The sequence below is a fragment of the Bufo bufo genome, chromosome 3 (assembly GCF_905171765.1).
Source record: "Bufo bufo chromosome 3, aBufBuf1.1, whole genome shotgun sequence".
Taxonomy (NCBI): Eukaryota; Metazoa; Chordata; class Amphibia; order Anura; family Bufonidae; genus Bufo; species Bufo bufo.
This window is the reverse complement of record NC_053391.1, coordinates 372,190,593-372,334,771: the sequence shown is the minus strand read 5'-3', so window position 1 is coordinate 372,334,771 and position 144,179 is coordinate 372,190,593. Positions and strand designations below refer to the sequence as shown.

The 144,179-nt window shown below is 45.1% G+C and overlaps 1 protein-coding gene across 1 annotated transcript; it reads right to left on the bottom strand.

Moving 5' to 3' along the window:
• Positions 1 to 46,578: 46,578 nt before the first annotated feature.
• On the bottom strand, positions 46,579 to 121,060 carry NT5C1A (5'-nucleotidase, cytosolic IA). Its single transcript, XM_040424652.1, has 6 exons — positions 120,611 to 121,060; positions 98,519 to 98,686; positions 93,586 to 93,715; positions 79,602 to 79,724; positions 58,263 to 58,447; positions 46,579 to 47,479 (listed from the first exon to the last, which is right to left on the bottom strand). The coding sequence occupies exons 1-6, from the start codon at positions 120,749 to 120,751 to the stop codon at positions 47,138 to 47,140; spliced, it is 1,089 nt and encodes a 362-aa protein (XP_040280586.1). The 5' UTR covers positions 120,752 to 121,060; the 3' UTR covers positions 46,579 to 47,137.
• Between the last annotated feature and the right edge of the window lie 23,119 nt (positions 121,061 to 144,179).

Below are 144,179 nucleotides of genomic sequence, written 5' to 3'. Positions count from 1 at the left end.
CAATGTCTTCAAAAACTGTTATTCAGAAATACTTGCTGTATTACATCAGACTTTGCCCACTGCTTCCTCTGCATCCAGGAGGGTGATTCAAAAGACTATTACTGTGTTAAGTGCCCAACAGAGGTTTGTTAATGGGAAAGGAGAAATTTGTACTGCCAGGATTAGTGATATTAAGCCTGTGACTTTGCCTCCTAATTCTCAAACTCTTTTATGGTGTCGTGCTGTCCTGGGAGTCCAAGGCCGAGATTATCCAGCCCTGGTAGAACCAATCCAGATGGAGGATTACCCTTATGTGAGAGCTGCCAAGTGCCTGGTGACCGTCTCCCAAGGTAAAGTACCTGTGCGTCTGATTAACCTGAGTGATCATCCTGTTGCGCTTACTAAGCATTGCCGTGTTGCCCAGCTGTCCCAGGTGTCCTTCCAAGACGTCATTCGTCTTCCAGTGACAGAAAAGCCGCCAGCTGCAGTCAGCGGATGTTCGCCGGTGACCCAGCCACAAGTGCCCTGGTGGGAAGAGCTCCATGTAGGGGATGAGACTACCCCCCAACATCAACAAGAAGGGATTCTACAGCTTGTCAAGGAGCACCACCAGGCCTTCAGTAAGCATGCTACTGACTATGGAGAGGTTAGTGCCATACAACACACCATACCTACTGGCTCTCATCCTCCTATCAAGGAGAGATACAGACCCTTACCACCTACTTCATATCAGACTGTAAAGGAAATGATCCAAGAGATGAAAGACTCTAATGTAATCCGGGACAGCCGTAGTCCGTGGGCTGCACCCCTGGTTCTTGTAAAGAAGAAGGACGGTAGTATCCGTTTCTGTGTGGATTATAGGAAAATTAATCAAATAACCCACAAAGATGCATACCCACTGCCCCGCATTGAGGAGTCACTAACTGCTCTGGGCTCTTCTGCCTATTTCTCCACATTGGACTTGACCAGCGGCTACTGGCAAGTACCCATGGCCCCTGCAGATAGGGAAAAGACTGCTTTCACTACTCCCATGGGCCTGTTTGAATTCAATTGTATGCCGTTCGGGCTATGTAATGCCCCAGGAACTTTCCAGAGACTAATGGAGCGGTGTTTGGGTCACAAAAACTTCGAAACAGTGCTGCTGTATCTAGATGACGTCATTGTGTACTCAAAAACGTATGAAGACCATCTGAAACATTTGGCAGAAGTATTTGAAATCCTTATCAAATATGGCTTGAAGGTAAAGCCATCCAAGTGTCACCTGCTCAAACCTGCAGTAAGATACCTGGGGCATGTGGTAAGCGGAGAGGGAGTGCAACCTGACCCTGATAAGTTAGCAGCTGTCCGTAATTGGCCGGTTCCTACTACCGTCAAAGAGGTGAGGAGTTTCCTTGGTTTTGCCGGCTACTATAGACGTTTTATCCCCCATTTTGCTCAAATAGCTGATCCTATCCAGGAACTCTTGAGGGGGCAACCCAAAAAGAGTCCTAGAACTCCTGTGCCCATTGAGTGGAATGAGGAAAGAGAGATAGCGTTCCAATTGCTAAAAAAGAAATTGACCGAGCCTCCCGTGTTAGGTTACCCAGATTATAGCAAGCCTTTCCATCTTTATACCGATGCTAGCAAGCGAGGCCTGGGAGCGGTGTTAGCCCAAATCCAAGAGGGAAAAGAGAGAGTGATAGCATATGCAAGCCGCTCCCTGAAAGGAGCTGAGAAAAATGACCAGAATTATAGTTCCTTCAAACTAGAGTTCCTGGCACTAGTGTGGGCGGTGACAGAAAAATTCAAGGATTATCTAGCCGCCACCCCGTTCATTGCATTCACTGACAATAACCCTCTGGCACATCTAAATACAGCTAAATTGGGGGCCTTGGAGCAGAGATGGGCCTCTCGCCTTGCCAACTATAATTTCTCTGTAAAGTATCGTGCTGGACGTACTAATGATAATGCTGATGCTTTATCCAGGCTTCCCACAGAGACAGCTCCTGATGATGTGCGAGATGCTTGGGAAGATGTAGAGATGCCGGCTTTCTATAACAAATTTGCTCAACAGGGTCAGGCTCGAGCAACCCATGGCAGAGCTGCAGTTCCTTCACCCTCCAGTAGGCCTGATCCTAAAGAAGAAAGGTGGGTGAAACTACAGTCTGAAAGTAGAGTGCTAGGTGAGTTGTTGGACTTCATTACTAGTGGCAGAGCCCCTGAGAGGATTCGGCGTAAGAGTGCAGATCCTGAACTCATCAAACTGTGGAGACAGCGCCATCAACTCTTCATACAAAAGGGTCTATTGCTACGGAGAAGCCTAGACCCAGTGTCCAACGAGAGAGTGCACCAGATTCTCATACCCCGACGAGATGCAGGTATGGTGTTGGAGATGTACCACAATCAATCCGGTCACTTTGGGGTCCAAAAGACTGAGGCTACTATCCGCCAGCGGTTTTACTGGGTGGGCATGAGAGAAGACATGGAGAAGTGGTGTCGGGAGTGTGTAGCCTGTGCCTTAAAACGAAGTGAGCACCATGATCAGAGGGCACCACTGAGACCCATTGTAAGTACCCGTCCTCTTGAACTTGTCGCCATCGACCATGTGAAACTGGAGCCTAGTCGCTCAGGGTATGCTTATGCCATGACTATTATTGACCATTTCACAAAGTTTGTTGTAGCAGTGCCTGTGAGAGACCAGACAGCCAAGACTACAGCCGAAATGTTCTGGAAGCACTTCCTCCTGCCCTATGGATGTCCGGAAAAGATCCTCACCGATCAAGGACCTGCTTTTGAGTCCCATCTGTTCCATGAACTGTGCTGCTTACACAACTGTAAGAAGATCCGGACAACGGCCTACCATCCTCAAGGTAACGGATTATGTGAAAAAATGAATCAGACCTTGATAGAGATGCTGAGGGCCGTGCCTCCTGAGAACAGAGGAGATTGGCCCAGTCTGTTGCCACAGCTCATGTTCACATACAATCATACCATACATTGTTCCACCGGGTATACCCCTTTTTACTTGATGTTTGGGCGCCAAGGGACATTGCCTGCTGATCATTCATTGGACATACACGTACCTGATTGCATTAACCCATTACCTAACACCGACTGGGTTGCTGAACATCAAAGGCGATTGAATACAGCCAAAGCCATTGTTCAGGAGCGTATGGACTATGCTAGGGACCGACAGCAGAGAGACTATGATCAAGCAGCCCATGCAGAACCCTTGACAATAGGGGCCGTGGTATGGTTAAAGAATAACCGCCGTACCAGTAAATTGGACAGTAAATGGGAACGAAGTCCCTATGTTGTCACGGCAATCCCAAATGTTGGAACTCACACTTATGAGATCACCCGGGAAGACAAGGGATCTCAAATTGTACACCGAAACCAGTTAAAGCTCTGCCTGACACCAGAACCTAGTGCCGAGAGTTCTGGATCTGAATATCCTGTGTCAGAGTCAGCAATACAGCCCGAGGATCCTATGCAGGCTGTTAGTAATCTGAGGTATGATGCTGATCCCATGCATTGGCTTCTGACACCTTGGTTGAACTTGCTGGTGCCTGCTCCGGCACCTACTGTAGCTTCACCTCCGGAAGAGCTGGTTCAAGATGCCCCGGATCCAGTTCCCCCTCTAGTGGATCTAATTGTTCCAGTTGTTCCTGTTGTTCCTGGCCAAGATCTCCCTGATGGAGACCCTCCTGTTGCTCCTCTCTCTTCTACCTCGTTGCTAAGGGAAGAGGAGACCCCTGTTTTGAGAAGGTCTACCCGGATGACCAGGGGACGCCGCCAGTCCGTTTAGGAGACTTTGACTATTCTGGTGGTGTCTCCTCCCAAACAGTTGCTACTGGCAATACCTTACTTGACATTTGTGCGCAAGAATGGACTCCTCCACGTGAGCCCTTGCCTGTAATACACCCACAGGAAAATCCTGGGTAGTTCCGTTTTTATACTGTTTTATCTATTTTGCTGTTCTATTATGGACTTATTCATTGTCATGGACTATCCTGGTTATAATGTTACGCTGTGCCAGGTCAGCGCCCCAGTTCCATTCACTATCCTGAGGAGAAGAGAACGACGCCCCTTGTCACCACCCTTCATCTTTGCCAATTGGACCTGATATGAATGTAAATGCAGATGAATTACATGTATGTATGCCTGCATGTCTCTTTTTTCTGTTTCAGGTAGAGATTCCAGTTGGGCGAGCCCTGATGGAGTACGAGGTCGTACTCAGCTTAAAGCAGTGGGGTATGTAGTGTACGGGGACTGTAATGCCCGTCACTACAAAAGGGTCACTTGGTGTGCTGTCGTTCCCCCCTTATTTATGGGGAATTTGGTATATGTCATCTTTATAAATTGTCATGTAATGTAATGTTATGTATTTCCCTGTTACTGTGACACTTGCATGTACAGGCCTGCTAGGGGTGTCATTCCAGCTTCTAGTCACTAGAGGGAGCTAGAGAGCCCTAGTTTATATAAGGCCCAGACAGGGAAGCAAAAGTCAGTCTAGTCTAGAGCTCAGAAGTTTCTAGAGCCTGAGGAAGCTGAGAGGGAGACAGAGGCAAAGCGCAGAAAAGCAAGAGGTACTCAAGATAACAGAGGAGGTACTTTATAAAGAGAGAACCAAGGATATACGCCAGAGTTAAGGTATTGGGCCTTGGAGAAGATTTTCTATGTCCCAGGATCAGTCAGGAATAGAGTGCAAGCTCCTGTACTGCAAGTCCTGTGTTTCACACTCTGAAGTCACCTTGCTTAATCTGTATTGCCTGCATCGACCGTATTGAAAAATCAACTGTATGCAAAGGAACTGTGCTTCCATTAATGTCTCTATATGGAAACTACTAAAGTTGGAGTTTTGTTTTAACATCACGTGGTTCCTCAGTTATTCCTGCTATCAGCAAACGGCGTGCCACCGTTTAATTGGCACTGGCGTCACGAACATTTTCCTACCATCACCTGCCTATGCAGAGAGTCAGCCGTCTCAGGTTAGTGTCTATTGCACTACTACACCCAGGAACACATTTCTACACACAACTTGAGTACGCTGCACATACTGCTGTCAGGATGCACTGCAGGACGCAGGCCTCTTCCGGGCTGTGTCCTGAGCTGTATGCTGCCCAGCTCAGGCGGCGCAAGATAGGATACAGGCACCCCTTATAATGTGTGCCAGTACAAAAAATGTCCCTTAGAATGTGGGCCAGCACAAAAAATGTGCCTTGTAATGTGTACCAGCAGAAAAAATGTCCATTATAATGTGTGCCAGTACAAATATGCCCCTTATAACATGTGCTAGTACAAAAAATACCCCCTTTTAGTTCCCCCCAGTAGAACCAATATCCCCACAGTGCCTACTCTTAAGTGTGGCAGTAAAAAATAAATGCCCCCTTATGTGTGCCAGTACAAAATGTCGTCTTTTAGTGCCCCCAGTAAAACCAATGTGCCTATAGTGCCCCCCCCCCCCCAGTTATAATGCCCCTCCCCCATAAACGCCCAGCAGCATGCTGCCAAAGAAAAATAATAAGCTCAAATGCTTACCTCCATGCTTCTGCCAGACACGCTGCTGTCAGAATGTGGTGCAGGACACAGGCCTCTTCCAAGCTGTGACCTGAGCTGTATGCAGCCCGGCTCAGGAGGCGCGAGATAGGTCTACAGGAACTAGGCCTGAAGTCTTTCAGAGGGAATGGTGGGGCAGAGAGATATTGCATCTATAGGGCACTAAAAAGGGGCACTAAATCAATACCTGAAGAATCTATGAGGTCCTATAGAATTCTACTTAGAATAGGTCCCCCATCCAGGAATCCTTATCTCAGACTCCATATCATCTTCTTCTGTTTGATTGTACTGTACTTGTGTTAAAGGGGTTTTCCAAAACTTTTATACTGAGCTTGGAATGACAGCTCAGTCCCTATTAGTGTCGAATCGCGAATATTAATCGCGAATATCGGCACTTCGAGAATTCGCGAATATTTAGAATATAGTGATATATACTCGTAATTACGAATTGCGCATTACGCATTACGCAAATATTACAATGCCGTTTTTCGCGATCAAGAATCGCGAATATATGACGAATATTTACCCAAATATTCGTGAAATATCGCAAATTCGAATATAGCCCCTGCCGCTCATCACTAGTCCCTATCACTTCAATGTGGCTGAGCTGCGCCTAGGGCATGTGATGTCTCATGGCCTAGGTTAAGCTGCGAGAAGGCTGCAGTGCTACTGTAAACAGCTGATCAGCAGGGGTCCTGGGTTTCAGACCCCCACCGATCAGATACTGATGACATATCCAGATTGGGTTATCCTAAGTCATAAGTATAAAAATCTTGGAAAACCCATTTAATCTTATTTGGTAGAAATAACAGACAGCACGAATAGACCGTTTATTACCAGAGTTTATGGAGGGTATCACAATTATCTACACCACACAGAGAAGAAGACATGGACACAGTCTATAGATTAAAATAATTTTTATTAAAGGGGTTGTCCGGGCTGTTCACATTGATGACCTATCCTCAGGATAGGTCATCAATATCAGATCGGCTGAGGTCCGACACCCGGCACCCCTGTCGATCAGCTGTTTGAAAAGAAGGCGCGCGCCCTCCCCTTGTTTACCTGCTCACCATCGCATCTGCAGCGGTGGGCAGGTGTAATTACACCCAAGCCGTCTTATTCATTTCAATGGGAAGGATCGCTCCTATAGAAGTGTATAAGAACTAGCCGTCCCATTGAAATGAATGGGACGGCTTGGGTGTAATTACACCTGCTCACCACTGCGGATGCGACAGCGAGCAGGAAAACAATGAAGAGGAGGCAGCGCTGGCACATCGCGCGGCTTCTCTTCAAACAACTGTTTGTCGGGGGTGCTGGTTGTCGGACCCCCGCCGATCTGATATTGATGACCTATCCTGAGGATAGGTCATCAATAAAAATAACTTGGACAACCCCTTTAATAACTATTATAATATTTTTTGGCCAATTGTACCATCTAGTATAATTTGAAGGATTTACTGCATAAAAAGGTGTGAACCAGAGTAAGGCAAAATAAAACCCCCATGTAGGAGGGGGGGAATTCCTTTCTGACCCCAAGTACTGGCGATCGGCTACTCCCTGGTTCACTGCAGTGATATTACTGAATGGGGCCCTATTAAATAATTATCCACATCAAAAACAGTATTATCCCTTATTTTTACAGTCTCGGATTGCGGAGCTCTCGCATGTACACAGCCACTTCCAAATGATACAAGGTGGTTAATGCTTTGGTTGGACAAACAGTATAACATTTACTGGTAATTCCTTTTTTGTTATTGTGCACTGTTCACACTGCTGCAGTCTAGTTAGTCTGCTTCATCTGCTTTTATAATATTGCAATGATAGGTTACTTTCAGTTTGTGAGCAGCATATCAAGTTAAAGTTAGTAACGCATAGGGACTGTTAGGTGACGGATCACCCATGAATTGCTCTGCGCTTATAGCGCGTCTCACCCCTCCTTGTCAGTCCGCTGCGCTCTACAGTTCCAGCTATAAGCCTTCGTGGGATAACGGTGTGATACGTTCTTATGTATGTCAGGCCAATTACATAATCATCCTGGTTGGCAAAATAACACACTGTGCTTTGGCAGTGAATTGAAGAGAGATGGGCGTTCAGAACAGAGGAGGGCGCATGCGTAAAGATATCAGCGCGAAGCCGGATAGCTGTGGAACTCCAGAGCTCAGCTAACTGAGCAGACTGAAAGGATGGTTGGGACGCGCTACAAGCGCAGAGCAAGCCTTGTGTGATTCTTCACCTAACAGTCTCTATGCGTTAACAACTTTAGGGTACATTCAGACGAACGTAAGTGTTCCGCGCCCAATGCACAGGCACCAGCGGAATGCAGACCCACTGACTTGAATGAGTCTGCGATCCACAAGATATGGCAAAGGATATTACATGTCCGTTTTTTGCAGTGTGGAGGCATAGACCCGAAAGCCCACAGAAGCACTTCCATGGGTTTCTGTTCCATGCTTCTGTTCCGCAAAAGATAGGACATGTCCTATCTTTGCCATATCTTGTGATGATCCTGACTACTGGAATGCCGGACCAGGTGCAGCTAGATGTTTCCACCTCCTCTGATGTCTCAATGCAGCATTTTCCCGCTCATGCCAGGTCTAAAAAAGTGGGTGTGGTGTGGACGGGGAAGGGGACGGATCGGCAGGCCCGTCTAATTTATCATTTTCTACGCCTCTTTTAGGCCGAATGCACACGGCCGTGGAACACGGACGTGAGCGGTCCGTGGTATCCCGGCCTGGCATCCTGATGATCTATACGAGTGTATTACTGTAGTGCAGCGGCGGCACGAAGCGCACGGCGTCATAGCAACAAATGAGGCCGTGCGCTCCTGCTGTCAGCAGGATGCCAGGCCGGGATACCACGGACTGCTCACGTCCGTGTTCCACGGCCGTGTGCATTCGGCCTTAGGCGTAGAAAATAATCTAAATTTAAGCCAGCAAGGAAGCTGGCTTACATTTAGCCTGATGGCGGATACGCCTAAGTTATGTAGAAGCTAGCGCCTCTACATAATTTCAGCGGATCCACTGCCAGCTAAAGGGCTTATTAAGACTGGCGTCTAACACTCCAGTCTTAATAAATTACCCCCTAAGGTTTTATTCGCACAGTGCAGTTCAGTTACTTTTGGCAATTAAAAAATAGCAGAACTCTTTTGTTTTACACTGTTTTGTTAATATGCCACATCCTGTGAATAAAGCTTAAAGTGAGCTTTCTAAGAGTTCTGTAAAACCGTGGACCACCCATTAACCTCTGTGTATGATCTGTGTAAGAAACCTGTCAGTCAGCCACATTGCATACATCAGAGCTATTTCCAGAAAAAAAGTTGATCATATTGTCAGGTTAATATGAATAGCAGTGATAGATCTCTAATATCACTTAAAGGGAACCAGTCACTGGGATTTTGTGTATAGAGCTGAGACCATGGGTTGCTAGATGGCCGCTATCACATCCGCAATACCCAGTCCCCATAGCTCTGTGTGCTTTTATTGTGTAAAAAAAAACGATTTGATACATATGCAAATTAACCTGAGATGAGTCCTGTCACTGACTCATCTCATGTACAGGACTCATCTCATGTACAGAGCTATGGGGACTGGGTATTGCGGATGTGCTAGTGGCCATCTAGCAACCCATGTCCTCAGCTCTATACCCAAAATCCCGGTGACAGGTTCCCTTTAACTCTTCCAGGATCCTCACGACGTTATCCAGCTTCATGTAGATCGGCTACAATAGAACAGGTAATTTTTTTCTGTTATATTATCTTGATAAATGAAACTATTAGATTTATGTCACTTTAGTCTTGTGCATCTTTAGAGAAATTCCTGAAAAAACATGGAAAATAGTGATATTTTGAGAAAATCGTTCCTAATCGATCATCTGGTATTAAAAACTGAGCCCCTATGCACCTTATTCCGCAGAATTCTAGACACTCGTGTTGGGCTTTGAGATTTTATGTTATTCTGTTCTGTGGTTGAGATCTATATGTTACTGGAATAGTTAATGGTGTTGTCAGAATGAGGCCCTTACCCCGTCCTCAGAATCCTCATCTTCATTCTTATAGAAGGAAAGAGATAAAATATAATTTTACATTTGATTGTACAGTATTGTTTTATTATAACTCTTTAGTAGGTGTGATGGGACAGGGGCAAAACACAAAGAGGGACATTTATCAAGACTGGCGTAACCATATGCTAGTCTTGATCTCACTGCACTGGTGTGAGATACAATTACAATTAATTTCCTCTTAATACATTAGGCACATTTCTGAAGTCTATGCCAGCTAAAGGCGGGCATAGACTTCAGTTATAACTTACACCAGTTTCTGGCGAACAATATATTAAGTCAGACACAAAGCCCGTCCCCTCCCACTAAGTCTTGCCCCTTTTCTTAGCACCTCGGAAAAGTGCCGAGAAGCTTATGGTGTCCACCATAATGTGCAACTTTTTTACGTCACTATTGTGGCATTAAAGCATTGATAAATGACCCCCAGTGACTGTGATAAATCTACAGAAAAAAGGCAATGCAACAGCACCCTGCAAACCAGATAAAGTACAATAATGTCATAGTCACAAAAAATATTATAGTGCTAATGCTACGCTTATTTATAAAGTGAGATGCTTGGCAAATGCATTTTGTGCAAAACCATCTGAGCCCGTCTGCCGAACGTTAAGGCAATCTCTGTAAGATGGGAACCTAACACTAAATACTACCTGTTATGCGCCATAATGGCCCCTATAAAGTTCAGGAAGTGCTGGGTCCACATGCATGCTGGATCCACTCTGCCTTTTACCATTTTTGGTGCCAACACTCCCTGAATTTTATGGCGGCCATTATGGCGCATAACAGGTAGTATTTAGTGTTAGGACCCGTCTTACAGAGATCGCCTTGACGTTTGGCAGACGGGCTCAGATGGTTTTGTACAAAATGCATTTGCCAAGCATCTCACTTTATAAATAAGCGTAGCATTAGCACTATTACATTTTTTGTGACTATGGCATTATTGTACTTTATCTGGTTTGCAGGGTGCTCTTGCATTGTCTTTTTTTCTCTATGTTTCCAGCCATGGCAGCGTGCACCTGCGCACTGGGAGGTGCTGACTAACCCCCTTTTCTTTGTGATAAATCTACTTCACAGCTGTTAGAATGGCAGATATTACAATATAACAATAACAAAGACAGGTGCACTCTGTGGTCTTACTAAACCCTCAAACTGATTTTAAAATTGAGAGATTAGCCAACATGTCCTACGGTGTAGGACATGTCTGAGCCCAAGCACTGCGCCAAGGTTTCTCAAGTAGCGCGGGACCTAACACTCACCTACCTGTGCCATGTGGGCAATACCAGGAGCCAGTGGGCAAATTACAGGAGCATGAGGCAGACTCATAAACAACTCACCAGTTACCTCCAGCATGTAACCATGCTAGCAATGGGAGAAGGGAGGAGTCTGCGAGTCCCACTCAAGACTAGCTGATATGGCCCAGGCCTCACAGGTGCACCTAAATGTAGCCTGTGGATGGAAAGCAGGCTCATTTAAATTGGAGTTTATACACCTCCAGGCATCTCTATATATACAAACTGAAAAGAATGGCGTGGTATTAAACAGGCAGGATGTGCTCAAACTCACATGCCGTTGTGCATATATATAGGGGAGCAGATCCTGCACTTGTGGCCCGTTGCTAATGGCAATCCCCAGCAAAAATGCATACAGTGGAGGATGCCCGCAGCCAACCACAAGTACCACAATAGACATCCTACACAAGATAGCAATTTTGTGGATGTGATTATCAATATAACAATAACAAAGATAGGTGCACTCTGCGGTCTTACTAAACCCTCAAACTGATTTTTAAATTGAGAGATTAGCCAACATGTCCTACGGTGTAGGACATGTCTGAGCCCGAGCACCGCGCCAAGGTTTCTCAAGTAGCTCCCGAGCTACTTGTTAAACCTTGGCGCGGTGCTCGGGCTCAGACATGTCCTACACCGTAGAATATTTTGGCTAATCTCTCAATTTTTAAATTAGTTTGAGGGTTTAGTAAGACCGCAGAGTGCACCTGTCTTTGTTATTGTTATATTGTTATACTGGTTCTCAGATCCACATAATTGCTATCTTGTGTAGGATGTTTATTGTGGTACTTGTGGTTCGCTGCAGGCATCCTCCACTGTATGCATTTTTGCTGGGGATTGCCATTAGCAACGGGCCACAAGTGCAGGATTTGCTCCCCTGTATATATATATATATATATATGCACAACTGCATGTGGGTTTGAGCACATCCTGCCTGTTTAATACCACGCTATTCTTTTCAATGGTCGATATTAGCTTTTTTTTTTATAGATATGAAGGCATAGCTTTACAGATGTGTGCATCCGTGGCCGTTGTGCCGTTTTCCGTTTTTTTTCGCGGACCCATTGACTTTCAATGGGTCCGTGGAAAAATCGGAAAATGCACCATTTTGCAGCCGAGACCGTGATCCGTGTATCCTGTCCGTCAAAAAAATATGACCTGTCCTATTTTTTTGACGGACAATGGTTCACGGACCCATTCAAGTCAATGCGTCTGTGAAAGAACACGGATGCACACAAGATTGGCATCCGTGTCCGTGATCCGTGGCCGTAGGTTACTTTTATACAGACGGATCCGAAGATCCGTCTGCATAAAAGCTTTTTCAGAGCTGAGTTTTCACTTCGTGAAAACTCAGAACCGACAGTATATTCTAACACAGAGGCGATCCCAGGGTGATGGGGACGCTTCAGGTTAGAATATACTAAAAGAACTGTGTACATGACTGCCCCCTGCTGCCTGGCAGGTGCTGCCAGGCAGCAGGGGGCAGCCCCCCCCTGTAGTTAACACATTGGTGGCCAGTGTGGCCGGCCCCCCCCTCCCCTGTAGTTAACTCATTGGTGGCCAGTGCGGCCGGCCCCCCCCTCCCCTGTAGTTAACTTATTGGTGGCCAGTGCGGCCGGCCCCCCTCCCTCCCCTGTAGTTAACTCGTTGGTGGCCAGTGGGCCCCCCTCCCTCCCCTGTAGTTAACTCGTTGGTGGCCAGTGCGGCCGGCCCCCCTCCCTCCCCTGTAGTTAACTCGTTGGTGGCCAGTGGGCCCCCCCTCCCTCCCCTGTAGTTAACTCGTTGGTGGCCAGTGGGCCCTCTCCCCTCCCTCCTAATTAAAATCTCCCCCCCCTATCATTGGTGGCAGCGGAGAGTACCGATCGGAGTCCCAGTTTAATCGCTGGGGCTCCGATCGGTAACCATGGCAACCAGGACGCTACTGCAGTCCCGGTTGCCATGGTTACTTAGCAATTTGTAGAAGCATTATACTTACCTGCGAGCTGCAATGTCTGCGTCCGGCCGGGAGCTCCTCCTACTGGTAAGTGACAGGTCATTAAGCAATGCGTCACTTACCAGTAGGAGGATCCGTAGGTGGTATAGGACAGCCAATTGAGAAGTTTCAGCACATGGACATACCCCCTACCTTATAAATAGACCTGATCTGGCCGCCATTTTACATTCAGTGTTTTGCCAGTGTAGGGAGAGGTTGCTGTGTGGAGCAGGGACAGGCTGTTAGGGACACCAAACGCTATCTAATAGGGCCACAAAAGTCCTTTTAAGGACTGGTATAGGTGTGCTATCGATATGTGTGATACACAGAGGGGTGCGATATACTTATAATATACTTTTATAATGGGTCAAAAACACATAGTGATCACCTGGAAGTCAGCGGCCTAGGGGCTAGGGGCTTACTAGGGCCATTTTTATTTAGGGTAAGGTTCCGGACGGGGTCGCTCTTATCAGGGCGGGTGCTCTGTGGTTAGGCTATCAGGGCCAGAATAGCCCCCCCCCCCCGTAGGGCAATATTAGAGACAGTTCTTTGCCCACCCTGTCCTTCAATACCACATCATCATCTAGCCCAGGGATAGATGTTTTTTGCTTTCCCTCCGGGAGTCATGGATGTGCACTGGAACCCCCCGGATTGTGGTAGGACATATGGTTTCTGATTTGGTGCCGCCGAGCACCTGATTTAGTGCTTCCGTTTCCGCAACAAAATAGAACATGTCCAATTCTTGTCCGCAATTGCAGACAAGATTAGGCATTTTCTATTATAGTGCCGGCGATGTGCGGTCCGCAAATTGCGGAATGCACATTGCCGGTGTCCGTGTTTTGCGGATCTGCAAAACACTTACGGACGTGTGAATGGACCCTTTATAGTAACATTATCAAAGGTTAAGTTTTATCTTTATGTATATTCTAATGGATTGCCTTCCTTGTACCATGTTATAATATACTTTCTATGTTAGAAAGTATATTATAGTGCATTTGTATTGTGCGGTAGTTGTGTGCGGTTCTGCTGCGATACTGCAGGTATATAGAGGGACAAACGTTATTGGAACAAATTATTTCTACTGGTGTGATATACAAGTCGCCCCCCCCAAAAAAACTGATTGAAGCGGGGTGTTATATACCAATATACTTTATAGTGCATTTGGGTACTGTATAGTGCATTTGCACATGCGCGTAAGTGAAAATTATATTGCCGATATTTCGCATTGAAAAAAATAATGAATGGAGATCGCAAATTTGAGTAATAGATCTGGTATGTCACTGTCCATGTTGTGGGACTATTTGTGCACTTCTAGTAATTATTTCTTGGCTGCAAATATGAGCTGAAGGTTTTTCAGGTTTGCCTGCCATTAAAATGAATGGGACCCGCTGTGAACATTTGATCGCGTTCGCGCACCGTCCCGGCAGATGTAGGCCATCACTACACATCACTACACATCACTAATGTTGGGCTTTAGGACACTTGATCCTGTGCTATGCTGTGTTATTCCACATGGTTAGAAAGCCTTTAGAATGTAGAGGAAATGCGGTTCTTGCCTTCTCTGTATGTTAAGGTGAACTTAACATACAGAGAGATTGCTAATAATACAGTCCTGATCAAAAGTTTAAGACCACTTGAAAAAGGGCAAAAAATCATATTTAGCATGGCTGGATCTTAACAAGGTTCCAAGTAGAGCTTCAGCATGCAACAAGAAGAAATGAGAGTGAGACAAAACATTTTTTGAGCAATCAATTTAATGAAAACAACAAATAAACTGAAACAGGCAGTTTTTTTTTTAGCTGATCAAAAGTTTAGGACCACACCTCCAAAAAAAAAATAAACCCCTCCAAAACAGAAATCCAACTTCCAAACATGAACTCAGTAATGAGTACCTCCGCCGTTATTGTTTATTACTTCCAAAATTTGTTTTGGCATGCTTGATGCAAGCGTTTCCATGAAGTGAGTGGGAACATTTCTCCAAGTGGTGAAGACGGCCGCACGAAGGCCATCTACTGTCTGGAACTGTTGTCCATTTTTGTAAACTTCCCTCACCATCCATCCCCAAAGGTTCTCAATTGGATTTGGATCAGGGGAACACGCAGGATGGGCCAAAAGAGTGATGTTATTCTCCTGGAAGAAGTCCCTTGTCCTGCGGGCATTGTGCACTGTAGCGTTGTCCTGTTGAAAAACCCAGTCGTTACCACACAGACGAGGGCCCTCAATCATGAGGAATGCTCTCTGCAACATCTGGACATAGCCAGCGGCCATTTGACGCCCCTGCACTTCCTGAAGCTCCATTGTTCCACTGAAGGAAAAAGCACCCCAGACCATTATGGCGCCCCCTCCACTGTGGTGCATAGAAAACATCTCAGGTGGGATCTGCTTGTCATGCCAGTAACGTTGAAAACCATCAGGACCATCAAGGTTAAATTCTTTCTCATCAGAGAATAAAACTTTCTTCCACCTTTGAATGTCCCATGTTTGGTGCTCTCTTGCAAAGTCCAAACGAGCAGTTCTGTGGTGTTCAAGGAGACGAGATCTTAGAAGACGTTTTTTGTTTTTGAAGCCCTTCAGTCTCAGATGCCGTCTGATGGTTATGGGGCTGCAGTCAGCACCAGTAAGGGCCTTAATTTGGGTTGAGGATCGTCCAATGTCTTGACGGACAGCCAATTGGATCCTCTGGCTCAGTGCTGATGACATTTTTTTGGGTCTTCCACTTGACTTTTTTGTTCCATAACCCTCAGGATCATTTAAGAAATTCCAAATGACTGTCTTACTGCTTCCAACCTCAGCAGCGATGGCGCGCTGTGAGAGACCCTGCTTATGCAGTTCAACAACCTGACCAGGTTCAAAAAGGGAGAGTTTTTTTGCCTTTGCCATCACAACGTGTGACTAAGTGTGACATCACAGCCTGTTTCAGTTTAATTTTTATTTTCAATTAATTGAATGCTCAAAAAATGTTTTGTCTCACTCTCATTTCTTCTTGTTGCATGTTGAAGCTCTACTTGGAACCTTGTTAACCCCTTAAGGACACAGGGCGTACCGGTACGCCCTATTTCCCGAGTCCTTAAGGAGACAGGACGTATCGGTACGTCCTAACTTTAAATAGGCATTCCGGCGCCCCAGGGGTTAATCTGCACAGGATGCCGGCTGAAATGATTCAGCCGGCATCCTGTCACAACGCCAGGGGGGGTCATGTGACCCCCCCGTGTCGGCGATCGCAGCAAACCGCAGGTCAATTCAGACCTGCGGTTTGCTGCGCTTTTTGCAGTTTCTGATCCCCGCGGTCCCTTACCGCGGGGATCAGAAACTTTAGAGTGCCTAAAATCAAGATTTTGCACCCCTGCACGATTTGATGCCGGCGGGTGGTGCAGAGGATGTGTCGCCGGCGGTAGGGGCGTTGCGGGAGGCGGGCGGTGCGGCAGGCGGGATCGCGATCCCCCGCCCGCCTCCCCTTGAAAATTAGTTGGCTTCTAGTGGGTTATACCAGGGTGCCAGCACATTGCTGACACCCTGGTATAAACGGCTGACATCTGTGCAGATGTCATCCGTTTAACCCTTTCCATACCCCGGTCCGTACGGACCGCTGTATGGAAAAAGTTAACAGTAAGAGGGAGCTCCCTCCCTCTCCCATTGGGGGGCTGCTGTGCCTTTGCAGCCCCCCGATGGAGAGGGAGAGAGCCCCCCGAAGCCCCGACCTCACCCTTCCCCGTCTGCGAAGTTGTGGCAGATGGGGAAGGTTCCCATGGCAACAGGACGCCTGCTCAGGCATCCTGCTGTCTATGGTGCTGAACAGATCTGTGCTAAAAGCATAGATCTGTTCAGTGTAAGTAAAATACAGTACAGAACCCTATATAGGGTTCTGTACTGTATTATACAGACATCAGACCCACTGGATCTTCAAGAACCATTGGGTCTGGGTCAAAAAAATGTAAAAAAAAGTGAAAAAAGTTAAGATAAAAAAAAAACATTTAGCACTGAATAAAATTAAATAAATAAAATACACTACACATATTAGGTATCGCCGCTTCCGTAACAACCTGATCTATAAAACGGTCATGTTACTTTCCCCGCATGGTGAACGCCATAAAAATAAAAAAATAAAAACTATGAGAAAATTGAAATTTTGCCCACCTTACTTCCCAAAAAAGGTAATAAACGTGATCAAAAAAGTCGCATGTACGCCAAAATAGCACCAATCAAACCGTCATCTCATCCCGCTAAAAATGAGACCCTACTCAAGATAATCGCCCAAAAACTGAAAAAACTATGGCTCTTAGACTATGGAGACACTAAAACATTTTTTTGGTTTTAAAAATGAAGTTATTGTATAAAACTTACATAAATAAAAAAATTGTATACATATTAGGTATCGTCGCGTCCATGACAACCTGCTCTATAAAATTACCACATGATCTAACCTGTCAGATGAATGTTGTAAATAACAAAAAAAAAGTGCCAAAAAAGCTATTTCTTGTTACCTTGCCGCACAAAAAGTGTAATATAGAGCAACCAAAAATCATATGTACCCTAAACTAGTACCAACAATACTGCCACCCTATTCCGTACTTTCTAAAATGGGGTCACTTTTTTGGAGTTTCTACTCTAGGGGTGCATCAGGGGGGCTTCAAATGGGACATGGTGTCAAAAAACCAGTCCAGCAAAATCTGCCTTCCAAAAACCGTATGGCATTCCTTTCCTTCTGCGCCCTGCCGTGTGCCCGTACAGCGGTTTACGCTAACATGTTTTGGGGTGTTTCTGTAAACTACAGAATCAGGGCCATAAATAATGAGTTTTGTTTGGCTGTTAACTCTTGCTTTGTAACTGGAAAAAAAATATTAAAATGGAAAATCTGCCAAAAAAGTGAAATTTTGAAATTGTATCTCTATTTTCCATTAAATCTTGTGCAACACCTAAAGGGTTAACAAAGTTTGTAAAATCAGTTTTGAATACCTTGAGGGGTGTAGTTTCTTAGATGGGGTCACTTTTATGGAGTTTCTACTCTAGGGGTGCATCAGGGGGCTTCAAATGGGACATGGTGTCAAAAAAACAGTCCAGCAAAATCTGGCTTCCAAAAACCATACGGCGCACCTTTCACTCTACGCCCCGCTGTGTGGCCGTACAGTAGTTTACGACCACATATGGGGTGTTTCTGTAAACGGCAGAGTCAGGGCAATAAAGATACAGTCTTTTTTGGCTGTTAACCCTTGCTTTGTTAGTGGAAAAAATGGGTTAAAATGGAAAATTAGGCAAAAAAATGAAATTCTCAAATTTCATCCCCATTTGCCAATAACTCTTGTGCAACACCTAAAGGGTTAACGAAGTTTGTAAAATCAGTTTTGAATACCTTGAGGGGTGTAGTTTATAGAATGGGGTCATTTTTGGGCGGTTTCTATTATGTAAGCCTCGCAAAGTGACTTCAGACCTGTAGTGGTCCCTAAAAATTGGGTTTTTGTAAATTTCTGAAAAATTTCAAGATTTGCTTCTAAACTTCTAAGCCTTGTAACATCCCCAAAAAATAAAATATCATTCCCAAAATAATTCAAACATGAAGTAGACATATGGGGAATGTTAAGTCATCACAATTTTTGGGGGTATTACTATGTATTACAGAAGTAGAGAAACTGAAACTTTGAAATTTGCTAATTTTTCCCATTTTTTGGTAAAATAGGTATTTTTTTTATGCAAAAAAATTAACTTTTTTGACCCAATTTTAGCAGTGTCATGAAGTACAATATGTGACGAAAAAACAATCACAGAATGGCCTGGATAAGTCAAAGTGTTTTAAAGTTATCACCACTTAAAGTGACACTTAAGGGGTTAAGATCCAACAATGTAAAATAGGATTTTTTTGCCATTTTTCAAGTGGTCTTAAACTTTTGATCAGGACTGTATGTATATTTGGACGATGAGGGTTCATATAGTATTCAATAACTTATCTACCCCAGCATGTTCTGTCCATGTTACAGAGCTGAGCTTGTCTGTGCAGGTTGAGACATGTCTGGTCATGCAACACACACAGTAGCAGTTCAGTCTGATGAAAGCACTGGAAGTGACAGGAAGGCAAGTACAGTACAGTTCGGGTCTACAAAGAAAGTGAGGGATTTGGAGCTTTGTTCTGTGATTAAATTCCTAACTGTGGAAGAAAAGAAGCCTACAGAAATCCATGAAAGGATTATTGCTGTATATGGTGATGATGCACCTCCCTACTACCAAGTTTTGGGCCAAGCAGATTAAGGGTCCATTCACACGTCCGCAATTTTGTTCTGCATTTTGCGTAACGGAATTGCGGACCCATTCATTTCTATGGGGCAGCACGATGTGCTGCCGGGATCCGGAATTGCACTTCCGGGTCCTTAATTCCGTTCCCGAAAAAAATAGAACACGTCCTATTCTTGTCCGCAATTGCGGACAAGAATAGGCATTTTCTATTAAGTGCTGGCGATGTGCCGTCCGCAAAATGCAGAATGCACATCGCTGATGTCCGTGTTTTGCGGATCCGTGGATCCGCAAAACACACACGGACGTGTGAATGGACCCTTAGGGTCTATTCACATGTCCGCAATTTCGTTCCGCATGGATCCGCAAAACACACACGGACGTGTGAATGGACCCTTAGGGTCTATTCACATGTCCGCAATTTCGTTCCGCATTTTACGGAACGGAATTGCGGACCCATTCATTCCTATGGGGCTGATGTGCTGCCGATGTGCTGCCCGGACACGGAATTGCGGACACGCACTTCCGGGTCCGCAATTCCGTTCCCGAAGAAAATAGAACATGTCCTATTCTTATCTGCAATTGCGGACAAGAATAGGCATATTCTATAGTGCCGGCAATGTGCGGTCCGCAAAATGTGGAACGCACATTGCCGCTGTCCGTGTTTTCCGTATCCGCAAAACACATTGTGGACATGTGAATGGACCCGTAATTTGGGTCCGCATTCGTTCCGCAATTTGCGGACCCATTCACTTTCAATGGGGCTAGAACGGATGTGAATCCGCATTTTTGGGATCCGCATCCGCATTTTCGGGATCCGCATCAGTTTTTTCGGGATCCGTTTTTTCGGGATCCGCAATTCCGTTCCTGAAAAAAATAGAACATGTCCTATTCTTGTCCGCTATTGCAGACCAGAAAAGGCATTTTCTATTATAGTGTCTGTGATGTGCGGTCCGCAAATTGCGGATCGCATATTGCAGGTGTCCGTGTTTTGCGGATCCGCAATTTGAAGATCCGCAAAACACTTAAGGACGTGTGAATGGACCCTAAATGGGGTAGGGAATCAATTGAAGATGACCCCCGTTCAGAGTGACCTGTCGAAGCATCTTCAGAGGAAATGTGCCGTAAAGTGGAGGCCATGATTTTGGATGATTGTCGGGTCAAAGTCTGTGTTATAGCTCATGAATTAGGCATTTAAGTTGGCACAGTTTCCAGTATCATTCATTGGGCCAGATTTATCATTAGCTCAAGTCAAAATAATAGAGTGAATAAGTTGCAAATTTTTGCGCAATCGCTAAAACTGCGCAAAAATTGTGATTTTTATTGGCTCTGCGCTATGCTCGCCAGTTTTCTGAAAGTGGGCATGTTTTCTTATGTAAATTAATCTCTAGACAGAGTTACTATTGCGACAATTTAAAAAGTCGCAAAAAATTGTGCTAAAAATTGCGCAATCTCACTCCAGTGAGGACCATGCTTATCTTATGCTACTTTTTAATAGATCATGCGACTTTTTCGTAAAGACATGCGACTTTTGTAAAGCCGCTTACTGAAGGATAAACTGCTACCGTCAAACCACATTTATCACAGTATTAAAGGACCATTAATAAATCTGACTTAGCCAAAAGTGACTTTGGACATATGTAAAAGTGGAGTAAGGTGTAAGTGTAATAATAAATCTGGCCCATTATGTTTTGATGTCAAAGGTCAGTTCCCAGTGGGTGCCATAATTGTTGGCGCCTCAGCAAAAAACTTGTTGCCAGTAATTTCGCCAAGAGAATTTGGACATGTTTTGAGAAAATCCAAGACACTTCTATTCCTGAATTGTTATGGGTGATGAAACATGGGTCCACCACCATGATCCTGAGACCAAACAAGAGTCCATGCAAAGGAAGCACAAGGGGTCACCAACTCCAAAGACATTTTGTGTGCAGCAGTCAGCTGGATAGATCATGGCAACAGTCTTTTTTGGATACAGAAGGCGTTTTATTACTAGAATTCATGCCAGACAAGACAACAATTACTGAATCCACCTATGCTTCAACATTGAAGGCATTACGTGAGGCAATCAAAGAAAAATGCAGTGGTAAGTTTTTGGCAGGTGTGTTGCTGCTTCATGACAATGCGCCAGATCACAAGTCTCGCAAATCACAAGCTGCTATCAGGAAATGTGGCTTCATGGAGCTTAACCATCCGCCCTACAGTTCAGAGCTGGCTCTCGGTCATTACTTTCTCTTTCGGACCCTGAAGAAAGTTCTGTGTGGGCAACGATTTCCTGGTGATAATGCAGTCAGAGGCAGTAACAGGGTTTCTGCGGCAGCAAGAAGTCTCCTATTCTGGTGGCATCCAATCACTGGAGGCAGAGTAGAATTAGCGTGTTCATGTCAAGGGGGATTACACTGAAAAGTAGTTAGTTCAATTTTCTCAGGAAATGTTGTTTTCATACTCAGGTAGAGCACTTATTGAACAGCCCTTGTATATTCTGTGGAAGTGTTTTGCTAATATTATTGTTCTCTAATAATCAGGAATGGAGGCCTTTACAGATCTTCTGGGTCATAACTGAATTTTCTGCTGGTATCACTTACATGGTCCTCATCCCTCCTCAGGGTGTGCTCCATAATGTAAAGTGGTGGAGGCTGCAATAGAACAGGTTGTACTTTTAAAAAAAATACTAGAAGTATTCTAAGAAACTGCTGAAATCAGCTACAGAAAGAAAAGTATACACTGATGTTATAAGGGGATATAAATATAGCCATTATTGTAAGGAATAATGGAAAGAATAAAGCGTTCATAAGTGACATGATTCTCTTAAGGTGTCTACACACCTTTAATAGCTGTTGATTGTCGTTTGGCCAACATCTACCGTATATATCTCCCAATTCCTCCAAACACATACATGCTTGGCATAGCTGACATGTATGTGTTTTCAATGGGGAGAGAGGATAACGCAATGTCCCCTGGGAGAACAAAGAGATCAGTCATTGAAATTCAATGCTCCTCATCCTTTTCTCCCAAAATCATGAGATCATCATACATATTAGATTGTTGGCCGGTCCAGCAGAAAATGATGTGTTTGTTGGAACATTACTGTAGGTGTCACTAGTATGACCAGAGCAGATTTATCTCCTGATATACTACTTAATGGCTGCAGATAAATTGAAGGGGACATGGTGGAGTTTTATTATATTTTACATACACTTTGCACAATACTCTGTGTCCTTCATGCCTTTATCTTTGTCAATGCAGGATACAATACTGCACAATGTAAAGTGCAGAGTAGACTGGAAGATTTACATAGAAGTGTAGTCAATGCTCAGTACAATGGCTAATATTAATGGTAACATATGGAGTAGCTGCCAGTTTCTCAGAGACCTCTGTACTATATACAGTAGATGCTGTATGTATTCAGTTATATAGTGTTAAGTGCTGCAATATATATTAACCATACAATGAAATAAGCAGATAAAAGACGCTGACACCAACATTGTTGGTGAAACAGACAAAGGCCTCATGCACACGACCGTTGTGTGCACCCGTGGCCGTTGTGCCGTTTTCTGTCTTTTTTCGCGGACCCATTGACTTTCAATGGGTCCGTGGAAAAATCGGAAAATGCACCGTTTTGCAGCCGCATCCGTGATCCGTGTTTCCTGGCCGTGAAAAAAATATGACCTGTCCTATTTTTTTCACGGCCAACGGTTCACGGACCCATTCAAGTCAATGGGTCCGTGAAAGAACACGGATGCACACAAGATTGGCGTCCGTGATCCGTGGCCGTAGGTTAGTTTTTATACAGACGGATCCGAAGATCCGTCTGCATAAAAGCTTTTTCATAGCTGAGTTTTCACTTCGTGAAAACTCAGAACCGACAGTATATTCTAACACAGAGGCTGTCACTTACCAGTAGGAGGAGCTCCCGGCCGGACCTGTCACTTACCAGTAGGAGGAGCTCCCGACTGGACGCAGACCATCGCAGCTCGCAGGTAAGTATAATGGTTCTACAAATTGCTAAGTAACCATGGCAACCGGGACTGCAGTAGCGTCCTGGTTGCCATGGTTACCGATCGGAGCCCCAGCGATTAAACTGGGACTCCGATCGGTACACTCCGCTGCCACCAATGATAGGGGGGAGATTTTAATTAGGAGGGGGAGGGAGGGGAGAAGGCCCACTGGCCACCAACGAGTTAACTACAGGGGAGGGAGGGGGGGGCCCACTGGCCACCAACGAGTTAACTACAGGGGAGGGAGGGGGGCCGGCCGCACTGGCCACCAATGAGTTAACTACAGGGGAGGGGGGGGCCCACTGGCCACCAATGAGTTAACTACAGGGGAGGGGTGGGGGCCGGCCACACTGACCATCAATGAGTTAACTACAGGGGAGGGGGGGGGGGCCGGCCACACTGGCCACCAATGTGTTAACTACAGGGGGGGGGGGCTGCCCCCTGCTGCCTGGCTGCACCTGCCAGGCAGCAGGGGGCAGTCATGTACACAGTTCTTTTAGTATAGTCTAACCTGAAGCGTCCTCATCACCATGGGAACGCCTCTGTGTTAGAATATACTGTCGGATTTGAGTTTCACGATGTAACTCAAATCCGACAGTATATTCTAACATAGAGGCGTTCCCATGGTGATGGGGACGCTTCAAGTTAAAATATACCATCGGATTGGAGAAAACTCCGATCCGATGGTATATTAACTCCTGACTTTACATTGAAAGTCAATGGGGGACGGATCCGTTTGAAATTGCACCATATTGTGTCAACGTCAAACGGATCCGTCCCCATTGACTTGCATTGTAATTCAGGACGGATCCGTTGGGCTCCGCACGGCCAGGCGGACACCAAAACGACTTTTTTTTCATGTCCGTGGATCCTCCAAAAATCAAGGAAGACCCACGGACGAAAAAACGGTCACGGAAAAACGGAACCCCGTTTTGCGGACCGCAAAAAAATACGGTCGTGTGCATGAGGCCTAACAGTGCAGAAGCAATCATGGTTGATACGTCATAGGTTACGTCTTCCTCGATGTCTTCTTCCCAGATAGACAGTCTGTACATCGCTGACTCCTGAACACAGGAATAGTTTATAAAGATAATTAAACTTGTAAATTTTGTTGTGTTCTTATATGAGGACTGGAGTACAAGGAGGAACTTATTTCTACATTGAGCTCTACAAGATCTGGAGCTTTAGCTTTAACATTTGAATCAAGTAGACTTTGTTATAGGAAGGAGTCTGCCTTCATTTAGACCTAGGAGAACTACACATTTGTAATAGGGAGGAGTGGGAGACAGTGGGCTAATAATCCAACTTCACTCACCTCTGTATAGGTAATCAGTACCTGATCAATGGGGCTGACACCCAGGACCCCTCGCCAATCAGCTGTTTGAGAAGGCACTAGTGCTGGAAGTAGCGCCGTGGCCCTCTCTTAGTTTAGTCTAGGCCAATGATGGCTAACCTTGGCACTCCAGCTGTGGTAAAACTACAACTCCCAAGATGCCCCCCTTGCTTGGCTGCTCTCAGAACTCTGTAGAAATAAATGGAGCATGCTGGGAGTCTTAGTTTCACCACAGCTGGAGTGCCAAGGTTAGCCATTTACTGGTCTAGGCCATGTGACATCACGTGCATCGGTCACATGGCCTAGTCACAGCTCAGGTCCATTGAAGTGAATGGAGCTGAGTAGGGATACCAAGCACAGCTGCCATCAAATAGACGGCGCTATGCTTGGTGAGCAGAGAGACATGTAGTGTAAGGAAAAGGAAGTAGTGGTGAAAAGGAAGTGGAGTGCTGCCTCCTCTTCAAACAGCTAATCAGCAGGGGTTCTGGGTGTTGGACCCCCAGGTTTTAGATGCTGATGATCTATTCAGAGAACAGGTCATCAGTAGTAAAGTCTCGGAAAACCCTTTTACCGCATTATATGTACAATACATTAAACTAGAAAAGCTACAATTTCTGGGGAAATTGTGTGAAGTGTTCTTGCCTCCTCCAGTAGTCTGTAACTGGGTGGAATGGCTTGAGTAAATGTTGTGTGGTTGGAATGGCTGGAGTAACTGTGGAAAGGTTGGACTGGGCAGAGTAACTTTATGGAGTGGGCAGAGTAACTGTGTGGAGTGTTTGGAGTGAATAAAGATAGAAAACATTACACTAACCAATTGACTGATCAAATTTAAAAAGTGCACATGGCAAGCTTGATATAGCACATTATTTATATAGCACATTTAATTGCAATGTTGTTGCCCAAAGTGCTTTACAGTTACATTAAAACATACAGTCAGGTCCATAAATATTGGGACATCAACACAATTGTAAAATGTTTGGCTCCATACACCACCACAATGGATTTGAAATGAAACAAACAAGATGTGCTTTAACCACTTAACCCCTTAAGGACCGGGCTCATTTTCACCTTAAGGACCAGGCCATTTTTTGCAAATCTGACCAGTGTCACTTTAAGTGCTCATAACTTTAAAACGCTTTGACTTATCCAGGCCATTCTGAGATTGTTTTTTCGTCACATATTGTACTTCATGACACTGGTAAAATGAAGTCAAAAAAATTATTTTTTTTGCACAAAAAAATACCTAATTTACCAAAAATTTGAAAAAAATTAGCAAATTTCAAAGTTTCAGTTTCTCTACTTCTGTAATACATAGTAATACCCCAAAAAATTGTGATGACTTTACATTCCCCATATGTATACTTCATGTTTGAATTGTTTTGGGAATGATATTTTATTTTTTGGGGATGTTATAAGGCTTAGAAGTTTAGAAGCAAATCTTGAAATTTTTCAGAAATTTACAAAAACTCAATTTTTTGGGACCAGTTCAGGTCTCAAGTCACTTTGCGAGGCTTACATAATAGAAACCACCCAAAAATGACCCCATCTAAGAAACTACACCCCTCAAGGTATTCAAAACTGATTTTGCATACATTGTTAACCCTTTAGGTGTTGCACAAGAGTTATTGGCAAATGGGGAGGAAATTTGAGAATTTCATATTTTTGTCAAATTTTTCATTTTAACCCATTTTTTTCCACTAACAAAGCAAGGGTTAACAGCCAAACAAGATTGTATCTTTATTGCCCTGACTCTGCCGTTTACAGAAACACCCAATATGTGGCCGTAAACTACTGTACGGCCACACAGCGGGGCGTAGAGTGAAAGGTGCGCCGTTTGGTTTTTGGAAGGCTGATTTTTATGGACTGTTTTTTTGACACCATGTCCCATTTGAAGCCCCCTGATGCACCCCTAGAGGAGAAACTCCCTAAAAGTGACCCCATCTAAGAAACTACACCCCTCAAGGTATTCAAAACTGATTTTACATACGTCGTTAACCCTTTAGGTGTTGCACAAGAGTTATTGGCAAAGGGGATGAAATTTGAGAATTTCATTTTTTTGCCTAATTTTCAATTTTAACCCATTTTTTCCACTAACAAAGCAAGGGTTAACAGCCAAACAAGATTGTATCTTTATTGCCCTGACTCTGCCGTTTACAGAAACACCCCATATGTGGCCGTAAACTACTGTACTGGCACACAGTAGGGCGTAGAGTGAAAGGTGCGCGGTTTGGTTTTTGGAAGCCAGATTTTGCTGGACTGGTTTTTTGACACCATGTCCCATTTGAAGCCCCCCTGATGCACCCCTAGATTAGAAATTCCATAAAAGTGACCCCATCTAAGAAACTACACCCCTCAAGCTATTCAAAACTGATTTTACAAACTTTGTTAACCCTTTAGGTGTTGCACAAGATTTAATGGAAAATAGAGACACAATTTCAAAATTTCACATTTTTGGCAGATTTTCCATTTTAATATTTTTTTTCCAGTTACAAAGCAAGGGTTAACAGCCAAACAAAACTCAATATTTATGGCCCTTATTCTGTAGTTTACAGAAACACCCCATATGTGGTCGTAAACTGCTGTACGGGCACACGGCAGGGTGCAGAAGGAAAGGAATTCCATACGGTTTTTGGAAGGCAGGTTTTGCTGGACTGTTTTTTTTGACACCATGTCCCATTTGAAGCCCCCCTGATGCACCCCTAGAGTAAAAACTCCAAAAAAGTGACTCCATTTTAGAAACTACGGGATAGGGTGGCAGTTTTGTTGGTACTAGTTTAGGGTACATATGATTTTTGGTTGCTCTATATTACACTTTTTGTGCAGCAAGGTAACAAGAAATAGCTTTTTTGGCACGTTTTTTTTTTTTGTTATTTACAACATTCATCTGACAGGTTAGATCATGTGGTATTTTTCTAGAGCAGGTTGTCACGGACGCGGCGATACCTAATATGTATACATTTTTTTTTATTTATGTAAGTTTTATACAATAACTTCATTTTTAAAACCAAAAAAATGTTTTAGTGTCTCCATATTCTAAGAGCCATAGTTTTTTCAGTTTTTGGGCGATTATCTTGAGTAGGGTCTCATTTTTTGCGGGATGAGATGACGGTTTGATTGGCACTATTTTGGGGTGCATATGACTTTTTGATCGCTTGCTATTACACTTTTTGTGACGTAAGATGGCAAAAAATGGCTTTTTTTACACTGTTTTTATTTTTATTTTTTTACGGTGGTCATCTGAGGGGTTAGGTCATGTGATATTTTTATAGAGCCGGTCGATACGGACGCGGCGATACCTAATATGTATACTTTTTTTTATTTACGTAAGTTTTACAGAATGAGTTCATTTTAAAAAAAAAAAAAATCATGTTTTAGTGTTTCCATAGTCTAAGAGCCATAGTTTTTTCAGCTTTTGGGCGATTATCTTGAGTAGGGTCTCATTTTTTGCGGGATGAGATGACGGTTTGATTGGTACTATTTTGGCGTACATGCGACTTTTTTGATCACTTTTATTACCTTTTTTGGGAAGTAAGGTGGGCAAAATTTCAATTTTCTCATAGTTTTTATTTTTTTATTTTTATGGCGTTCACCGTGCGGGGAAAGTAACATGACCATTTTATAGATCAGGTCGTTACGGACGCGGCGATACCTAATATGTGTAGTTTATTTTATTTTTTTAATTTTTATTCAGTGATAAATGTTTTTTTTTTTATCTTAACTTTTTTCACTTTTTTTTACATTTTTGTGACCCAGACCCACTTGGTTCTTGAAGATCCAGTGGGTCTGGTGTCTGTATAATACAGTACAGAACAATATATATTGTTCTGTACTGTATTTTACTTACACTGAACAGATCTGTGCTTTTAGCATAGATCTGTTCAGCACCATGGACAGCAGGACGCCTGAGCAGGCGTCCTGTTGCCATGGGAACCCTCCCCGTCTGCTCAGAACTTCGCACACGGGGAAGGGTAAGCACGGGGCTGAGGGGGGGCTCTCTGGGGGCTGTCGGGGGGCTCTCTCCCTCTCCATCGGGGGGCTGCAAAGGCACAGCAGCCCCCCGATGGAGAGGGAGGGAGCTCCCTGACCGATGACAGTTAACTTTTTCCATACAGCGGTCCGTACGGACCGCGGTATGGAAAGGGTTAAACGGCTGACATCTTCACAGATGTCAGCCGTTTATACCAGGGTGCCAGCAATGTGCTGGCACCCTGGTACAACCACTAAAAGCCAACGATCGTTCATGGGGAGGCGGGCGGGGGATCGCGATCCCGCCTGCCGCACCGCCCGCCTCCCGCAACGCCCCCACCGCCTGCGACACCCCCCCCGCACCACCCTCCGGCATAAAATCGTGCAGGGGTGCAGGGGGGGGTGAAAAATATTTATTTTAGCCACTCTAAAGTTTCTGATCCCCGCGGTCATGGACCGCGGCGATCAGAAACTGCAAAAAGCGCAGCAAACCGCAGGTCTGAATTGACTTGCGGTTTGCTGCGATCGCCGATACGGGGGGGTCAAATGACCTCCCCCTGCATTGTTACGGGATGCCGGCTGAATGATTTCAGCCGAAATCCCGTTCCAATTAACCCCTGGGGCGCCGGAATACAGATTTTAAGTCAGGACGTACTGATACGTCCTGGGTCCTTAAGGACTCGGGAAATAGGGCGTACCGGTACGTCCTAGGTCCTTAAGGGGTTAAGGACCACAGGTTTATACCCCCCTAGTGACCAGGCCCTTTTTTACAAATCGGCACTCCACAACTTTAGCGGTTTATTGCTCGGTCATGCAACTTACCACCCAAATTTATTTTACCTCCTTTTCTTCTCACTAATAGAGCTTTCATTTGGTGGTATTTCATTGCTGCTGACATTTTCACTTTTTTTGTTATTAATCAAAATTTAACGATTTTTTTGCAAAAAAATGACATTTTTCACTTTCAGTTGTAAAATTTAGCAAAAAAAACTACATCCATATATAAATTTTTCTCTAAATTTATTGTTCTACATGTCTTTGATTAAAAAAAATGTTTGGGTAAAAGCTATAGCGTTTACAAACTATGGTACAGAAATGTGAATTTCCGCTTTTTGAAGCAGCTCTGACTTTCTGAGCACCTGTCATGTTTCCTGAGGTTCTACAATGCCCAGACAGTAGAAAAACCCCACAAATGACCCCATTTCGGAAAGTAGACACCCTAAGGTATTCGCTGATGGGCATAGTGAGTTCATAGAACTTTTTATTTTTTGTCACAAGTTAGCGGAAAATGATGATTTTTTATTTATTTATTTTTTTCCTTACAAAGTCTCATATTCCACTAACTTGTGACAAGAAATAAAAACTTCCATGAACTCACTATGCCCATCACAAAATACCTTGGGGTGTCTTCTTTCCAAAATGGGGTCACTTGTGGGGTAGTTATACTGCCCTGGCATTCTAGGGGCCCTTATGCGTGAGAAGTAGTTTGAAATCAAAATCTGTAAATAATGGCAGGTGAAATCCGAAAGGTGCTCTTTGGAATGTGGGCCCCTTTGCCCACCTAGGCTGCAAAAAAGTGTCACACATCTGGTATCGCCCTACTCAGGAGAAGTTGGGCAATGTGTTTTGGGGTGTCATTTTACATATACCCATGCTGGGTGAGAGAAATATCTCGGCAAAAGACAACTTTTCCCATTTTTTTATACAAAGTTGGCATTTGACCGAGATATTTCTCTCACCCAGCATGGGTATATGTAAAATGACACCCCAAAACACATTCCCCAACTTCTCCTGAGTACGGCGATACCAGATGTGTGACACTTTTTTGCAGCCTAGATGCGCAAAGGGGCCCACATTCCTTTTAGGAGGGCATTTTTAGACATTTGGATCCCAGACTTCTTCTCACGCTTTAGGGCCCCTAAAATGCCAGGGCAGTATAAATACCCCACATGTGACCCCATTTTGGAAAGAAGACACCCCAAGGTATTCAATGAGAGGCATGGCGAGTTCATAGAATTTTTTTTTTTTGCCACAAGTTAGCGGAAATTGATTTTTTTTTGGTTTTTTCTCACAAAGTCTCCCTTTCCGCTAACTTGGGACAAAAATTTAAATCTTTCATGGACTCAATATGCCCCTCACGGAATACCTTGGGGTGTCTTCTTTCCGAAATGGGGTCACATGTGGGGTATTTATACTGCCCTGGCATTTTAGGGGCCCTAAAGCGTGAGAAGAAGTCTGGAATATAAATGTCAAAAAAAATTTACGCATTTGGATTCCGTGAGGGGTATGGTGACTTCATGTGAGATTTTATTTTTTGACACAAGTTAGTGGAATATAAGACTTTGTAAGAAAAAAATAAAATAAAAAATTTCCGCTAACTTGGGCCAAAAAAATGTCTGAATGGAGCCTTACAGGGGGGTGATCAATGACAGGGGGGTGATCAGGGAGTCTATATGGGGTGATCCCCCCCTTGTCATTGATCACCCACCTGTAAGGCTCCATTCAGACATCCGTATGTTTTTTACGGATCCACGGATACATGGATCGGATCCGCAAAACACATACGGACATCTGAATGGAGCCTTACAGGGGGGTGATCAATGACAGGGGGGTGATCAGGGAGTCTATATGGGGTGATCACCCCCCTGTCATTGATCACCCCCCCCCCTGTAAGGCTCCATTCAGACGTCCGTATGTTTTTTACGGATCCACGGATACATGGATCGGATCCGCAAAACACATACGAACATCTTAATGGAGCCTTACAGGGAGGTGATCAATGACAGGGGGGTGATCAGGGAGTCTATATGGGGTGATCACCCCTGTCATTGATCACCCCCCTGTAAGGCTCCATTCAGACGTCCGTATGTGTTTTGCGGATCCGATCCATGTATCAGTGGATCCGTAAAAATCATACGGACGTCTGAATGGAGCCTTACAAGGGGGGTGATCAATGACAGGGGGGTGATCAATGACAGGAGGGTGATCAGGGAGTCTATATGGGGTGATCACCCCCGTCATTGATCACCCCCCTGTAAGGCTCCATTCAGACGTCCGTATGTGTTTTGCGGATCCGATACATGTATCAGTGGATCCGTAAAAGTCATACGGACATCTGAATGGAGCCTTACAGGGGGGTGATCAATGACAGGGGGGTGATCAGGGAGTCTATATGGGGTGATCACCCCCCTGTAAGGCTCCATTCAGACGTCCGTATGTGTTTTGCGGATCCGATCCATGTATCAGTGGATCCGTAAAAATCATACGGACATCTGAATGGAGCCTTACAAGGGGGGTGATCAATGACAGGGGGGTGATCAATGACAGGGGGGTGATCAGGGAGTCTATATGGGGTGATCACCCCCGTCATTGATCACCCCCCTGTAAGGCTCCATTCAGACGTCCGTATGTGTTTTGCGGATCCGATACATGTATCAGTGGATCCGTAAAAGTCATACGGACATCTGAATGGAGCCTTACAGGGGGGTGATCAATGACAGGGGGGGGATCAGGGAGTCTATATGGGGTGATCACCCCCCTGTAAGGCTCCATTCAGACGTCCGTATGTGTTTTGCGGATCCGATCCATGTATCAGTGGATCCGTAAAAATCATACGGACATCTGAATGGAGCCTTACAGGAGGGTGATCAATGACAGGGGGGTGATCAATGACAGGGGGGTGATCAGGGAGTCTATATGGGGTGATCACCCCCCTGTCATTGATCACCCCCCCCCCCTGTAAGGCTCCATTCAGACGTCCGTATGTTTTTTACGGATCCACGGATACATGGATCGGATCCGCAAAACACATACGAACATCTTAATGGAGCCTTACAGGGAGGTGATCAATGACAGGGGGGTGATCAGGGAGTATATATGGGGTGATCACCCCTGTCATTGATCACCCCCCTGTAAGGCTCCATTCAGACGTCCGTATGTGTTTTGCGGATCCGATCCATGTATCAGTGGATCCGTAAAAATCATACGGACATCTGAATGGAGCCTTACAGGAGGGTGATCAATCACAGGGGGGTGATCAATGACAGGGGGGTGATCAGGGAGTCTATATGGGGTGATCACCCCCGTCATTGATCACCCCCCTGTAAGGCTCCATTCAGACGTCCGTATGTGTTTTGCGGATCCGATCCATATATCAGTGGATCCGTAAAAATCATACAGACGTCTGAATGGAGCCTTACAAGGGGGTGATCAATGACAGGGGGGTGATCAGGGAGTCTATATGGGGTGATCTGGGGTGATCAGGGGTTAATAAGGGGTTAATAAGTGACAGGGGGGGTGTAGTGTAGTGGTACTTGGTGCTACATATTACTGAGCTACCTGTGTCCTCTGGTGGTCGATCCAAACAAAGGGGACCACCAGAGGACCAGGTAGCAGGTATATTAGACGCTGTTATCAAAACAGCGTCTAATATACCTGTTAGGGGTTAAAAAAATCACATCTCCAGCCTGCCAGCGAACGATCGCCGCTGGCAGGCTGGAGTTACACTGGCTTACCTTCCGTTCCTGTGAACGCGCGCGCCTGTGTGCGCGCGTTCACAGGAAATCTCGGCTTACGCGAGATGACGCCAATCGGCGTTAGCGTAGCCTGGGAGAGCCGCCCCAATGACGCCTTTCGGCGTTACATGTGCGGCAAGCGGTTAAACACCCTTAATGACCAAGCCACTTTTTACACTTCTGACCTACACTCAGTGGCGTACCAAGAGGGGGGCGGGGGGGGGGGCGGCCCGCCCCGGGTGCCACTCACAAGGGGGGTGCCATGACGGAGTCACCCCTCCATCCACTGCTGCACCGCGACGCGACTCCGCCAGGCGCCGGCTTCTGTGGAAGGATTATTGTGGCGGCGCGCAACATGACGTCACGACGCTGACGCCGCGCCGCCTTCACGGATCTTTTAAAGAAGCGGAAGGATCCATTACCAGTGGTCGGACGGAGCCTGAGGCATTATCAATAATTGTGTAATTAAGGGGTGTGTGTGTGTGTGTAATTAAGTGGGGGTTTGTAATTAAGGGGGGGGTGTAATTATTTTATTAAGGGGTTTTTTGGGTTTATTTCGTTAAGGGGGTGTGCAGGGGTTTATTTTATTAAGGGGTGCAGGGTTTTACTTTATTAAGGGAGGTTAAGGGGTCTATTAAGGGGTGGTTAATGGGTTTTATTAAGGGGGGTTAATGGGTTTATTTTGTTAAGGGGGTGTTTCCATTGAGCATGAATATGCAAGGCAGATTAGCTTTGATGAAGTAATCGATAAATTTGCAGAAATGAAGGCTCGAAGGCAGAGGATGTAAATCCTTTCAAATTACCTCGGCCTAATAGACTGAGTGGTCACTTTGGATCTGTGTTTTTTTTGTTTCTAGAAAGCTGTTCAGTAATTATTTAAGTTTAATTTATTTCCAAGTTAATTTATTTTTCACAGTTATAGTTTTTTCAAGTTGATATAGAGCTTACAAATTTGTAATAAATATTATTGAAAACATTGAAAAAAGTTTGTGCATGTTTTCTTAACTTTCTTGGGGGGGGGGCCAAACAAAGGGTTCGCCCCGGGTGCCAAATGCTCTAGGTACGCCCCTGCCTACACTACTTTAACAGTTTATTGCTCGGTCATGCAACTTACCACCCAAATGAATTTTATCTCCTTTTCTTCTCACTAATAGAGCTTTCATTTGGTGGTATTTCATTGCTGCTGACATTTTTACTTTTTTTGTTATTAATCGAAATTTAAAGATTTTTTTGCAAAAAAATGAAATTTTTCACTTTCAGTTGTAAAATTTTGCAAAAAAAACGACATCCATATATAAATTTTGCTCTAAATTTATTGTTCTGCATGTCTTTGATAAAAAAAAAAATGTTTGGGTAAAAAAAAAAATGAATGGTTTGGGTAAAAGTTATAGCGTTTACAAACTATGGTACAAAAATGTGAATTTCCGCTTTTTGAAGCAGCTATGACTTTCTGAGCACCTGTCATGTTTCCTGAGGTTCTACAATGCCCAGACAGTACAAACACCCCACAAATGACCCCATTTCGGAAAGTAGACACCCTAAGGTATTCGCTGATGGGCATAGTGAGTTCATAGAACTTTTTATTTTTTGTCACAAGTTAGCGGAAAATGATGATTTTTTTTTTCTTTTTTTTTTCTTACAAAGTCTCATATTCCACTAACTTGTGACAAAAAATAAAAACTTCTATGAACTCACTATGCCCATCAGCAAATACCTTGGGGTGTCTTCTTTCCAAAATGGGGTCACTTGTGGGGTTGTTATACTGCCCTGGCATTCTAGGGGCCCAAATGTGTGGTAAGGAGTTTGAAATAAAATTCTGTAAAAAATGGCCAGTGAAATCCGAAAGGTGCTCTTTGGAATGTGGGCCCCTTTGCCCACCTAGGCTGCAAAAAAGTGTCACACATGTATGTAAAATGACACCCCAAAACACATTGCCCAACTTCTCCTGAGTACGGAGATACCACATGTGTGACACTTTTTTGCAGCCTAGGTGTCACGGCTGTATGTGAGCAACAAGAGCATGCACAGAAAATAGAGCTACTGACCGGACCCAAACTAGGGAGGATAAAGGGTGACCCCTGTCAGACCCTCAAAAGCTCTCCCTATGCTGCTAAGCCCATGCCCGGATCCAAATGGTGGAAGGAGGCATGCCCGCGTACCTAAGACTGATGACCACTGTAACCCCTACAATAGTGGAAGGGGCACGGCCACCGGTGCCCTGCTCAGTATATGGAGGGAACCGTGGTCGCCTCGGATCCAGTCAGAAAACACACAGATACACAGCAATGTCTGCACACTTAGCTGAAGGGGCTGCAGCCGCAGTGAAGATGGATCCAAAGACAGGCTGGCAATATCCGGAGTACTTGCTGCAGCAGAACACAGGTCCAGTGAAAGGATAGCATACAAGGGAAGATACTCAAGCAAGAGCTACAACCCAAATGAGAAATATAATCCACACCTACAATAGGAGGAGGTGGAATATAAAGGCAGGGAAATCAAACGCAGGAGAAACAGCTGGGAGGAAGGAAACAGAAAACTCCTCCCAGCTCTAGTAGTGACATCATCACAGCGGTGGAGAAACAGAGCTGTGAGAACGTCCCAAAGCTCTGGTAGTAACAGTACCCCCCCGTCTACGGGTGGACTCCGGACACCCAGGACCCACCTTCTCAGGATGAGCCCTATGAAATGCCCTGATGAGGCGAGTGGCTTTAATGTCCGACACCGGAACCCACATCCTCTCCTCAGGACCATAACCCTTCCAATGAACGAGGTACTGGAGAGAACTGCGGACAATGCGAGAGTCCACAATTCTGGAAACCTCAAACTCCAGATTGCCATCAACCAAAATCGGAGGAGGAGGCAAAGAGGAGGGTACCGTGGGCTGGACATATGGTTTTAAGAGAGATCTGTGAAATACATTATGTATCTTCCAAACCCGTGGAAGATCAAGACGGAAGGCAACAGGATTGATGACTGACAAGATTTTATAAGGCCCAATAAACTTGGGACCCAATTTCCAGGAGGGAATCTTCAGTTTAATATTTCTTGTAGACAACCACACCAGATCACCCACACTCAGGTCCGGACCAGGCACACGTCTCTTATCAGCCACACGCTTATACTTCTCACTCATCTTTCTAAGATTACTCTGAATCTTTTGCCAAATGGTAGACAAAGACGAGGAAAATCTCTCCTCCTCAGGTAAACCAGAAAGAGCCCCTCCCGAGAATGTCCCAAACTGCGGATGGAACCCATATGCACCAAAGAATGGCGACTTATCAGAAGATTCCTGACGACGGTTGTTCAGAGCAAACTCAGCAAGAGGGAGAAATGAACACCAATCCTCCTGGTTCTCTGCCACGAAACAGCGCAGATATGTCTCCAGATTCTGATTGAGGCGCTCAGTCTGACCATTCGACTGCGGGTGAAAAGCAGAAGATAAGGACATCCGAACCCCCAGGCGAGAACAGAAAGCCTTCCAGAACCTGGACACAAACTGCGTGCCTCTATCGGAAACAATATCAGAGGGAATGCCATGCAATTTAACAATATGGTCGACAAAAGCTTGCGCCAACGTTTTAGCATTGGGTAAACCAGGGAAAGGTACGAAATGAGCCATCTTGCTAAAACGGTCCACCACCACCAGGATCACCGACTTCCCTGAGGAACGAGGAAGATCCGTGATAAAGTCCATGGACAGGTGTGTCCAAGGACGGGAAGGTATGGGTAACGGGAGAAGGGAACCTGAAGGCCGTGAACGAGGGACCTTAGCGCGAGCGCACGTCTCACAAGCAGCCACAAAACCCTCCACCGACTTACGAAGAGCCGGCCACCAAAATCTCCGAGCAATGAGATCTACCGTGGCTCTACTCCCGGGGTGACCAGCAAGAACAGTATCATGATGCTCCTTGAAGAGTTTGTGACGTAGCTCAGGAGGCACAAACAACTTCCCAGAAGGACAACGGGCAGGTGCCTCAGTCTGGGCAGCCTGGACCTCGGCCTCCAAATCCGAATATAGAGCAGAAACAACTACCCCCTCCGCCAAAATGGGACCCGGGTCCTCAGAGTTTCCTCCTCCCGGAAAACAGCGAGAGAGAGCATCAGCCTTCACATTTTTGATCCCAGGGCGGAATGTGACGACAAGATTGAATCTGGAGAAGAACAGAGACCATCTGGCCTGTCTCGGATTCATACGCCTGGCCGACTCCAAGTATGCCAGATTCTAATGGTCGGTAAAAACGGTGATAGGGTGCCTGGCCCCCTCCAACCAATGGCGCCATTCCTCGAAAGCCAACTTGATGGCCAACAACTCCCTATCTCCCACATCATAGTTTTTCTCTGCCGGGGAGAGTTTTTTAGAGAAAAAGGCACAGGGTCGCCATTTGGCAGGAGAAGGGCCCTGGGACAAAACCGCACCCACACCCACCTCGGAAGCATCCACCTCAACAATAAAAGGTAAGGAAACATCGGGATGCACCAAGACGGGAGCAGATGCAAAACTCTCTTTAATCTTAGAAAAAGCTGCAAGCGCCTCCTCCGACCAAGAGGAAAAATCCGCCCCCTTTTTTGTCATGTCAGTGAGGGGTTTGACAACAGAGGAATAATTCAAAATGAACTTTCTGTAATAGTTCGCAAAACCCAAAAAGCGCATCAATGCCTTCTGATTCTCAGGAAGCTCCCACTCAAGTACAGCACAGACCTTCTCCGGATCCATGCGAAAACCAGAAGCAGAGAGGAGAAAACCCAGAAATTGAATCTCCGATACCATAAAAACACATTTCTCCAGCTTGGTGTACAATTTATTTTCCCGCAGAATCTGCAGAACCTGAAAAAGATGATCCTGATGGGTCTGAACATCAGGGGAAAAAATCAAAATATCATCAAGATACACCAATACAAATTTCCCCATTAAATGGTAGAAAATACTGTTAACAAAATGCTGAAAGACGGCCGGAGCATTCATCAGGCCGAAAGGCATAACGAGATTCTCGAAATGCCCGTTAGGGGTATTAAAGGCCGTTTTCCATTCATCCCCCTCTCTGACCCTGACCAGGTTGTACGCGCCTCTCAAATCCAATTTGGAAAAAACCTTGGCCCCCAACAATTTGGTTGAAGAGGTCCGGGATCAGAGGAAGGGGATAGGGATCGCGAATCGTGATACGGTTCAGCTCCCTAAAATCTAGGCAAGGTCTCAGAGAGCCATCTTTTTTTTTTAACAAAAAAAACCCCAGCGGCAACAGGTGATTTTGAGGGACGAATATGCCCCTTATCAAGACTCTCGGAGATATAGGTTTGCATTGCGATTCTTTCCGGTTGTGAGAGGTTGTAGAGGCGAGCTTTTGGCAGCTTGGCGCCGGGAATGAGGTTAATGGGACAGTCAAACTCCCGGTGAGGAGGTAGCTCCTGAACACCGCTCTCGGAAAACACGTCCGAGAAATCAGAGAGAAATGATGGCACAGTTTTAGTAGACACCTCTGCAAAAGTCGCTGTAAGACAATTCTCTCTACAAAAGTCACTCCACTCATTTATTTGCCTTCCTTGCCAATCAATAGTGGGGTTATGTCTAGTGAGCCAGGGTAACCCCAAAACTAGAGGAGAAGGCAATCCGTTAAGGACAAAACAAGATATATCCTCCACATGAGTGTCACCTACAGCTAACCGGATATTGTGAACAATGCCCTTCAGAGATCTCTGTGAGAGTGGAGCAGAGTCAATAGCAAAAACAGGTATATCCTTTTCTAATGTGCAAACCTGAAAACCATGCATGGCTACAAATTGAGTGTCAATAAGATTGATGGCCGCTCCACTATCAACAAAAATCTCACAAGAAATGACCTTGCTCTCTAGCGCCACCCTGGCAGACAGGAGAAAATGGGAACTGCAGGTCAGAGGAAAAGCATCAATTCCTACATCAACTTTGCCCAAAGTAGCAGATGAAGCAGAGTTTGATGATTTACCTTTTGAGGTTTTTCTCTTATTATCGCTCTTAGTACAGTTCAAGAATCTCCTAGACGGACAAACAGTTGCCAAATGACCTATGCCCCCACAACAAAAACACACCATACTCTGAGGACTAAATCCTCTTTTATCAGGGGCAAGTCGACCTAGCTGCATGGGCTCCTCCTCAGAGGGGAGTGAGACAGGATGAGGCCCCTGCACACTGAATGAGTCCTCACCACTGCCCCTAGACTGACAATGGCTGGACAGAGAGGTCTCGTTTCTTTCTCTTAGACGCCTGTCAAGGCGTACCGCCAATGACATGGCAGACTCTAAGGACGTTGGTCTCTCATGGAAAGCAAACGCATCTTTCAGTCTCTCTGAGAGACCATGACAGAACTGACTCAGAACAATAAAGCTCCGCAGACAGTTTGCTCTGGCATAAAAAACTTAAGTTAGATTCGGCCAGAGCAACACGATCCGGGTCATCATATATCTGCCTCAGGGCCAAAAAAAATCCTTCCACGGATCGAAGGGAGGGATCCCCTGATGGCAGCGAAAAAGCCCAAGTCTGAGCATTACCCCTGAGCAGGGAGATGACAATCCTCACCCTCTGCTCCTGATTACCAGAGGAATGTGGACACAAGCAAAAATGGAGTTTGCATGCCTCTCTGAAGCGAACAAAACTCTCACTGCCCCCGGAGAACGTTTCCGGAAGTGAGACCTTTGGCTCGCAACAGACTCCATGGGCCGGAGCAGAGCCCAATGCTTGAAGCTGAGTCATAGATTGACGGAGATCCGCTACCTCCAAAGAAAGACCCTGCATGCGGTCAACCAGGCCAGAAAGCGGATCCATGTCAAAAAAGACGGTTTTGGTGGATTATAATGTCACGGCTGTATGTGAGCAACAAGAGCATGCACAGAAAATAGAGCTACTGACTGGACCCAAACTAGGGAGGATAAAGGGTGACCCCTGTGAGACCCTCAAAAGCTCTCCCTATGCTGCTAAGCCCATGTCCTGGATTCTTCTCCCGGCCGGGCTGCGCTTCAGAAGACTGAAGATTCCGGCGTGCGCGTTCGCGGCTCTGTACTATACTGGCCAGGAAGAAGTCACCATGGCGCATGCGCGGCGGCATGCGCGTTCAGGACATTGCGCGGCCTGGCCGGGAGAGAATCTTCAGTCTTTTACTTATTTTCTAAAAAAGGGTGGGAATTGGATAATAAAATGTATTTAGAAAAATCATCACTGTCAAATCATTAACAGATTTAACAGTGATCATTAAAGAGGACCTTTCACCGATTCTTACCCTATGAACTAACTATACAGATATGTAGAGCGGCGCCCGGGGATCTCCCTGCACTTACTATTATCCCCGGGCACCGCTCCGTTCTCCTGCTATGTCCTCCGGTATCTCCGCTCACTAAGTTATAGTAGGCGGAGATACCAGTCCCTAAGTTATGGTAGGCGGAGTCTGCCCTAGCGCTGGCCAATCGCAGCGCAGAGCTCACAGCCTGGGAGGGTATTTTCTCCCAGGCTGTGAGCTCTGCAATGAGATTGGCCAGCGCTAGGGCAGACTCCGCCTACCATAACTTAGGGAACGGAGATACCGGAGGGCATAGCAGGAGAACGGAGCGGCGCCCGGGGATAATAGTAAGTGCAGAGAGATCCCCGGGCGCCGCTCCACATGTCTGTATACTTAGTTCATGGGGTAAGAATCGGTAAAAGGTCCTCTTTAAGATCAGAATACCCCTTTAACATGTGCTATATAAATAAATAAAAGTTGAAATGCATTTCTCACTCTATCAAGCTTGCCATGTGCACTTTTTACATTTGATCAATCAATTGGTTAGCCCACACTCTGATCAGTACTGATTATCAAGGTTTAAACAGCCAGGAATGGAGTTTTCGCCAATCCCAGCAGAGTATTACTTTTATTTATAGTCTTGATCCCATTAGTGACTATTGGAGTTGAACCATTTGATATGAGTTTTGGTCTCTGTTGTGTTTAGCATACTGTACACTTTATAGAACATATCAGCAGTTTCATGTACAGAAATGTCAGACCAAGGACAACATTACTAGTCCAGTGGCTGAAGAGCTTAAAGAGGACCTTTCATGGGTCCAGACATTATAAACTAAGTATCAGGATACGTAGGGCATAGTGCAGGGATCTAACTGCGCTTCCTATTTTTTCTGGGCGCCGCTCCGTTCGCCCGCTGTGGCCCCGTTGTATTCTCCCTCCTTGTATGCTAATTTTAGCATCGGAGCAATGGGGAGGAGACTGAGTCTTTCTCCGTGGGCGTCTCCTTCTCCCTGGCTGTAGCGCGGTCCAATCACAAAGGAGAGCGACACAGCCAGGGAGAAGAAAAAAACTCCCCTTCTCCCTGGCTGTGACGCTCTCTGCTGTGATTGGACTGCGCTACAGCCAGGGAGAAGGAGACGCCCATGGAGAAAGACTCAGTCTCCTCCCCATTGCTCTGATGCTAAAATTAGCATACTAAGCAGGAGAATACAATGGGGGGCCACAGCGGGCGAACGGAGCGGCGCCCAGAAAAAATAGTAAGCTCCCTGCACTTTGCCCTACGTATCCTGATACTTAGTTTATAATGTCTGGAACCATGAAAGGTCCTCTTTAAACCAACCTACTGCTTGTACAGACTTTCTGTGACCCCATCTGTGTAGGAAAATAGAAGGTAAGCTGTATTTTACATTAATAAGAGTTATATTGTATATTCTGAAGCAGTATCCATGTCCACAGCAATTACCTCTAGAAACTGATCAGTGAATTACATGATGCCTTAAATAAATCAAGGAATCAGGTGTACAGGTACCTGCCATCACTACTGATACCCAGTGTGCTATGATCATAATGCCCTGTGTGTAGTGTATGTGAGCTGTCATGATCAGCACTCCATTAGATGATCAGATAATGATGGTGTAATCCTGGAATAAGTTGAGTCATAGGGTACTTTCACCCTAGCGTTAAAAGAATCCGACAGGCAGTTCCATTGCCGGAACTGCCTGCCGGATCCAGAAATCCGTATGCAAACAGATACCATTTGTTTCCGGATCCGGATGCGGATCTGTCTCTCCAATGTCATCTGGACTAGTGTGAAAGTACCCTTAGCTTAGAGGTATAGTGAAGGCCTATATATACAAACTCCTCAGAGCTAGGTCTAAGTTTTATGGCTCTTTAGAGGGGCAGGAAATAAAAGCTTTAAGTCAGCATATTAATTACCAAGTATGGTATTAGAGATAGTGAGTAAGGCTTGAAGAATGGAGGGCCCCCTTTTGATTCAGCACCAATAGAAGGGTTGGTAGTATAATCACTGGGGGTGGAGTTAAAAAAGAAGACAGATAGGTACAGAATGATACAATGTTTGTTATATCAGAAAGGGGCATCAGTAAACAATGTGACAGACTAGGACATGGCAGAGTCTGGCAGGAAATGCATGAGTGGAAGTGCATAACCAAGCGATGGAGTGGCAATGGATACTGGCAGAATACTTTGTGCTTACAGGACTCAAGCAGAAAGCAGTGGAAGGAGCCAGAATATCACAAGCAGCACAAGCACCTGGACTGAGAGTTCTAGTGTGTCCCAAGGGGATGGCATTTGATGGACATTGGACAGTGGTGGTATGGTCAAGTGGTCACAAAGGTTCATCAGTGTGCACTACTGCTATTGAGAAGTGACAGCTAGGTTAGACAAACATGGCTGACCCTAAAACTGGGCTTGGTGGCCCAGTGTTATGATATACAAGTCTGGAAAGGTTGGTGTACAGTGTTTGGGAATTCATCTTTCTTAAACTCACTTTTTATTAAATGAAATAGGCAAGTACAATGACACTTGGAGCATCAATCAGACTCAGAAATGCATCTTTATCTGTTTAACAAAAGCTTACAGGAGCATAAGAATTGGTTTAAAGGATTAGTAAGTGGTAAGGGCAAAGTAGAGAAGTCAGATGAGCCCTTCATTTTGGTGGCAGTAGTATGGCACACATGGTGTTGGTTTCTATGGGCATAGCCAAATACTAGGGAATATGCCTTAAATGGGTTATCCAATCATAATGATCACTGTTAAATCTGTTAATGATTTGACAGTGATCATTTTTGTAAATATATTTGATTAACCCATTCCCACCGTTTAGGAGAAAATTCATCCCCACTTTCCTCATTGTTGTCATTCGGTCTCCCCTGGTTACGGCCACCACTCTTCTCCGGAATCCCGGTGGCCGCGCTTGCGCAGAAGACTCCTTTTCTACCGGCCGGGCCGCTCGCTGTCCTGAACGCGCACGCCGCCGCGCATGCGCGATGGTGACTTCTTCCTGGCCGGCTCTGTAATATACTGGCCAGGAATAAGTCACCATGGCGCATGCGCGACGGCGTGCGCGTTCAGTCCAGCGCGCAGCCCGACCGGGAGAAGACTTCAATCAAGATGAAGCCCGCCCCCAGCCAGAATCCAGCAAGTGAACGGTGCGCTGGCAGCAGGTAAGTATGAAAATGCAAAGTGGGATAACCCCTTTAAGTACCCCAAGGTTGCCAACCATTGGGTGGTGAAGACTAGGGTGCACACACTGCCCCTTTAAGAGCCGGAGAGAGCATGTGCGTACTCCCTATGTGCTGACCGAGAGAGGCAGAGGCACGTGAGAAGAGCAGCGGTGGTGGCCGCTACTGTAACAATCACAGTATATAAAATGAGTCATTGGACATGACAGCTTATTAAAACATAACATTAACGCGTATTTATTTATTTCTATATCGCATACAAGATGCTTTATACATTCCACAATTTACATTCTTAGGTAGGCCATATATTCCATTTCACAATCCAATTCACATAAAGGCACAAAACACTCAGAAGTGGAAAAAATATTTAACAAAGAAAAGACATATACAAACATATAATCATCAGATTGCCATTCATGTTGCTTCCCTTCTTAGCCATCTTATTGATTTACATGGACCCTTTTATTAGTGTTATACTTCTTACTTAGAGCCCATGCCGCTAGTGCCGTGCATTTGCGGTCCCCAATGCACGGGCACCGCCTTTGTGGCCGACGCTGATGGATGCAGACCCATTTAACTTGAATGGGTCCGTGATCCGTCCATACCGCAAAAAATAGAGCTGGTTCTATTTTGTTGCGGTGCGGAGGCACGGACCAAAATACCACAGAAGTGCTCCATAGTGCTTCCGTGGCCTTCCGCTACGTGCTTCCATGCCGTATATTCCAGGTTGTGGACCCATTCATGTGAATGGGTCCTCATCCATGATACGGCATGCACACGGCCGGTGCCCGTATATAGCAGACCCACTGTTTGCGCGGGCACGGACGGCACACATTTGTGAGCATAAGCCCTTAAAGTGGACATCTCCTGTCCATGTGCATTACTAGGGCATATACAGTAACTGTCATAAGCCAGACAAAAAGCCGCTCTGTTAAAGTAGTATTACATGGCACCCATTCAAATAACTGGCTTTCCTTGTAACACATGGAGATTTGAGCCATGCATGTATTACAAGAACAGCCATTTATCTGAATGGTTGCCATGTAATACTACATTTCCCCTGCTTCACCTTGTGTTCCCCTTTCCCAAGTGCCAAACCTAAGAGTACCAGCTCATGAGAAAGGTATTGTCTGTTATGAGGCAACTTATTTAAAGGGGTTGTCTCACTCCAACAAATGGCATTTATCATGAAGAAAAAGTTAATACAAGGCACTTACTAATGTATTGTGATTGTCCATATTGCCTCCTCTGTTGACTGGATTAATTTTTCCATCACATTATACATTCCTCGTTCCCAGGGGTTACAACCGCCCTGTAATCCAACGGAGGGGGCCTTGCTTGTACACTATAGGAAAAAGTGCTGGCCTCTCTGGTGGCTGGGACCCTAGGAGTGCGCATAGGCATGCATGCACAGCAGCTCCTGCCCTGGCCACCTCGTATCGGCCCTGCAGAGGTGGCTATAACCCCTGGAAATGAGAAGTGTATAATGTGATGGAAAAATGAATAAGCCAGCAAGAGTGGCAATATGGAAAATAACAATACATTAGTAAGTGCCTTGTATTAACTTTGCACGATAAATGCCATTTTGTGAAGGAAGACAACCCCTTTAATAAAATTGTCGGGCCAAACTATCTGTTATCACTTTAGAGTTCATATTGAACAAAGTCCAATTTGTTGGTGTTTTATACAGTTGGTGATGGGCAATATACAGATATTAGATACCAAAGGGTTTAATAAAAGTTACAACATTTTAAAACTGCAAAATAATATTGTCACAAAGTGCTACATTAGACACACAAACTCCCTGTGCTGAATTTAGAGTAAACATATCTCAAAAGCAGGTCCAGAAAATAAAAGCCTAGCACACAGATATGGAAGCACAAATGCTCACAGTGATAGACATTTAGAGCCTCACACTCCATCAGTTACAAAACAGCTGATCAAGAGACATTAACGGACACAGGCCTTAGAATTGTAAGTAACATGAGGCACTGTTACTAATATTTATGAGATGTCCTTATGAACAGAAGTAATATTGCCTTCACACACAGCGTTGCTTGGAGTTCTTTGGGCCCACCAGAGGAAATGATTTTGAGGGCCCATCCTACAGGACATGTGTAGATGTTCATTTAAGTGTCATCATTGCACATGTAGGACATCTGTTTCAGAGGTGGACATAGACTACTAAAGTACCTTGGTACAAGAAAAATAACGAAGTAGACAGCAGGAAGCTTTGGCAGATGGGCTTCTTTTCACAGTAGGCACCTGGGCAGTTGCACAAGCTGAATATACAGTATGGTATGATCTGGTTACTGGTTCCAAGGTCAGCTAGACCTTAGTGGACCTGTTTTATTAGAGGCCCATTATTGTCAGAGCCTGGTAGTCTGGTGCTCCAGTCCAACACTGTTCATAAACTTCTATAACGCATTGGGATTGTGGTTTACAACTTTCTCAGCATTTAAATCATTTTACGTGACTGCAGATCTTCAGGCATGATCAACAATTTGATCATAAGATCTCCAAATTGCTATGTGTAAATGCAATTGCTTGATGGTCTTTCAGTTAAACCACCCATCTAGACTATGAGGTCCTGTCTATGTACCATGAGATGACAATTACAATTTAATCTCAATAGCGATTTGCGCAGGCAGTAAAATACCAAATCATATTCATTCTAGAAGTGTGTAAAAGCCATCCTTAATGAAAGCAGAGCCACCACAGTATCTTGATCTGTGTGAACAAGTTGTGGCGTTTCATATGCTAATTAAGACACCTAAACCCCAAGCCCTGATGCTCCAAGAGGGTCTGGTAGTTGCAATTTCCAACTGTACAACCTCATTTAAAGGGAGTCATCAAAAAATTATTTATTGTTTACATCAAGTTTTTTATATTAAACATATTTTTTAGAATTCCTGTGATTTTTATTTTTATTTTCCATGTCTCTGTGTAAAAAATCAAGGCCTAAAATATTTCAACACTTTCTTTTCTTGGGAGAAGCCACATGGGCCATAGACACAATGGACCGGAGCTGACTCATTGACTTCTATGGCATGGTTTCCTTGGCATCCTCTGTGTAGAGGCCATGCGGGAGTAGATAAGCTGCGATCATTAGCTATTGTGAATAGTGGATCCTTTTCTTATCTATACTGAGGCGATATCTGTCATTGCAATTCTGCCTGTGATGATAATGCAATGGCTACTGAAAAGTTACCTGTACAGAAGAAGAAAATCATGACATATATTAGGCCTTGTGGTCAGTGCAAAAACTGCATGACATAGAAAATTAAAACAAAAATTACCAAAAATTCAAGAAAATGTTTTTAACTTAAAACATTTTAATCAAAAAGTAATTTTCTGATGAAACATTCCTTTTAAGAATAGTGCACATGCATTCATTAACTACTATTTGTTATGGCATATTTAAGATAATTTACACTAACATTCCGGGCTCCATTTATTATATTCGCAAAATAATTCACATCAAATTCACAGCCCAGTTGAAGTATGTTCACACAGTGGAAAATGCACTTCAGAGAAAATTTGCAGTAGCCCCCAAAAAATCTGTGGCTGTAACAATGGAAGTGCAGGTTCCCACTGAAACAACAGGAGATATATTCCATTTGGATTTTAACTCAGAATGCACATGGAAAGCCAAGCAGAAAATCTGCTGTGTGAACATTCCTATAGTCACCTTATGTTAAACTATCTGACTATTACCTGCATATTAATTGTACAGTGTGATAAATAGCTCTTAAAGTAATTTGTAGCAGCTCTGTATGTCAGATATAAAATGGATTCCATGGTGGTGAGGCAAACAGGATAAGATTTTACATCAGTCTCACTTAGTGGTTTTTTTGTGTCTTTGCGCCACACCATAAGGGACATGCGCCGCTATAGTTCCCATCTCTTGGGCCCCTTCTATATGGAACATCTGATCATCGAAGAATATGTGTGGGCGTATTTTTTCGAGCATAGGTCCTTTTGGTGCTCCAGCCAAGAAGAGAGCTTCATCGGTCTCAAGTCCCCAGCTGCGTAAGGTTTTCAGGGCTCGTGCCCCACAACTGGCTGCACTACGAGCCGTAACTAAGTACGTACGTATTGGGCAGTTCATTCTCATTCCTTTGTGATAGAATTTCTTCTGTAATTTCCCTAGAGATTCCAGGAAACCCTTTAATGGTCCCTGAGGACAAAAGAAAGAAAGATAATTAACAAAAAAGTGTCAAATGGGTATTTATGAGGTCATCTGACATGGCAGTAAGAAAGACAAATAAGACTAAGGGCTCATGCACACATCAAAACACGGATGTTCTGTCCCCACATGAAGGCGAATTAAGATCTAACTGATAATGGCTGCGTGACTTCCTACCTTCGTATCCAAGCAGTGGAGCAGACCGGACCAGCAGATGCTCGGGTTAGATGGATCCAAATGTAGACACGGGAATGAAATCAACGTGGGTTTATTTGATCCAAATACAGCGACAAACGATAATACAATACTGTAATGTAGTAGTGGTATTGATGCTGTCCTGTTGATGTCTTTCCTGAGACTAACTGCTGGTCAAAAACTGATGCCTTCACAAGCCCAAATGTTTTTGTAAATCCAGTCACACAGCTATGCAACACTGAAAATGGCTGCAGGAAGTGACATGATCAGAGGCAGCTAAAACCACGCCCAGCAGAGAAAAAACTTTACTAGTAAGAGCAAAGGCGTGCAGCATACAATTCTGGCCAGCAGATGGCGGCAACAGAATAATAAGTAGAAACCACATGGAGAAAGAAGAATTAATAATACAGAGTATGATTAAATATGAGGAGAATGGAACCTTCTGCCCTCCATAGAACTGTCCTATCCTTGTCTGTAAAATGGACAAGAGTGGAACATCTTCTATTTATTTTGCGGGTGCCCCAGAACGGGCATATGGATGCGGAATGCACACCGTAAAAAATGTGGATCAAATGCAGACAAAAACAACGGTTGTGTGCATGAGCCCTAAATGCAGATTTTTTTTTATTGAATCCATGATGAATGACACCATAGGCGCATTTATAAAATATTTTTTTCCTGGAATAGATGGAGTTGAAAGTGACAGGAATGTGCATTAAGTTGGCAAAGGATCTGGCTGTTAATGTTTGCATGTTTTCTTTTGGCCAGTATTTTTCTGCAAGGGTATGTTGCACATTTTAGAAATTTTTGTTTAAAGGTCAGGAGTTATACCACATTTACATGTACGCATTGTTTTTCTGACTTTCATGCTTGCAAATGTACAATATGCAGCACTTTGATAAGAAAAAAAAAATCATCAGCAAAAACTTCTATTTCTCTTATATTTTGATGTATGATTATACAGATATTAGGGTTAGATGAAGTTATCCCTTATCCGCAGGATAGCTATTAAATTAGTGTGATATCTAAGACAGATAAAGTAAGGGGGTCATTTACTTACAGAAATACGTCTCTATTAGGCGTATTTCTGGCACAGATTGTGATGCAAAAGTTCTTTGCGCCGCAATCTGCAACTTTTCCCCACTCATGACAGGTCTACAAAAGTGGGCGTGGCGTGGGGTGGGCTGGGACATTTATCACTTTCCACGTCTGCTTTAGGCCTCATGCACACGACCGTTCAGTTTTTTGTGGTCCGCAAACCGCGGATCCGCAAAACACCGATGGTGTCCGTGTGCGTTCTGCAATTTGCGGAACGGCACTGACAGCCTTTAATATAACTGCCTATTTTTGTCCGCAAAGCGCGGACAAGAATAGGACAGGTTATATTTTTTTTTGTGGGGCCACGGAACGGGGCAATGGATGCGGACAGCACACGGAGTGCTGTCCGCATCTTTTGCGGCCCCATTGAAGTGAATGGGTCCGCATCAGAGCCGCCAAAACTGCGGCTCGGATGCAGACCAAAACAACGGCCGTGTGCATGAGGCCTTAGGCGTAGAAAATGGTCTAAATTTACGCCAGCAGGGACGCTGGCGTAGATTTAGAAATGGCAGTGGATCCACTGAAGTTATGTAGAGGCCTGCGTCTCTACATAACTTCAGTGGATCCACCGCCAGTGCAGGGCCTTATTAAGACCGGCGTCTTAAATGCTGGTCTTAATAAATGACCCCCTAAGTCTTTACATATAATAGCCAGGAATAGATGAGAGCTGTAAATATTTTTTTATGATGAGGACAGGAGCTTCTTCAGGGTCCTGTATACCGCACAGTTTACAAAAAAAAAAAAAATGCAGCCGCCCTCATCTGACAACCAAATGAGCAGCTCATCCTGGCACATACAGAGTGCAGTACAGGGCATGTGGTACCACATTGTACTGCAGAGGAACTACTAGACAACCAGTACAAATGTTTGTTTCCAGAGAAATGGCCATGTTAATTGGTTAGCATTGTATGTTGAGATACCAATGTACAATAAAACACAAAACCGAAACCGGAATACGGTTGTATAGCATGAATAGAACACAAGTGTCAAAAATGAATAACTCCTAGATGGGACAAACCCAGACACTCAGCATATACAGTACAGACCAAAAATTTGGACACACCTTCTTATTCAAAGAGTTTTCTTTATTTTTATTACTATGAAGGCATCAAAACTATGAATTAACACATGTGGAATTATATACATAACAAACAAGTGTGAAACAACTGAAAATATGTCATATTCTAGGTTCTTCAAAGTAGCCACCTTTTTCTTTGATTACTGCTTTGCAAACTCTTGGCATTCTCTTGATGAGCTTCAAGAGGTAGTCCCCTGAAATAGTCTTCCAACAGTCTTGAAGGAGTTCCCAGAGATGCTCAGCACTTGTTGGCCCTTTTGCCTTCACTCTGCGGTCCAGCTCACCCCAAACCATCTCGATTGGGTTCAGGTCCGGTGACTGTGTATCCACCTGACTTCTCCTCAACGCAACTGATGGTCCCAACCCCATTTATAAGGCAAGAAATCCCACTTATTAAACCTGACAGGGCACACCTGTGAAGTGAAAACCATTTCAGGGGCTACCTCTTGAAGCTCATCAAGAGAATGCCAAGAGTGTGCAAAGCAGTAATCAAAGCAAAAGGTGGCTACTTTGAAGAACCTAGAATATGACATATTTTCAGTTGTTTCACACTTGTTTGTTATGTATATAATTCCACATGTGTTAATTCATAGTTTTGATGCCTTCAGTGTGAATCTACAATTTTCATAGTCATGAAAATAAAGAAAACTCTTTGAATGAGAAGGTGTGTCCAAACTTTTGGTCTGTACTGTACACAAATATATAATACAAAAATATATATCTAAAAATGTATCTTTATTGAAATCGATAAAACAAATAAATAGATAAATTGGCAAAGACAGACACAACCACATGGAGAGTGCACACAATATGTCAGGACATTAAGTTATAGCATTGCAAGTAGTGGAAAAGGTGGGACGGAAAAACAAGTATAAATAAATACAAAATCAAACCATGTGGCTCCCCACCTAGGTAAAAAAAACATGATTCACAACATATACACAATACAAACCCGGCTGGTGGCACCTCCAAGAGACCCCGACACGTGTTTCGCGTCAGCTTCCTCAGGAGCAGGAACTTGATGTCCCGACGTGTTTTGTGCACTCTCCATGTGGTTGTGTTTGTCTTTGCCAATTTATGCATCTATTTGTTTTATCGATTTCAATAAAAATATATTTTTGGATATATATTTTTATATTATATGTTTGTGTATATACTGAGTGCCTGCATTGTATATTGAGTTTCAACTTATGATGGCTCAGGAAAAACCATTGTATGTTGAAAATTTTTGTGTCCTGAGGTAGGGTTGAGTGATATACCGGTATCCACAATATACCGCAATATTTACAGTATTTTTCGCCCCATAAGACGCACTTTCCACCCCCTCCCCAAAAGGGGGAAAATGGCAGTGCGTCTTATGGGGCGAATGCTGCCGTTTACACTGATACACCACCGACCGCATGCTGCACAGCGCGGTCGGAGGTGTATCAGCGAGGAGGAAGGAGGGGCTAGGGGCCGGCATCCTGTTTTGTAAAGGCAGCAGTGCCTGGTGCAGTCACTGTATCCTATTGAAGCGGGCCCCACTCATTGTACTAATCATATCTAACTGCACGCAATGTTTAACTATAGAAAATCTTCAATCCAGCAGCCTGTACTTACGACCATAGCAGGCAGAAGGCTAGGCGGGCGGGCACTGGCAGCATAACTCACTACGTCACGCGCCTGCTCCGCCCACTTTATGAATGAAGCAGGCGGCGCGGGCACATGACGTAGTGAGTTACGCTGCCAGTGCCCGCCCGCCCAGCCTCCTGCCTGGTATGGTCGTAAGTACATGCTGCTGGATTGAAGATTTTCTATACTTAAACATTGCCTGCAGTTAGATACGATTAGTACAGTGAGCGGGGAGCTGTGCAATAGAATATAATAACTGCACTGGGCCCGGCTGCCATTACAAAACTACTGTAGATGCCAGCCCCCACCCCCTGTATTGGGGGTCATTCACAGGGACACTGTTATGGGGGGATCTGTGGATGACACATAACATAAGATGCTATTTATCTGTCATCAACAGATCCCCCCCCATAGCAGTGTCATGCCATCCACAGACGCCCCCATAACAGTGCCATCCACAGACGCCCCCATAACAGTGCCATCCACAGACGCCCCCATAACAGTGCCATCCACAGACGCCCCCATAACAGTGCCATCCACAGACGCCCCCATAACAGTGCCATCCACAGACGCTCATAACAGTGCCATCCACAGACGCTCATAACAGTGTCAGCCCCAGATCCCCCATAACAGTGCGTTATCCACAGATCCCCCATAATAGTGTCATTCACAGGCTACCATTAGTTCAAAGACCACCAAAAGCACACCTTTTGGTTCAAAATATTTTTTTCTTATTTTCCTCCTCAAAAACCTAGGTGTGTCTTATGGGCCGGTGTGTCTTATAGGGCGAAAAAAAACGGTAATGACGTCATAGGAGCGGTCGCATGTGTGCTTACCGCTTCTAAAATGTCCGCTTCCTGCCACCTGCTTATGTTCCCCGGTCACTGGCCTCTGCCTCCTGCTGGACATGGCTGCAAGTGCACTGGAGGGAGGGGCGGGCAGGCTTTTTTTTTTCCACTTTATATAAACCTGCAGCACAAGTCTGGTGCTTCGCCACCGCCACCTCTCGTCTTGCTCTGCACCTCCTCCACCGCCGCCTCGCTCTTCTCTTCCTCCGCCTCGCTCTTCTCTTCCTCCGCCTCGCTCTGCTCTTCCGCCTCTTGTCAGTGCAGTAGTTTGAGTGACATATCACTAGAACTCGGTGGGACCTAACAAATAGACTTTTCTCTGACCAATGGGGTAGCTAACATATAAAGCAGTAAGTGATCTTGCTGCCATCTGCTGCAACATTACCAAGACCTTGTACAAACATTAATATGTGTCACCAACAAATGTGTCTTCACTCCAGTGTCACAGGTTGTCCACCTGTGATGTGATACGCATATAAATAGAGACGTCACTGTGTACATACATGATGTGTATATCTGTATATATCGTGTGTACTGGGCTCCGGTAGACTGATGGCATACATTGATGGTGTATTCTGTGTTTTCAGCTGCGTCGCCCTTTGTGACCGACAGCCCACTAGTGACTGCTAACATAACCCCTGGCTATTTCACTACTTCTTTAGGTAATGACTGCAGTCACTGTCTATGGGGGTGATTTATAGGGGTAGGAGAACTTCATACGGTATTTGAAGTCAGCTTCCTAATGTACTGCTATTTTGGGGGTGGAGAGTGACAGCACCACAGAATGACCCCCCCCCCCCCCATACCAGTTGTCACTTCTAGCCCATGTGGAGCCCTGTCCTCTTCTTTAAAATTTCCCAAAGAAGACTTCCTCCACGAATGATCCTAATAGGATTTTACCCCAGTTACATGGATCGTAGGAGGGGTCCCTACACTACCACACACTGCCCCATACAGTATAATGTTTCCTTGTGGCCCACCGCCCCATACAGTAAAACATCTCTTTGTGGCCCACCGCCCCATACAGTATAACGTCCCCTTGTGGCTGCCCCATACAGTATAACGTCTCCTTGTGGCTCCCCTATACAGTATAATGTCTCCTTGTGGCTGCCCCATACAGTATAATGTCTCCTTGTGGCTGCCCCCATACAGTATAATGTCTCCTTGTGGCTGCCCCCATACAGTATAATGTCTCCTTGTGGCTGCCCCATACAGTATAATGTCTCCTTGTGGCTGCCCCATACAGTATAATGTCTCCTTGTAGCTGCCCCATACAGTATAATGTCTCCTTGTGGCTGCCCCATACAGTATAATATCTCCTTGTGGCTGCCCTATACAGTATAACATCTCCTTGTGGCTGCTCCAGTGCCCCATACAGTATAATGTCTCCTTGTGGCTGACACAGTGCCCCATACAGTATAACATCTCCTTGTGGCTGCCCCAATGCCCCATACAGTATAACATCTCCTTGTGGCTGCCCCATACAGTATAATGTCTCCTTGTGGCTGCCCCATAAAGTATAATGTCTCCTTGTGGCTGCCCCATACAGTATAACATCTCCTTGTGGCAGCCCCAGTGACCCATACAGTATAACGTCTCCTTGTGGCTGCCCCCATACAGTATAACGCCTCCTTGTGGCTGCCCCCATACAGTATAACGCCTCCTTGTGGCTGCCCCCATACAGTATAATGTCTCCTTGTGGCTACCCCCATACAGGACAGCGTCTCCTTGTGGCTTCCCCCATACAGTATAACGTCTCCTTGTGGCTTCCCCCATACAGTATAACGTCTCCTTGTGGCTGCCCCCATACAGTATAACGTCTCCTTGTGGCTGCCCCCATATAGTATAATGTCTCCTTGTGGCTGCCCCCACAGTATAACATCTCCTTGTGGTTGCCCCATACAGTATAACATCTCCTTGTGGCTGCCCCCATACAGTATAATGTCTCCTTGTGGCTGCCCCCATACAGTATAATGTCTCCTTGTGGCTGCCCCATACAGTATAATGTCACCTTGTGGCTGCCCCATACAGTATAATGTCTCCTTGTGGCTGCCCCATACAGTATAACGTCTCCTTGTGGCTGCCCCATACAGTATAATGTCTCCTTGTGGCTGCCCCATACAGTATAATGTCTCCTTGTGGCTTCCCTATACAGTATAATGTCTCCTTGTGGCACCAAGTGTTTTTTTCCTCTATATGGGTATTTATTACAATATATATCGTTATTGCAATAAATTTCTTAATATCGTTATCGTGGGAATATTTTTGATATCGCCCAACCCTATCCTGAGGCCATTGTATCTTGAGGGACAACTGTACAATTTTTTTTTTTAAAGGCATTGTCCAATCTCAATCAGTATTGATAGGAACGGTGCTAGTTTTTAAACTTATGTGATACCCCTCCATGTGGGGATTTATTCCCCTCTCATACTGAGGTTATATGTATATTCACTTTATTACAACACAAATTATATGGGATTGGGGTATTGGAGGATTTGTTTTGTTATTTAGTTATATGTATTGTATTTTATTGTGTTCTAACAAGTTCAAGTGAGCAGTAAAGGGTTAATTGCAAGGAGTGAGTGACATTATAATCACCTGTGTGTTAATGAAAATCCTAACCTGGTTGGTGCAGTTTTTTGCTTCCCGGGTATATAGGAGCATCATACTTCCATACATTTACCCCATGCCATGATTAAAATCGTATAGATCGAAACGCGTCGGTGGAGTTACCATCATCTATGTGAAGAAACTGAATTCTTTTAAATTTATGAAATAAAGACTGAAGATTTTTATTTATCTCGGTGCTGGACATCTCTTACTACTTCTCTGGAATTGTCCAACTCCCCCCAAAAATCTAGTGAGCACCGGGAAACTGTTAAAAACAAAGATAAAAAAAACTCACTAAACTTTTCAAAGCCACTCTGCTCCAATGCTTCTGGGTCCCCGCAAACCAGAGGTGATGATGACCCCTCAGTAATTACATCGCCCAATGCGGACATAAAAGGGAATCTAGGTATAAGTATTTAGAGAGGGCTCACCTGTATAATCAAGAGTGGAAATGGGTGCACCTACCGAGAGGATTCACCCAATCCTCAAAAACAGTGATAAAGTCAAAACATAGAATGGTAGGGCACACCAATATTCGGTACCACACGGATGGTTAATATACCAATATTTTATTTATTAGTGATATATACTGTTGAATAAACATACATAAAAATACAACATTCTTAAAAATAATAAAAATAGTAAAAGTGGAAAAACTATTGAATACAATAAAAATAGTTGCTGCGGCTATTACGACTCAATGGTCCACTCTTGATTATACAGGTGAGCCCTCTCTAAATACTTATACCTAGATTCCCTTTTATGTCCGCATTGGGCGATGTAATTACTGAGGGGTCATCATCACCTCTGGTTTGCGGGGACCCAGAAGCATTGGAGCAGAGTGGCTTTGAAAAGTTTAGTGAGTTTTTTTTATCTTTGTTTTTAACAGTTTCCCGGTGCTCACTAGATTTTTGGGGGGAGTTGGACAATTCCAGAGAAGTAGTAAGAGATGTCCAGCACCGAGATAAATAAAAATCTTCAGTCTTTATTTCATAAATTTAAAAGAATTCAGTTTCTTCACATAGATGATGGTAACTCCACCGACGCGTTTCGATCTATACGATTTTAATCATGGCATGGGGTAAATGTATGGAAGTATGATGCTCCTATATACCCGGGAAGCAAAAAACTGCACCAACCAGGTTAGGATTTTCATTAACACACAGGTGATTATAATGTCACTCACTCCTTGCAATTAACCCTTTACTGCTCACTTGAACTTGTTAGAACACAATAAAATACAATACATATAACTAAATAACAAAACAAATCCTCCAATACCCCAATCCCATATAATTTGTGTTGTAATAAAGTGAATATACATATAACCTCAGTATGAGAGGGGAATAAATCCCCACATGGAGGGGTATCACATAAGCTAACATAAGTTTAAAAACTAGCACCGTTCCTATCAATACTGATTGAGATTGGACAATGCCTTTAAAAAAAAAAATTGTACAGTTGTCCCTCAAGATACAATGGCCTCAGGATAGGGTTGGGCGATATCAAAAATATTCCCACGATAACGATATTAAGAAATTTATCGCAATAACGATATATATTGTAATAAATACCCATATAGAGGAAAAAAACACTTGGTGCCACAAAGAGACATTATACTGTATAGGGAAGCCACAAGGAGACATTATACTGTATGGGGCAGCCACAAGGAGACGTTATACTGTATGGGGCAGCCACAAGGAGACGTTATACTGTATGGGGCAGCCACAAGGTGACATTATACTGTATGGGGCAGCCACAAGGAGACGTTATACTGTATGGGGCACTGAGGCTGCTACAAGGGGACGTTATACTGTATGGGGCAGCCACAAGGAGACGTTACACTGTATGGGGGCAGCCACAAGGAGACATTATACTGTATGGGGGCAGCCACAAGGAGACATTATACTGTATGGGGGCAGCCACAAGGAGATGTTATACTGTATGGGGCAACCACAAGGAGATGTTATACTGTATGGGGGCAGCCACAAGGAGACATTATACTATATGGGGGCAGCCACTGATGAAGGAGTCGTAGCTAACTCCGAAACATGTTTGGTAATTACCCCATGGAATAAACTATCATACTGGAGGACCCAAAGCGCTAAAAGAAAAAGGAAATAAAGAAATAAGGGATCGGTGCTTTTCTATCCTGAAAAATTCAAGATAAGCCGGATACCTGTTCGTTTGGAGAGTCGGCCTTGTGGCTGAGTCCACTCCTGCAAAATATCTGTTTAAATACAGAAGGAATACATCACCGACTGACCTTCAACACAGTACGGCTATACAAGAACACCGAGGATCCCAAAGACGCATCACCCTTATTTGCTGAAACTTGTGTAATTATCGCTCACCACACGTGGGACGCCACCTGTGATGTAGCAAAAGCCGACATTACTACACTACAAACTGTGAGTACAACATTTTCGGCTCTTCTTTAATAACAAACAGCAACAGCCTATCGATTTAATATGCATAGCGACCATTGAGTCGTAATAGCCGCAGCAACTATTTAAAAAGACTTTATTCAAATAAGCCTACTTAGTCCCCACTTCATCCATTTGGGCATCGATTGGGTTAAAGAACCCATTTTGGAAGGACACATTTTTTTACTATTTAACGAACCTTGGTGCATATACAGTGGAATCATTGAAACTTTATAGACACAAAATATCCAATATTGCAAATTCATTTGGTTTTTATTGTATTCAATAGTTTTTCCACTTTTACTATTTTTATTATTTTTAAGAATGTTGTATTTTTATGTATGTTTATTCAACAGTATATATCACTAATAAATAAAATATTGGTATATTAACCATCCGTGTGGTACCGAATATTGGTGTGCCCTACCATTCTATAAAAGGGAATCTGTCACCCCAATTTTGGATCATTATCTACATTAATACATAAGCAGTACTGCAGATATGGAGTCCAGATCACAATTTTTTATTATCCTGCTGACCACATTCCCCCGCTGTCTGCGCTCTGAGCTGCGTTGAAATACATTGTCAGAACTGCCATGCATGTGCACATGAGTCCTCTCCATTATGTTAGAACAGCACAGCAGTCTATGAGTGCTGACAGGGGGCAGCAGGAAAATAAAAAATAGTTATCTGAACTCCATATCTGAAGTACTACTATTACTACTACTAGAATTACTGTAGACAATAGTCAAAAATCGGGGAGACAGACATAAAGGGTGTCTGTCTCCCTGATTTTTGACTATTGTAATCTCAGTGGTGACGTGTGTCCTAGCAGCACATGACCGCAGAAGCTCAGTGGTCCTTTGACAAACAGTAAGTCTCATGGATGTAAAACACCTAGTATATACCTGTGCCAGTGGCTTGTTCTCAAACGCCTTTTCATGCTCAAAGAATTTGTCCAAGCCATGTTCTTTCACAATCTGCTCTGACTCATCGGAAAACAGTACCGCGTCTCCGTCAAATGCCACTCGTAGCTGTTCTTCATTAATGGACACATTGTGACTTGGGTTGAAAATTGTTGCAGCAGCTATACCTGGAGACATAACAAAAAAATATAAATAGACATGAAAAAAATAAATCATTAAATCAAAAGGAAGGTTATGTATCCGTTTTCCTTACAAAAGATGGAGAATGAGTTTTTTGGTTTACTACATTAATATGCTTTACATTGAAATTGTATTGTTTTCCATTTTAGAGCAGATTGACTGAGGTAAAAGAGGTTATGTGGCCTCTACATTTATTCAAATTGTATACCATATGTTTGTGCCTGTATCTTTCAAAATGCAGTAATGTTGATGAGTTCTAAGATAGCAGTGGTGTTTCACATGGTATCCTGTCAGTTAGTGGACTATGGAGCGGGACTCCTGCTGGCTAATCAGTGATGCCACTAGTGGGTTGGAAAAGGGTTTATGGAGAATGACGAATTGGTCTAATTGAAGGCACTCTGAAGAAGCATCATCATGTAATAGAGGTGCAGGAGACCAAGTCATCATGTCTGACAGAGTGGTGCAGAAGGTTCTGAGCACTGGGCTGAAGCAGCGACTCCTGTCTGTAACATGTATGTATGAACCAGCCCCAGAAGTCTACTACTCTCCTCAATTGTATGTGGAGAGCTGCCGTCAGCATCAGTAACGGTTAGCTAACTGTGGCCTCTACTTCTTGAGTATCTGTGAACCATAAAGCATTGAACGTCTTTGTAGCTGTCACTTGTAATCGTTATGCTTGTCAGTCTTGTGACCCTCTCCAGAGTAAAGTTTTCTTGAGTTTTGTTATTCCATTCACAAGCCCCATATTTGAACTACAGTAAAACTAGGGTAGGACCCCTGCAGTACCACACACAATCTGCAGAGGGTAACCTACACATTCTCCATTCCGCACACTGTGAGGCATATCATATGTGCTGTATCTAGTAACTATTGGATTGTTGGATAGGCCATCAATATATGTTTGGAGGGAGTCAAACACCCTGCACCACTGCTGATCAGCTATCCTGCAGTAGCTACGGCATCAAATACACAGCTCCATCCATTTCTGTAGTGGGCAAAGCTGATTACCATAGTGCTGGAACCAGCTAAAAGTCAATGGGAGCAGTGCTGGGGTAACCAGCTCCGTCCAGAACAGATACTCTATAACAGCCAATCTGCCGACTGTAGTGAGCGAGGCCCCACTATCAGATACTGATGGCCTATCCTGAGGATAATAAAATATCAGAATACCTCTTTAATACCCAATATACCTGGTGGTCTAGGGTTGTGAAGAAGTAAAGTGGTTGTCTGTCACTCCTGTGACAAGTCTTAGAAGGTCTGAAAGATTATCTGCACATTAGTGATCTGACAGCCTCGTTTGGTTTTACTTTGTCTGTGTGTTGCTGGTATGTCCACACCTCCTGTTCAGGTGTGGATCATGTGACCTTTACCCATCCCTATTTAGTCTGACTTTACCCATCACTCCTTGCTCTGGATAGCTTCATTTGGTTTTGGAAGAGCTGGTGTGTGGTTTGTGTTGAAGTCCTGTTCATCCATCATCTTCAGAAGTTCAGAAGTTAAGTGTTCCGCTTGTTGTATTTTGTATTCCCCCCCCCCCCCTGGTTATTTACTAGGCCTCAGCGAGATGCTGGTTCCTTCACCAGGGAAGGAACGGGTTGTCTCTGCCCTGTCATTACCTTTAGGGCATCTGTGGGTCACCAGGGTTTTCTAGGTTCCTGTGTATGGGCATCTCTATTATCGAGAGGAGCCCATACGGATAGGAGTTAGGGCCAGGAGCAGGGTTTTATAGGTGGTAACCCTTTTCCTTCACCTAGCAGTGATGCCAAGTGTCTTTCCCCTTCCTTCTTGTTGTCTTTTAGTGTTCTCCCCTATTACATCTGTGACATTATCCAGAGCCAATACCGCCATTTTTGTTCTGATCTGTGCAGCTATGGATACTATGTCTGCACTGGTTGAACAGCTGCAGAATCTGACTTTGGAGGTAGCAGACCTCCGCGCGACGGTCTTGCAGATTCAGAGTCCACAGGCTGCTGGTTCCATTGGTGGGTCCCAGGCCTGCCCTGAACCGAAGGTGGCTCCCCCCGGACAGGTTTTCCGGTTCAGGGAGTCATGTAAATTATACTTTAGGCTGCGTCCATACTCTTCTGGGGATGAGTGTCAACGTGTGGGTATGATTATTTTATTGCTTAACCACCTCAGCCCCCTTAGCTTAAACACCCTTAATGACCAGGCCACTTTTTACACTTCTGACCTACACTACTTTAACCGTTTATTGCTCGGTCATGCAACTTACCACCCAAATGAATTTTACCTCCTTTTCTTCTCACTAATAGAGCTTTCATTTGGTGGTATTTCATTGCTGCTGACATTTTTACTTTTTTTGTTATTAATCGAAATTTAACGATTTTTTTGCCAAAAAATGACATTTTTCACTTTCAGTTGTAAAATTTTGCAAAAAAAACAACATCCATATATAAACTTTGCTCTAAATTTATTGTTCTACATGTCTTTGATAAAAAAAAAAATGTTTGGGTAAAAAAAAAAAATGGTTTGGGTAAAAGTTATCGTTTACAAACTATGGTACAAAAATGTGAATTTCCGCTTTTTGAAGCAGCTCTGACTTTCTGAGCACCTGTCATGTTTCCTGAGGTTCTACAACGCCCAGGCAGTACAAACACCCCACAAATGACCCCATTTCGGAAAGTAGACACCCTAAGGTATTCGCTGATGGGCATAGTGAGTTCATAGAACTTTTTATTTTTTGTCACAAGTTAGCGGAAAATGATGATTTTTTTTATTTTATTTTTTTCTTACAAAGTCTCATATTCCACTAACTTGTGACAAAAAATAAAAACTTCCATGAACTCACTATGACCATCAGCGAATACCTTGGGGTGTCTTCTTTCCAAAATGGGGTCACTTGTGGGGTAGTTATACTGCCCTGGCATTCTAGGGGCCCAAATGTGTGGTAAGTAGTTTGAAATCTAAATCTGTAAAAAATGGCCGGTGAAATCCGAAAGGTGCTCTTTGGAATGTGGGCCCCTTTGCCCACCTAGGCTGCAAAAAAGTGTCACACATGTGGTATCTCCGTACTCAGGAGAAGTTGGGCAATGTGTTTTGGGGTGTCATTTTACATATACCCATGCTGGGTGAGATAAATATCTCGGTCAAATGCCAACTTTGTATAAAAAAATGGGAAAGGTTGTCTTTTGCCAAGATATTTCTCTCACCCAGCATGGGTATATGTAAAAAGACACCCCAAAACACATTGCCCAACTTCTCCTGAGTACGGGGATACCAGATGTGTGACACTTTTTTGCAGCCTAGGTGGGCAAAGGGGCCCACATTCCAAAGAGCACCTTTCGGATTTCACCGGCCATTTTTTACAGATTTTGATTTCAAACCACTTCTCACGCATTCGGCCCCTAAAATGCCAGGGCAGTATAACTACCCCACAAGTGACCCCATTTTGGAAAGAAGACACCCCAAGGTATTTCGTGATGGGCATAGTGAGTTCATGGAAGTTTTTATTTTTTTTCACAAGTTAGTGGAATATGAGACTTTGTAAGGAAAAAAAAAAAAAATCATCATTTTCCGCTAACTTGTGACAAAAATAAATAAATTCTAGGAACTCGCCATGCCCCTCACGGAATACCTTGGGGTGTCTTCTTTCCAAAATGGGGTCACTTGTGGGGTAGTTATACTGCCCTGGCATTCTAGGGGCCCTAATGTGTGGTAAGTAGGTAAATGACCTATGAAATCCGAAAGGTGCTCTTTGGAATGTGGGCCCCTTTGCCCACCTAGGCTGCAAAAAAGTGTCACACATGTGGTATCGCCGTATTCAGGAGAAGTTGGGCAATGTGTTTTGGGGTGTCATTTTACATATACCCATGCTGGGTGAGAGAAATATCTCGGCAAAAGACAACTTTACCCATTTTTTTATACAAAGTTGTCATTTGACCAAGATATTTATCTCACCCAGCATGGTTATATGTAAAATGACACCACAAAACACATTCCCCAACTTCTCCTGAGTACGGTGATACCACATGTGTGACACTTTATTGCAGCCTAGATGCGCAAAGGGGCCCAAATTCCTTTTAGGAGGGCATTTTTAGACATTTGGATCTCACGCTTTAGGGCCCCTAAAATGCCAGGGCAGTATAAATACCCCACATGTGACCCCATTTTGGAAAGAAGACACCCCAAGGTATTCAATGAGGGGCATGGCGAGTTCATAGAAATTTTTTTTTTTTGGCACAAGTTAGCGGAAATTGATTATTTATTTTTTTTTCTCACAAAGTCTCCCTTTCCGCTAACTTGGGACAAAAATTTCAATCTTTCATGGACTCAATATGCCCCTCACGGAATACCTTGGGGTGTCTTCTTTCCGAAATGGGGTCACATGTGGGGTATTTATACTGCCCTGGCATTCTAGGGGCCCTAAAGCGTGAGAAGAAGTCTGGAATATAAATGTCTAAAATTTTTTACGCATTTGGATTCCGTGAGGGGTATGGTGAGTTCATGTGAGATTTTATTTTTTGACACAAGTTAGTGGAATATGAGACTTTGTAAGAAAAAAATATATAATTTCCGCTAACTTGGGCCAAAAAAATGTCTGAATGGAGCCTTACAGGGGGGTGATCAATGACAGGGGGGTGATCAATGACAATGGGGTGATCAGGGAGTCTATATGGGGTGATCACCCCTGTCATTGATCACCCCCCTGTAAGGCTGCATTCAGATGTCCGTATGCGTTTTGCGGATCCGATCCATGTATCAGTGGATCCGTAAAAATCATACTGACATCTGAATGCAGCCTTACAGGGGGGTGATCAATGACAGGGGGGTGATCAGGGAGTCTATATGGGGTTATCACCCCCGTCATTGATCACCCCCCTGTAAGGCTGCATTCAGATGTCCGTATGCGTTTTGCGGATCCGATCCATGTATCAGTGGATCCGTAAAAATCATACGGACATCTGAATGCAGCCTTGCAGGGGGGTGATCAATGACAGGGGGGTGATCAATGACAGGGGGGTGATCAATGACAGGGGAGTGATCAGGGAGTCTATATGGGGTGATCACCCCCCTGTCATTGATCACCCCCCTATAAGGCTCCATTCAGATGTCCGTATGCGTTTTGCGGATCCGATCCATGTATCAGTGGATCCGTAAAAATCATACGGACGTCTGAATGGAGCCTTACAGGGGGGTGATCAATGACAGGGGGGTGATCAATGACAGGGGGGTGATCAGGGAGTCTATATGGGGTGATCACCCCCGTCATTGATCACCCGCCTGTAAGGCTGCATTCAGATGTCCGTATGCGTTTTGCGGATCCGATCCATGTATCAGTGGATCCTCAAAAATCATACGGACATCTGAATGCAGCCTTACAGGGGGGGTGATCAATGACAGGGGGGTGATCAGGGAGTCTATATGGGGTGATCACCCCCGTCATTTATCACCCCCCTGTAAGGCTGCATTCAGATGTCCGTATGCGTTTTGCGGATCCGATCCATGTATCAGTGGATCCGTAAAAATCATACGGACATCTGAATGCAGCCTTACAGGGGGGTGATCAATGACAGGGGGGTGATCAGGGAGTCTATATGGGGTGATCACCCCCGTCATTTATCACCCCCCTGTAAGGCTGCATTCAGATGTCCGTATGCGTTTTGCGGATCCGATCCATCTATCAGTGGATCCGTAAAAATCATACGGACGTCTGAATGGAGCTTTACAGGGGGGTGATCAATGACAGGGGGGTGATCAATGACAGGGGGGTGATCAGGGAGTCTATATGGGGTGATCAGGGAGTCTATATGGGGTGATCAGGGGCTAATAAGGGGTTATTAAGTGACAGGGGGGGGGGGTGTAGTGTAGTGTGGTGCTTGGTGCTACATATTGCTGAGCTACCTGTGTCCTCTGGTGGTCGATCCAAACAAAAGGGACCACCAGAGGACGAGGTAGCAGGTATATTAGACGCTGTTATCAAAACAGCGTCTAATATACCTGTTAGGGGTTAAAAAAATCGCATCTCCAGCCTGCCAGCGAACGATCGCCGCTGGCAGGCTGGAGATCCACTCGCTTACTTTCCGATCCTGTGAACGCGCGCGCCTGTGTGCCCGCGTTCACAGGAAATCTCGCGAGATGACGCACTGATGCCTCCAGGAGGAATGAATCAACCACCTTCCGGACGCATCCGTGCGTTAGGCGGTCGGGAGGTGGTTAAAGAGGACGCCCAATCTTGGGCTTTTTCTCTGCCGACCGGATCACCGTCCCTCCGGTCGGTAGATGAATTCTTTAGAGCCTTGGGTCTTATATACGATGACCCGGATCGGATCTCTCAGGCCAAGACCAAGTTACGGGGTTTGCGGCAGGGAGAACGTTCCGCAGAGACCTATTGCTCTGAATTTAGGAGATGGGCTACCGATACAGAGTGGAACGATCCTGCTCTCCGTAGCCAATTCTGTCAGGGTCTCTCTGAGAGACTGCAGGACACATTGGCTTTTCATGAAAATCCTAAGTCATTGGAAGCAGCTATGTCCCTTGCTGTACGTCTTGATAGACGCCTGAGGGAGAGATCTAGGGGTCCTCACCTTCAGGAAGTACTGTCCAATAAGGGTACTGCTTCCTTTGACACTTATGGTGGAGAGACACTGGTGTTTGCACCTTGCGAGGAGCCTATGCAGTCACGTGAAATATGCAGTCAAATATTCACAAAATTTTGGTCACTTGAAAGGAGTCTGCTTTTGTTGTGGCAAGAAGGGACATTTTGTGAATATTTGTCCATACTTGCAGCATCAAGGTGTAAACAAAAAGGAAAAAACGTTTAATCCCCAAATTACTATTGGTGGTATGGTTGGGGAGCAAGAAAACCTACTTTTGTCTTTTACTGGTAGTTCCCGTTTTCTCCTGTCTGCCGATGTGGCGCTAGAGTCCAAAACTGTGAAAATCAAAGCATTTATCGACAGTAGGGCGGGAGTTAACTTGATTGATAGACAGTTTGTACGCATTCACGGGTTGACTACTAATGCATTAGAGAAAAGTATTTCTGTCTTTGCGATTGACTCAGCACCTCTCACTCAAAAATGTCGCAGGTAGTGAATGACATTCATTTAAGAGAGATTCCTGATGCAAATCACCCAATCTCCTGTTATGTGTTGGAGGGTCTGCCTGCTCCGTTGGCGTTGGGTTTACCATGGTTAAGCAAACATAACCCTAACATCGACTGGCAAGCGAGACAGATTCTCGATTGGAGTAATTAATGCATCGTTCTCTATGGTTACCACTAAAACTGTACCCTCGTTCATTTCTGTATTTTCTAATGTGTTCTCTGAGAGTGGTAATCAGGAGTTGCCTCCGCACCAGGAGTATGACTGTCCCGTCATTCTTATTCCCGGAGCTATATTGCCCAAATCTCGGTTGTATAATCTTTTGGAACCCGAAAGAAAGGCCATGCGAGAGTATATTACCGAGAGTTTGGCAAAGGGACATATTAGACCATCCAAGTCCCCAGTGGCTGCTGGATTTTTCTTTGTAAAGAAAAAGGATGGTACCCTGAGACCATGTCTGGACTTCCGTGAGCTCAATCGTATTACCGTCCGTGATCCTTACCCCCTTCCTTTGATTCCAGATTTGTTTAGTCAGATTGTTGGTGCCAAGGTGTTCTCTAAATTTGATCTCAGGGGGGCATATAATCTGGTAAGGATCAAAGAGGGGGATGAGTGGAAGACCTGGTCATGCCCTTTGGGTTAACCAATGCTCCTGCGGTTTTTCAACACTTTGTCAATGACATCTTTCATCATCTGGTGGGGAGGTTTGTCGTTGTATACCTTGATGACATACTAATTTATTTGCCTAATATGGAGACTCATCAGGATCATGTGAGACAGGTGTTACAGATCCTAAGAGAGAATAAGTTGTATGCTAAGATGGAAAAGTGTGTATTTGCTGTACAGGAAGTGCAATTTCTGGGTTACCTGCTCTCATCCTCAGGTTTTCGTATGGATCCCGAGAAGGTCCGTGCCGTGTTAGACTGGGATCGAGCCGAAAATCTGAAAGCGCTGTTGTGGTTTTTAGAGTTTACCAACTACTACCGTAAATTTATCTTGAACTATTCATCGGTGGTTAAACCTTTTAACAGACATGACTAGGAAGGGTGCTGATATTTCTATCTGGTCTGATGCGGCATTACAAGCCTTTTCTGCTGTGAAAGAATGTTTTGCTTCGGCCCCTATTCTGGTGCAACCGGACGTGTCTCAGCCATTTATTGCTGAGGTTAACGCGTCTGAGGTAGGGGTAGGAGCAATCTTGTCGCAGGGTCCTTGACACAGTAAATGTCGCCCATGTGCATTTTTCTAAAAAAAACCTCTCGACTGCTGAAAGGAATTATGATGTGGAGAATAGGGAATTGCTGGCCATTAACTTGGCATTCGAGGAATGGCGGCATTGGTTGGAAGGAGCAATCCATCCTATTACGGTAATTACAGATCACAAGAATCTGGCCTACCTGGAGCAGGCTAAGCGACTGAACCCAAGGCAGGCCAGATGGTCATTGTTTTCCACCAGATTTAACTTCATCGTCACTTACCGCCCTGGGGTTAAGAACGTCAAGGCGGATGCTTTGTCGCGTAGCTTTCCTGGCTGGGGGTGAGTCTAATGACTCTAGTCCCATTTTATCTGAAGGGGTAGTCATATCCGCTCTTTGCCACACAGTGAGGTCGCTGTGTGGCTGCTGGGTCCCATTGCCTGCTGGAGCAGTGTGGGGGCACGATAATCACCGCACAGTGCCACGCCAAAGTTAGAGTAGGTCCCTACTTGAAGAGGCAACCTTGTCGTGGTAAGTGGGCCTATGCTCTTTGATCAAACTGTATACTAATGCATCCTAATAGTGCATAGCAATAGATTGATAATAGTGCTGTAAAGCCATGTTTTATCATGCTGAAATTTAAAACAGTTGTTATATCAAAAGCATAGTAATGAGGATGTGCGATTTAGATTCTCTCTCACATATTGAATATCCGCTCTTTATCCTGATCTCGAGGCCAAGGTGTTGGAGGCACAGGAGGATGTTCCGGACTCTTGTCCTCCGGGGAAATTGTTTGTTCCCTCCGAATTGTGTCACAAGGTGTTCGAGGAACATTACTGTACGGTGCTTGCTGGGCACCCTGGGAGCAGATAGACTGTCGATCTCATCTCTCGCAGATTCTGGTGGCGGGGTTGCTTAAGTGTGTTGAGGACTATGTGTCAGCCTGTGGTACCTGTGCACGTGCTAAGGTGACACATACTCGGCCTTCCGGATCTCTGCTTCCATTGCCCATCCTGTCCAGACCTTGGACCCATTTGTCCATGGATTTTATAACGGATTTACCGAAAACGTGATTCTGGTGGTAGTTGATCGTTTTAGTAAAATGGCACACTTTATTGCATTACCTAGTCTACCTAATGCTAAAACTCTTGTACAGGCAGGCCTTTTTTTCTCAGAGAAAAGGTGGTGAAACTCACCCCCCGCTCCCCTGGCCACGCCCCTACCCACCCCTAGGACCGCCCCCTAAAACCGCCCCTTTAGAGAACAGGGATGCAAGTAAAATTGGCAGTGACGGTCGTGACAGCCAGGCTGCCAGTGCCCGCCGCCGCCCTAGTCCACACATGGGCAGCGCAGCCTGGCCTGGCCCCTTCCTTCCCTGTTCCTGTTCCCCTAATTGGCCAATTCAATCTTTTTTAATTTAAAAATGAAATAAATGAAAAATTACCTTTTTCCTTTTGTTTCCTTTTCCTGCCTGGTGCCGCTCTGCCTCCTGACTCCTGCTCGTGCCGACACCCACGACACTAAACTGCCGCCCGCGCCTCCAGCAGCCGCCCTGCCTGCTGGGCGGGCCTGTCTGTGGAGCCGGAGGCGGGGGCTCCCGGGTCTGGGGCCGCAGACAGCAATAGAGTCGGCCTGGGGGTGGGGTTTGGGGCCACAGAATCGTTGTCTCCTCTCTCACTCTCTCCGCCGCTGTCAGTGGTGGGCGGGAGCTGGGCAGGCCTGAGCCAGTGGAGGTGCCGGAGGCTGCAGGGACTGAGCAATCATGTAAACTGTAAGTAAGCAGCCTAAGCAGCGAGCCGGCTGGGCCCAGTAACTAAAGGGGGGGCGGGGCGAGTCGGCAGAAAATAGGTGGCGGAACGCCGTTCCGGGGTGTTCCGCCAGAAAAAAAGGCCTGTGTACAGGTGTTTGTTGACAACATCGTGAAACTACATGGTATTCCCTATGATGTGGTGTTTGATAGAGGGACTCAGTCAGTTTGTTTCCAGATTCTGGAAAACGTTCTGTACTCGTCTGGGTGTACAATTGTCCTTCTCTTCGGCTTTTCATCCTCAGTCGAACGGACAGACAGAGCGCACTAATCAGAATCTGGAGACTTACTTGAGATCAGGGCTCGAGTCCTGCAGGAACGCGTGGGAACGGCGTTCCTGCACTTTTTTCTTAGCAGGAACGCCGTTCCCTTTCAGCATGGCAGCGCATTGTGCCCCTCAACACTGTCGGCGCCCCGCTCTGGCGCAGCATGAAGAGAGGGACTGACAGGAGGGAAGCTCCTCAAGTGTAGCGTGGCCGAGCTCTGTCCGGTCCGTGGTACAGGAGCTTTTGTTTCCTGTACCCGGCCGGACTGACAGGAAGTGCTCACTTAGTGTGCACTTCCTTTCAGTCCGGCCGGGTACAGAAAACAAATGCTCCTGTACCACGGACCGGACAGAGCTCAGCCACGCTACACCCGAGGTGGGGGGGGGGAGAAAGAGAGAGTGACAAGAGAGGGAGGGATGGGGGAGAAAGAGAGAGTGACAAGGGAGGGAGGGATGGGGGAGAAAGAGAGAGTGACAAGGGAGGGAGGGATGGGGAGAAAGAGAGAGTGACAAGGGAGGGGAGGGATGGGGGAGAAAGAGAGTGTGACAAGGGAAGGAGGGATGGGGAGAAAGAGAGAGTGACAAGGGAGGGAGGGATGGGGAAGAAAGAGAGAGTGACAAGGGAGGGAGGGGGAAGAAAGAGAGAGTGACAAGGGAGGGGGAGAAAGAGAGAGTGACATGGGAGGGGGGAGAAAGAGAGTGACAAGGGGGGGAGGGGGGAGAAAGAGAGTGACAAGGGGGGGAGGGGGGAGAAAGAGAGTGACAAGGGGGGGAGGGGGGAGAAAGAGAGTGACAAGGGGGGAGGGGGGAGAAAGAGAGTGACAAGGGGGGGAGGGGGGAGAAAGAGAGTGACAAGGGGGGGAGGGGGGAGAAAGAGAGTGACAAGGGGGGAGGGGGGAGAAAGAGAGTGACAAGGGAGGGAGGGATTGAGGAGAAAGAGAGTGACAAGGGAGGGCTGATGGAGAGGCACTGGGGGCTGGTGGAGAGGCACTGGGGGCTGCTATGAGGCTACTGGCTGGGGGCTGATGCACTAGGGGCTGGTGGAGAGGCACTGGGGGCTGCTATGAGGCTACTGGCTGGGGGCTGATGCACTAGGGGCTGGTGGAGAGGCACTGGGGGCTGCTGGAGAGGCACTGGGAACTGCTATGAGGCTACTGGGGGCTGATGGAGAGGCACTGGGGGCTGCTGGAGAGGCGCTGGGGGCTGCTGGAGAGGCGCTGGGGGCTGCTATGAGGCTACTGGGGGCTGATGGAGAGGCACTGGGGGCTGCTGGAGAGGCACTGGGGGCTGCTATGAGGCTACTGGGGCTGCTATAAGGCATGGGGCTCTTATCTGAGGTCTGATTGGGGGTCATTCATATTGGGGTCTGAGCTGAGGTCTGATCTGAGGTCTTATTGTGTTCTTATTAACATTGGGGATCTTATTGGGGCTGTTAGCTGAGGTCTGATTAACATTGGGAGTCTGATTGGTGATCTGACCTGAGGTGTAATGAAAAATATGTTTTTCTTATTGTCCTCCTCTAAAACCTAGGTGCATCTTATAGGGCGAAAAATAAGGCACTTGCTTGCTCCTCCTCCTGACCTTCCCTGCCCTTTGCGTACGCCGCGTGCCGTGACTTCACGCGGAGGCACTGGATCTTGGGTGAGTTCCCACACTTTTTTTCCCAGGACTTGACCCCTGCTTGAGATGTTTTATTTCAGAGAATCAGGAAGAGTGGTCTTCATTTTTGTCGTTAGCTGAGTTTGCTATAAATAACCGTAGACAGAAATCCACTGATAAGTCGCCGTTTTTGGGGGCATATGGGTTCCATCCACAGTTTGGTACATTTTCTGGTGCTCAAAATTCCGGCATTCCTGAGGAAGAACGATTTTCCTCTTTTTTTTGTCTTCTATTTGGCGGAAATCCTAAATAACCTGAAAAAGATGAGCAACAGGTATAAGCGTGCTGTTGACAGGAGACGTATGAGTGGTCCGGACCTGAGAGTGGGTGGTTCTGTGTGGTTGTCTACAAGAAACATTAAACTTAAGGTACATTCTTGGAAGCTGGGCCCAAGATTTATTGGTCCATATAAGATCACTGCCATTGTTAACCCTGTAGCCTTCCGTCTTGAACTTCCTCAGGCATTGAAAATCCATAACGTATTTCATAAATGGTTGTTAAAGAAATGTGTCGAACCTGTTGAGCCATCCTCCTTACCTCCCTCTCCAGTCATGGAGGACGGCAATTTAGAATTTTACGATCAGCAGGATTGTGGACTCCCGAGTTCTCCGGAGATCCCTCCAGTATCTCGTACATTGGAGAGGGTACGGACCAGAGGAGAGAATGTGGTTTCCAGCGACTGATGTTAATGCTAGTCGTCTGGTGAGAGCATTCCACAGAGCTCTCACCAGACGCAGAGACACATTTTATCCATGAGCTGTGTCTCTTTTTGCAGCTCATCCCCTATGAAATGGATAGGTCTGAACTGCACTACCAGACAGAACCTGTGGACATGCAAGGCAGAGAGCTTTTCCAACCCCAGTCAACTCTTTTACCTAGTGGTCTAGAGTAGTGAAGGGGGTATTGTTAAATTCTGAGAAATCTATGATAAAAAATAAATAAAATTTAAAATCTTTGGTGCTCTAAGTGGATTGTTTTTTAGTGTTTCTAAGCTAAGTACTGCAAACTATGAACATACACTGTGCTTCACCTATTACAAGTGCAGCACGAGTTCAGTATTAGCAGCCCCTACATATATGACATGTATCTAAAGTACATGTTTAACTGGTTAGAATTGAAACAAAGAAATACAGGCGTTAATATAACATGGATTTATAGTACTATCCATTGAGGTAGTGTTTAGCAGAATACTATGTGGTATATCTTCTGACTAGAATGGGCCATATACAACATGAGTGGAAAGTAAGCTTTTTTTTAATGTGAATTCTAAAATCTAAATTTCAGGTGCCGATACAGTATTTGCCAGTTACATTCAGTCATTTGAGGCCAACACGGGTATTATCCTTTTATCAGAGTGGCCACTAAAAGGTACATTATTTAAAAGCATCTGTCAGCTGATTTGCACCTATGAAACTAGCTGACCTGTTACATGTGCGCTTGGCAGCTGAAGGCATCTGTGTTGGTCCCATGTTCATATGTGCCCACATTGCTGAGAAAAATGAAGTTTTAATATATGTAAATGAGCCTCTAGGAGAAACGGGGGCAATGCTGTTACACCTACATGGCTCTACTCTCTCTGTAACTGCCGCACCCTCTGCACTTTGAGTGACATGGGCAGGCGTGATGTCCTTTTTACTGTCCAATCAAAGTGTAGAGGCAGCTGCAGTTGCAGAGAGAGCAGAGCCTCTAGGTGTATCAGTAATGCCTCCATTGCTTCTAGAGGACCATTTGCATATATTAAAGGGACCCCGACACATCCCCATTTTCACCCTGACAGCCCCCCTGACTTGAGCATCAGAACAATTCATGCAGCTGAATCGTGCAGGGCAAAGGCATTTTGTGGAGTTCCGGTGACGTACCGGGCTCTCCGGCGGAGGCTTCCGCCCAGCAGTGAGCCTGGTGACGTCACCGGCACTGATGGGCGGGCTTTATCGTTTCCCTAGCCTGTAAAACGGCTAGGGCAGCAATAAAGCCCACCCATCAGAGCCGGTGACGTCACCGAACACACTATAAAAGAATAAAAGAGCCCTTGCAGGATTGCGCAGGGCAAGGGAGAGCATTGGAGCATGAACTGCTCTGATGCTCAAGTCAGGGGACTGCCTTGGTGAAATTATGGGTATGTCCGGGTTCAGCTCTGAACCCGGACAACCCCTTTAAGACATCATTTTTCTCAACAATGCGGGCACATACGAATATGGGACCAACTCAGATGCCTTCAACTGCCAAGTGCACATGTAACAGGTCAATCAGTTTCATAGGTACAAATCTGCTGACAGCTGCCCTTTAAGCTACTGCTACACAGCACCCGGTCTGCTGATTAATGTCTTCATGCTTGGAAAAGTTTCAATGGTCTTAATAGCATGGCTGCTACCAAAAGTAAATCTATACTTAGCATTTACTTTCACACCCAGATGTCCTTTCATAATGTTTGCAATACGAACGACTGTTGACTGAAGGCTCTCGACCTGTATTTATAAGACTTAATAGGATACTTATACTGTATATACAATCAGGTCCATTAATATTGGGACATCGACACAATTGTAACATTTTTGGCTCTATACACCACCACAGTGGATTTGAAATAAAACTAACAAGATGTGCTTTAACTGCAGACTTTCAGCTTTAATTTGGAGGGTATTCACATCCAAATCAGGTGAACGGTGTAGGAATTACAATAGTTTGCATATGTGCCTCCCACTTGCTAAGGAACCAAAAGTAATGGGACAATTGGCTTCTCAGCTGTTCCATGGCCAGGTGTGTGTTATTCCCTCATTATCCCAATTACAATAAGCAGATAAAAGGTCCAGAGTTCATTTCAAGTGTGCTATTTGCATTTGGAATCTGTTGCTGTCAACTCTCAAGATGAGATCCAAAGAGCTGTCACTATCAGTGAAGAAAGCCATCATTAGGCTGAAAAAACAAAACAAACCCATCAGAGAGATAGCAAAAACATTATACGTGGCCAAAACAACTGTTTGGAACATTCTTAAAAAGAAGGAACACACCGGTGAGCTCAGCAACACCAAAAGACCCGGAAAACCACGGAAAACAACTGTGGTGGATGACCGAAGAATTATTTCCCTGGTGAAGAAAACACCCTTCACAGGTGGCCAGATCAAGAACACTCTCCAGGAGGTAGGTGTATGTGTGTCAAAGTCAACAATCAAGAGAAGACTTCACCAGAGTGAATACAGAGGGTTCACCACAAGATGTAAACCATTGGTGAGCCTTAAAAGCAGGAGGGCCGGATTCGATTTTGCCAAACAACATCTAAAAAAGCCTTCACAGTTCTGGAACAACATCCTATGGACAGATGAGACCAAGATCAACTTGTACCAGAGTGATGGGAAGAGAAGAGTATGTAGAAGGAAAGGAACTGCTCATGATCCTAAGCATACCACCTCATCAGTGAAGCATGGTGGTGGTAGGGTTATGTTTTATACCAAACTTTGTGGCTGTCTGCCTTTTTGTGCTGTAAGATAGGGTTCCCAGCCCAGTTATCATCAGAATCATAAAATCACAGCAAAAGGACCGCGATACTAGCGGTGCGTTCCACCTACCCTCACTTCCGTCACTTCCGGCCGGTGGAACGCACCGCGATACTAGCTGTGCGTTCCACTCTACTTCCGGTCTTTCAAGAGCGAACTGGTCTGCACATCCCGCCCACCACGCCACTGCATGCCGGTCGTATGGCTCCCTTAAAAGAGCAAAGACCGGCCTGGAGCTTATGCACTTATGTACATCTCGGCGGCCATAGGCCCCCATCACTGCACTCTACCAGCATCTCTTTTTACCTCCAGCGGCACGGGTAAGTAGCCAATAGCCATACTATTAATCCTACTTTACAAGGAGACTACTGTTGATGAAGATAACTAATGCAATGGTCACTCTAAAATTGTGAATTTTAGGCACATCTGTGATAACATTGAGAATCTTATCTTTATGCACATCTGTGACAAGACTACTATATTGATCGAATGGTACATAATATATCTAAGAGTACTACTATTAAAAATGTGATGTCAGTAAATGCAACACCCTGAGAATTGACCAGGTACAAGGAACATTTACAAACTGTGGAATATTTTCCTTTCCTTAACAAATAACTAGATATTTGTACCATTGTATTAGATACGAAAATGACTGCATAATCAGGAAACAGCGATTGTTTGTTATATATATATATATACACACAGTATATACCTGTACTTGTGACTGGTCCAGCAGCTCACTGTATTCAAGTCAATATATACCCCTTTAAGTGTATTTATATTTAGTATATATGATTTTATGTATTATGGGCACCTAAACCTTATTAAGTATGGGGAGTAGTAGAAAAAATATAGATATGTAGGTATCAGGAGACTGTTTCCAGGCCAAGTTGCAATAGAAAAAATAAAACTCCTGTACTCCACTAGATTGCTTCAAGTGTTGTATTTTATTTAATAAGCGGATTTCCAGTTCAAATGAAATAGAACGTTTTCGGCATTTAGTCTTCTTCAGAACACTGGAATAATTTAGAGACATGCCATCATTAGAAAATAGTGCAAAGCAAAATATAACATAACGTGATATACACACAATAATCAAATGGAAAATATTCTAGTCAAAGCTTAAAATCGCAAAGTGAGTAGTCCCGAGAGACCATAAACAATAATAATCTTTATACAGCAATCTGCTTAATGGGGGAAGGGTGTCTTCCGCTGGGTCCAGGTGGTTAGCTGGATAAAATCCATATACATAAGTATCTAGCCGTACGTAAAAGAAAATAATTAGCATATTCACTGTGTGGCAAAGAGATTCAAGAGCCAGCAGTATACCAGAGCAATGAGGCAACAATATTAGGTGGGGTATCGTCAATGGCAACACATTGTGGTAGAATATTGCAGCAATAGGTAAGCGGTAGCTGCCTAGTGGGGATATCATCTGTCGTAGCCGTAGTAAACAGCAGAGGAGAAATGCTTACCTGGATGAGCCGCACTATGTGGAGAAATGAAAATTGGGTAAAGTACCCACGCCGTTTACTCCTGTTATATTATCGGCTTTCTACTAACACATGGCGCATGTGGGCACATGGCGCATGCGCAGTGCCACTCTGAAGCAGCGACCGCCATATTAGGAATTCCTCCTACCCAGTCTTCCCCTTCTCTCTGGGCGCCACCCACCCACGCATGACCAGAGCCTACCTTACGCAGCAGCCGTCATCTTGACATCCCTCCTCCCTTCCTCCGCCCCTGAACCGCCCTTCTCTCCTTCCCAGGCACCAATGTGGCATGATATAAAACGCAGAAGACAGGTTGGCATTAGCAGGAGGTGCTTCAAACCCACATGCAGTTGTGCATATATATAGGGGAGCAGATCCTGCATTTGTGGCCCGTTGCTAATGGCAATCCCCAGCAAAATGCATACAATGGAGGATGCCCGCAGCGAACCACAAGTACCACAATAGACATCCTACACAAGGTAACAAGTGCGGATGTAATAATTAATATAACAATATAACAAAACAATAACGAACACAGGTGCACTCTGCAGTAATACTAAATCCTCAAACTGATTTTAAAATTGAGAGATTAGTCAACATGTCCCACGGTGTAGAACATGTCTTAAGCCCGGACACCGCGACAAGGTTTCTCAAGTAGCCCGGGACCCTACACTCTCCAACCTGAGCCATATGGGCAATACCAGGAGCCAGTGGGCAAATTACAGGAGCATTGGGCCGACTCACAAACAACTCACCAGTTACCTCCAGCATGTGGCCATGCCTGCAATGGGAGGAGGGAGGAGTCTGCGAGTCCCACTCAAGACTTGCTGATATGTCCCAGGCCTCACAGGTGCACCTTAATGTGACCTGTAGATGGAAAACAGGCACATTTAAATAGGAGTTTATACACCTCCAGAAATCTATATATACAAACTAAGAAGACAGGTTGGCATTAGCAGGAGGTGCTTCAAACCCACATGCAGTTGTGCATATATATAGGGGAGCAGATCCTGCATTTGTGGCCCGTTGCTAATGGCAATCCCCAGCAAAATGCATACAATGGAGGATGCCCGCAGCGAACCACAAGTACCACAATAGACATCCTACACAAGGTAACAAGTGCGGATGTAATAATTAATATAACAATATAACAAAACAATAACGAACACAGGTGCACTCTGCAGTAATACTAAATCCTCAAACTGATTTTAAAATTGAGAGATTAGTCAACATGTCCCACGGTGTAGAACATGTCTTAAGCCCGGACACCGCGACAAGGTTTCTCAAGTAGCCCGGGACCCTACACTCTCCAACCTGAGCCATATGGGCAATACCAGGAGCCAGTGGGCAAATTACAGGAGCATTGGGCCGACTCACAAACAACTCACCAGTTACCTCCAGCATGTGGCCATGCCTGCAATGGGAGGAGGGAGGAGTCTGCGAGTCCCACTCAAGACTTGCTGATATGTCCCAGGCCTCACAGGTGCACCTTAATGTGACCATTAGCAACGGGCCACAAATGCAGGATCTGCTCCCCTATATATATGCACAACTGCATGTGGGTTTGAAGCACCTCCTGCTAATGCCAACCTGTCTTCTTAGTTTGTATATATAGATTTCTGGAGGTGTATAAACTCCTATTTAAATGTGCCTGTTTTCCATCTACAGGTCACATTAAGGTGCACCTGTGAGGCCTGGGACATATCAGCAAGTCTTGAGTGGGACTCGCAGACTCCTCCCTCCTCCCATTGCAGGCATGGCCACATGCTGGAGGTAACTGGTGAGTTGTTTGTGAGTCGGCCCAATGCTCCTGTAATTTGCCCACTGGCTCCTGGTATTGCCCATATGGCTCAGGTTGGAGAGTGTAGGGTCCCGGGCTACTTGAGAAACCTTGTTGCGGTGTCCGGGCTTAAGACATGTTCTACACCGTGGGACATGTTGACTAATCTCTCAATTTTAAAATCAGTTTGAGGATTTAGTATTACTGCAGAGTGCACCTGTGTTCGTTATTGTTTTGTTATATTGTTATATTAATTATTACATCCGCACTTGTTACCTTGTGTAGGATGTCTATTGTGGTACTTGTGGTTCGCTGCGGGCATCCTCCATTGTATGCATTTTGCTGGGGATTGCCATTAGCAACGGGCCACAAATGCAGGATCTGCTCCCCTATATATATGCACAACTGCATGTGGGTTTGAAGCACCTCCTGCTAATGCCAACCTGTCTTCTTAGTTTGTATATATAGATTTCTGGAGGTGTATAAACTCCTATTTAAATGTGCCTGTTTTCCATCTACAGGTCACATTAAGGTGCACCTGTGAGGCCTGGGACATATCAGCAAGTCTTGAGTGGGACTCGCAGACTCCTCCCTCCTCCCATTGCAGGCATGGCCACATGCTGGAGGTAACTGGTGAGTTGTTTGTGAGTCGGCCCAATGCTCCTGTAATTTGCCCACTGGCTCCTGGTATTGCCCATATGGCTCAGGTTGGAGAGTGTAGGGTCCCGGGCTACTTGAGAAACCTTGTCGCGGTGTCCGGGCTTAAGACATGTTCTACACCGTGGGACATGTTGACTAATCTCTCAATTTTAAAATCAGTTTGAGGATTTAGTATTACTGCAGAGTGCACCTGTGTTCGTTATTGTTTTGTTATATTGTTATATTAATTATTACATCCGCACTTGTTACCTTGTGTAGGATGTCTATTGTGGTACTTGTGGTTCGCTGCGGGCATCCTCCATTGTATGCATTTTGCTGGGGATTGCCATTAGCAACGGGCCACAAATGCAGGATCTGCTCCCCTATATATATGCACAACTGCATGTGGGTTTGAAGCACCTCCTGCTAATGCCAACCTGTCTTCTTAGTTTGTATATATAGATTTCTGGAGGTGTATAAACTCCTATTTAAATGTGCCTGTTTTCCATCTACAGGTCACATTAAGGTGCACCTGTGAGGCCTGGGACATATCAGCAAGTCTTGAGTGGGACTCGCAGACTCCTCCCTCCTCCCATTGCAGGCATGGCCACATGCTGGAGGTAACTGGTGAGTTGTTTGTGAGTCGGCCCAATGCTCCTGTAATTTGCCCACTGGCTCCTGGTATTGCCCATATGGCTCAGGTTGGAGAGTGTAGGGTCCCGGGCTACTTGAGAAACCTTGTCGCGGTGTCCGGGCTTAAGACATGTTCTACACCGTGGGACATGTTGACTAATCTCTCAATTTTAAAATCAGTTTGAGGATTTAGTATTACTGCAGAGTGCACCTGTGTTCGTTATTGTTTTGTTATAATGATATAAAACGCCACATGTTACATAGTTCATGGCGCCATTTTCATAGGGCTGTTGCCCAGTTTAAACCCAGCGCTGACAAGGGCCTCAGAGCCCAAAACTCCAGGACCACTTTTGGTTCCTTGACTCTATTTGCTACTGGCTGTGGGTACTTTACCCTATTTCTCCACATAGTGCTGCTCATCCAGGTAAGCATTTCTCCTCTGCTGTTTACTACGGCTACGACAGATGATATCCCCACTAAGCAGCTACCGCTTACCTATTGCTGCAATATACTACCACAATGTGTTGCCATTGACGATACCCCACCTAATATTATTGTCTCATTGCTCTGGTATACTGCTGGCTTTTGAATCTCTTTGCCACACAGTGAATATGTTAATTATTTTCCTTTACGTACGGCTAGCTACTTATGTATATGGATTTTATCCAGCTAACCACCTGGACCCAGCGGAAGACACCCTTCCCCCATTAAGCAGATTGCTGTATAGAGATTATTATTGTTTATGGTCTCTCGGGACTACTCACGTTGCGATTTGATGCTTTGACTAGAATATTTTCCATTTGATTATTGTGTGTATATCACGTTATATTATATTTTGCTTTGCACTATTTTCTAATGATTGCATGTCTGTAAATTATTCCAGTGTCCTGAAGAAGGCTAAATGCCGAAAACGTTCTATTTCATTTGAACTGGAAATCCGCTTATTAAATAAAATACAACACTTGGAGCAATCTAGTGGAGTACAGGAGTTTTATTTTTTCTATTGCAACTTGGCCTGGAAACTCTCCTGATACCTACATATCTACCCAGTTGGAGTGTCACCCAACCTGTTACCAATTAAGTATGGGGTGTACTCAGAATTTTTTTCTCTTACCTTCTTCTATGGCCTCCTGCACTTTTTGAGCATCAGATGAGAGATATAGGTTTGTATGATAGGCCTTCAGATATCCAATAGGACTGTTACCTCCAGTCATGCAGAATCGCTCAATAAACAAGTCTACACCAGGAGAGAAAGCATATACGGTAAGTGACTGTAATACAATATTTAAGCACCCCCTTTTAAAGTTATTGAAATGTATCTCTCGCTCTTTACACTTCACTAGATGCATACGTAGCAAATAACCTGTTCACATTGGCATTAGTAGAGAAAGTTAATATAAGCCACCTACTAATGTATTGTTATTATCCATATTGCTTCCTTTGCTGGCTGGATTCATTTTTCCATCACATTATACACTGCTCGTTTCCATGGTTACGACCACCCTGTGGTGACTGTGCTTTCTCACTATAAGAAAAAAATATCGGCCATGGTGACTGGGACCATGGGAGTGCACATAGGCTGGTTCTTTTGCCTATAGAGTGCAAGCACGGCCACCACTGCTGGATTAGGGTACTTTCACACTTGCGGCAGAGGAATCCGGCAGGCAGTTCCGTTGTCGGAACTGCCTGCCGGATCCGTCAAACCGTATGCCAACTGATGGCATTTGTAAGACTGATCAGGATCCTGATCTGTCTTACAAATGCATTGAAATGCCGGATCCATCTTTCCGGTGTCATCCGGAAAAACGAATCCGGCATTTATTTTTTTCACATTCTTTTCGGTCTGCGCATGCGCAGACCAGAAGGACTGATCAGGAATTGCGGTATTTTGAATGCAGGATTCGGCACTAATACATTACTATGGAAAAAAATGCCGGATCCGGCATTCCATCAAGTTTTCTGGATTTTTGGTCGGAGATAAAACCGTAGCATGCTGCGGTATTATCTCCGTCCTGAACAGTCAAAAAGACTGAACTGAAGACATCCTGATGCATCCTGAACGGATTGTTCTCCATTCAGAATGCATGGGGATAAAACTGATCAGTTCTTTTCCGGTATAGAGCCCCTAGGATGGAACTCAGTGCTGGAAAAGAAAAACGCTAGTGTAAAAGTACCCTTACACAGTGGTTGTAACCTTGGAAGCAAGTAGTGTATAATTTGATGGAAAAATGAATCTAGCCAGCAAAGGAGGCAATATGGATAATAACAATACATTAGTAAGTGCCTTGTATTAACTTTCTCTACATAATAAATGTAATTTGCTGAAGTGACACAACTCCTTTAATCTTACAATTAAAACTATGGACGTCCCTGGCAGACTTCATTATGCCATAATGGGTACAGAAGCCTTGGCAATGTATCATATGGCTTTAAATTTAATTTTAAGGATATGGTAAATCTACACATTACAAAATTGCTGTAAAATTTCTTTTGTCATGGTTTTATAAGAATTATAGCAAAAATGCGATATAACTGTGTGAATACTCCCTAAAAGTTTATGTCAGACATGCAATGGGTACTATAAGAATTTTGGCAACAAAATAAGAATACAGCACAATTTAAAAAATAAATATATAGAAGAAATGTAAAACTACCTAAATGATTATTCCAGGATTATCACATTTTTAAAAAATTCTGCCTCCACTCTGGTGCTGTTTGGAGACAATGTCACTCCTGAGGCCAACCATTGGCTCCTGCAGCACATATGACCTTGTCCTTGTCAGAAGTTTACATGTTGGGACTGAAGTGCAGCAAAGACAGCTGGGACCCACAATGCTGGAACCAAGTGGAGGGGAGCAGGTAAGTATGCTTCCCTTCCCAGGTCTGGTAGGATGTGGACAGGATAAAAAATAAAAATAAAATCAATCCTGGAATACCTCTTTAATTTCTACCATAATGTATTTCTCCTGTTAAGTGGAAGGTATGCCTCTATAGTCACTACTGATTTAACAATGACATTATTGTAATGTGATAATATTGTGGACTTGTAATAAAAAGGACAAAAACTAAATTTTTATTTCAAAGATTTGTCTATGCCAATTGGAAAATATCTTGTGAGTTATATAACACTACTCGAGCTCTATGCTGAAGATAAAAATGTGAATTTACATGTGTAATACCCCAGAGTGGTGTTACCACTTCTTCACCTTGCTGTCTTTATTGGTCTAACCTCATGTCATCTTATGCATTTATTCCAGGTCGTCCTCACTGTGCATTTCTAATGTCATGTAACTGTTTATGTAATGTGCCTAGTTCACCAGCAGGTGGCAGCAAATATGGCAGAGCTATAGTTAGAGAGAATGGAACTTACCATTCCATTCTAACCCCCCTCTGTAGGGTAGTGGGCCAGCCATATTTCCTGCAGGAAGCGTGGGGACCAGTTAGGGTCCATTCACACGTCCGTTTTTTCTTTCCTGATCTGTTCCGTTTTTTGCGGAACAGATCTGGACCAGATCTGGACCCATTCATTTTCAATGGGTCCTGGAAAAAAATAGTACAGCACAATGTGTGCTGTCCGTTTCCGTTGTTCCGTTCCGCATGTCCGTTTAAATATAAAACATGTCCTATTCTTTTACGCAAAATTCGGATCCTGGTACAATACAAAGTCAATAGATCCGCAAAAAACAGAAGAAATTCGGATGTCATTACGTATGTCATCCGTTTTATGCGGATTCCGTTCCTGGAAATTACATTTAAATTTTTTTTTAATTTTTTTTTTTCAAAGAGATCCAAACAACTTTATTTGATTATTGAAATGTATACATGTTTCCGTTTTTTGCGGATCCGCAAAAAACGGATGACATACGGATGACATACGGAAACATTTTCAGGAACAACGGATCCACAAAAAACGGACCGAAAATCGGGATATAGAAAAATACTGACGTGTGAATGTAGCCTAAGGCTCCATTCACACGTCCGCAATGTGTTTTGCGGATACACGGAGACACGGATCCGCAAAACACGGAAAGCGGCAATGTGTGTTCCGCATTTTGCGGACCGCACATTGCCGACATAATAGAATATGCCTGTTCTTGTCCGCAATTGCGGACAAGAATAGGACATGTTCTATTTTTTTGCGGAAACGGAAGCACGGATGTGGAAGTGCGGATCCGCAAATGTGGATGCGGACAGCACATTCCGTCCCCATAGAGAATGAATGGGTCCGCACCCTTTCCGCAAAATTGCGGAAAGGATGCGGACACATTTTGCGGATGTGTGAATGGAGCCTAAGGCAAAATGTGTCCGCATCCTTTCCGCAATTTTGCGGAAAGGGTGCGGACCCATTCATTCTCTATGGGGACGGAATGTGCTGTCCGCATCCACATTTGCGGATCCGCACTTCCGCATCCGTGCTTCCGTTTCCGCAAAAAAATAGAACATGTCCTATTCTTGTCCGCAATTGCGGACAAGAACAGGCATATTCTATTATGTCGGCAATGTGCGGTCCGCAAAATGCGGAACGCACATTGCCGCTTTCCGTGTTTTGCGGATCCGTGACTCCGTGTTTGCGCAAAACACATTGCGGACGTGTGAATGGAGCCTAAGAGTCAGTCTAGTTCACCCCCAGCTAAGGGAAGGGTGTGCAGGGGCATGTCTCTGCTAGATGTGCCCACGCCAAACAGAGCACCCTAAGCTCTGCTGGCCATGGAAGACAAAGCTTGAAGCCTCAGGAGCCAGGAGGAACGTTCCCTGGCATAACCTAGTGTAAGACTACAAAGTGAAGTGCTGCATACAGAAGAAGCTGAGTTACTTTCACACCTGCGTTAGGTGCGGATCCGTCTGGTATCTGCACAGACGGATCCGCACCTATAATGCAAACGCTTAGATCCGTTCAGAACGGATCCGTTTGCATTACCATGAACAATAAAAAATAAAAAAAAAATTGTTCATGATAATGCAAACGGATCCGTTTTGACTTTACAAAGTCAATGGGGGACGGATCCGTTTGAAAATTGAGCCATATTGTGTCAACTTCAAACGGATCCGTCCCCATTGACTTACATTGTAAGTCTGGACGGATCCGTTTGCCTCCGCACGGCCAGGCGGACACCCGAACGCTGCAAGCTGCGTTCAGGGGTCCGCCTGCTGAGCGGAGCGGAGGACAAACGGTGCCAAACTGATGCATTCTGAGCGGATACGCATCCCCTCAGAATGCATTAGGGCTGGACGGATCCGTTCGGGGCCACTTCTGAGAGCCTTCAAACGGAACTCACAAGCGGAGCCCAGAACGCTAGTGTGAAAGTAGCCTTATACAGCCAGCCTGTCAGTACAGCAGATTCAGAGAGAAAGAGATATAGCAGAGTGGAGTTTGCCTGCCAGTTTCATGCAAAGCCTGCTGGAACCAAGACAAAGGCTGTAAACCGTTTTGGAGAATATTTATGCAAGTATATTAAGTAAAGCTGCCATTGAACTGCATCTCAAGGTCTGGACTCCAGTTTATATTTTATCCCTCAATTATTCCCCCTATTTATTGCTTTGTAGCCAAAGCCTGGGGTCCAGCGGTATCCAGGTAGGAGCACCGTGACACACAGAGACATTTTAGGCCGCACTATACCACTTGGCATTTCTACACCTGGGTCGCGTTATTGAGGGCCCTAGGGGAGGCGCCCGTTGCACATGTAACAGAGAAACCTACAGTAATTTTTCGGCCACATCTGAGTTATGACGAACCTTTACATTAATACAATTAAAAGAGTTATTAGAATAACACCTATTTTTACAGAATACTTATTTTATATTATAAGTAGCATTTTCTTGCCCTACTGCTTAATTATGCTGAGACCTCAGTCCAAGAAACATTGGAAAAAAAACTCCAATGTTCAAAAGGCAAAACCTGAGTGAAACGTTCACATAATGTATCTCAAATACCAATCAAAAAGCAAAAAACACAAAACAGCTGCTTCAGCACATGGAAAGACCAAGCTCCAACTTGTAGTCATACAAATAGAATATTTAATATTAGTTATCTATGGTGACCACCAGTAGGAAGTTATATATATATATATATATATATATATATATATATATACACACTCACCTAAAGAATTATTAGGAACACCATACTAATACGGTGTTGGACCCCCTTTTGCCTTCAGAACTGCCTTAATTTTACATGGCATTGATTCAACAAGGTGCTGATAGCATTCTTTAAAAATGTTGGCCCATATTGATAGGATAGCATCTTGCAGTTGATGGAGATTTGAGGGATGCACATCCAGGGCACGAAGCTCCCGTTCCACCACATCCCAAAGATGCTCTATTGGGTTGAGATCTGGTGACTGTGGGGCCATTTTAGTACAGTGAACTCATTGTCATGTTCAAGAAACCAATTTGAAATTATTCGAGCTTTGTGACATGGTGCATTATCCTGCTGGAAGTAGCCATCAGAGGATGGATACATGTTCTCATTCTGTTTACGCCAAATTCGGACTCTACCATTTGAATGTCTTAACAGAAATCGAGACTCATCAGACCAGGCAACATTTTTCCAGTCTTCAACAGTCCAATTTTGTGAGCTCGTGCAAATTGTAGCCTCTTTTTCCTATTTGTAGTGGAGATGAGTGGTACCCGGTGGGGTCTTCTGCTGTTGTAGCCCATCCGCCTCAAGGTTGTGCGTGTTGTGGCTTCACAAATGCTTTGCTGCATACCTCGGTTGTAACGAGTGGTTATTTCAGTCAACGTTGCTCTTCTATCAGCTTGAATAAGTCGGCCCATTCTCCTCTGACCTCTAGCATCCACAAGGCATTTTTGCCCACAGGACTGCCGCATACTGGATGTTTTTCCCTTTTCACACCATTCTTTGTAAACCCTAGAAATGGTTGTGCGTGAAAATCCCAGTAGCTGAGCAGATTGTGAAATACTCAGACCGGCCCGTCTGGCACCAACAACCATGCCACGCTCAAAATTGTTTAAATCACCTTTCTTTCCCATTCTGACATTCAGTTTGGAGTTCAGGAGATTGTCTTGACCAGGACCACCCCCCTAAATGCATTGAAGTAACTGCCATGTGATTGGTTGACTAGATAATTGCATTAATGAGAAATAGAACAGGTGTTCCTAATAATTATTTAGGTGAGTGTATATATATATAAAAGCTGCCCATAATTATTCATACCCCAGTCAAATTTTTACTTAAAGTTACTTTTATTCAACCAGCAAGTACATTTTTGACGGGAAATTACATACTGTAGGTGTCTCCCAAAAGATAATAAGACGATGTACAAGAGGCATTATTGTGGAGAAAAAAAACATTTCTAAGATTTTATTTACATTTGAGCAAAAAATACAAGATTCTCCGCACTGTGGAAAATCTCAGAGGACGTGGTCGGAAGCCAAAAGTTACACCTGTGCTGGCCAGGAGGATAGTTAGAGAGGTGAAAAAGAATCCAAGGATCACCTCTAAGGCCATCCTGGTGAATCTGGGCTCTGCTGGTGGCAATGTCTCAAGGCAGACAATCCAACGGACACTGCACACTGCTGGGTTCCACTTCTCCAGATAAGGCACCCAAAAGCTCGCTTGGCCTTTGCAAAAGCTCATCTGGATAAAGAAGCAGACTTCTGGTCTTCTGTGTTATGGTCAGATGAAACAAAAATTAAATTGTTTGGTCACAATGATGTTTCCTTCATTTGGCATAAAAAAGGAGAAGCCTTCAACCCAAAGAACACCATCTCCACTGTCAAACATGGTGGTGGGAACCTAATGCTTTGGGGTTGTTTTTCAGCCAATGGACCAGGGAACCTAATCACAGTAAACAGCACCATGAAAAAAGAGCAATACATGAGGATTCTCAACGACAACATCAGGTAGTCTGCAGAGAAACTTGGCCTTGGGCACCAGTGGACATTTCAGCATGACAATGACCCAAACACACACAGCAAGTGGTGAAGAAATGGTTAGCAGACTACAACATTAACGTTTTGGAGTGGCCCAGCCAGAGTCCAGACTTGAATCCAATTGAGAATCTGTGGAGGGAGCTAAAGATCAGGGTGATGGCAAGAAGACCCTCCAACCTGAAAGATTTGGAGCTCATTGCTAAAGATGAATGGGCAAAAATACCTGTGGAGACATGCAAAAAGCTGGTCTGCAATTATAGGAAGCATTTGATTGCTGTAATAGCCAATAAAGGCTTTTCTATTGATTATTGAAAATGGTATGAATAATTTTGGACTGGACACTTTTTGCTCAAATGTAAATAAAAGCTGAGAAATGTTTTTTTTTCCACAGTAATGCCTCTTGTACATCGTCTTACTATCTTTTGGGAGACACCTATATCATTTCCCGTCAAAACATTATTTGCTGGTTGAACAAAAGTAACTTTAAGTAAAAATTTGCCTGGGGTATGAATAATTATGGGCAGCACTGTGTGTGTGTGTGTGTATGTATATCACACTTCTGTGAAATCAAACTGTCCACTTAGGAAGCAACACTGAGTGACAATCAATTTCACATGCTGCTGTGCAAATTGGATAGACAACAGGTGGAAATTATAGGCAATTAGCAAGACACCCCCAATAAAGGAGTGGTTCTGCAGGTGGTGACCACAGACCCCTTCTCAGTTCCTATGCTTCCTGGCTGATGTTTTGGTCACTTTTGAATGCTGCCAGTGCTTTCACTCTAGTGGTAGCATGAGACGGAGTCTACAACCCACACAAGTGGCTCAGGTAGTGCAGCTTATCCAGGATGGCACATCAATGCGAGCTGTGGCAAGAAGGTTTGCTGTGTCTGTCAGCGTAGTGTCCAGAGCATGGAGGCGCTACCAGGAGACAGGCCAGTACATCAGGAGACGTGGAGGAGGCCGTAGGAGGGCAACAAACCAGCAGCAGGACCGCTACCTCCGCCTTTGTGCAAGGAGGAACAGGAGGAGCACTGCCAGAGCCCTGCAAAATGACCTCCAGCAGACCACAAATGTGCATGTGTCTGCTCAAACGGTCAGAAACAGACTCCATGAGGGTGATATGAGGGCCTGACGTCCACAGGTGGGGGTTGTGCTTACAGCCCAACACCGTGCAGGACGTTTGGCATTTGCCAGAGAACACCAAGATTGGCAACGGCCACTGGCGCCCTGTGCTCTTCACAGATGAAAGCAGGTTCACACTGAGCACATGTGACAGACGTGACAGAGTCTGGAGACGCCGTGGAGAACGTTCTGCTGCCTGCAACATCCTCCAGCATGACCGGTTTGGCATTGGGTCAGTAATGGTGTCGGGTGGCATTTCTTTGGAGGGCTGCACAGCCCTCCATGTGCTCGCCAGAGGTAGCCTGACTGCCATTAGGTACCGAGATGAGATCCTCAGACCCCTTGTGAGACCATATGTTGGTGCGGTTGGCCCTGGGTTCCTCCTAATGCAAGACCTCATGTGGCTGGAGTGTGTCAGCAGTTCCTGCAAGACGAAGGCATTGATGCTATGGACTGGCCCGCCCGTTCCCCAGACCTGAATCCAATTGAGCACATCTGGGACATCATGTCTCACTCTATCCACCAACGTCACGTTGCACCACAGACTGTCCAGGAGTTGGCAGATGCTTTAGTCCAGGTCTGGGAGGAGATCCCTCAGGAGACCGTCCGCCACCTCATCAGGAGCGTGCACAGGCGTTGTAGGGAGGTCATACAGGCACGTGGAGGCCACACACACTACTGAGCCTCATTTTGACTTGTTTTAAGGACATTACATCAAAGTTGGATCAGCCTGTAGTGTGTTTTTCCACTTTAATTTTGAGTGTGACTCCAAATCCAGATCTCCATGGGTTGAAAAATTTGATTTCCATTTTTTTATTTTTGTGTGATTTTGTTGTCAGCACATTCAACTATGTAAAGAACAAAGTATTTCAGAAGAATATTTAATTAATTCAGATCTAGGATGTGTTATTTTTGCGCTCCCTTTATTTTTTTGAGCAGTGTATATATATATATAATTAGCAGAAGGACCTGGCGTTGCACGGGTATCTTTCATGTATTTCATTTAATGTTGGTGTGTCAGGTTAAAAGATATTCACAGTGTTCTCCATCACAGTGACCTCTACAGCATCCCACCACTTTACAGGGAGTGCAGAATTATTAGGCAAGTTGTATTTTTGAGGATTCATTTTATTATTGAACAACAACCATGTTCTCAATGAACCCAAAAAACTCATTAATATCAAAGCTGAATATTTTTGGAAGTAGTTTTTAGTTTGTTTTTAGTTTTAGCTATTTTAGGGGGATATCTGTGTGTGCAGGTGACTATTACTGTGCATAATTATTAGGCAACTTAACAAAAAACAAATATTTACCCATTTCAATTATTTATTTTTACCAGTGAAACCAATATAACATTTCTGACATTCAAAAACAAAACAAAAACAAATCAGTGACCAATATAGCCACCTTTCTTTGCAAGGACACTCAAAAGCCTGCCATCCATGGATTCTGTCAGTGTTTTGATCTATTCACCATCAACATTGCGTGCAGCAGCAACCACAGCCTCCCAGACACTGTTCAGAGAGGTGTACTGTTTTCCCTCCTTGTAAATCTCACATTTGATGATGGACCACAGGTTCTCAATGGGGTTCAGATCAGGTGAACAAGGAGGCCATGTCATTAGATTTTCTTCTTTTATACCCTTTCTTGCCAGCCACGCTGTTGAGTACTTGGACGCGTGTGATGGAGCATTGTCCTGCATAAAAATCATGTTTTTCTTGAAGGATGCAGACTTCTTCCTGTACCACTGCTTGAAGAAGGTGTCTTCCAGAAACTGGCAGTAGGACTGGGAGTTGAGCTTGACTCCATCCTCAACCCGAAAAGGCCCCACAAGCTCATCTTTGATGATACCAGCCCAAACGAGTACTCCACCTCCACCTTGCTGGCGTCTGAGTCGGACTGGAGCTCTCTGCCCTTTACCAATCCAGCCACGGGCCCATCCATCTGGCCCATCAAGACTCACTCTCATTTCATCAGTCCATAAAACCTTAGAAAAATCAGTCTTGAGATATTTCTTGGCCCAGTCTTGACGTTTCAGCTTGTGTGTCTTGTTCAGTGGTGGTCGTCTTTCAGCCTTTCTTACCTTGGCCATGTCTCTGAGTATTGCACACCTTGTGCTTTTGGGCACTCCAGTGATGTTGCAGCTCTGAAATATGGCCAAACTAGTGGCAAGTGGCATCTTGGCAGCTGCACGCTTGACTTTTCTCAGTTCATGGGCAGTTATTTTGCGCCTTGGTTTTTCCACACGCTTCTTGCGACCCTGTTGACTATTTTGAATGAAACGCTTGATTGTTCGATGATCACGCTTCAGAAGCTTTGCAATTTTAGAGTGCTGCATCCCTCTGCAAGATATCTCACTATTTTTGACTTTTCTGAGCCTGTCAAGTCCTTCTTTTGACCCATTTTGCCAAAGGAAAGGAAGTTGCCTAATAATTATGCACACCTAATATAGGGTGTTGATGTCATTAGACCACACCCCTTCTCATTACAGAGATGCACATCACCTAATATGCTTAATTGGTAGTAGGCTTTCGAGCCTATACAGCTTGGAGTAAGACAACATGCATAAAGAGGATGATGTGGTCAAAATACTCATTTGCCTAATAATTCTGCACGCAGTGTAATAGTGAAATCCACAGTACCCTGCTCCCTTAACAGTGACCTCCACAGTGCCCTACTGCCTTAACAGCGACTTCCAGAGCAGCTGCCCCTTTAATAGTGACCTCCACAGTGCCTGCCCCTTTAACAGTGACCTCCACAGTAGCCTGCCCCCTTAACAGTAACATCCACAGCGCCCACCCCTTTAACAGTGACCTCCACAACGGCTGCCCCTTTATTAGTGATCTCCACAGTACCCCATCCACTGAACAGTGATTGTCACAATGACCTGTACAGAGCTCTGTTCCCTTAAAATGTGACCTCCATAGCGGACCGTCTCCTTAACTGAGAACTCCATCGTTCCCTGCCCCCTTAACAGAGACCTCCACATTGCCCGCCCCTTTAACAGTGACTGTCACAGTACTTTGCTCCCTTAACAGTGACCCCCACAATGACTGCCCCTTTAATAGCGACCTCCATGGCATCCCGCCCCTTTAACAGTGATCTACACAGCGCCCGCTTCTTAACAGTGACCTCCACAGTGCCCTGCCCCTTAACAGTGACCTCCACACTGCCTGCCTCCCTAACAGTAACATCCACAGCGCCCATCCCTTTAACAGTGACCTCCACAGAAGATGCCCCTTTAACAGTGACTGCCGCAGTACCCCACTGCCTTAAAAGTGACCACCCCACAGCTGCTGCCCCTTTAATAGTGATCTCCACAGTCCCCTGCCTCCTAAACAGTGACCTCCACCGTGCCTATCCCTTTAACAGTGACCTACACAGTGGCCTCCCTCCTTAGCAGTAACAGCCACAGTAAACGCCCCTTTAACAGTGACCTACACTGCGGTTTGCCCCCTTAGCAGTAACAGCCACAGTGAACACCCCTTTAACAGTTACCTTCACAGTGGCTGCACCTTTATTAGTGACCTCCACAGTATCCCATCTCCTTAACAGTGATTTCCACAATAAACCGCCCCTTTAAGAGTGACTGTCATGGACGTTCCTGTGACATTTACCAGGAGATCAGTGAGACTGGCAACACGTAGTTTGATCTTACAGGTTCATTGTGGATCAATTTGTGTCTGTGTTTCTGGTAATGGCCACACCCCTTGCCCCAGGTGTTACTTATGTGGTCATTTTACCTTCCCTATTTATTATGGCTTCTCCCACCATGCTGTGCGGTTTATGGCTTCAGTCTTGTTGTGGATTGCTGGTTTTTGGATCTCGGCGGAGTTCCTGTGCTTCCATAGCTATTTGAAGTTAAGTGTCTTCTTCCTCTTTTGTTTATTGTTTGGGTTTTCTTGTGTTGCTCTTTTCCCTGTCATTTGTGTTTAGGCCTGAGGGAGACTCCTGTTCGTCCTACTGTTTGAAGGAATAGGTTGTCTTTTGTCCTGACATTAGTACCAGGGTCCTACAGGGTGAGATAGGACTTTAGGTTTCTGTGTATGAACTCACCTACCTCTGGGGTCAGTACATACTTGCAGTCAGTCAGGACTTTGATTAGGGTTTCTCCAGGAGGTGACCTGCTCCTTTCCCTAGTTTCCAGGCCTTTTTCCCTCACCCCTTTACCTCCTACGTTCAGTGTGGGTTTTCCTTCCACACCGAAGCGTGACAGACTACCGCGGTACCCTGCTGCCTTAAACGTCACCTCCACATCGGTTTCCCCTTTAATGATGACCTCCACAGTTCCCTGTTCCCTTAACAGTAACTTCCACAGTGCCAGCCCCCTTAAAACAGTGACCTCCACAGCATCCCGCCCCTTAACAGTGACCTCCGCAGAACCCGCCCCTTCAGCAGTTACCTTCAAAGTGGCACCCCTTTATTAGTGACTTCCACAGTACCCCATCTTCTTAACTGTGACCTCCACAGCAGCCTGCCCCCTTAACTGTGACCTCCACAGCAGCCTGCCTACTTAACTGTGACCTCCACAGCACTTCGCTCCCTTAACAGTGTCATCCACAGCGCCCTGCCCCTTCAACGTTGACCTACAGCAGTGAAGAAAAATGGCTGGGTTGTTATGAAAACCTGGTGTAAAACTGTGTGTATGTGGAGACTAAAGGCCTGCGAGCTTCTATTGACTGATTAGGGACATGTGACTGTGTGTATGGCAGTTGGGATATGAGGAGAAAGACCTGCAGGCTTCTATTGGTTAATGCAGGTCACTTTTTGAGAATACCTTAGGAACAGTACGTGCTAGAGAGCTAAGACCCGGTCTAAAATCTTCCCGGACACCTGATGTACCTGTGTGCCAAATTTGGTGACTATCGGTCCAGTCGCTTGGTCGCGCATAAAGAACAGACAGACAGAAACTCAATTATATATATATATATATATATATATATATATATAAAAGAGATAGTGTTTCAAAAATAAAATAGCGTGTGCGATGGAATTACTTCAAGACAACACCCTTTAGTGATCTCTACAGCTCGAGGACTGACCTTGAAATGCAGCGGTATAATCCACAGCAAGATCCGTGACAAAATCTTGTTGATTTTTTGGGTGGATTTTGCTTTGGAGTTGTCACGGATTTCACCCTATATATTGCAAAGGGCGTATTATAAATTGACATGCTACAGATTTAAAATCTGCACTGCAGATCAATTTCCATGCTGATTCCACGCACATTTTTATGCAGCGTGTAATAAGTTTTGATTCAATCTTATCCACTTTGTTCCTACTATAAAACTCTATTCAATTCCAAGGCAGAAAATCTGTAGCATGTATGCACATATCATTTAAATGGATTTTCCAGTAAAAAATATTTTTTAACAAGTTCTTGCAGCATGGCCCCTGAAACAGGAGATACATACGTTCCTGCCCCACACCGTTCCGGTGGTACATGCCGCCTCCGCTCTCTCCATCTTCCGGTCCCTTCACTGTTTACATCCGGTGGCTATGGGCATGGTCGCATGCACTGTTCCAGCCAATGACTGGCTTCAGCGGTGATGTGGTCAAAAGCAGCACGTCACCATACCTATAGCCACCTGGATGTAAACAGTGCCGGGACCGGAAGATGGAGAGAGTGGAGGCAGTATGGACCATTGGAGCAGGTAAGTAGGAATCTTCTGTTTCAGGCGCCACGTTTCAGGAACTTTTTAAAAAATCTTTTTTACAGGAAAACCACATTTACAGCAGTGTCAACAAGGTATTTGAGCACAGAATGTATCATCAAAAAATGACCTATTGTTTAAATCACATTTAAGAATTTTTGATATGAGTTATTTTTAATTTTCTAATTGTTTCCTTCGGTTTGTAAATATGATTATTACACTAAAGAAAGTAATGTTTTAAATATTCTAATATTGTTATATGCCAGGATAGACCATTTGCAGATGTGTTCACTAAGAGCTGTATTGCTACACCACTGTCCCTATGTCAGTTTATTACCCTGCAATAATAGCTACAAAGGAAGTGCAGTCTAAATGTACTGCAATAAGCATCTGTTTAGTCACATGATATAAAGTCCATACTTACTGTAATGGTTTATGGTATTAATGAGTCTTACTCCAACTTGTGCGTGGTTGTTGGTCATGAGGACTATGTCAAACAGATCCTCACTGTTAGGATATAGCTCACGTAGGTGAGCGTTAACAGCTTCCAGTGCCTGTCATAGAATGAAGACAGATAGAGATGAATGCAGGGATATACAGTACAGACGTTAACAGTTGACATTTGAGAAAATAATGTGCCTGTGTATTTTAAGACTTCCAGATGAGCACATATCAACTCTACCTCCCTGCGCATATCAGGAAATGTAAGTTTCAAGTTCCTGCCAGATAGACCTTGATAAGCTTGAAACTTTATTTTACAGTGCATATCCGAGATATCCCTTGCAAGAACATTCCTTATGGCGGAGCCAACACATTAAAGGGTTATTCTGGTTAGGCTGAGTTCACACCTCAGTTATTTGGTCAGCTATTTCCATCATTTAGGGTCCATTCACACGTCCGTATAAATGGTACGGATCCGTTTCGCAATTTTGCCGAAAGGGTGCGGAGCCATTAATTTTCAATGGGGCCGGAACGGATGCGGACAGCACATTCATTTTGTGGGCTTTACAGGGCACGGGGCTACCATTATGATGATCTGTGAGGGTCCCAGGGCTAGGACCTCACCCATCTAATAGTTGTCCCCTAGCCACAGGATAACTTTATATAACCTGAATATTTCTTTAAAGGCTTGTTCACACGAACGTGCCGTGTTTTGCAGTCCGCAAATTGCAGATCCGCAAAACACGGATGCCGCCCGTGTTTCGTCCGCAATTTGTGGAAGGGAACGGACGGCCTTTTATAGAAATGCCTATTCTTGTCCGCAAAACGGACAAGAATAGGACATGATCTATAATTTTTGCGGGGCCATGAAACAGAGCAACGGATGCGGACAGCACACAGAGTGCTATCCACATCTTTTGCAGCCCCATTGAAGTGCGGCTCGGATGTGGAACCAAACCACGGGCGTGTGAATGAGCCCTAAGTACTTTCTCTTTACTGTTATTTTTTGGTCTCTAAGGGTACAACCACACGTTTAGGTTGCCTGATGCAGTTTCGGAAGCCAAAACCAGGAGTGAATTAAAAAAAGAGGAGTCATATATTTCCTTTATCTACGTTTATGATCCACTCCTAATTTTGGCTTAGGGCCCTTTCACACTTGCGTTCTTTTCTTCCGGCATAGAGTTCCGTCGTCGGGGCTCTATGCCGGAAGAATCCTGATCAGGATTATCCTAATGCATTCTGAATGGAGAGAAATCCGTTCAGGATGCATCAGGATGTCTTCAGTTCCGGACCGGAACGTTTTTTGGCCGGAGAAAATACCGCAGCATGCTGCGCTTTTTGCTCCGGTCAAAAATCCTGAACACTTGCCGCAAGGCCGGATCCGGAATTAATGCCCATTGAAAGGCATTAATCCGGATCCGGCCTTAAGCTAAACGTCGTTTCGGCGCATTACCGGATCCGACGTTTAGCTTTTTCTGAATGGTTACCATGGCTGCCGGGACACTAAAGTCCTGGCAGCCATGGTAAAGTGTAGTGGGGAGCAGGGGAGCAGTATACTTACCGTCCGTGCGGCTCCCCGGGCGCTCCAGAGTGACGTCAGGGTGCCCCACGCGCATGGATGACGTGATCACATGGACACGTCATCCATGCGCATGGGGCGCTCTGACGTCATTCTGGAGCGCCCCGGGAGCTGCACGGACTGTAAGTATACTGCTCCCCCGCTCCCCACTACTACTATGGCAACCAGGACTTTAATAGCGTCCTGGCTGCCATAGTAACACTAAACGCATTTTGAAGACGGATCCGTCTTCAAATGCTTTCAGTTCACTTGCGTTTTTCCGGATCCGGCGTGTAATTCCGGCAAATGGAGTACACGCCGGATCCGGACAACGCAAGTGTGAAAGAGGCCTTACAAAACTGCACTGAGGAACCTGACCGTGTGGTCGTACACTTAGGCCCCTTGCAGACGAGCGTTCCTCCCGCAGCGAGTCCGCAACGCAGCTCCCGGCCTGACCTCCCAGTGCTGCCTGGGGTGACATAGCATTATATTGATTTATGATGCTATGTAACCCTTAGAGTTCTGAAATGTATTGGATAACACTGACATAATGCTGCCAGTGTTATCCAATACATTCCAGAACTGTAAGGCCTCTTTCACACGGGCGTTGCGGGAAAATGTGCGGGTGCTTTACGGGAACACCTGTGATTTTTCCGCGCGAGTGCAAAACATTGTAATGCGTTTTGCACTCGCGTGAGAAAAATCATGCATGTTTGGTACCCAAACCCGAACTTCTTCACAGAAGTTCGGGCTTGGGTTAGGTGTTCTGTAGATTGTATTATTTCCCCTTATAACATGGTTATAAGGGAAAATAATAGCATTCTGAATACAGAATGTATAGTAAACTAGCGCTGGAGGGGTTAAAAAAATAAATAAAATTGAACTCACCTTAGTCCACTTGATCGTCCTTGACCTATAATGAATGCTCACCACAGGTCCTGTTCAGTAAAGGAGACAGAAGGAGATGCCGGGCATCGCAATCAAGTGGACTGAGGTGAGTTAAATTATTTTTTAAAAAATTTTAACCCCTCCAGCGCTATTTTACTATGCATTCTGTATTCAGAATGCTATTATTTTCACTTATAACCATGTTATAAGGGAAAATAATAATGATCGGGTCTCCATCCCGATCGTCTCCTAGCAACCGTGCGTGAAAATCGCACCGCATCCGCACTTGCTTGCGGATGCTTGCGATTTTCACGCAACCCCATTCACTTCTATGGGGCCTGCGTTGCGTGAAAAACGCAGAATATAGAGCATGCTGCGATTTTAACGCAACGCACAAGTGATGCGTGAAAATCACCGCTCATGTGAACAGCCCCATAGAAATGAATGGGTCGGTATTCAGTGCGGGTGCAATGCGTTCAACTTACGCATCGCATCCGCGCGGAATACTCGCCCGTGTGAAAGGGGCCTTAGGGTTACATAGCATCATAAATCAATTTAATGCAATGTGACCCCGTCAGTGGTGGGAGGTCAGGCTGGGAGCTGCACTGCAGACTCGCAGCGTGACAAACGCTCATCTGCAAGGGGCCTAAGAGTCAATATTGCGTGGTGTTTGCCATTATTTTTTACAACCAGGACACTCATCTGGACAGTGTGTGGACCACTCCATGTTGGCTGCCAGGCTCTAATAGTTACCATGGAATCCTTGTATGTCATATTGGTATCCTAACATATACTGTAGACACATATTTTCAGTATTCAAGTCAGGTAGGAAGTAGATTGTAGTATTTGGTCATTTGAAGCCAAGCAAGGTCTCCTTGACAACACTGCACTTGACAAACATCAGACCCAGAAATGTTGTCATTGGAATCTAGTTCCAGTAATCTGTGACTTTAAGGGCTTCTGTCACCCCACTAAAGTCTTTTTTGTTGGCTACTTATAATCCCCATACTGCGATATATCAATACATAATGCTATTACTCAGTTTGGTTCAGTAGTTAATTAAAAAACCAGACTTTTATAATATGAAAATTACCTGTCTACCAGCAAGTAGGGCGGCTACTTGCTGGTAGCAGCCGCATCCTCCTTTCATAATGACGCCCCCTCCTCATGTTGATTGACAGGGCCAGCGAATGCGCTCGTCCTCTGGCTGGCCCTGTCTGCATTCAAAATCTGGCGCCTGCACCGTACCTGTCTTCAGTCGGCGCAGGCGCACTGAGAGGAGGACGCTCGCTCGGCCGCCCTTATCCTCAATGCGCCTACGCCGATGACGTCACATCTACACCTGGCACAGGCGCACTGAGGAAGGAGCGGCCGAGCGAGCGTCCTCCTCTCAGTGCGCCTGCGCCGACTGAAGACAGGTACGGCGCAGGCGCCAGATTTTGAATGCAGACAGGGCCAGCCAGAGGACGAGCGCATTCGCTGGCCCTGTCAATCAACATGAGGAGGGGGGCATCTTTATGAAAGGAGGATGCGGCTGCTACCAGCAAGTAGCCGCCCTACTTGCTGGTAGACAGGTAATTTGCATATTATAAAAGTCAGTTTTTTTAATTAACTACTGAACCAAAATGAGTAATAGCATTATATATTGATATATCGCAGTATAGGGATTATAAGTAGCCCAAAAAAAAAAAGACTTTAGTGGGGTGACAGAAGCCCTTAAAGAGGTTACATCTCAGCATAGAAGTGAGATATCAACACATATTTGCTATAGACACTAATAAGCATAATTCTGTCAATAATAAGATTGAATAAGATTGTGTTTATTTGATTTCCATTATCAGCTTGGAAACCAAATGCTCATTCCTGATAATAGACCTGTGTAAACCTGCCACTGATCACCTGAGCAATTCCTCATTCATTGATCGGAAGCGTTACTGACGCTGACACATTTCTGTGCAGCAATCGCTCGTCCCCATACAGAGGAGACGATTACACCATATAAATGATCAGCAGGCAATTATCAGGAATGAACAGTTTGTACCTGATAGTAGCCTTCTCAGTCAGCTCATGTAATTGGGCCTTTATTAATTAAAGGCGTTACCCCCAGGATAGGCCACCACTAGCTGACTGACAGGGTCCGACACCCTGCACCCCCTTCAATCAGCTGTTTGGTTGTAGCTCTGGCACCATACACCGTCAACTGTGCAGTGGAGAGAGCTTGTTACTATAGCACTGCTCCCGTTGAAGTGAGTGGGAGTAGCACTGCAGAGACGAGCTCTGTCCATTACACAGTTAATGGAACTGTGCAGTTCTGGTGCTGACTTTGAATAGCTGATCAGTGGGGATGCAGGGTATCAAACCTCTGCTGATCAGCTAGTGATGGCCTATTCTGTGGATAGACCCTCACTCGGTAAAAGCTGGACAACCCCTTTAATGCAATTATATTATACTTGACTGCTTTTAGGCTTACCCTAACAAATGGAAATGCTGCTCCTGGTTTAAATGGCTCATTCTCATGCTCCAGTTGGTATTTAACATATTCTTCTAGTCCCTGTTCCTCGAAAACTTTTTCTTCTTCTTCCATACGGAAAAGTGCCCGTGAAGAAACAGCAATGGTGATTGCATTCTGCGGTTTTGGCTGAAAGTAGAAAGGGGAAATGAAGTCCATCAGCTGTCCGATCAGCCATAACACAGGAATTGCCTTTACACAATGGATTTTGGTGTAACAACTCTGTTCTTAAGCAACATTGATTTTGCATTTCATTAGAAGGAATTTCCACTTATGGAAATCCCCTTTGCTTCTAATTTGAATGCTAGCAAATATTTTAAGTGGCCCTTGCTCATTATGTACACCACTTTCATTAAATCATACATAAAAACTCTACTGATGCCTAAACCTTTGACTTGTTGTTTGCTTAATGTTACTGTGCTAGTAAATCAGTTTGGCCAGTTTTGCACATAACTTCCTCCTTCCTATGTTCTGTACTACTTTTGATCTAGCAGCGTTCACAGTAAGCACTAAACAGTGTAGTCAGTGTTACATTTGATCTTGCCAAAAAGCTTATCAGTCACTTAAACGCCAACGGTGTAAAAAAAAAATCTGCAGATAAAAGGAGGATCATAAGTATCTAGAATCAAAGATGCCCATGTGTAGGTGACCAGCAGCCACTGGATCAAAATCCTGGTCTGAGTAGTTTGAAAGCATAGAGTGCAGAAGTCCTCCACGGAACTGTGACCAAGAGAATGCCCAAAATTACTGAAAAATTATAGGCTGGGTAATAATTAGAGCAATTTTTATAATCCCTAATAATTTGTTCTTCCACTTATGCCATAATTTACTTATTTTATTATTTAGTCACCTCTGTGTTTATCACAAGAAATTTTGGGGTGCAGCAAACTTATGGTATACTTTGTACAATTACATAGGAGGTTGTTGTCATAATGTTCCTCAAACCGTGTAACGCCAAGGTCTCACCTATGGGGGAGTCACCGAAATTTTTATGGTAGAGGTATAGCTTGAAGTTCCTGGGTTTCAATTTTAAATCTGTAACAGTGTCCCTCAACTACCATCGACCATTTATAATGGTGTCTATTATGTGACAGAGGGCCCCCTCATGAACTTGGTTGCAATTGCTTCCAATGTACCCGGAGCTATTGGGATACTTGGGCAGCCACATAGGTGGATGCCAAAAAAAAAGAGGGCCTCCCTATGCTTGACTTTGTGGGCTCAGAGAGTTAAAGGAGTTGTGTCACAAAACATATGGGGGTATTTTTCAAACTGGTGTAAAGTAGAACTGGCTTAGTTGCCCATAGCAACCAATCAGATACCACCTTTCATTTTCCAAAAGATCTGTCAAAAATCAAAGGTGTAATCTGATTGGCTGCTATGGGCAACTAAGCCAGTTCTACTTTATACCAGTTTGATAAATGACCCCAATATTCTACATTTTTCAAACCAGCCCCTGGATCTCAATATATTTGTAATTGCATGTAATTATTAATTTAATATAAATGTATCTGTATAGCGCTACTTGCCGTTTGTTCTTTTCCTTATTTTGTGTCCTTCTCACTAGCGTTAAAGTTTTCCGGTATTGAGTTCCGTCATAGGGGCTCAATACTGGAAAAAAAGTTTCAGTTTTGTCCCCATTCATCGCCAATGGGGACAAAACTGAACTGAACAGAATGGAATGCTCCACAATGCATTCCGTTCCATTTAGTTGCGTTCCCAGACCGGAGAGCAAACCGCAACATGTTGTATTTTGCTTTCCGTCCTGGGGATGCGGAGCAAAACAGATCCGTCATAACCCCAATGCAAGTCAATAGAGATGGATCCGTTTTCTCTGGCACAATCTGCCACAATAGAAAACAGATCCGTCCCCCATTGACTCTCAATGGAGTTAATGACGGATCCGTTTTGGCAATGTAAAAAATATGTTAAAGATAATACAAACGGATCCGTTCAGACGGATGCAGATGGTTGTATCAGGGGCGTTGCTAGGTTAAAACATTCGGGGCCTGGGCCCCTGATGTTTTGTCCCAGGCCCTTAATGTACTGCCTGCCAGATAAATACAACTGTATTGCCATCCTCAGAACGGCAGTACAATTGAATCTAATGCCTTGCAAGAGCTGAAGGACCTGTCATCACAGTCCATGTGATCAGTTCTAAATGCAGTAGCTGAAAAGGACCTGCGATGATGTCACCATCATGTGACCAGTGCAGGAGAGGAGGCCTCAGCAGTGAAAACAAGTCCTGGGAAGAGGCTGTGGTGAGGTCTGCTAGATGAGGAGAGGTAAGTGAAGGGGTAGATTACTCAGTGTAAGAGGCAGAGCAATGTTGGGAGTTGTAGTTATTTAACTGGGACTGTATGTTAGGGCTGAAGTTATTTAAGTGGGACAGTGGGGTGGAGTGATGTTATTTACATCAGAACTGAATATTGAGGGGTGATGTTATTTACATGGGACTGTATGTTGAAGGTGGCTGGGGAGGGGGTGATGTTATTTACGTGGGACCGTATTTTGGAGGGGGCTGTAGATATGGTGTGATGGTATTTACATGGGACTCTATGGCGGAGGATGGAAATAATGTTATTTACATGGGACTGTATGGTAGAGGGGCTGAAAAAATAATAATTTCTGAGGACAGTAAACAGAGGAATATAACTACAGGGGGCACTGCAGGGGGGCATTATAAATACTGGGGGCGCTTCAAGGCGAGCATTATAACAATATAAATACTGGGGGCAGTGTGTGGGCATTATAACAGTAGGGGGCAATATAAATACTGGGGCACTTCAGGGTGAGCATTATAACAGTAGGGGGTATTATAAATACTGGGGGACTGTGGGGACATTTTATCCGGGGGACATTATGTTGCTGGCCAGCTAGACCTGTCCTAGGTTGCTAGTATAACTTAAATGTGTATACAGCTAGACCTGCCAATAGCCTTAATACAGCTCCTATGTTTATGAGTTAAAGACAAAAGAAGAGTTATTTACTATGACATCATATTTTGGATGTCATATAACTGTTATATTTTGTGTGCACAGAAGCAGAAAAAGATAATATGCCTTTAAGATTAATTTTGTAATGGAGGGTAAGCTCAGTGACACAGCAGAAACAACAGAAAGCATAGTGTTAATCTGTTGTTGCTGGGCAGAAGTCTAAACCAATCACAGCCAGCTTCTCACACAGCAAGAGTTTTAACCAATCACAGCCAGCCTCACACACATGAAAATATCATCATGCCGTGTATGAGGTGGTTATGTCTGTCAACTATATGTGACAAATAAAGAAGAGCTGACACAGGAACTCCATTTGTCTCCGGGACCTTTTTTCTTCATTTACCTGCAGCCTCACACACAGCCTGTCTGGGAATTCCCCTAGCTCCTGCTGCTAGAATCATTATTCACCAAAGACAGGAGCTGAAGAGACATTCACTCCACTGAGAGCTGTGTTTTTATGGAAGCAGGAGAGGCCAAAATAGGTATTTAAAACACAGTTATATAATGTTTATGTTGTTAGTATTGTGATTAGAACTGTATACTGAACTAGATATATATGTGTTTACTTACAGTTCCATCAATTACGACCATACCAGATCATACTCAACCAATCTGCAAATAGTCACTGCATACTGTAAGTAGAACTATTAGTTAGACCTCAGATATACCTCTCAGAGAGATCATAAAGTGCTTAAATAACTTAAAGTGACAGTACAGATACTGAAGAGAGAAATATATCCACCATTTTATGTTGAATGACAAGATTGAACAGTTGAACCACCATCTTATGCATACCGCCATTTTGTGATATCTTTTCAACACGTGTTTTGTACATGGATTATCTGCTGCAGAGGCGGAAGTGTTATATATGAAGAAAAGTTGAAGTCAATAAAGAAGTTATTTCAAGCATTTGGTGTGCTCTTTAAACCTACTGTTTCCATAGAACGGTGCTAGAGGAATTACAGAGTAATAGACAGTCTAATGTGGGTTATTCAGTCAGCACAACCCTGTATGCAGGTGCACATCGCTATGGCGAAATACATATACAAACGCAAAATACAAATGCAATAGCGCTCTGCAACCAGCATTCTGCCCTGCCTCTATGCTGGATAAGGCATTGGTGTACATTTTGGCCAAAGCGTAATAAGCCACTCATCACGTCAAGGTCGCCTCTATGGAGTGGTCCCTAACACTAGTTCCTACCTGTTTATGGGCCATGACAGCCACACAAAGTCCAGGGAATGCAGGTGCAGCATGCACGCCAAGCACACTCTGCTTTTAACCCCGTCTGGTGCCATTACAGCTTTCATCGGATCCAGGGATGCAAGTACCAACATGCATGCTGAGCCCACTATATACTTCTCCTGGAGCCAAATGGCTACTGGTAGGTGCTATATAAGCAGACTCGGTTTTATACTGACTTTAAAACCAGCTGATTGCAGAGTGCTATTGCATTTGTATTTTGCGTTTGTATATGTATTTTGCCATAGCGATGTGCACCTGCATACAGGGTTGTGCTGACTGAATCACCCACATTTTTTCTTTGTAGTATATATTGGAGGCGTGGCGATCTCCATGCAGTCATGCACACCTGACCAGTCAATCTGTCCTGGAGGCTGGTTTTAAAGTCAGTATAAAACCGAGTCTGCTTATATAGCACCTACCAGTAGCCATTTGGCTCCAGGAGAAGTATATAGTGGGCTCAGCATGCATGTTGGTACTTGCATCCCTGGATCCGATGAAAGCTGTAATGGCACCGGACGGGGTTAAAAGCAGAGTGTGCTTGGCGTGCATGCTGCACCTGCATTCCCTGGACTTTGTGTGGCTGTCATGGCCCATAAACAGGTAGGAACCAGTGTTAGGGACCACTCCATAGAGGCGACCTTGACGTGGTGAGTGGCTTATTACGCTTTGGCCAAAATGTACACCAATGCCTCATCCAGCATAGAGGCAGGGCAGAATGCTGGTTGCAGAGTGCTATTGCATTTGTGTTTTGCATTTGTAATAGACAGTCTAGTTAGACTAAAAGTCAGAGATATCAAAATTCTTTCAATGCCACAGCGCAAAAGCCACTTCATAGTGCTGCGCCTGCCACACATTAAGCGTTCTTATTACTACTGGGGGCTCTATAGGAGGGACTTATAGATAAACATTATTTCTATTAAGAGCATTATGGGGGACCTTATTACTACTGAGGGGTCTGTAGAAAGATTTATTACCACTAGGATAACAATAGGGGGGCCTTATTTCTACTAGGGGCTCTGTAAGGACATTATTAATACCAGAGGGCTCTTCTACTAATGGAGGCACTCTTGGGAGCACTATCACTGTTGGGGGCACTGTAGCGGGCAGAATTACTAGTAAGGGCATTCTAGAAGTGAATTACTATTGGTGGGACAATGAGGAGTACTATTACTATGGGGGGCACTCATTTTTCTTCAGGATAGTATTTGGAGGTAGAGAAAAGTGAGGAAGATAAGATGTCTGTGTTTCACACTCTGCAGAGATTAGGCGGCTGAGAGAAGTTGTCCGGACCGAATGGAGAAGATGATGACAGAGAAGATCTACATCAGAAGAAACTTCACCTGGGAGGTACTGGATGTGCCCTATCCCGCGATCAGTGCCTGCAATCTGCTTTCCCCCTTCAAACTCTCCAGCACATGCTTGTCCCTAGCTGCAACTATGCCTGCCAATGTCCCCTTATGCAGTCCTCTTGAATGTGAGGTTGACGGCTCAATTCCTGAGCCGCCGCCATCAGCAGCGAGTGTCAGCTGTATGCTGACACTCTTCTATAACCCCATAGATGCCACGGCATCCATGGGGTTAATAGAGGGAGGGGGCTCCCTCTCTCAACCATCCGGCTACTGCGCTGCGATGGTAGCGGCCTGATGGTTGCCATGACAACCGGACGCCTTGCAAAGGCGTCCTGTGTTGCCATCTACGAGGAAACCTGCAAGAGGATTGCAAAGCATAATACACTAATCAGCCCCACTAGATCTTCAAGATCCAAGTGGGACATAATAAAAAAAAAAAAGGAAAAAAATTTAATGTAAAAAAATAAATAAATAAAAAAGAAAATAAATAGCCTTTTCACATATCCACTCATTTAGTGGGATTAAAAAATGGAAAAAAAATTCACATATTAGGTATCATCGCGTCCGTAACTTTAGGCTCTATAACCACTTTCCGTCCGCCCATAGGATATAAACGTCCTATGGGTGGATCTCTATTTCTGAACGCATGTTTTAAAACGTTCTTTCAGAAATAGCAGCTGCACGTTAATCGTGCAGCTGCTGATCGGGTTGCCCGCTGTCAGTGACAGCAGGGCAACCCAGAGAGAAGGCAGGGACAGTTCCCCTGGTGTCCCTGCCTTCTGGATCGCTGCATACACAGCGCTCACCGAGCGCTGTGTATGCAGAGAAGGAAGCGCTGTGCGCTTCCTGTTCCGGCCCGGCGGTCATGTGACCGCCGTGACCGGAGAGTGCAGAAGCTGTGTGAGGTCTTTCACAGACCTCGATCAGCCCTGCTCTGAGGCTGTACAGCGCAGAATTATGCTGTACAGCCTCTCTGGGGGGTGCATTTCTTCTGTAACTGGGGCTACTATGTCAGCCCCAGTTACAGGAAAAATCAACAGTGAAAAAAAAAAAGAAAAAGTGAAGTAAATGTCCCCCAGAGGTCTTGTATGACCTTATGGGGGACGAAAAGTGTAAAAAAAATTAATAAATAAATAAAGGGTTGAAAAAATAAAATAAAAAAATGTTTCACTTGTGGTCGTGGCAACCAAGTACGTACCTAACCTACCTGGGATACCCTACCCCTAAGCGGTCAGAGTTGTGCCGCAACCGCGTCGTGGAGGACGCCTGAAAGAGGGCATCCCCTTTGAGAGTAACAGGTGAAAAGGGTGGGTGGGAGGGAGAACTCTGCACATCGTACACATGTGGGAGGGCGCCGGCCGTTGAAGTAGGTGGCCAAGCCCCTCCCACAAATACAGGCCAATGAATCGGCCTTTACACTTGTGGTCGTGGCAACCAAGTACGTACCTAACCCTACCTGGGATACCCTACCCCTAAGCGGTCAGAGTTGTGCCGCAACCGCGTCGTGGAGGGACGCCTGAAAGAGGGCAAAATACATACTGATAGGCAGAAGTAATTTATTACAAGGTCATTACAAAGCCAAAGTCTGAAAGGCTGCTGACATTTCAGTTTCGGGGTGAGGTATATAACGGTTGAAACATGACGAGTGCCAACGCCCTAGTTTCTGAATGACATGCGCCGGCACTCGATTTTTGGATGCCGCGGACGCAGCACCTATGCGGAACGAATGTCCTGAAATTGTGGCAGGGTCACCGCCCACGCTGGCCACCAGTGACCTTACATGGGATATGAACTGGTGGGTGGTGAGTGGAACCACCCCGAAGGGCAACAATGGACTATTTGGTCCGGCCCCTGACAAGGCAGATCGTAGCTGACGGAGCACCGTGACGGGGCACCATTGGTGCGATGTGGGAAAGAAGGATACCGGGACAGGGGGGCCCACCTGGGAGGTCTTAGACGTCTTGAGCAGTAGTACAAACCCGTCGGAGTTCTGGACCAGCTGGCTGACCGTGAGGAACCTGCTACCGCCAGGAGAACAAGTGAACTCCCCAGGTCTCAGGAAGCCGTAAAAGGCTAGATAGATGGCGGATTTAAGTACCAAGCTGGGCAAAACCCTGAAAGGATTACCGTTCAGGACGTCGGATAGTCTACGGAAAAGGGGGCTGGTGACCGCTTGCCTGCGCACTTGGCCTTGAGGTCCGCACTTGCTCAAACCCTTGAGTGCGGCTTTGATAGCATGCATGGTTGGTGAACACTGACGCTTGTTCGGGATGACTAACAGAGAGAAAATGTTGTACTCCCGCCAGGTACGACCTCACTGTACTTTGGGAGAGCTTGCGTACTGAGTGGCAGTAACCAATGAACGCCAGGATGTACTCTGGAAAACTGGAGTTCCCTTGAGGACATTCCCCTTGGAACCTGCAGAACGTCTTCCACCCGGTGTTGTATGCTCTGGTTGTGTTAGGCGAGAGGGAATTGTGTATCAAAGCGTGGGCCGTCTCAAGGTGGTTGGTTACGCTAGCATTAAGGACTCGTGAGGAGGGACGGTGGCGCCTGTCGCGTCTGCCTCTGGCATGATCTGTAAGAAACGGGAGAAGTTAGCCCTCGACAAGGCGTCAGCAGCCAAGTTTTGCGCACCTGGCACATGCGCACTGTAAATATGGAAATGGTGACGTAGGGAGAGCTGTACTAATCGTCTGAGGAAACACATGACGTGGCTTGATTTCGACAGCCCACTGTTAACGATGTCTACCACGGCTGTATTGTCAGTCACAAATAGAACAGACTGATTCGCCCAAAGACTGCCCCATATGTGGGCGGCTACCACAATGGGGTACAGCTCGAACAGTGCCGAGGTTTGGAGGAACCCCGGATTTGTCCCACCTCGCAGGCCATCCGTCCGCAACCCAGTGGGTGCCAAAAATGGCGGCAAACCCTGAGCTTGCAGCCGCATCTGAGAAGACTATAGGAGACCGACTCGACAGCTCGGGTACGAATAAGGACACCCCGTTCCACCAGCTCAGAAAATGGTCCCACATGTGGAGATCCGCTAAGGCCTGACTGTCCAGGCACACTGGGCTGTCCTGCTCCGGGGCGGTACTTAAGAGCGCCAGCAGGCGGGATATGAATGCTCTGCCCTGCGGGATGATGCGCATGGCGAAATTTAACATGCCCAGTAGAGACTGAAGGTCAGCCTTAGTGACCACGGTTGTGACTGTAAACCTATGGATGACTTCTCTAATTCTTGTTAACTTATCTGCAGGCAACTAGGCTAACATGTGCTGGGAGTCTAACTCGATGCCCAAAAAGGTGATCACTGTGGACGGGCCTTCTACTTTCTTGGGGGGAAACCGGGACACCTAACGGGGAAAAACACCTCAGCAACTTCCCCAGCCCTAGGGGGACTGCCCCTGGCCTCTCAATCAGTAAGGGCCTGAGCCAACTGATCGAAGAGCCACGGGCTGCTCTTGGAACCGAAGGTGAGTTTGGTGGAGAAATAATACAGGCCTTTCCACTTGATGCCGTGCCACTGCCAGAGAGCTGGCATGATGGGAAGCAACTTAAAGGCATCTGATATGTCGGCTTTGGACAACATGGACCCTGGACCCGTTTTCATGATGATGGCGATAGCCTGGTCGATCGAAGAATATCTCATGCCAACTTCCTCCGAAGGAATGAGGGAGTTAAGGCTGGGGACCTGGGAGCCGTGTGGGGCAGACAAGTCAATAATGAGTATCTCCTTCTTGCTGAACCTGCCTGTGACTACCCCCACGGGACTGACCCTCCACTGTTGAAAAGGGGGCACTCCAAAAGGACCGATTAAGAACCCTTTGTTTAACTCGGACTCTATTAGTACGTCTACAGAACCGGGATTCCTTTCGGCTGACTGAAGGTTCCTGCACTCGTATGTGAACTCTGGAGTCGTGATCAACCCCGTATGGAAGCCCTCGTGAAACCCTGACACCAGGAACTGTACAAACTCTGGATTATTGTGACCTCGCAAGTACTCTTGTAAACAGCTAGTATTGACCACACTCATGTAATTCTTCACCGATTTTAATGAGCATGCTACTCGGGGGTGGGCCCTGAAACAGTTGGTACAGATATGTAACAGACGGCATTGCCCGAAATTACAAGACGCGTAATTAAAATTGTTACATATCTGGGCCCTACCTAGCTGAACGATGGGTCGGCCCAGCTTATCTACCGAATTGGGGGGTCTGAAGACGTCGAGTGGTCCAGCTGCAGAGCTGGAGGGGTAAGATGCCGTGCTGACAGCGGACTTATGGCACCACTCGACAGAGTGGAAGATAGACTGACAGGCGGAACAGGAGGGAGCTTTCAGGCCTGCAAAGTGTCTGCAGAATAACTCGGTGTCTAGGTTGGACCAGTCTGTGACGTGTTGGAATTGGAGAGAGCCGCTGCCGCCTTGGCTGAGAATGAACAGTGATAATCATAGAATGCGTTCCCTCCATACCTATGACCCAATTCTGTGACCCGAAAGAGATACAGGTCTAGTTCCTCCTCCTGTCCGGCCTGGCAGTACAAATAACATCCCTGAAAAGGCTAAACGCCATGACGAACTCCGGGATGGTTAATTTGCGGTTGAGCCGGTGGTCGCGGCTTCTTAGCACCACCGACACTTCCCCGCAAGCTATGACCTTGTTGTCAGACAGGTCCCTGGAGGCTATCAGTAGTGATGCGAGATTGACATCCCTACCCTCTAGGATGTCTTTCCTGATGTTGATCGGGACAAAATGGGATGGAGTCACGTTGGGGACGGACTGGACAGTACAAATGTCCGCTATGGCAGAGGTGGAAGCGACCGGAACCTCGGGGGAGGAAACTGGTAAGACAGAGCTGCGAGCCTCGATTGACTCCAATCTCGCCTGCATGGAAGTGACGGCAGACGTCAGACTGTTCAGCATGACATGTATCTGAGTCAGCGACGTTTGCATCGTGGTCCGCAGGGGGATCATTACTACTGGGCACCAGGGAGTCTTTCCATAGCCGATATAGCTCCGCTTTTCTGGCAGATGCCGGGAAAGGGACGCCCCGCCTTGTTAGCTCCGCCATAAGCCTGGGGATGGTCCAAGCATGCAGGGATGGTATACTGCCCCCTTCGGATGTCCCTGCTACGTTCTCGTCCACTGACGCTTCGACAATGTCTGACGCGTGCGACATCACAGCTGTAAAAAAACAGTAACGTAAGGTGACCGACTAACCTGGATGACCACCGGTAATCCGTGAAGCTGTTTTAACAATGTAATGGAAAGGGTGCACTGTCCCTGTGAGGTACGCACACTAACACCAGAAGAGCCGTGAAGGAGTGGCCAGGAACCGCCACCCGGAAGTCCATGCAAGGAGACCTGACGTACTTACCAACTGAGAAACTCTATACCCTGACCCCCACAGAAGTTTAATGAGAAATAGAACAACCTGTACGTAAAATAGTGTTTGAGACACAACCCTGCTAACGGCCAGCACCTCCCCGTCCCCCAACGTGTACCCCCACTACCTTGTTTGACAAGGAAAATCAAATGAGATCCAAACCAACTTCTCTCTGTTTAATAACTCTTTCGAACCTGGAAAACAACAACAAAACAACACAAAAGAAACCAGTCAATGCGTAAGGCTCAACTAATGGAACGTGAGCTGTGAGTTAAAGGTTAACCGATGGATGGGAGTAGGTGTTGATCGACGTTGACCACCCCCTGGCTCTACCTGACGTCAGTGATGAACCCCTACCTATCTAAGCGGCACGGCGGCCCGTGCCAGACTTTAGGTGTGGGCGAGGAGCGGGCCATTGCTTCCCCCACCGTGCTCCACGGTAACCGCGTGGGGAGCCCAGAGCTCCCTGGCACCGTGAACCAAGTGGGGGGGAGACCTTTGGGCAATGGCTGACGCCCCACGCAAACACGATTTGGGCGCCACGTGGAGAGCTAACGCGTGTCCCTGACAGGGTGCTCAGTGCGGGGGGGCCCCCTCCGTCCAAGGGCTGGCCCGCCCGCCGGCTGAGCACTCCTACCACGTGGGGAGCAGCGCAGCCCTCTGGCATGAAACCGGCACAGGGGGGACCCCCGGCAGCGAGGCCCAACCTTGCCGATAAACTAGAAATGCCGCATGGGGGGCCTCACCGGTCCCTGATGGAGTGCTCAGTGCGGGGGTGCCCCCCTTCGCTTGAGGGGCCGACCCACCGCCGGCTGGGCACCTCCACCACGTGGGGAAACGGCGCTGCCCCCTGGCAAACCTGGGATAGGGGGAGGCTTTATAAGACATAGCCTCTCCCCCTCTACCAATTGAGGACGTGCCACGTAGGGGGCCCACCGCTCCCTGATGGGGTGCCCAGTGCGGGGGTGCCCCCATTTCCATGAGGGGCCGACCCACCGCCGGCTGGGCACCTCCACCACGTGGGGAAACGGCGCTGCCCCCTGGCAAAACCTGGGATAGGGGAAGCCTGTGTGGCTCAGCCCCACCCCCACATCGTGGGAGGAGGAGCCACGTGGTGCCGCCCCGCTCCCCGGCAGGGCGCTCGTTGCAGGGGTGCCTCCCCTCAGCTAGGGGGGCCGGCCCACCGCTGATAGCGCACGCCCACCACGTGAGGGAGCGGGGCAGCACTGGCTGAACATTTGGGGGCGGAGGCAGGCGGAGGAGGCGGGCCCTCTCGTGACCATGGGCCCCGCCCCCCGCCGGAGAGCAACGCCGCGTTCGTGACCTGGGCGGCGGAGGAGGGGAGCGCTGTCTCCGTGGGGCTCCACCCCCCCCGCCGGAGGCTGAAGGGGTACCGCTGCCGAACGGGCAGGAGGGATCCCTCGTCCTGTCGAGGCCCCACCCCCCGCTGTGCCTAATGTAGCAACGTAGTGGTCCGGCGCATGGGGGCCCCTGCTTACCAAAGGGCCGACCACCGCACGGACGTCCACTCACCTTGCCTGCTGACACGGACTGCCAGGTACGAGCGCACGCTTCCTGCGGAACTCTGCACGTCGTACACATGTGGGAGGGCGCCGGCCGTTGAAGTAGGTGGCCAAGCCCCTCCCACAAATACAGGCCAATGAATCGGCCTTTACACATGTAAAAAAAAAAAAAGTCCCAAGTAAGGAATAAAAAAAAAATTGAAAATAGAAAAAAATAAAATAGACATATTTGGTATTGCCGCGTCCGTTAAAAACCAGCTCTATAAAAATATCACATGACCTAACCCCCTTAAAAACAAACAAAAAAAACTGTGTCAAAACAAGCAATTTTTGTCACCTTGCAATACAAAAGGTGCAACACCAAGTGATCGAAAACGCGTATGTCCCACAAAATGGTACCAATAAAACCGTCACCTCATCCCGCAAAAAATGAGCCCCTACATAAGAAAATCTCTCAAAAAATAAAAAAACTATAGCTCTCAGAACATGGACACATTAAAACATAATTTTTTTGTTTCAAAAATGCTATTATTGTGTAAAACTTTAATAAATGAGAAAAAGTATACATATTAGGTATCGCCACGTCCGTAACAATCTGCTCTATAAAAATGTCACTTGACTGAACCCCTCAGGTGAACGCTGTAAAAATAAATAAATAGAAACTGTGCTAAAACAACCAATTTTTTGGTCACCTTGCCCCATAAAGTATTATAATGAATGATCAAAAAATCATATGTACCCAAAATAGTACTAATAAAACTGGCACCTTATCCCCTAGTTTCCAAAATGGGGTCACTTCTTGGGAGTTTCTACTGTAAGGGTGCATCAGGGGGCTTCAAATGGGACATGGCATCTAAAAACCATGTGGAGTTCCTTTTCTTCTGCGCCCTGCCGTGTGCCCATACAGCAGTTTATGACCACATGTGGGGTGTTTCTGTAAACCGCAGAATCTGGGTAATAATATTGAGTTTTGTTTGGCTGTTAACTATCGATGTGTTAAAGAAAAAATTGGATTAAAATGGAAAATCTGCCAAAAAAGTGAAATTAAAAAATTTGATCTCCATTTCCTTTAATTCTTGTGGAACGCCTAAAGGGTTAACAAAGTTTGTAAAATCGGTTTTGAATACCTTGAGGGGTGTAGTTTCTACAATGGGGTCATTTATGGGGGTATACACTATGTAGGCCCCACAAAGTGACTTCAGACCTGAACAGGTCCTTAAAAAGTGGGTTTTGGCAATTATCTTAAAAATTAGCCTTCTAACGTCCTAAAAATGTTAAGTAATAAATATTTTATGAGGTATCACTTTCTGTTTTAAAAGCAGAGAAATTGAAATTTAGAAAATTGCGAATTTTTCAAATTTCTGGGTAAATTTGGGATTTTTTCATAAATAAAGGTGAAATATTTTGACTTAAATTTATGACTATCATAGTAACATAGTAACATAGTACATAAGGCCGAAAAAAGACATTTGTCCATCCAGTTCGGCCTGTTATCCTGCAAGTTGATCCAGAGGAAGGCAAAAAACCCTGTGAGGTAGAAGCCAATTTTCTCCACTTTAGGGGAATAAAAAATTTCTTCCCGACTCCAATCAGAATATGAAGTACAATAATAAAAAACAGCGGCTACAACCCACGGATCAGTATTGGATATGAGGTGCTCACCTCCAAAAGGCTCACCTCAGGCCTAGGTAGACAGAGTATATGAATAAATATAAGAGGGGCACTCTCTACAGAAGGGACACACACAAATCTTGGACTTGGTTATCAATTAATATAATTTAATATCTTCACTACAAGATAACACTCATGGGCAATCCTTTAAAATGTTAATAACACAATAAAACACTCCAATCAATATAAAATAAATTCCTAAAATCAATATGTGTGAAGAAAAAAAGATAGCTAATTGGTCCACCTTTTCAGGATAGTAGGTCTTGGTTATAATATAGTATAGTATAGTATCGTATCTTCAAAGAAAAGATTAAAGTGCACTAGTGCCGTTCTTTGATGGATATATGCAATTTGAGCAGTCCATATATCGTTGTCCTGTTTGAATGCTGTAGGTCAAATCGACCTCAATTGTCCCTGAGTCCGTAACTCTGGTGCGCTGTGTATATCAGCCAGTCGGCTGTAAAGTGCGCTAGTCGTATCCAGAGGTAAACATAGATTTGCTTACCAGATTCTCAGGTGTCCTCCTCGGCGTCTCTTACCGGCCTCCCGCTCCACGGCGTCCTCCGCTGCCCTGCTTCTCACACTACACGCAGCGTCCCACGTGGTGACGAAGCTGGCGTCGGCACGGCGTATTACGTAGCGGAGCTCCCCCTGCTGGTCAGCTGGGTATACTTGCCGGAGGTTGTTTATTTCTTAGACAGGCCTGTCATATTATCAGTCAAATGTCCTTATGTGAACATCGGATATTAGCGCTCACTTCCTGGGACCATACGCGTTTTGGGACAACCCCTTCCTCAGTGGATCTCAGGAGTGAGCCTTGATGTTGATCTTTATAGGCGAACGCCCATCAGTCCACATTATTAGTGCATCATATCCAAACTCTGGACCGGATTCCTGTTAATAGTCTGTATCTGTATTGTTATATATATATATAGTGCGACCTTATTATTCATATACCTTTATACAAATTGTTCTCCTCACATATTATAATATATAAAGTTTATATAGAATCATAAAATCAATAAATAATGCATTTGAGACTAAAACATTAATTATATATTATGGATTTTTATGGATCTTGGGGACACAATAAAACATAGGTATTCTTTTCTCTGTCTCAATTATATAGGCTCGCCTCCTGTTCCAGTAAGTATCCAGCATCCGTCCCTTCTTTACAGTAATTTCTTAATTCATCATAGAATTTCTCTGTTGGATCTCCCTTTAGTTTTTCATATGTTCCCACATCGCTAAGTTGCCTCCTACATTCCTGTAGATAGTCCCCTGTACTTAAAATAACCACCGCACCCCCTTTATCGGCTGGTCTGATGGTTATTTCCTCATTGGTTTGTAGTTGTTGGATAGCCCTGATTATCCCTCCATAAATCACCCGACATCTGGATCTAGATCAACCGACTCTATGCCTAAATATGAGATATATGCAAGGTTCCTCCTCTCCAGAAACATACATAGTATTCCACCCTGATTTTATTCATCTTAAATATTCAGTTATTTTTAAGTTTTTATGTGGTACCAGAGTGACATCATGGTACAATCCATAATATATAATTAATGTTTTTGTCTCAAATGCATTATTCATAGATTTTATGATTCTATATAAACTTTATATATATAATATGTGAGGAGAACAATTTGTATAAAGGTATATGAATAATAAGGTCGCACTATATATATATAACAATACAGATACAGACTATTAACAGGGAATCCGGTCCAGAGTTTGATTAATGCACTAATAATGTGGACTGAATGGGCGTTCGCCTAGTTAAAAAAGGATCAAACATCAAGGCTCACTCCTGAGATCCACTGAGGAAGGGGTTGTCCCCGAAACGCGTATGGTCCCAGGAAGTGAGCGCTAATATCCGATGTCACATAAGGACATTTGACTGATAATATGACAGGGCCTGTCTAAGAAATAAACCAACCTCCGGCAAGTATACCCAGCTGACCAGCAGGGGGGAGCTCCGCTACGTAATACGCCGTGCCGACGCCAGCTTCGTCACCACGTGGGACGCTGCGTTAGTGTGAGAAGCAGGGCAGCGGAGGACGCCATGGAGCAGGAGGCCGGTAAGAGACGCCGAGGAGGACACCTGAGAATCCGGTAAGCAAATCTATGTTTACCTCAGGATACGACTAGCGCACTATACAGCCGGCTGGCTGATATACACAGCGCACCAGAGTTACAGGACTCAGGGACAATTGAGGTCGATTTGAACTACAGCATTCAAACAGGACAACGATATATTGGACTGCTCAAATTGCATATTCCATCAAAGAACGGCACTAGTGCACTTAATCTTTTCTTGAAGATACGATACAATACTATACTAAATTATAACCAAGGACCTACTATCCCTGAAAAGGTGGACCAATTAGCTATCTTTTTTTCTTCACACATATTGATTTTAGGAATTTATTTTATATTGATTGGAGTGTTTTTATTGTGTATATTAACATTTTAAAGGATTGCCCATGAGTGTTATCTTGTAGTGAAGATATTAAATTATATTAATTGATAACCAAGTCCAAGATTTGTGTGTGTTCCCTTCTGTAGAGAGTGCCCCTCTTATATTTATTCATGAAGTACAATGTGTCACGAGAAAACAATCTCTGAATGTTATTACCACATAAAGTGAGATATGTCAGTTTTGCAAAATTAGGCCTGGTCAGGAAGGGGGCAAATGGCCCAGATGGCAAGTGGATAAATATATCACATGATCCACCCCGTACGATAAACACCATAAAAAAAAAAAATAATGTGTCAAAAAAAGCCTTTTTTGTCACCTTACATCACAAAAAGTGCAACATCAAGCGATAAAAAAGGCGTATGTCCCACAAAATGGTACCAATAAAACCGTCACCTCATCCTGCAAAAAATGAGCCTCTACATAGAAAATCGCTTAAAAAATAAAATAAACTATAGCTCTTAGAACATGGAAACACTTAAAACATCATTTTTTTGTTTCAAATATGCTATTATTGTGTTAAAATACCTTAACTGCATGTTACCATTGCCAGTGATAGTCTTTGTTTGCTCACTAGCTAGGTTCCTTGTTCCCTGTTCCTACATTGTTGATTGGTTCCTCTGTGTCTCTGACCCCGTCTTCTGACCTCTCTCTGTCTCAAGTTTTGGCAATGCATAGCCCATCTGGTTCTGGACTCATTTCTGACGACTCTGGTATTGCGTTTATCTGTCTGTCATAATCCGTCTCTGCACTTTAGTAGCGTAGGGACCGTCAACCAGTTGCAGCCTAGGCATTTAGGGCTTGTACTGCAAGTAGGTAGGGACTGACATTACAAGACTTCTAAAAAAATTTTTTATTTTTTCTACCTTATTTAACTCATAATAAAATACAATAACCTTACTATATGGAGAATAGAGGTTTTCTATACCTAGAAGGATAATACATATTAATGGTGTCTTTATAATCATATTCTGCCTGTGAATAAATCAGACACAATATATGGGAAGAGCCAACACTGACAGTATTAGTGAGGTGACATTTTGGTTATCGGCTGGACAACCTATTTAAGGGCTTTACCATTTGTTAGTGTTTCTTGCTTCGAGATGTCACATTTTGCATCATCATAATTATGGCCATGTGGCTGCCTAATGTCATTATTTGACCTGATTAGGCCATTTTGGCAGTTAATTACATAAAGCACATTGTATTTTAGCATTGATTTGACTATATAATAGTGGAAAATATATAAGTGCTATCTATTTTTCATTTTCACCTGACTGGAAAGCTTAGAATTGTCATTATGAATTGCAGAGTGCTATAACTACCATATAGTGCTGATTGTTACTAGTAATTACTAGTAGTTTTTTTTTTGTGCAATATTTTTTCTATATTAGGCTAAGGCTAGTTTCACACTAGCATTAAACATCTCCGGCAGGCTGTTCTGCAGGGGCAGATGTTTAGATCTGATACCTCCTGATACCCGCCGGCCCCATTATAAAAACTATTAAAAAATTGTTGGTATTTTATTAATTTGTACTCATATATTCCATTTTTCACATAGCCACTAGAGCAGACAATAGCCTTTGCTTCCTGTGTTCTGCAACTCACTTGTCAACTCTGCTGTATAGATTGGGACACCAAGATAAGAGTCACTTCATTATCATTAGAGGGTATAGTGACAGCTATATTGTACTGCTAGATTAGATGGATAGTAACACAATAGATACAGATATGTCTTAAAGGGGTTGTCCCGGGTGAATGAATGAATGATCGTTAAATATCAAAGAAAATTCTGAATGGAAAATGATCCGCTCAGAATGAATCAGTTTGCCTCCGTTCCGTCTCCATTCCGCACTGGAGGCGGACACCAAACGCTGCTTGCAGCGTTTTGCGGTCTGCCTGACGAAGCGGAGCCAAACGGATCTCTGACACAATCTGGCACAATAGAAAATGGAGTATTAATACACTATGGTGGCTCACTTCAAGCGGATTATGGAGTCAGGTGCTGCCAACCCAAAATAGAGGGACACCCACCCTCTAATTATATGGTTTAATAAATAAAAAGGTAGTGGGTGAGGCACTCAAGCACTTGGACTTGATAAAATTTAATTAAATCAATTTATTAATACATGTACTAGTCATAAAACCATTTAAGATAGATATAAAACATAACATAAATTATAATCACCAATGGGAATGCATATGTTGAGTTTCCACACTTAAAAATGAAGTATTGAAATTGTCCCAAGCAGTGTGGACTGCCACCACTGAGGAAGGGAAGGCTAATTCCCGAAACGCGTCTGGGCCGGACACCTGTGAGCAGCACCTCCGTGATCTTTAGCGTGGCCACGCTACTTCAACTGCAGCCGCAGTCAACCTTACAGGAACAAACAAACACAGACCGAGAGGTAACTTCTTTGTTCCAGCCGGAGGATTATCACACACGGACGCATCAAGTCCCGCTCCAACTCCCGCGTTAGTTCGGGACTAGTAGCGTGAACAGTGTGGAGCGTGACGCCGGCATAACCTGCACCGCTTGCGACCGAGTCCACGACTAACTTGCACCGTCAGCCGTTTTGTGTGAATAGGAACGAAGGTAAGATACCATTCCTCCCCAAAGGATGACTTTCATCGTACGGTATGATCAATACCTATAGCCATTAAGCTTGTGTTTAATCCTACTGCACCGACAGCCCAGTGGAGGAGATATACTATCTTAATCATATCTTGGGCTAACTATTTGTGCTTGATGTGTCCCATATATGGGATAAAGATTGACAATCATATTTGAGGATTGACATTTTTGGAATCGACACTGTGACAGTGTGATTTGTGCTCAGTTACCTGCTGTGGCAGTCCCACACTGCTTGGACAATTTCAATACTTCATTTTAAGTGTTGGAAACTCAACAAATGCATTCCCATTGGTGATTAAAATTTATGTTATGTTTTATATCTATCTTAAATGGTTTTATGACTAGTACATGTTTAATAAATTGATTTAATTAAATTTTATCAAGTCCAAGTGCTTGAGTGCTCACCCACTACCTTATTATTTATTAACAATAGAAAATGGATCTGTCCCCATTGACTTTCAATGGTGTTCAAGACGGATCCGTCATGACTATAGAAGACCTAATACAACCGGATCCGTTCATGACGGATGCATGCGGTTGTATTATTGTAACGGAAGCGTTTTTTTGCAGATTCATGACGTACCACAAAAACGCTAGTGTGAAAGTAGCCTAATATGTATCACCCCCTGTCACTTTTTGGTCTTGGGTGGGGGATTTGCTCCCATCACATCCTGGAGACTGTATTAGCTTATTGATTTTTCTTTGATATTTAACTATCATTCTTTCAGTTGCCATAAAGCACACAAACCTTTGTGTTCTGTGTGTACAACAGGTACACAACTTTTAGCTCCAATGGCAACACTGTCAGATTGTACTACTCCCAACGCTGAAAACAATTGTTTTTAATCTCTTGGTAGAACTGACACTTTGTTTGCCGGTGTGCATGGATTCAGAAGTCAATGTGTCACACGGGGATACAAACCACCATAGAGAGAATGCCAGTCATTAACTGGTTTCTCAGGTCTGAACTAAACATAACACAGTATCAGTCTTGTTTGAATTGCTGTTTGATTTTAGGCCCACAACTATAAGACAGTTATGCCTATACTGTAGATGCCATAAATATCTATGATGGCAATACCGCTTTAAAATAGAACTCATACAGGACACAGGGCCCCATAATAGTGCCAGCCACACATTGCGCCATTAGAACGTTAATTGTCCTTGCTCATGCGCTGCTCCTCCCCTATCTGACATGGAAGATACATATGAGCAACCACAAGAGGGCGCTCACATGTATCTTCCATGACCTGCACTGATGTCTATAATCAGTATAGGGAAAAACTCGACACTTCATTCTTTGCATCAGAAGGACGTGGCTGTTCTTTTACAGTCATGTCTTTCTGAACAATCGGGATGCCCGTACCCTAGTGCTTGGTGCTCTATCAAATACAATTTTGGATCATAAGTGGGCCCCCTTATGCGGCATTCCTGGTCTATACACGGAATTAAATGTGTGCCTCTAATATCGCAGAACATAATTTTAAACATTTAAAGAGAGTTGTCATCAGTGACCAGTCCAACAATTGTTTGTATGGACACATTGAAAATACTGATTAAAACGCTGTTTTTCTTTTGTTGATCAAAGGCTCCTTTCCCGAGTTATGATACTTTTTCTTCATATGCAAATTAGGCCTTTGGTGCAATGAAGGGGTCTTGTTTACTACGCTAGCCAATATGACGCTGCTAAGCATAAGTTGGGGGTGGGTTAGCTCATTTTGCAGATGCAAGGTTTTAAGCATACTGTCATCTCTTTTCTACTTTCACGTGTTGTCCTCTTCGTCTCAGTTTTAATTTATTTCATTTTAATTTATTTAGCAAGCTCCTAATTGACAATTTCACCACGTTCCTCATGCCATCATTTCATGTTCAAGTCTGACTATTTTTAAGTTTCATCTACTCGTATGATAGCTTCCATCTGAACTTCGATATCTCCTATACCATTCTAGTGATTTTTTTGGGGGGGCCCTGATTAGTGCAAATATCATGACCTCCCATTCTCCTGCTCCTTTTTTCAGTCTACTTGCTTAGTAAAGATGCAGCAGTTACGGATAGCGGATAGGAAAGACCGATCAACAGATAGTTGAATGGAATTGGTACGTAGTTCTCTAACGTAGTAATAGTAATATCACGTGCACCTATGGCCATATATATATATATATATATATATATATATCACTTGACTTGAGAAAGGTCCTGTGAGAGGACCGAAACGTTGTCTTTGCTGACATGTGTGAATAAATTGCACATTTTTTACTTGAAGAGTGCTGCGGATTTTCTTTTTCTTCTCTCTCTCTCTCTCTATATATATATATATATATATACACATACGTCCACTCATGTACGCAGGCTATATATATATATATATCCATGACATTTTTCTTTTGGAGTAGGGTCATAGGTCGGTGACCTTGGCTGAATTCCCTGTACACATCCCCTGCTAATCCCACAGCTGAAGGTCAGTTGCAAAGCATTCTGCACAAACAATCACCTTCATGAGAACTAGGGACATTAGCTGCTGTCACTGCATGGACAACACATACAGCAGCACATCTCTCCTAGTAGAAGTTAACCCCGTATGCAGATAAAAATAGAATATGAAGAATGAGTGACATGATAAGATGAGTAAGAGTATGTGTCCATGGCATGCCGTGTACTTAGGTGGCTGAACCAAACAAGTTGCTCAATTGTCACCAAGAGTACATTGCATTCTGTGCTTGGAATAGATATTATCAATGCGTCTTCATATAGCTTAGTACATACCGATTTTGGCTTCTTGGTTGGGGTTAGGTTTTCGTAGAATGCTTTGGCGTCTTCCAGTTTTTGCTTCTCCCCAGGGCTCTGAGGGGGGCCATGGCTGCTCTGGGGTCCTCCCTCAGCTGCGTCCCTGTGGCCAGGCAGCATATTTCAGTGCAGATTGCTGAGTCGATAGGCTTGGCTACTGCTAATGCCTGTGTGTGATGGAGAGCGGATGAGCAGCCTAGCACTTGCCTCTGTGCCCTTCTTCCTAATTCTCACCCAGCGATTGCTCTGTTCCCCCTGTCATCTCTGTCAGTAGGCGTTCTGCTGGGCAGCTTTTCTGTGAAATGACTGCTTATTGTCTTCTTGTTATCTGCTCATTCTCTTAGCTTGTCTCTGAAGGTCTCCCTTTGCCTCTCCCTTCACTAGTGACAGGTCTTTATAAGGCATCCCATGAGCCCCCTGTGTTCCCAGCTCCTGATTCCATGAAATGGAGAAGGGAGGGATAAATATATACTAAGCAACAACTCCCCAGATCAGCTGAAGGTTTCCTCCTCTCCTCAGGCTTGTCAGTACAGCTTTTCTCATAGGCTGGTCAATCTGCCTGAGAAACCGAGTAATGAAAGCAAAGCTGGAGTCTCCTGAGGTTAAAGGATCCACCCATATCCTAGCAACAAATTCCTTGCAATTCATTTCCTACCAATTGTGGCCTATTTCACAGTTCACTATCTTCCATGGCTCATATTCAATCTTATTGTTACATAGTCTGCTGTATGATGTTGCATAAGTGCAATCACAGTCAAAAGAACATCCACTGCAGATCCCAGGTGGTTTGTGATTAGTCATAAGCCTTATTAATAATCCAGACTTAGGTTAGTAGGCAATGGCTTTTTATTTTCATCTAGCTGAAGGGTTGGTACCGGCCATTTGGTCATTGCGGCGGTATGCCGCTCAGTTTAGATGAGATATCTTTGTGAAATAGCCTGGTACATGTTATCTATGTTTTGCACTATTTTTTTTATTCTTTTCTTTTTCCTATTGTTGAGTGAAAGTAATATAATGTCAGTTCTTTGTATCTACAAATTCTCGTTACTTCGCCAGTGTTGTGAATTCTTTCAAGACAAGGTGCCTGCTGTGATATCTTTGAAACAGTTTTTGAGTATGATAACGTTTATTGGTCTTAAGGGCACCATGGATGATAAGCTCATTGTTCATCATTTGGTCAAGATTGCTGTAAGAAGAAATTCATGTAGAGATCATGTAACCAGAACAATCTTGCTTTCTAATTTAAAAGGGTTGTCTGGGTTCAGAGGTGAACCTGGACATATCCCCATGTTCACCCCTCCGGCCCCCCCTGATATGAGCATTGAGAATGCGCTTACCATATGATACGATACACTTTATCGATCCCAGGGAAATTTTAGTATCACACAGCTCATCAAAGACATGAATTATAACAGTAGACAATTGACAGTAACAACCTGGGGGCATGACACCACCACCGCTTAGCATACAATCACAAATACATTAATATCAGTGACAAGTCAGTAGAATAAACAGTCAGTGGAGAAGAATGCTGCATTTATGTGCAGCGATCTCCTCCACAGTATGGGGAACAGAAATCACTAATGCCATCGCTCGTCCCCAGGGGCGTAGCTATAGGGGGTGCAGAGGTAGCAGTCGCTACCGGGCCCAGGAGCCTGAGGGGGCCCAAAGACCCTTGTGCCGCATATGAAGACACCAGTATTATAGAAAAGTGCATGCTGGTCAAGTTACACCTCTGGCTGGAGGGAAGGGTTTAGGTCAAAAATTTGGCATGGGGGGAGGGGGTGCCTCAGGCAGCATGAAGGCTATTTGCGCCCCTGCCACTGGCCACAAAGCACTGAGTAATGGGGGACCCAAGCAGAACCCTTGACCCTTTAGCTACAACCCCTGCTTGTCCCCATACAGAATCATTGTTTGCTGGCAGCAGAGTGCTGTATAGACAGCACGATCTGCTACCACCAGATGATGATTTAGGTGTCCACCTGAACAATCCTATTAAATGGTGACGCCTTTACTCTGGAAGATTATTGCTAATGAGCATCTGTACGAATGCTTGTTAACAATAATCTTCCTGAACATTGGGCACAGTAAAGAGACCTTAATAGTACTATGACACAACATCAAATTCCCTTAAAGGTTTAACACTTGATATTCACCCCATAGCTGTCAGTACAAATGTATCTATTTCCTGTTTCCTGATCTTTCCCTTTTATATCTTTTTATAACGGTTACTGAAAGTACCCTCTGCCTAATAAACAGCTTATACAATGGGTGTAAGTTATTGTTCATTATCTCCATAAACTTCTCAAAGGGGTATTCCCATTTGCTCGTTGATCGGGTAATCGGTGGAACTTTTATACTGGCAGATCATTGCTGACGAGCGATCCTCCGAACGCTTGTTATCGATGATCTGGCCGACCTTTGCCCATTATAATACAGTCATTAAAAATTCTTTGCTCCACTATCTACTCACAAAGCTTAATTTATGATAAGATGCACACCTCATCATAAATTAGGTGCATCTTCAGGCAGTCCGTGCGCCTAAACTGAAATCTGTGCCAGCCCATACAGCCCTCCCGCACCATGCCCGCTTTTTAGAAGTGACGCGGGTAGCATAGAAACGACACTTGCACCTAGATTTATGTGTATTGGGGTTAGGGGGGTGGAGTTCAATTGTTTTTTATACCAGTAGACTAGTGTAGGGAGGAAGACAAATTCCCCTCATAATGTCTGTATTGACTGAATAGGTCAGTCTGTCTTCCTTTACACTGCATCAGTCAAGCAGCATGATCAGTGATTGCACTCTAGGCCTCAAATTGGTAGAAGCATAGATGTTTAAGATGACAAGAACTATGCTTTCTGAGCAGATTAGGTACATGAATATCCAGCATATACAATAATTAAAATGGTTTTCCGCATTAGAAACCCCATTTTCAAGTACCCTATTAGGAAATTCTGAGTAACTAGATTAGGGTCCCTTATACAGGACTCTCATCTCAGTTATAAGCCAAGGAGGAGAGCAGCTACAGTACACAGAGGATATCTCGATCCTGAGGTAGCACCCATGCAATACACAAACAGTTGTCCAATGGCATTCAGATATGTTTTTAGATTACATTTGTAGTATACGGGAGTTGTAATACCCGTTACTACCAAAGTGTCACTTGGTGTGCTGTCGTCCCTCCTAATTATGGGGAAGTTGTTATATGCCAGTTTTATAAAATGTAATATAATGTGTGTATTTCCCTGTCACTGAAACTTGCACTACAGGCCTGCTAGGGGTGTCATTCCTACTTCTAGTCCATAGAGGGAGCTAGGGAGCCCTAGTTGATATAAAGCCCAGTCAGGGAAGTGCAGGGCAGACGGAGTCTAGTATCTGTAATCTACAGTTGGAGTTTAGACAATGTCTGAGACAAGTCCAGGCCTGAAGCCTGCTGTTCAGGAGAAGATTCCCTCCTGAATACCCATATGCAGAAGCAGGAACATCTTAGCCTAAGGGCCTGAGGAACCATTCAGAAGCTAGGAGAGACTGAGGCAAAGATCAGAGGAACCAGAGGTACTAAGAGAAACAGAGGAGGTACTTATTTAAGCCATAATCAAGGATATAAAGCCAGACTTAGGTTAATGGGCCTTGGTGAAGAATTGCTACATTCCAGGATCAGACAGAGTTAGAGTGCAAGCTCCTTTGCTGCAAGTCCTGTGTTCCACACTCTGTAATTACCCTGCTGTACTGAATTGCCTGCATCGACCGAATTGCAAAATCGACTGTATGCTGAGGAACTGCGTTTCCAATATTGTCTCTGCCTGCAAACTACTAAAGTTGAAGTTCTGTTTTAACACCACGTTTCCTCAATTTATTCCTGCATCCGCAAACGGCGTGCCACCGTTTACTTGGCACTGGCGTCACGAACTATTCCTTATCTATACCTGCCCTTGCAGAGAGTCAGCTGTACCAGGTTAGTGTATATTGCACTACTACACCCAGAAACACCTACTACGCACAACTTGAGTACGCTGCACCTCTCTTTTGGCGTCACGAACAGGATACGCACGCTTTCTAGTGCAAGAAGCGTGAACTTTGTGCCTTATACAGTTGCCCTGTGACCAAAGTGACAATTTTCCTGTTTTATTCAAGTGGACTTTGTGGACTGAAGATCATACCCAAAGTGTCCCAAAAACCTCTAAAAAGCGCTGTGCAGTATTGCGCTGCACAGAGGAAGAAAATCGCCGCATTGGATTGTGGTTTTGTGGACTTTAAACATTCCTGCTTGCTGTCAGTGAACAGACAGCGTTTGTACCTAAAGATGGCCGCTGAGCTTGCTGAATTTACTGCTGCGTCACCTTCATCCCGAAAAGGCGGGAAAAATTGGCGCCTTTCTGAGGAAAAAGCGGGAAGAAGGTCAAGGGCAGGCGCCACGGCTTATCTGGACATTTGCATGTCTGCCAGCATGGACACCGCCCTCCATATACTGGAATACCTGGGGGGCGGCTCCCCAATGAAATGGGAGGAGCTGGCTACTTTAATTGACGCGACCCTATCGCTCTCCTCAGAACGATCGAGCATGTTGGATTGTGAGCAGAGTGTTGCTGCAGTGTCCGCACCTGTAATTGAAAAGATGACCGACACCGGTGTAGAGCCAGAAGAGGCTCCACCGGCCTACGCTCCGGGACCGGAGCAACCCGCCTGCCGCACCAGGGAGAAAGAACCCGAGCATCTACTATGGCTCGTGGAGGGACTTTTTCCAGCCATCGTTCAAATGGTCTTCCCTGATGGCGGAGATTCGAGAGGCCGCTATCAAGCGGAATACCAAGACTAAGATCGTGTATGAGGAATTGACCAAGACCATACATGAGAAGCATACACACACCCAACCCCGCCTGGAAAGGAGAAAGGGAGTGGTGCTGTCGTTTGACAAATCCCGTGGCTACGGGTTTATTCAAGACTATCTGACTGGCAGAGACCTCTATGTGAATCGAAGGTCTGTCAAGAGAGACTACCTCCCTTCGTACCAGCACAGCCTCCGCGAGGGAGAGGAAGTGGAGTACACCCCTGCCGAGGGCCTGCGAGGCCCTTATGCGACTGCTGTGACCCGTCCCAAGCGAGCACCTGAGGACTGGGAGGCAGAAGAAAGAGAAGACTACTCTGGCTGCGAGCGAGAACCGGAACGCTCTCCAGAGCCGGCCCATCACGCCTTTCAGGAGCGGAGCTCCTTCATTGGGCCAAACGTCTTCTGGCAGCCAACCGTGTTGGAAAAATGGGTGAGCCCCTTCCCTTCCCCCGAGCTGCCTCGTCGGGAGAAGACGATATCTGAGCTGGAGCAGTTAAAAGGACTTAGTGCTACCTTTGAGAACATCCGGATGGGACGGAGACCAGATGCAAGTCCAGAACCTGAAGAGGCCGAGTCTGCGTCATCGGTGACTGTACCTGCGCCGGCGGCGCCAGCAGAGAACAGCGACTCCGACACAGAGAGCATCGGTGAGCAGATCGTCCGGCTGGAGGAGAAGTTGCGGGAGTTGCGTAAGACCTACACCGCCAGGATCCAGACACCGCCGAGGAAGGATGAGGTAAGGGTGCCTGTCACCACCCGCCGACCGCCTTCTGTTGCCACCGCTCCGTCAGTGCCCCAGACCGGACCCGCGATTGCCGTAAATTGCTGCACCCCGAGCACCGGACCGCTTGCTGCGGCGGTGCCAAGCACGTCGCACCCTGCAGTGATCATGCCAGGGCCGGCACGGTCCATCAGAGGGTTCACCCCTAGGCCTATGGGGCCAATACCTATTAGGGGCCCCTTTACTCTACAGCTGCCCCCTGACACTGTTATGTGGGCCCATCCTCCTGTAGAGGACTACTACAGACGATACCTGCCAGCGGAGCCAAGTGGATATGATAGGCCACTGTAATCAGCCTGCTAGGCCTTTGATTTATTTCTTCATAAGAAGTTGATGTTAACCCTTCCAGGACAGGAGTCCTATGTTACTGGTCCTTTGTTGCGGCTGCCAGTTTGTCCACGGCTCAGTGGTAGGTGTTGACCACTGAAATCACAAAGTCAGCAAGGCCACGTTTGTTTCCAGGATCTCCTGCCTGCTTTTGTTACCCCACGCCAAGTTGTGCCTGTTCCTTTGTTGCACCTTTTACCCTTCACCCCCTTTTCAGGTTGATCAGGGGTTTTACAGCACTTTTCCTGCTGTCATTTTATTGTGCAACCTGTTACTAAGGAACCGTGCCCGGAGACAGACTCAAAAGAACCTGAGCCTCTGAGATTCTTATTCTTTTAAAAGTATTGTGCCCAGAGATGGACTCCACTGCATGAGAGCCTCTGTGATTTAATAAGAAATAACCTGGGTACGGACTCATGTTTGTTATTTGAGCCTCCAAGAACTTTTATACTGTTTTCTACTGTTTTATCATGGACTTATTCATTGTCATGGACTATCCTGGTTCTAATGTTACGCTGTGCCAGGTCAGCGCCCCCGTTCCATTCACTATCCTGAGAGAAGAGAACGACGCCCCTTGTCACTACCCTTCACCTTTGCCAATTGGACCTGATGTAAATGTAAATGCAGATGAATTACATGTATGTATGCCTACATGTCTCTATTTTCTATTTCAGGTAGAGATTCCAGTTGAGAGATCCATGATGGAGTACGAGGTCGTACTCAGCTTAAAGCAGTGGGGTATGTAGTATACGGGAGTTGTAATACCCGTTACTACCAAAGTGTCACTTGGTGTGCTGTCGTCCCTCCTAATTATGGGGAAGTTGTTATATGCCAGTTTTATAAAATGTAATATAATGTGTGTATTTCCCTGTCACTGAAACTTGCACTACAGGCCTGCTAGGGGTGTCATTCCTACTTCTAGTCCATAGAGGGAGCTAGGGAGCCCTAGTTGATATAAAGCCCAGTCAGGGAAGTGCAGGGCAGACGGAGTCTAGTATCTGTAATCTACAGTTGGAGTTTAGACAATGTCTGAGACAAGTCCAGGCCTGAAGCCTGCTGTTCAGGAGAAGATTCCCTCCTGAATACCCATATGCAGAAGCAGGAACATCTTAGCCTAAGGGCCTGAGGAACCATTCAGAAGCTAGGAGAGACTGAGGCAAAGATCAGAGGAACCAGAGGTACTAAGAGAAACAGAGGAGGTACTTATTTAAGCCATAATCAAGGATATAAAGCCAGACTTAGGTTAATGGGCCTTGGTGAAGAATTGCTACATTCCAGGATCAGACAGAGTTAGAGTGCAAGCTCCTTTGCCTGAAGTCCTGTGTTCCACACTCTGTAATTACCCTGCTGTACTGAATTGCCTGCATCGACCGAATTGCAAAATCGACTGTATGCTGAGGAACTGCGTTTCCAATATTGTCTCTGCCTGCAAACTACTAAAGTTGAAGTTCTGTTTTAACACCACGTTTCCTCAATTTATTCCTGCATCCGCAAACGGCGTGCCACCGTTTACTTGGCACTGGCGTCACAAACTATTCCTTATCTATACCTGCCCTTGCAGAGAGTCAGCTGTACCAGGTTAGTGTATATTGCACTACTACACCCAGAAACACCTACTACGCACAACTTGAGTACGCTGCACATTAACCCCCCAAAAAGTGAGCATTTATGTGCCCCCTCTACTGAGGAGGTATGTAGCCCCCCCCCCCCCATGCACCTAGCCAAGTCTTTCTCCAAATCCAGAGCTACAATATGGTTAAAAAGAATTTCAGTAATAGACAATGGATGTAGGTTTGTTTGCTTGTTTCTTATCTAAAATCTTGTTAAATATCTGCCTTACAAGATGATACATGTTGGGAAAGTAAAAATATGAAATGATTCTGTGGCGGAACCCGCCTCGCCACTGGGCATTGGAGAGGCCTGGCTACCCGCCTCCTACCTACTGACTATGGCCCCTGGTGAATTTGTACGTGGACTGAAATTTGGGCATGTGGTATTTTGTATTGCTGTGTGTTGTGGACTGTATATATCTTGCCCTGGCTGTAATGTTTGCTATGTTAAATGCATTGCTTTTCTGTTCCTCCTCCATCTCCCATCAGTCCTTGCTATTGTCTGGCCCCCACCCTTCCTTGTACCATAATCTTCTATGTGCCCTATTGTATGCAAATGAGGCTGTTGGTGGAGTTTCAAGTAGTGTGCTGTGTCTAAAAAAAGTGAGTTCCTGTTTTAACCCTCAAGGTGAAGTGTCGTCTCATTCTTGGGGGAGGATTTATTGCATGCTGTCCCAGTTTGACTGCTAGGAGTGAAAACCTATTCGTATGGTTTCCTATTCAACTGCCTACAGCATTCATATGCTTGAAGAGGATTTCTATGCTTCTTCGGTTCGGTGATTGTGGTGTCTGCCAGAGTGCTTGGAACCCTGAGGAAAACGCTAGGAGCATCAGTCAACGGAGGTACTCAGTCGGGGTGCCAGGTGATTCGTTACATTGGTGGCAAGCAGTGGGATGGCGTCCTGGTGTGAGAGGAACAACACCCTGGAGACACAGGAATTATTATGGAGCGGCATAGAACCAGCGAGTCCCTGGACAACGCTCGAGGTAGAAAAGGAATGTAACCGGAGGTTACAGAACTTCTTGGCACCACTGGTCAAGCCAATAGGAGAGGCAACCAGGTTGGACTGCAGAGAGAGCGCCCGACAAGAGATGTGGGAAGAAACCCTAGAAGGTGTCCAGCGTTGGCGAGGTGAGCGTCTTCCCAGCAAGGAGCAGCGGTTACAAGCCAGAGTGGCCCTACAGATACCTATGCTGGGAGAACAGGCCCAGGAGGAATTGGGGATGCAACTTAATTCACTGGCATGGAGGGAACTGGGTCTCGATGATGCATACCAAGCGCTACGTTGGTACGCGGTTCAGCGGGTTCCCGGAATGGCCAAATTTGACAAACCCGAGGGCAAGGATTATAATGGCCCTGGCTTATTATGGGGGGCCTTTGCAGAACCGGAATTTGGGAGTGCGGCAGAGGCACGGCTTTGGGACATATTTGACTACAGAGATGCCGTGCTGGATCTCCCTATGGCCGAAGACCTAAGGCCAGACCTGATTGAACTGGCTGTCCAGGAATGGGAACTGGAGCAGGATTACCAGCACCTGGTCAGCTCCAGTCAGTCACCCTATACCCTGCAAGTACCACCAGAGCAGTGGGAGATCGAACGGAATTATGCAGACTTATATGATCAAGTGACACCGCCTGTCTCTAACCTGATGGGGCTTATGGACTGTACACCATTGGGAGCGTTGAGTTTCGTTCCCCCTCCCCAACAACTAAGCCCGTCATCAGGAGACCTGCATTTGGTACCTCCTACTCCCCAACCAGCCCCAGAAATGAGGGACCTTATCGACTGGTCCTGGGAAGACCCACAGATGGCAGGTGGAGATGGGACCGAGATCTCTCTACCGGCCCTACAGAGATACTGGTCAGCCGGCCCAGATCTCCAAATCCAGATGGGGGTAATACAGGGAGAGAAGTGTGTCGTCTTTCCTTCCCAGCGGCAGTGTGCTTTACAGGGAGGGGAGACAGCCGGTTTCAGTCCCCAGCGGCAGTGTGAACTACAGGGAGTGGAGATAGCCAGTCTCACTCCACAGCGGCAGTGTGCTTTACAGGGAGGGGAGACAGTCGGTCTCTCTCCCCAACAGCAGCAGTACCAGGAGGAGGAGGTAAGCAACCCCTCCCCTCCACAGCCAACTCCAAACCAGGTACTGGAGTCAGTAGAGGAGTCGTTAGCCCCCTCTGGCCCCCTCCCAGCAGAAGAGCTGGCATCTGGGCAGAGCGCCGCTGGCCTCTGCCCTACTTGTCCCTTTACCACCCCAGCAGAAGAGCTGGCATCAGGGCAGAGAGCCGCTAGCCTCTGCTCCACCGACCCCCTTGTTACAGGACTGGGTTGTACCCCCCTCGCCCCAGCAGAAGTGCTGGCATCAGTGCAGAACACCGCTGGCCGCTGTTCCCCAAGTAGCCCCAGCTGTTTGCCTAGCACACCAAGGGGAGACAGTAAGCCCCACAACAGTGCAGATGGGACCGTAGTCTCTGTACCTGCACCACTGGAGATATGGACAGTCTGTCCTGGTCCACAACAACAGGACAATGTATTGGAAGGAGAGGCAGTCTGTTTTCCCCTACAACAAGGGAGGGTGTCTCAGAGAGAGGAGCCTGTTACCCCTTCCCCCCAGCAACAGCTTTGTTCAACCAGGGGAGAGGGCACCCTGGTTACCTTCCCCCCAAGCCATGGATCTACAACTGTGCCCACGCGGCAGGGGGCCATAGGGACAACTACACCCTTGGAGAAAAGCCGGCTGACTATCAGAGCCCCAGACCGCCTGGAGGTCTGGAGTCTGGATAGTCTCAATGGGAAAGGGGAGAAATGTGGCGGAACCCGCCTCGCCACTGGGCATTGGAGAGGCCTGGCTACCCGCCTCCTACCTACTGACTATGGCCCCTGGTGAAATTGTACGTGGACTGCAATTTGGGCATGTTGTATTTTGTATTGCTGTGTGTTGTGGACTGTATATATCTTGCCCTGGCTGTAATGTTTACTATGTTAAATGCATTGCTTTTCTGTCCCTCCTCCATCTCCCATCAGCCCTTGCTATTGTCTGGCCCCCACCCTTCCTTGTACCATAATCTTCTATGTGCCCTATTGTATGCAAATGAGGCTGTTGGTGGAGTTTCAAGTAGTGTGCTGTGTCTAAAAAAAGTGAGTTCCTGTTTTAACCCTCAAGGTGAAGTGTCGTCTCATTCTTGGGGGAGAATTTATTGCATGCTGTCCCAGTTTGACTGCTAGGAGTGAAAACCTATTCGTATGGTTTCCTATTCAACTGCCTACAGCATTCATATGCTTGAAGAGGATTTCTATGCTTCTTCGGTTCGGTGATTGTGGTGTCTGCCAGAGTGCTTGGAATCCTCAGGAAAACACTAGGAGCATCAGTCAACGGAGGTACTCAGTCGGGGTGCCAGGTGATCCGTTACAGATTCTATATAAATACATGGTGGGAAAAAAGTAATAAAGTATTGTTATAAGTCTCCAATTGTAATGGAATTAAGTTTCATAAAGGAAGTTTTCAAACATGAGAACTTATGACGGGTTTACACAGCCTAAGGAGCAGCCGATTATCGAGAAGGGAGTGCTCCTTCCCTACAACTGGCTGGTCGTTCAGTGGGGGCAAAGCTCTGCATTTACATGCAGTACAGTATGAGAACGAGTGATTGCTACTGCTATTGTTGGTCCTCATACGGCTGCATCACCGATAATCTGCCCAACAGTCAGGCCATGTGAAGCCACCATTAGCTGTGCTGAGAAGTGTTTTTCTATCAATAATGAGCGGATCAGTCCTACAGGACTAGTGTTCCTCCTCAGATTACAGCTGATCAACGAACATGCCATCAGCAGGTCTCATGTGATAAGCTTATCATGTGGAAACCTTAAAAAAAAGAGATAGTCTTAAGGCGCCTTTACACTGGCAGAGAATTGCCCAGATAATCGTAACAAGCGTAGGAATGCTCTTTAACGATTATCTGCTGTTGTAAAGATGTCGCCGATTGCCCAATGACCAAACGAAACGCATGTTCATCGAGTAATATGATCGTTTGTGTGGACACCAAATCATTTGCTGGCAGCAGATCGTGTTGTCTACACACTCTGCTGCCAGCAAATGATGATTCTGAATAGGGGTGAGCAATGGCATTAGCAATCACTCCTCCCCATACTGTGGAGGAGATTGCTGCATGTAAATGCATTGTCTCTTGACTGACAAGCAGGCGCTTGCCGGGAAAGGGACGCTTTCTTTCCAACAATCGCCTGCTAAAATTGTTCAATGTAAGGGGCAGTAAACTGATATGGGAATAATTGTTTCATTCATTTATTTCCCTACGTATGTTACTATGTAATTGATATATTGCACATAATTATTTTTATCGGCCAGGGACCTTGAATTTTCCAGCCTTTATTGGTATTGCAGTGTAGGTATGTAATATAAATTATTACATCTAATTTGTACTTTTCAGTGTCCTAAGGCAGAGGATCTCAAAACAGAAATGAAATGGATCCATGCCATTTAAAACATCCGGATATATCCATTTCAGCTTGATCCGGTTGTATTAAATCTAAAGTCAATAGGGTTCCGGATCAGTTTTTTTTCACTAACAAAAATTATATTGATTCATGCCGGATACTGTATGTTCCATTTCGCAGACCGGACACAGCTTTCATCGGTTTTGAGTCCGGTCAAAAAAAAAACAAAAAAGGAACTGAATGTCTCCTGAAGCATCCTCATCAGTTTTGTCCCATTGACAATGAATGGTGCAAAACTGATCTGTGTTGGCCTGTTATCTAATTGGCCATGGTCCTTCACCCTTTAATCCTAATACAGGAATCTGGATTCCACTGCAGAGGAATCATCAGGCCACTACATCTTGGAGTAGTCTCAGTTAAGGTGATGGCTAACTCATGGTGGTCAAGAAGCACTGAAGCAGAGCACCCGTTCTTTACTCTTTAATCCCTATACAGGAATCTGGCCCTACTGCAGGGGAATCACCAAGCCACTACCTTTTGGAGTAGTCTCTGTTAAGGTGATGGTTGAATCATGGTGGTCAAGAGGCACTGATGCAGAGCACCTAGGGATATGGTAAACCCTAGAGACAGACCTAGGTAAGGGTAGACAAAGTTTGTGCAATCTGATAAACAGTCCAAGGTCAGGGCAGGCAGCTAAGGGTCATAATGGAAATCAAGCAGAGGGTCAGGTCAGGCAGCAAGGATCTGTCACAACCAGACAGCTGAGAAGCTCTGACAGAGCCTTCCAGATCCTCCTCCTTGAGTTTCTTTGTTTTGTTTCAGTTCCTCATCCGTCGTTAGTCTATCTCAGCTGTTATGCAGTTGGACTGATTGCTTCCCTTTAAGTTCCTCGCCATAATGCAGTAGTGTGCGGCTTATACAACTTCCTGGAGTGTGTGTGCATGCTGTTCCTATTGCCCAGTCCTCTGCAAGATAAGTGCTGTTCCTTTATTTGTTTCCTTTATTATTTTCTGTCTGCTGGATTTTCAGGAGACCCTGACTCCCTCCGTGTCTGGTGTAGGAGCCGTGGTCGTGTCCCCTCACTATTGTAGGGTCTTCAGGTATTAGATAGCCGAGGTACGTGGATATGCGCCCATCCACCTTTGGGGGTGTTCGCATAGAGCTGAGCAGTCAGGAGAGTGGCAGGTCTCAGCAGGGGTCTCCCTTTTGTTCCTTAGTTGTGGATCCAGTGAGTCATTGATTATATTGCATTGTCTTGTTTCCTGTACACCATCCGTGACATTATAAGCCGCCAAAACCGTCTCAAGCATGGATCCGGTTTCACTTTTGGCTGAACGCTTCCAGGGTCTTTCATTGGAGGTAGCTGATCTCCGTAAGACTTTTTCTCAGTTTCAAGTGACCGGTTCAGCTTGCGTTCATGGAGTTTGTTCTGAGCCTAAGATCTCGCTCCCGGATACGTTTCGGGGGGTAGTGAGTATTTTGTGCGTTTTAGAGAGCTTGCAAACTCCATTTCGCCTTCTTCCCCATTCCTCTGGTGATGAGGAACGGAGGGTGGGATCGCTATATTGCTGCTCAGGGGTAACGCTCAGTCCTGGGCCTTTTCGCTGCTATGTCTTAGAGAGAGAGGAGAGATCTCTCCTTCCTGTCATACTCAGTCCCGGGACAGTGCAGCGATCTCATTCTGTGCGCAGGGGTCTCAGTCGCGGTCAGACCCTTCTGAGCAGGAGCCCCTGCAGCTGGGTTGATTGCCTCTGACAATAGAAGATTCAGCCCGCATGGGAGGGTTTGTTTTTGTTGTGGAGGTATAAAATCATTTGGCAAATGTTTGTCCCTCTAGGAGATTCAGGCCAGTCTTCAGGGAGTAATAAAGGAAACAAAATGGAAAAAATCTTTTAAAAAATGTTCCGTCTGTTACTATTGGCAGGGTTGAGGCGGAAATTGAAGGTTTTCCGTTTGCTTGTAGTTCCGTTTTGTCCTGCCTGCTAGGGTGGCGCTAGAGAGCAAGAGCATTTTTGTGAGATTTTTGTGGATAGTGGAGCAGCTGTCAATCTCATTGATAATCAATTTGCAATAACTCATGGTTTCCAGGTATGCACTTTGGGAAAGGATATTCCTGTTTTTGCTATTGATTCCGCTACACTTTCTCAGAAATCATTAAAGGGAGTCTGTCACCACATTTGGGCATATTAGACCGATCAAATAGGGTTATATGATCCACCCAGAACTTATAAACGGTACCTTTGTTGTAGAAAACGGACTTTTCTTTTAGCCGAAAATGAACTTATAAGGTTATGTTAATGAGCCCTCTCAAGTGCCCAGGGCGGTCTCTCAATCCTCGGAGCCCCAGGCAGCACCTCCTCCACGGCTCATAACCCCGCCCTCCGTGTGCCTCTGCCCGCCCGTTTACTCCCCTCCCCTGTCCTTTTCCTCTGCGGCTGTGCGGTCCAAATTTTCTACAACAAAGGTACCGTTTTTAAGTTCTGGGTGGATCATATAACCCTATTTGATCGGTCTAATATGCCCAAATGTGGTGACAGACTCCCTTTAAAGGGCATAGTTCACAATATCCGTTTAATTGTGAGTGATGCTCATGTTGAGGATGTGTCATGTTTCGTCCTTAGCGGTTTGCCTACTCCTCTAGTGTTGGGGCTACCCTGGCTCACTAAACATAACCCCACCATTGATTGGCAAGCGAGGCAAATAAATGGTTGGAGTGACTTTTGCAGAGAGAATTGCCTCATGACATCTGTTTCTGAGGTTTCTACTAAGACTGTACCACCTTTCCTCTCTGAATTTTCGGATGTTTTCTCTGAGAGTGGAGTTCAGGATTTGCCTCCGCACAGGGAGTACGATTGCCCTATTAATCTCATCCCAGGCGCCAAGCTGCCTAAATCTCGTTTATACAATCTTTCCCAACCTGAGAGGGTCGCTATGCGTGCTTATATCTCTGAGAGTCTGAGAAAAGGACACATACGACCCTCAAAGTCACCTGTTGCCGCTGTTTTTTTCTTTGTTAAGAAAAAAGATGGTTCTTTAAGACCTTGTCTGGATTTCAGGGAGCTGAACAGTATCACTATTCGTGACCCTTATCCGCTTCCTCTGATCCCGGACCTGTTTAACCAGGTTGTTGGGGCTAAAGTCTTTTCCAAATTAGACCTAAGAGGGGCATACAACCTGGTCAGGGTCAGAGAAGGAGACGAATGGAAGACGGCTTTCAATACCCCTGAGGGCCATTTTGAGAATTTGGTTATGCCTTTTGGTTTGATGAATGCCCCAGCCGTTTTTCAGCATTTCGTGAACAGCATTTTTTATCATTTAATGGGAAAATTTGTATTAGTGTATTTGGATGACATTTAGATTTTTTCTCCTGATTTCAAGACTCATAAGGAACACTTACGTCAGGTCTTGCTCATCTTGCGGGAGAATAAATTATATGCGAAACTGGAAAAATGTGTGTTTGCGGTTCCAGAAATTCAATTTCTGGGGTTTCTTCTCTCCGCTTCTGGTTTTCGCATGGACCCCGAGAAGGTCCGCGCTGTGCTTGAGTGGGAGCTTCCTGAGAATCAGAAGGCGCTGATGCGTTTTTTGGGCTTTGCCAATTACAGGAAATTTATTTTGAATTATTCCTCTGTTGTTAAACCACTCACTGATATGACCAGAAAGGGGGTAGATTTTTCTTCCTGGTCGGTAGAGGCGCGTAAGGCCTTTTCTAATATCAAGGAGAGTTTTGCTTCCGCTCCCATCCTGGTACAACCTGATATTTCGTTTCCCTTCATAGTTGAGGTTGATGCTTCTGAGGTAGGGGTGGGTGCGGTCTTGTCTCAGGGTTCCTCTCCTGCCAAATGGCAACCGTGTGCCTTTTTCTCGAAGAAACTCTCCTCCGCAGAGAGAAATTATGATGTGGGAGATAGGGAATTGTTGGCCATCAAGTTGGCTTTTGAGGAATGGCGCCATTGGCTAGAGGGAGCCAGACACCCTATTACCGTGTTTACTGACCATAAAAATCTGGCCTACTTGGAGTCAGCCAAGCGTCTGAACCCGAGACAGGCCAGATGGTCTTTGTTCTTTTCAAGGTTTAATTTTGTTGTCACGTTCCGCCCTGGGGTTAAGAATGTGAAGGCAGATGCCCTGTCACGTTGTTTTCCGGGAGGTGGGAATTTTGAAGACCCGGGTCCCATTTTGGCTGAAGGTGTGGTGGTCTCTGCTCTTTTTCCTGAATTGGAGGCAGAGGTGCAGGCAGCCCAGTCAGAGGCTCCTGATCTTTGTCCTCCTGGGAGGTTGTTCGTGCCTCTCGCTTTGAGACACAAGATTTTTAAGGAACACCGCGATACGGTCCTTGCTGGGCACCCGGGGGCAAGAGCCACACTGGATCTCATCGCTCGGAGATTCTGGTGGCCTGCGATTCGTAAGTCGGTTGAGGGTTTTGTGGCAGCTTGCGAGACTTGCGCTCGTGCCAAAGTCCCTCATTCACGGCCATCAGGTCCTCTCCCTCCTTTACCCATTCCTTCCCGTCCTTGGACACATCTGTCCATGGACTTCATAACGGACTTGCCTCGTTCCTCGGGGAAGACTGTGATTCTGGTGGTGGTGGACCGTTTTAGCAAAATGGTGCATTTCATCCCTTTTCCTGGTTTGCCCAATGCTAAGACGCTGGCGCAGGCATTTATTGACCAGATGGTCAAATTGCATGGTATTCCTTCAGACATAGTCTCTGATAGGGGCACGCAGTTTGTTTCCAGATTCTGGAAGGCTTTCTGTTCTCGCTTGGGGGTTCGGTTGTCATTCTCTTCTGCTTTCCACCCGCAGTCGAATGGCCAGACAGAGCGCGTCAATCAGAATCTGGAGACATATCTGCGCTGTTTTGTGGCGGAGAATCAGGAGGATTGGTGTTCTTTTTTGTCCCTTGCTGAGTTTGCTTTAAATAACCGTCGTCAGGAGTCCTCTGATAAGTCACCATTTTTTGGTGCATATGGATTTCATCCGCAGTTTGGGACTTTCTCGGGAGAAGGGTCTTCTGGTTTACCTGATGAGGACAGATTCTCCTCGTCTTTGTCATCTATTTGGCAAAAGATTCAGGATAATCTAAAGAGCATGAGTGAGAGATATAAGCGTGTGACAGATAAGAGACGTGTGCCTGGTCCGGACCTGAATGTTGGTGATCTGGTGTGGTTGTCTACCAAGAATATCAAATTGAAGGTTCCCTCCTGGAAGTTGGGTCCTAGGTTTATTGGGCCTTACAAGATCCTGTCTGTCATCAATCCTGTTGCCTACCGTCTTGATCTTCCTCAGACTTGGAAGATCCATAATGTTTTTCATTTATTGAAACCTTATGTTCAACCTATTGTACCCTCGCCTTTGCCTCCTCCTCCGATTATGGTTGATGGAAATTTTGAATTTCAGGTCTCTAGGATTGTGGATTCTCGTCTTGTCCGCGGTTCCCTCCAGTACCTCGTTCATTGGGAGGGTTATGGTCCTGAGGAGAGGATGTGGGTCCCAGTCACGGACATTAAGGCCACTCGTCTCATCAGGGCTTTCCATAGGTCCCATCCTGAGAAGGTGGGCTCTGAGTGTCCGGAGTCCACTCGTAGAGGGAGGGGTACTGTCACAACCAGACAGCTGAGAAGCTCTGACAGGAGCCTTCCAGATCCTCCTCCTTGAGTTTCTTTGTTTTGGTTTCAGTTCCTCATCTCGTTAGTCTATCTCAGCTGTTATGCAGTTGGACTGATTGCTTCCCTTTAAGTTCCTCCCCATAATGCAGTAGTGTGCGGCTTATACAACTTCCTGGAGTGTGTGTGCATGCTGTTCCTATTTCCCAGTCCTCTGCAAGATAAGTGCTGTTCCTTTATTTGTGATTTTCTGTCTGCTGGATTTCAGGAGACCCTGACTCCCTCCGTGTCTGGTGTAGGGAGCCGGTGGTCGTGTCCCCTCACTATTGTAGGGTCTTCAGGTATTAGATAGCCGAGGTACGTGGATATGCGCCCATCCACCTTTGGGGTGTTCGCATAGGCTGAGCAGTCAGGGAGAGTGGCAGGTCTCATGCAGGGGTCTCCCTTTTGTTCCTTAGTTGTGGATCCAGTGAGTCATTGATTATATTGCATTGTCTTATTTCCTGTACACCATCCGTGACAGGATCAAATCCAAAAAACAGGCAGAAGTTGTTACATGGGCAGATTAATATGAAAATAGCACATCCTTTGCAAGGCACTAGCGATCTAGAAAGAGAGGAATGTGGCTTAAGTATCTCAAGGTAGCCAGGCATTGGCTGGGGAAGATTAGGACTTGCATGCCCTGGTCCTTTAAGAACTGGAAGGTGCTTGGAGCACTACAATCAGTAAGAGACATTGCCGGCAAGAAACAGGCTGCAACCTGCATAGGAAAAACATAGAGCTACTACGGTGGCTGGGCCTGCTGGGAAGGAGGTTAGGGAGAACTGGGAGAGGTCTGGGCCTCTGGAAGCAGGAGAGCAGGTGAGAAGAGCAGTGGCCATGCCCACTGGGGAGAGTGGAACGGCAGTGGACACAGGCTGCCAACATATCATTTTATTTCCTTAATATGTTGAGTTTTATAGTGTAGACAACCCCGTAGTATTTTCTAACAGTTATTGCATGATACATTTTTTAAATATTAAAAAAGTTATTTTGGCCAATTTCCAAGCAGCCTTTTATCTTTCACTACTAAAAAGTTTTGTGTAACGCAACTTAAGAGTTTATCCTCAAGTTGATCACAGCTGGCATGCACATTTTTTTAAAAATAATAGTAACATATTTAACAACAGTGTACAATAGCCTGGACACCAAGCGATACACGTGGGCCCAGGTCGGTTTCTTTGGGAAGAAATTATTCTTGGAGCCCAAACTCCATATCACAGAAAAAGATTGAATCTAATAGATTTTGATTCAAAGGCAATTTAGTATCTCCAAATGCATCCTCATAGTTTTTTATTCTCCTGGACTGTTGGGGTCCATTATGGCATTAGAGTCCGATTCCACAGGAGGATCCTTTGATACTCTGGTGGGCTAGTCCGACACTGTGAGAGCCACAGGTATAACTTGGCATTCGGACTATTGGTGTTTGATGCAATATAGAAAAAAAGACACAAATATGATAAACACATCCTGCATGATATGATAAATAGATACATGGATAAACATGGCCACCATTAAAGAAAACATACAAGGGCGGAGATCTATCAAAAGTGGTGTAAGGCAAAAATCGCTTAGTTACCTGTAGCCCAAGGTGTCCATCTACTGTATTTCACAATAAAAGTTTATACGTTCAAATATGCGCTGTGAACTCCGTCAGTCTGTTTCAGCGGAGGAACAGACTGCCAAAGTTCACTGTATCTGGCATAGCCGGATACCACCGTGCACCGCCAGATCCCCATTCACTGTAATGGAATCTGGCAGGTATCCTGCGACTTTTTGGCATATATACATTGGCGTGAGCGGGGAAAAGTCACAGATAACAGTCCAACTAACCATTGCACCGCCATCTATACCTGAAATATGCCTAATCTAGGCTTATTTCAGTATGATAAATGACTCCCTATGTTTTTATGGAACCCTGCCACAGGCAGGCTCTCTATAGGAACCTATGTGCGGCAGCCTCGAATCATTCAGTAGGACCAAGGCTGCTGTACACACCATCCGACTCCCCCAATTCTCGCTATGGGGATCCTTAGCATGGCTGGGAACGCACGCTCCAGTTTCTTTACCTCCTAGATGCTGTGGTCAGATTTGACCACGGCATTTGAGGGGTTAAATGTGTTTGATCGATGTTATCATCACGAGAGGGCGCCATCTTTAAACTCCCACCGCTGTCATCAATTTACATTTAAAATTTGCACCGCTGGTCAGTTTACTAAAATCTAATTCACAGCAAATCTATAGCATACCTGTCCTATGTGGATGTGCAGTTAACATAATTTTATGCTGTGAATTACACCCTGTGCTGTGCATAGTGTGTAATCCATGGCAAATCCATCCTCTGTAGATCCGAGACAAGTCTGTAGCGGATTGTAATTATTTATTTATTTATTTTTTTAAACTCTTTTTATTAACAGGAATTAAAGAAAGGTACAGTACATTGACATATTCATTCCTGATACACATCAGAGTACCAACAAGTATAACATAACTTATAACTGTCTGGTATTTCAAACATTCACAATTGTTTCAGTATTTTCGGCTACCCGCTGCACTGTTGCCGCCTCTCCGTTCCTTTAAGTGGTATTACCACGTCTATTTATTTTGGATATTCCCATTAGACCGATTGTGCCATGGAACCCCGAGCCAGTGTAATAGCTTGTCTTAAACTCTATCAAATTTTTGTGGTTCGTTACGATGTTTAAACACCAGCACTATATATGGAAGAATTTTGGTTTATTTGTTGTTTCCACATATACACAGTCGGTGTGTTGGGATCGTACCATCTCAGGGCAATGCATTTACGCGCCATGAATAAAGACTCCTTTAAAAATGTTGTCATGTAATGATCCCAGTTATCCTCGTCCAATAGACCCAGTAGGCAAACCTCAGGTCTACACTCCACCCGGACCAGCAGCAGATCCGAAAGAAAGGAGGTCACCTCTTCCCAGAAAGCAGCAATCGGACTACACCTCCAGATCATATGCGAGAAGTCCGCCTCCGTTTCCCCACACCTTGGACTTGCTGTTGATGGTGCTCTACCCATTCTATACATTCTAGAAGGAGTGAGATATGTCTGATGAATGATGTTCAACTGAATCAATTTGTTGTTTACTGCTGGCGATACATGCAGATGTGATTCTAATAAATCTGATACTGATTCCTCCGTGAGTGTGGGTTTTAATCTTTACCATTTGTCTATTATCTTGAAGGGGTTAGCTTTGACTTTTACTTGCACCAGGTGCGAGTAAATTACTGACACCAGTCCTCTAGGTCCCTGAGTCTTAACGACTGCTATGAGTGGGAATTTAGATATTGTGTTGTGGTGTAGTCGGGAATTCACTTTGTATTGCTGATCTAAGCTGTAGGTATGAAAACAAATTGGGTACGGGGTATTGTGTTTCTGTGCTAGTGCTTAGAATGTCATCAACACTCCCTGTTCATACACATCTCCGAGGGTTCCAACACCTGCTATCTGCCGTCTATCCACTCTCATAACTGCTTGCATTTGTGGCAGTGATTGATTATCCCACAAAGGTATGTCAGATATAATCCCTGTAAATTGGGTCAGTGTTTTAGCCTTTCTCCAGGTCAGCTGCGCCAGCCTGTGGAGAGGTAGCAACGGTCTCTGAAATTTTGGAGGCATTTCAGAAACTGACCTTAGTGTATGGCAATTTAAATAGATTTTTTAAAAATATTCCAAGATGGGCAGATCTTCAGAGGAATACCATATACTAATTAACCGCAGCTGACCTGGTAGGTAGTATATATGGTAATCTGGTAATGCTTTGGGTACGTGTATTTCGGAATGTTGAAGTGTGTAGAGAACTTTGGGAAGTATGATCATTTTGATCAAGTTAATGCGTCCTGCATTGTAGTTTATTCCATATGTGGCCTATTAAGGGATGAATGTTGAGTGACAGGGCCTGGGAGTGTCTTTTAGTTATATTTACCCAAAGATATTTAAATGTGTCTACTACCTTCAGCATCTCCACATGAGATGGGCCTGTCCAGTTTGCTCTACCCAGGGGCATGTACACTGATTTCCCCCAATAAATTCTGAGGCCTGAAAATTCCCCATATTCATTTATCATTTCTATTGCACCTTTAAGGGATGTGCTAGGTGTTGATAGATATAGGATCATGTCATCTGCATATAGTCCAATACGCGCCTCTTTCGCTCCCATTTTCACCCATTTTCAGTTTAAATTATTGCTGTTTCTCACCTTAATTGCCAGTGTCCTCAATCGCAAGAGCAAACAGGAGTGGCGATAACGGACAGCCTTGCCTTGTGCCTCTGTGAAGATGGAGCTCCCCGTTTATTAATAATCTGCTCACCGGGTTACTATATAGGAGAGTAATCCATTTAAGAAATTGAGGACCAAACCAGAACCCCTTTAGGCACTGAAACAAGAAGGCCCATTCTATGGAGTCGAAAGACTTGGCTACATCCAATGAAGCCAGTGCCCAATCTGCATCTGCATTCAATGAATATCTCAATTGTGTGACTACTTGAACTCTTCTAATATTTTCTGTGGTAGACTTCCCGGGCATGAATCCTGTCTGGTCTGGATGCACCTAGGACAGGATTACCTGGTTTAGTCGTGTGGCCAAGACCCTAGTTAGTATTTTATAATCTACATTCAGTAGTGCAATGGGTCTATATGAACTGCATTCGAGGGGGTCTTTGTCTGGTTTAAGTAATAAAATAATGGTAGCTTCCATGATGACTCCGGTAGTTGTCCCTTTTCCAGGGCTGCATGGAGAGTAATCAGTAATTGCGGAGCTAATTCCTTTGCATATTTGGCATAGACTTCCTTAGGAAGCCCATCAGGTCTAGGTGACTGCCCATTATTGAGATCTGATATAGCTTGTGTTAGTGCTTCTAGGCTAATTGGTTGGTCAAATTGCATACTTTGTGCTGCGGTGAGCTTGGGGAGAGATATGCCTTCCAGATATGTACCTATCTCAGTTTCTGATGTTATGCTTGTTCTATATAGTTCTCAATAGAATTGTGTAAAGGTCTGAAGGATTGTTTGTTGCGTGTTAAGTGTCTGACCTGCAGAGTTCCTTATCAATAATATTGTTGAGGAGGGTGAATTGTGACGGATCAGTTGGGCCAAAAGTTTAGCTGACTGATTCCCTAATTCAAATGCTGTCTGTTTCAAAAATAATAATTTCCTATCTGCTTTGTCTTTAAGTATTGTCAGATATTTCCTACCTGCTTGCAGCCAAGCATTTCTATTGAAGGCAGTCTTAACTGAGGGAGAACTAAGATGGTGGATTGTGTCCCAGCTGGGTGCCATCTTACTTCCTGTTTCACATTTAAACCTCTCAAGCCTGTTACTAATTGCTTGAGTATTGTGTTTAGCTTCTGCTCGTGCAGTCCTCTTGCTTGGAACTAGCTCTCTGGTTTGTTCCTCCTGCTTGCGGTATACCCTGCTACTTTGTGACATCCTGCTACCTCCTGTTGCCGACCCGGATTGCTTGAGTACGTTCCTGTGCCGCCTGCCCTTACCCATTGCTCGTCTGACCTCGGCTCTACTGCAGTCTATATAGTTCTTAATAGAATTGTGTAAAGGTCTGAAGGATTGTTTGTTGCGTGTTAAGTGTCTGACCTGCAGAGTTCCTTATCAATAATATTGTTGAGGAGGGTGAATTGTACTGCATCCTTCAGTCCTGCGCCATTGCTACTGGTAACGGCTCCGACTGTCTGGCTCTGCTGCATCCTTCGGTCCAGCACCGTTGCTACCGGTTACGGCTCCGCCTGCTTGGCTCTGCTACATCCTTCAGTCCTGCAACCTTCTATTCGAGACTCCGGTGTTTCCTGTGTACAGGTCTTGTCCCTGCCATTGGATTCCAGCAGTAATACACTAGTATCGTGACAGAATACTCAAGCCAAAAA

Excerpts from the sequence above, each read along its gene's own strand:
- NT5C1A (XM_040424652.1), bottom strand. The coding sequence starts at position 120,751 with ATGCTGCCTGGCCACAGGGACGCAGCTGAGGGAGGACCCCAGAGCAGC. Across the intron at positions 79,725-93,585 it reads TAATACCATAAACCATTACA|ACTTGTTTATTGAGCGATTC; the intron begins GTAAGTATGGAC and ends CTCCTGGTGTAG. Across the intron at positions 58,448-79,601 it reads GCAGGAGGCCATAGAAGAAG|GTATAGCTGCTGCAACAATT; the intron begins GTAAGAGAAAAA and ends TTATGTCTCCAG.